At 45.3% G+C, this 144179-nt stretch overlaps 1 protein-coding gene and 3 long non-coding RNA genes across 6 annotated transcripts; 2 read left to right on the top strand and 2 right to left on the bottom strand.

Moving 5' to 3' along the window:
- Positions 1-80011: 80011 nt before the first annotated feature.
- On the top strand, positions 80012-81042 carry LOC135365902 (uncharacterized). Its single transcript, XR_010413999.1, has 3 exons — positions 80012-80692; positions 80756-80916; positions 81014-81042. It is a non-coding gene; the product is annotated as an uncharacterized LOC135365902 (long non-coding RNA).
- A 212-nt stretch (positions 81043-81254) lies between these two features.
- Positions 81255-82581, top strand: LOC135365901 (uncharacterized). 2 transcript variants are annotated; one of them, XR_010413998.1, is made up of 4 exons: positions 81255-81370; positions 81467-81566; positions 81651-81839; positions 82480-82581. It is a non-coding gene; the product is annotated as an uncharacterized LOC135365901 (long non-coding RNA). The 2 variants fall into 2 exon arrangements; XR_010413997.1 differs by having other exon boundaries at positions 81651-81869.
- A 22156-nt stretch (positions 82582-104737) lies between these two features.
- On the bottom strand, positions 104738-117858 carry LOC135366445 (uncharacterized). 2 transcript variants are annotated; one of them, XM_064599145.1, is made up of 3 exons: positions 116409-117858; positions 113026-113270; positions 104738-111719 (listed from the first exon to the last, which is right to left on the bottom strand). In XM_064599145.1, the coding sequence occupies exon 3, from the start codon at positions 111691-111693 to the stop codon at positions 105553-105555; it is 6141 nt and encodes a 2046-aa protein (XP_064455215.1). In that variant the 5' UTR covers positions 111694-111719; positions 113026-113270; positions 116409-117858; the 3' UTR covers positions 104738-105552. The 2 variants fall into 2 exon arrangements, with proteins under 2 accessions (XP_064455215.1, XP_064455216.1); XM_064599146.1 differs by having other exon boundaries at positions 116414-117858.
- Positions 117859-129481: 11623 nt separating this feature from the next.
- On the bottom strand, positions 129482-137528 carry LOC135365900 (uncharacterized). Its single transcript, XR_010413996.1, has 3 exons — positions 137442-137528; positions 132886-132928; positions 129482-129736 (listed from the first exon to the last, which is right to left on the bottom strand). It is a non-coding gene; the product is annotated as an uncharacterized LOC135365900 (long non-coding RNA).
- Positions 137529-144179: the final 6651 nt, after the last annotated feature.

Raw genomic sequence — 144179 nt, 5'->3', positions numbered from 1 at the left:
GTTTTGTTCAAACTTCGACGTTTCTTGCTCTGGCTATAGATATCTCCGACACGTTCGTACGCAGTGGATCCGCGTTTTAACGCGCTAATCAGCAGTATACGCCTTTGGAGAAGAAGTTTTTGCGTTAGATGAAAGGCCTAACATCGGGCCATATCCTGGCAAAATATATACGAAACCGAAACCAAGTGGGACCTTTTTGAGAAATACACGCGCAAAATCCATGTTTATTTCGAAATATGCCTAAACATTTGCCTATTTCAGCACATGCCGCTAGGAAGTGTATGCAGGATAGATATATCAGATGAAAGAGCATTAAAAGCTGAGTGAGCCAATACCAAGTATTGCGATCAGGGACATCTATAGCCAGAGATATCAGGCGTCGAAATTAGGATAAAAGTGCGCGAGAGGGCATGTTCTCTATTTTTTATAGCACACAGCGTTGCACCTGCGCGCTAAAATTTGCTTTCTAACAGCTGGCCTGTAGGCATAATAAAGCAGCATCAAAAAATTTCACAACAATGTCTCTTAACACTCGGGAGGTATACGCCTGCAAACACGGCAAAACTGAAACATCCGAATTCAGGGCCGGATTTTCTCGATTCTTTTGCACGAAAGCTACTCGGCAAAAATGTTGGTCATAATATACGCGAGCTTGTAAATGTAACAAATAAAAACAAGTAAACATAAAAATTCTGAAGACCCAGGAGGTCGATGGGACCTCGCTGCCTGAACTGACGTGGAACCGGCCCGTAACTAAATTTCAAACGCAGTTACACGTAATAAAACGTAATTAAAATTGACGTGAAGTTTCTAAGCTACTTCAGAAATGTAATGGGTTACCTTCAAGTTATTTTTTACTCAATATATATACTTTTCAGCTCTTGACCTGTCTATATGGTTAATTCAGACCTTGCTGTCACAATGGGCGATTCAAGACGTTTCAAAATAGTGTTGATATACAAAAATGATATCAATATCTGCTGCAACAAAAGAAGCCTACATTTATAGGCTTCTTTAGGGAGGGATTTGATGATTTTAATCTCGTAATAAGGCACATAAAAAGGAGCACAAAGCAAGTTTATGCTCTACGAGTTGTCCCCTACATACATATCGTAGAACCGTAGTTTTAATCCTGCTACTCAATGCCCTCTATCATTATCAATACACTGCTTATCGTTAAGATGCGCGATACCTGAGCTTCCTAATGCTCGGCTAAAACATAATTTGTAACATTCACCGTGGAACAACGGGAGTTAGACGCGCCGTGCACGTGCCATCTTTCATCTCAAGTCATGGGGGGAGGACTCAGCCGGCGATGTTTGTAGACCAGAATCGAACAAAAGGAACTTTGAACTTTCTTCAAGTTACTTTGACAAACTTAACCCCCACCCGTGAAACAAAAGAAAAAGGGAAAGGAACGAGCTCCTCAAGAAGTTACTGGAGCTTAAAAGCAAAGAGCTATGCAAAAAGTTGCTGAAAATAGCTAAGCCGAGTAGCCTAGTTACAGTATCGAGTTACGCCCAACAACATGGGTACACGTGAACAACTTGATAATCCGTACTACATGTGTCATGATCGTTCTATACCTTCTTTCAGAAAATAGAAGAAATATTTGCGCACCTTTGCTAATACGAGGGCAACATACACACAATTTGAGAACCACAATCTAAGAAAAAAGGCGTGAGAAGGTGGTAACCTTCTTAGTTACCTCCTACGCCAACATAGCGTCTGATAAAGGGTGTAAAAAGGTGGTAAAAGAAATCATCATCCCTCCAAATTACAACAAGGTGGTGGTAGATGGTGAAAGGGCTTGCCGTTGTCGGCCTCACGTATGTGGGCAACGTCACGACTGACGCCCTGGGGGAATGTGCGTCCTGGGCCGACTTCTAAGGGAACTGTGCCGACATATGTCTGAAAGCGTCTGAGGAAAACCCCCAACAACAAATTACAACAAAAAGGTGTACGCCCCCCTCGCTCATCGAATCAGAAGCGGTAACCCTATTATTCGTGGCAGAGAGGGAGGTAACAGGTAGAACTTTGCAAGCTTTTAGGCACAACATATGCGACAACTATTACCTCCTCAAAGGTCCAATTGTTCCACCCTTTTTTCTGAAAGTGCAGTATGGCACATGTAGTGCGACTCGTACCCTTGTCTTTAGGAGAAATATTAATGTATCAAGAAGATGCCTTTTCTTATGGCTTTCTTGCTACGAAGAGCTCTTATTATGGATACCTGAAGTCCTTTTAAAAGGAAAACAACACAGCATACCAGATAGTATTCCTTTCAAGCAAGCATCACAGCGCGATAGGTTCATGGTGTTGTAACCGAAGTGCGGGGTGGATTCTGAAAATGGAAGATAGCTTGAGGTCAGGGTTACACTGAGAAAAGTACACCACACCACAAGATGCACACGTTATTGAATACAGACCAAATGGCTAAACTTACAGTTTTCCGCATGACATGACAAGATCCGCTAGAAAAATCTTGGCCATCATCACTGGCTCTGAGGCGGAGATCTGGTGGTGGACACTTCGGTGATACCTTCATCAACGCATTGATTTCTTTGAGCACGCTTTGGTAGTGGCCCAGCATGACATTCTGAATGAAAGATCAGGATAGCTTTCATTCACTCACAGTTTCAAACAAATTGACATACCATGCGACGATCACATTACGCAAACGGATTAAAGCGGAATAATTTATTCACTTCGGAGATTGCTTTTTTTTCTTTTCTTTTCATTTAGAATGACTACAAAAACGAACCTTGAGCTGAAGTCCTCCAGCATTCCAGTTTTGTACGCACGCAGGAGATGGAAAGCACAGCGGCAGCACGCAGCCGTCCTGAGAAATGGTTATATTTCGTTTGACGTCAAATACACAGTACATACGATTCCATACTTTACTGAACCATATTTTCACCAAAATGCGGTCCATTAACTTAAAAGCAACGCATAAACCACAATGGATCACTGAAATCGAAACTATGCGATGCTGCGCTGCTAAGTTTCGAGAGAAGCCTTCTAGAACGGTGTCACTCATGTTGAAAAGCATCTATGAGTAACGTTTATCAATGCGAGGAATACCACAAAAAGAAATAGCACTTACCACTCGATGAATCGCTTAAAAATGTTGGAGTTCCTCGAAAGTTTCGGGAGCACGGCCGGATACATTCGTTTCTAGCAGCGAGAGCGACGGGGACTCCGACAGTGCAAACACGGCTGGATGATCGAGGAACATCATTGGTCAGATTCGAAACTGTCGGTTACGTGATTGCATCACTCGGCGCCTGGCAGTCTGGGAAGAGAAATCCGTTGCTGCACCCCGGTCATGTGAGTGATTATCGTGAAGTGATCAGATCAGCATCGGGGAGCGATCCTATATTATTGTTTACATGACCAAAAGGAGACCAGAGCGGGAAATGATCAGGGCACCGTCGGGGTACTATCTTATATTCTCTTACGTATTACCTCCTCAGTTCCCACACCGCTGGGAACCAGTCCGGCACTATCGCCCGTTCAGGAGCCGAAGCCCCCATTGCGTTCCCATTCTTTTCCCGAGGGTTTGTGCTGCCTGGGTTACCATCGACCTCCCGTCTCTCTTCACGAATAAACCAAAACAATTTTGGAAAATTGTATCTCTGCCAAAATCCCACCTTATCAGTCTAACTGACAACGAGTGCGCCAACACTTTCGCTTCCTTGTTTTCATCCGTTTTCAACATCGATAACAGGTACACCCAAACTCTATTATCAGTAATCGCCTCCTCACCTATGGTCCCCATTCATATCAGCACAGTAGTACTATTGATTAACTCTCCAGCCAGGAAATGATGTCAGACAGGAAATGACGTCATCAAGAACGTATGACGTCACTCAAGGCCGCAGCCGCTCCGCCCTCATATCAGTGACGTCAGTGGATAAGATAGTTAATCAGTGGATACGCTATCATATCCGCCCTCGTATCAGTGACGTCAGTGGATAAGATAGTTAATCAGTGGATACGCTATCATAGTTAATCTTAGTGATATGATATCAATGATAAGATTAAGTAACAATAATGACGTCATGGTGAAACAAACTAGGAATCGAACTTGGGTCCTTTAGGTTGTTAGACGAGCAGCTTAAACCAGTGGGCCATGGGCTCTACGTGTTTACTTGGGTCGCTAATCAGAATAGAATTGTGGGGGTGGAGACGTCGTCTGATTTCTTTTACGCCAGGTGGCGTCATGGGGATTTGAGTTTGTTCATCTAGAGATGGCAGCACTTCCAGCAAATTTACCGCCGTTCAACAGATGGCGCTACCTGCGCCCCCCCCCCCACAAATTTTAAATTTCGCGCCCATTTGACTTCGCTCTTGGTTTAAAAGAACTCCTCACGATCATGTTGTTTTCATTTCAGAAAAAGAAAAACAAAGGCGAGTCAGTTCTATGTCAACTTACTGTCAAACGCCTCGAGTGATGTATTTCTTAGTAACACAATGAGCAAGTTCAGAGTTAAACTAGCTCAGCCAGTGCAATTAGATGGAAAGTGGGAGGTTGCTCTGGCGGAGGTGAATATTCCATTTGCAATTAATAATGTCACAGATATCGTTAATGGTATATCGGAGACTAGCCTCTTCGGTGGCGTAACCACGACAGAGCAAATTAAGTTTCTTGCGGGAGAAAACATTATTGCACCTTTTCGTCAACTTCTAACGAAACACTTCAAGAACCAAGCCAAAATAATACGAGTCAGTGGTCATTATGAAATAAAACTTCCACTAAATACTGGTCTGGAATTAAGTTCAACTCTCTCTGCTAAGCTTGGCCTTCCTGAAAAGATTATCGGTTCTTTGGAATTGGTGGCCAGCCAGTAAAAGTATTGAAATATCAGGTGGACACTGAAGAGAAAGTCACCCTAATCACATATCGTTCACGTACAACCAAATACGAAGTTTCAGAAGGGTATTATGAGTCAGGGAAGGACGTCGCCGATGCGATAAATCACGCATATCGAGCAAACTTACACATACCACAAGATGCTCGTCTCATATTTTACAATCCCTATAATGGAGTTTGTCAACTGGAACGTCGCAATGAGGGTTACGTTACATTTCACCCATATTTAGCTCTGATGCTTGGATTTGGAAAACTAACAACCTTCTCGAGTTTCACAGTTGCTCAGCGTGATGTCTGCCTTTTCCCAGCGCAAAATTACATTTTCGTTTACAGCGATATCATCGAAAGTGAAGCTGTAGGTGATATAACTGCACCCCTTCTTCGACTTCTCCCATTTAGACTGCAGAGTCGGAATGAGGTTATGTCCTACTCTTTCACAAATCTTTACTATAAATATGTGACTGTCAAGGAGCTGACTACCATTCAAATCGAACTGGCAAACGAGATAGGTGATTTCATTCCCTTCATTGCTGGTTCTGGTCGTGTGGGAGTAACATTACATTTTCGAAAATGCATATAACTCAGACACCCTGTTGTATATCGCATTTCGGCAGCGGTAAACGAGATCAACTATTGCCACATTACTCAGCTCCTCTTTATCAAGTTGGATCTGGCTTTTTTTCTGAGTTGGTGCAGCGGTTTATACCTATACTGACTAAACAAGTAGCGCCCTATGTAGGTCGGAAACTTCTTGACACAGGACGTCACATAGCGGAGGAAGTGAAACAGGGAACAACATTTGGAGAGGCACTAAAGAAAGGGGTTGGTCGCACCATCCATTCAACTCGTGACGAGTTGCTGCATAGACTCAGAGGGAAGGGTAGGAAACGTAATAAAAGCAAGGGCAACAGAATTGATCGATCAGTAAAACCAATGAAGAAACGAAGAAAGGTTGACTTTTTCACCTGAGGAAAAAAAAAGATGTCTACCATCGCCTTAGTACACAAAAATTCTTGCTTCTGCACAACGAATCAGTTGGATCTGTTTTCTGTTCCACCGACAAACGTTTCTCTGGAGAAGTCAGAATATGTGGAGTTTTTCCCCCTTTCTGCACCTACCTCGAGTGGTGTGATTGAATATAATGTTCCAGGTCTCGGTGGCGGCTTCTTTGATCTCCAGTCGAGTTTCTTGCACATTCAATGTAGAGTTGTGTGTAAAAATGGAGACGCAGCATTGACTGCAACTGGCAGTACAGTGACAACTGACAACGTTATTCCTGTACAAGCATTTGCATCTTCTCTCTTTCATCATGTCCACATTTATCTTAATTCGACACTGGTATCTAATTTCGAACATTTTGCCTATCGTTCTTACTTGGACATTGTTACAAATGCAAACAATGTTACTCAAACTCACACCCTGTCTGCAATGCTTTACGAACCAGATCCAGTGGGAGAATCTGAAAATTTTGCTATCCCCAACGAAGCAAAAGCACTTTTCGCATGCTATAAACGCACCAAAGGATCAACTCTCTGTGATCTTTATTCTCCTATCTTTAGCGACATCTGTCAGCAACAGAAATTTGTCCTTAATAACACTGACATAAGAGTGGTGCTAAGACAAGCCACTGACGAATTTAGGCTCCTCTCTGGTCCCAGTGAGACTGAAAAGCATACAATAGAGTTTTCTCGAATTGTGCTCTACCTCCGACGTGTGCAGGTTTCTCCAAGCGTACTCGTTGGGATTGAAAGAAGACTTCAAACGACACCCGCCACATACCTTCTTCGAGGTTTAGAGATTAAGTATTGGACAATCGCTCCAAACCAAACTCAGGTGATATTTGATGATCTCTATAGTGAACGAGTTCCTTCTAAGTTGACCGTATTGATGGTCAAGAGTGAAGCATATCAGGGTCATAGAGAACGGAACCCTTTTAAGCTTGAAAATTTTAAACTCAAAAGAGCAGTGCTCGATGTTGACGGTCAACGCTACACCGACGACTTCGACTTTCAACGAGACATCTATGCAAAGGGATACATGAATTTGCTTCACAAACTTAAGAGCAAGGATATACCTCTAGCTCCAGCTGCATATGCTGCATATATTTTTGTGAGGGCATTATTTCAAATTATGGCACTTTCCGTGGCTACGCTGAATTGTAGGGGTTTTTCTCGCTGTACTAAGCAACTTTCAGTATTACAGTGGGCTTCTAGTCATTCCATTGATATTCTTTTGCTGCAGGAAACTCATTTTCTTTCAGCAAGGGCTGTCAGGAATTTAGAGGCGAACCATCATGTTAGGGTGTTTTTTAGTCATGGCTCACCTCGTCGGTCAGGAGTTGGCATTATAATTTTTCCATCTTGTCGCGGCGTTGTAAAGTGGTTTGATCGCGATTGGGATGGTCGCGTTATTTCGGTTGAGTTGGACCTAGCGGGCACAGTTCTCAGCATTGTGAACTTGTACGCTCCGGTGCGCCGGGGTGACCGTACGGAATTTTTTAGGGGACTCGATTATTTCATGGTGGGTAACCCAAACCTTGTGATTGCGGGGGATTTTAATTGCACTATTGACGGTCATGGGAGTGGAAGCAGGCCTGTAAACCAGGGTCTGTTGCAATTAGTTGGCGGCCTAGGACTCATAGATGCATTTTCGCACATAAATCCTGGAGTTTAAGTACACGTGGTGCAATGCTCAGGGTGCACATAGCCGACTTGACTGTTTGTACGTTTCTCCTTGTTTGGGTAGCCATGTTTTGAAATGCGATGTGCTTCCCTCTGGAGATCTTTCTGACCATGAGGGTGTGCGTCTCTCGCTCACTGGGTTGCGAGGTTCTCGCTCCGGATCCGGGTGTTGGAGGCTTTGTGCTGAGCTACTGCGAGACACAGAAATTCCTAACGACGTCAAAGCGTTCCTTGTTGATCGCTGCGCTGACACTTTAGTCTCACAGGAATGGTGGGAAGAGACCAAACTAGGAGCCGCGAGACTTTTTCGTCAATGGAGAGCTAGGCGTGCAAGGGAGAGCCGGGAGGAATTTGTGCACCTCCAGCAAGTGCTGTCTATTTTGCGCCATCCTGGGTCGCGAGGCCCTGGCAATGATCAAGCCATACAGGACGTGCTAGGGAGGCTAGCCTCTCTGAGGTTACGTTTCTGGGACCAGTTTGCGGCAGCACAGACTGTCGAGCGCTGGTCGCGAGAAGCATATTGCTCTCGCCTTTTACTTGGCCGTTACCTCCGTCGGCCTCCCAGTGCCATCGAGCAACTTGTTGCAACCGACGGTTCGGTTCAGGAGCACCCTGATGGAGTTCGATCACTGCTGCGTGATCATTTTATGGCGCTTTTTGACTCCGTGCAGCCTGCCGACGTCGAGGGTCGAGCGTTTTTGCCGGACGCACGACGTATCGAGTTCAGTGCCGCTCCGTTCTCTGTGGACGAATATACTGCTGCCGTCAAAGCTCTTCACACAGGAAAGTCTCCCGGTTCCGATGGCCTCCCAGCTGAATTCTATAAATGCTTCTGGTCCACTCTTCGGAGGCCTTTGACAGTTCTGTTGAATCAGTTTGGCACGACGTCTCCTCTGTCCGTCCATGCGTGAGAGCATTGTCACCTTGTTGTGCAAGGATGCTTCCAAAAAACAAGACCCAAATGCCTATCGCCCTGTTTCACTGCTTAACACTGACTACAAAATTTTATCAAAAGCGATTTTGCAACGCATCTCTCCAGTTCTTGGTACAGTCATTCCTCCTTTCCAGGCCTGTGCTGTCCCTGAGTGGTCCATCACGCTTCATACGCAGGCTTTAAGAGACGCCTTGTACTGGGCACATAGTCGGCGGCGACCTCGTGTTTTAGTGTCGTTTGACCAAAGGAAGGCCTTTGATCGTGTGCTTCACGAATACATGTATCGTGTGTTGGAGGTGAGTGGGTTTGATCGCGAGATCATATCGTGGTTCCGAACACTGTATGCTGGTACGTCAGCTTCCATTGGTGTCAATGGGGGTACCTCTGCTAACTTCCCCATAAAGGTGGGTGTCCGCCAGGGCTGCCCCCTGTCACCGGCACTGTATGCCCTAGTGTTTGGCCCGCTTTTAGAGTCCCTCGCATCCTCGGTTGCATCCCGGATGCTTGCCCTTCCGGGCACATCTGCGTTACCGCTTTTTGCGTATGCGGACGACCTGTCTCTCATCCTGACCGACGAGGAAGCTATCGGGAATGTTCTCCAGGTAATTGAAAGCTACGGTAGGGTTTCTAATGCACAGATCAATAGAGATAAAAGCGCACTACTTTTCGTCAACCTCATCCCGTCGTGCTCCGCACCCTTTGGTATTCCTGTGAAGAATGCCGTGCGCGTTCTTGGGTATGATTTCCTGCCTTCAGGAATATCTCCCAGCACCCGGGCACGTGTCCATGTGCATAGTATTCTTGTGCTCCGGGACTTGAAAGAGCTCGTACTCCCCATTACCTGCAGAGCCCGCCTTGCTGCGTCTTGGTTTCTGAGTAAATATTGGTATTTACCCAATATCTCCATCCCTCTACTACCTACCCGCAGACTACTCTTCAGGCCGCTACACGTGCGGCGTTTCAGTTTATCTGGGGCGGTTCAGTAGAATGGGTATCAAGAGGTCGTATGTATCGGCCTCGCGTAGATGGCGGCCTTTTGGTGCCCGATTTCAAAGTGAAGTGCCTTGCCTTAGGTCTGCGCGCGATCTTTCAGGGTCTCCTAGAGCAGCGGCATCCTGCTCAGGGTCTACTAACTTTTCTCTTAGGACCCGACATTCGTTTTTTTTTTCTGAGCTGACACACACTCGCCCGCGCTCAGAGTGCGTGGATCCCCACCTGAAGGCATACGTTGTGGCAATGCGCAGCCTGCGAGCTTCTTTCCCTGATGATGACATAACATCATGGCCCGTGCGGCGCCTTTACTGGCACTTCTTGCGCTTAATCGGCCACCCCCGAACTCGACGCCTACTCAGCGCCACATAGCGTGGCGTACGACCACTGATGGCTGGCTGGACGCCCGTCGGGCCAGTCTTCAGTGGCGCTTAGCGCATGACGTCTTGCCGCTGCGTGAGCGTTTTTCCCGCTTTGGTGTAACGTCACCCGGCTGTCCCTTCTGCGAGTACAGGGAGTCAGCAGAGCATGCTTTCAGTTTGTGTTTGTTGCCGGGTGCCCTGTGGCATCGTGTAGCAGGCCTCTATAGCCTGACGGATGTTGAGTGGAGCACAGTTCGTGGTCTGTACCCCCCTCCCTGTCTCGCAGCGGGATAAGCGGCATTTTGTGCTCTTGGTGGTCGAAATCAACTACCAACTGTGGATTTCACGCTGTCGACGAGTGCACGCGCAGGAGAGCCGCAGTGTGCAGGAGGTGATTCGGCTAGTTAACGCCGGTATTCGCAAAGTTCTTTGCAGGGAGCGTGCGGTGCTTGGGGCAGTTGAGTTTCACCGTCGCTGGATGACTTCTGACATCCTCTTCAGGGTGGACAATGGCAAGTTCCATGTTAACCTATGAGGTGTCCACATCCTCGTGTTGTTCTCCCACTTGCAGCTTTCCAGCGTCATGGACTGTTGCATGGCGAAACGGACACGTATAGCAATCTCTGAACAGCCTTAGTCGCTGGGCGAGAGTTGCTATTCAGAATGTTGTTCGAGTCTATTTGAGATGCTGCAGGAAGCCTGCCCCTGTGGCCGGCCTTCCATTTGATGCCAATACACTCTCTGCATATGCAAAAGAGACATTTATGCTTTATTATCACCTCACACCGGATGTCGAGCTGCAGTCACTAAGTCCAGTGCTTCAAGCTAATGTTCGTCTCACATTGACATTTGCTGCTAACCTCACAAAAGCTGTCACGGTGCTCTTTGTTTCCGAGACACCTCATGTTCTGGAAATCAACAAAGACAGATGCGTTTAATTCGTATAAACGAATCAAAATGGAAGAATGGGAATTTTATGGAGCTTTTGCTCGGAACCATTGCACAAGGATATGCTTTCGCGGAACTTTCGCTCGCGATGAAATTGCATTGCAAAAAGCTGGACCGGGTCTTTATGTGGTGAATACAGCTCCAAGATCTTCCCCGGGAGAACACTGGGCTCTATTCCATACCTCTAGCGATAGGAGCATTTGTTATTTCGATAGCTACGGAATGCGACCACTGTACAAGGAGTTCTACAAATTCATACACCCAGCATCTTCATTTCACTACAACAGGAAACGACTTCAGGGATACGGCTCGACCACATGTGGCCTTTATTGTCTCTATGTAGGTTGTCTTCTCTGCTGTGGGTTTCTACTTGAAGAGTGTACTCGGAGGTTCTCACACACCAACTTTAAACTCAATGATAGGTTGATAGCAATACTTGTGCGTAAACAGATACCACGCACAACAGATAACATGTCATGTTGTAGTGTACTCTAAAAGTGAATAAATTTGTTTTTAAAAAGAAAAGAGCCTTTATTTAGTCATCTTAGCAAGAAAGTAGGATACATTACATCAGGCAGCTCACAAAATGGCGAAAGTATTATACAGTCACAATTTCATCATCACTTTGAAAACAAGAGAACTGAAACAAGCTGTTTTGCAAAGTACATACTCCACTTTTTTTTGCAAACACTTTGAAAAAGTTTCATTATTTAAGGAAGTGACAACTCTCTCATTCACATGAAAAAAAAATGGTGCACTGAATAAGTCAAATGAAGATATGTACAATCAACACTCCTTTAGTGTTAAACACTTTTTAGAAAAAAGAAACACAAGAATAAAGAAAGGGCAACATCTATATTGATGGTAATTGGCTTTTCCATCATTTACCATCCTGATGCTTCTATCTTTGTTTACACTTGTCCGATGCATACATATGATTAGGTGTGAAAACCAAAAGGGAACGTTTCAATTCCATCTGCAATTGTAACGCTTTGTATCTAAAGGGTTGAGAGCAATCTTTGTCACTGAGACACTTTTGTTTACATTGTCTTTGTGTACGATCAGGTTCTGTTTAAGAGAGTGTATTCTGCCATACTCAAGAGCGTCGGTGTACAGGGAATAAAGAAGCTTCTGTGCTTCAGAATGTTTCACACCTTTCGCACGGTTGTACTGCTTTTTGCTACTCAGTTCGAGAGCGTACAGTTTTGGTTTTAGACAAGAGAAACCGAGAATGTGGACAGTTCCAGTATCGTGAATCCTAGGTACAGTGGCTGTCTCATGCGGAGCACAGATTGAGAGAATTGGAAGAGGATGACATGAGAGCTCAGCGGTCGGAACTCCTTTAGGTTTGGTTTGCGTAGGAGTCTGAGCACTTGTTCGTCTGTTACTGTGAGACTGTTGAAGACAACACAGGACAATGAGAGGTGATGAGCTATTTACTGATGGAGAGAGAAGAAGGGAATGAACAGAGAATATGAGACCGCGTGCGAGGGGACTGGGCGTCGTCGTCTTCGTCAACGCGGAGCGTGGAAATATTCAACAGGCTGCCGCCCGCGAAGAAGCATGACCCAGATGTACTATGATGCGTTGCTGTGTGTTGCGTTCACAGTGTCTAACAAGATGTGTTCCAGAGAAAGGAGTGTCCTGTAAGATAGGCGCTTCACGGGTAGACTGACTGTGCCCAACATCAGGTGATCTCTTCTCTGTGATCAGTACTTCGTGCATGCCTGGTCCAAGAAGTCACCTGCTCGTCGTTTACCGAGAATCTATCTGCATGCCTCGACGTTCGGCGTGCGTTCTCGACGAAGTGCATGAGGCACACCATTACTTGACGATGGAAGTGTGTGCTGTAAAAACTGTCTTCGTCCAGTGTTGATGGCTGTCCGGACGTGTGCAGCGCAGTTTGGTTTTGCAATATTTTCTCGTCCGTAACGGGACCAGACGCTACTGAGCAGACGTTCGAAGGCGGTCGAGGTCCCATACCTTGGCGGTCGAGGTCGCACACCAGTTCTCTTGGCGGTGTACATGCAGCAAATACGTTTGCCGAATAAGTCATGCCAGTTGTTGCTTTATGCAGATATCCTTTTCCAACGTTCTGTTGAAGTCCAAACAGTCTGTGGCTAGTGGATGCCGTCCAGCGTGCAGTCGATCGGAAGACTGGACGTTGTCTAGCCACGTCATGCGGGTTCTCTTCGCCAGTGTCTTTCGATGTTAGAATGTCGGTGTCTTTGTTTCGTGGAATGCTGAGGCATGACGTAGCTATGGCGAGAACATCGGTGTTCGTTTGGTTCGGCAATTCCTTATATCTTGGTGGACTATTGGGTTCGAGGTTCTGCGATCCTTTGACGTCATCCGGTGGGGGGTACTGTTCGCGGTCTACTGTCTTTTCACTAGTGATGTCAGCGTTGTTGACATTCTCATCATTATCCATCGAGTCGTTTACATTTTCTTGCGATGTTGGACTTACATGCAGTGCTTCGATCTGGTCGCAGTAGGCTCTGTGGATGCTGTTCCAGGTGGAGTAGGGACGTCGTATTGTACTAGTGTCGATCGATGTGACAGCTGGATCATTCGGTGGTTTTTGCCTCTGAGTAACTTGCGCCTCTTGATGTTCGATCACTGCAGTCGGTGTGGAAATATGCTGCCGTCGCGCGGTCATAGCTGCGGAATGAGCTATATGCGTTCTTGTAGTCGTCGCTTCTGACTTCCCGAATATCTTTGCTTGGAACGTGATAGTTTCAACTCGATGTTGGTATCCCAGCTGCTGCTCGTATTCGTCTTCAAGTTCATCTTCGGTAAGTAGAAGCTCGATCTGCCTGTCAACTTCGGTTAGCATTGCGTTAAGACTTGTAAGACGTTCGAGTCGCTCTTCAAATTCGATCGGGTCCTGTTGATCGCCGTTCATGCACCGTTCGATGTCATTTAACACGGATGATACTTGTGCGCGCAGAACCTTTCTCTTGATTAGCGGTCTTGGTTTCTCCATGTCAGTGAACAGCTTCGGTCGTCTGTCGCTCAATGTACTGCAGTCTTCCTTTCCGATCCGGTCAGTTCGATGAATCCTGGTCACGGCACCATTTTGTGGAAAACAGGACAGCGGGTAGGAGTGACTATGTTTAATGGCTGAGTAACAGAAGAATGGAGTCACGAGATGATGGCAGCTTCGTCGTCATCAAAAAGATTTAACAGAGACTACAGTTGACAAACTTTCTAACCTGCATACGCGAACGTCCGTACACGCTATTAATTGCAATCTTAGCTTGGGAGCTTTCGAAGGCATTCGTAGTTCGTTTTCGAAGATCGTGATTGAAGTCCACATAGGATCGGAGAAAGGGCTTTTGATTGAACTTTAGAACCCTGTGAACTTTGGTGAGACGCAAGCCCAAATGCATATACAACTGCAGATTGCGATGGTGTAGAAAATATCTCTCTTTATCGAATAATGTCAACAGTAATTTTGCATCGGTAGCCTTCTCAGGAAGGTGAAACTTCTTCATCAATTCCTTTTGATACTCTGACAGCAGATCATAGGGAACTGACATTTTCTCGGGGGCAACTGGCAGATCTCTGTGCCATTGGTGGATTTCTTTGTCATACGCTAGATCTACCTCGAGGAAATAACCCATAGGTGCGTCATCTGGGAGGTGTGTTATGTCCAAGTTCGCGATTTCATCCTCTGTGAGCCACTCGAAACCTCCGTAAGGTAGTGGTTCTCTCATTACTGAACCGTAAAGCCCATTAACGTCTATGTAGTGGATCAAGCTACTTGGGCTTTTGGGTCAAACTGCTCTGTTCCTGGTACATTTGCAGTCGCTTTCCTCAGCGAACACTGCGTAATACCACCTCGTATGCCATTTTCAATCAGCAGGTATGGGTCAGGGTCGTGAATCAACTCTAGCTCTACCTTACTCATTTTTAGGGCGCAAGACATGCTTAATCCGGGCAGAGACACAAAGTGAAAAGGTTCAATTTTGTGAAAGTCAAGTGTCCACTTGCGAAAGCTCTGAAACACGTCTGCTAAAAGCAGCGCGTCTGTGAGTAATTATAGGTCTGAATACTCTCCCAGATTACGGAGTTGAAATTTTTCAAAGACCCTCTGTGCATGACAATAATCTTCTTCACTTACTTCCGTCCCATTCAAGGTGTTGAAGAACTGATCCCGAGGAGGTAGAGAAAGCTCATTGTAGACTTCGAAAGTGGTGACAAAATTGTAACAAAACACTCCTTTGCGAACAACTAGTTGAAAGTGTTCTTCGTTTGGAAAAAATTGACGCAGACAACGAAAGTTTTCTTCACCTTTCTCACGTAGATTTTTCACTAATGTTTCGAGACTTGCATTCAGGAAGTTTAAACTATCTAGGAATCGATAAGAGCCAACGTCTATAGCCTTGAATTTTTGGGAGCTACTGGCAATCACCTTTATGTCGACTTTCTTAAGCAAATGCAAGTGAGACAAAAGAAAACTCAAGTCATAGTTGGCATTGTGTGCAATGATTGGAATCTTAGGAGGCACTCTCAGTTTTAAGTTACAGGTGTTACACAAAGTTTGTCGAAATTTTCCACTTGCATGGTCATGGTCACGAACTTTTTGCTTCTTTGCAAAAGATTCCTGGCAAACGTTGCAGTGACTTGCTGTGGCATGCTGCTGCTCGTTTTCTGCGGTCATATCTAGAGGGGCAATTGCACGTATCCATTCCAAAATATCGTCATGGAGTCTGTGCAGTAGCTCCATAAAGACAGTGACACAATTAGGTTCACGATACAGATGCTTTTGGAGTACATATGAGTCGGATGCGCGTATCACTAACAGACAAAATGAAGAGGGCATCTGATCTTCATACACATTTCCTGAATCCAGACATGGTGACAGCACACTTTCAAAGTCATACACACAGTAGAAAGGAACTGCTGACATGCGATGTTCCCCTGCAAATGCTAATGTCTCTCCCTTCTTTGGGTAAATGGTCTTGGCTACTTTCTGTTGCTTACACATACTTAAATGACACTTCAGACTTCCCTCTGAGCAGAAGCCCATTGTACATCTTTTACAATGAAATTGTCCACGTGGAACAAATAATCCATTAAAATTTGCGATGAGCACAAAATGAGAGTGAACTAGTAACAAGTCCACATGTTTCTGACGCTCCTCGTCAACAACTTTGATGGGGTAAATGTAGTTTCCTTCCTTTTCGTATGCGTACACATTAATGCTAATTTCATTACGTTTCTCAAATATCTCTACATCTTTTGGGCAAGCTACGGGAAATGTATCAGGAAATACATACTGTGTTATGTATGGTCTGTAGGAAGATGCCCTCCGCCTGTGATGCGAGGCAGGATGTAGTCCAGCAATCACGGAGAAGACAAAACACATGTTCTCTTCATCTTCATGTAGTCCGTAATCCACATTCAACAGGGAACGATACTTTCGTTTCAATTCACTCGGTAACTCAAATTGGGAACATCCAATTAGTTGAGGAGCCAAACGTCCAATGTTTAGAATACAAGCAAGAATGCGAAAGAGAAAAAAACCGGAGCCTTGAATTTCTAAGTTTTCTAATGTTTGTGCTATCTCACTACTCGACTGTGCAATCGAAGGCAGTACGTCTCCTTCTGACCAAACAGTTCTCACTTTAGAAGGTACAAAATGAATCTCAAGTCGTAACTCCTCCTCGGGCGTATGTCGCCCAAGTTCTACTTTAAGAAATGTGAAGTAGCGCAGTGGGAATCCAAAGTGTCGCAATACATTAGCAAGATAGTGTTCATACTCATGAAAAAACGTTGTCACTTCATGCCCCGCCTCGTCTCTGTCAAGATGCAACTCGAAGCGTTTCGTGTAATTCCGTAGTGTGCAGAGAGTCTTACAAAATGGTATGCAGGGTGTCTGGAGTTCGTGAACGTTTGCCAGATGAATTTGGAGTCCCTCTATTGTTGCATAGTACTGACGTTCGTGTTGAGGACATAAGTGACAGGTCACCATGATGTGGAGAGAAGTGTCTCAGGATGAGAGCTGCCGATATGTCGATGTATCATCACTTTTTCTTCCCATGAGTGAATAGAATGTCGGGAGAAGCAACTCTCTTGCCATCTTTGAATCTCTCCTTTTTCTCAATTTTAAGATTTGGCAGTTGTCTCATCTCCTCTAGATCATCCTCCGTCAAACGCTTAAAGCGACTAGGAAGGAAGAACTTTACACGTTTGTGGTTACACCCGGGGTGGTTCCGTATTCGACCCCGCCGTAACCCCGAAGAACACTGACACAGCAGTTGAACAAAAGAAACAAAGTTTATTGCCTCACATCAGAGCTGCTGGCCGTCTGCCCGCTTCGTCGCTCCTCGCTTCTGTGACCGTCTGCCAGCGTGCCTGTCGCACGAATCACTCTTTTCCCGAGCGCTCGCTCTTTTATCTCTTGCGCTATCTGCGCTATCGCGCGGAAGTTGCCGGGTTATCAGCGCCCCCCACACTCTCCCCCCTTGAGGCAAATGTCCGGAAGTTCGGGGAGGTCGAGGATTATATCCTCAGGGTCCGGTGAGAAGGATGGCCGAGCGAGAACTTGGGGGCCATCTGCCGAAGTAGGTTCACTGCAGCGACTATGTCCCGACGTGTAGGAGCGGAGGCCACGTTGGTAGCTGCTGCCCTCGGCTGTGCGGCTTGTTGGATACGATGCAGGTGAAGGGCTCCCGCATTATGGGTCGGAGGGTGGATCAGTGGAACACCGCAGAAGGGGCAGAGGGCGCTTCTTTCTTGTTCCGTGTACACCGCTGGAGGCTCGGTGGGGTGTCTGTTTGATCTGTTTGGGGATCTGGGTGACGGGGAAGGCCTCCGAGCAGGAGAGTTCCCAGGGAATCGCTGAGGCCGGTGCTGTGGTTGGGGTCGAGAACGGCTTCTTGCTGCAGGTGGTCGTGGCATCTGCAGGGAAAAAAAAATGAAAAAGCATCACCTTGGAGGTCTACGAGGGCGGAGGTTATAACGAGGAGACCCCGGTAACCCGCCCCGAACTGTCCCATCTTCAGCGGGCTGCGACTCCGTGTCGATGGGGCCGTGGAAGGGTTGGGATTGCGACGAACTTGTGCCGGAGTCCTCTTGCCCTTCATCTTGCTCCAAGATGCGATCGATGAATTCCTTGAGGTCTGTGATGTGAACTGGGCCGGACTCCTCGCTTGTACTGCAACGTTCAAGTCTATAAGTTACGGGTGTAAGTTGCGCACTTACCCGGTAAGGCCCGTCCCATCGGTCCGCGAGAGAAGCTGCGAAGCCCTTCGCCGCGTCGCTAAGTGGATGCGTCCGCCTCAGGACTAAGTCTCCTACGCGGTATGTTACCTGGCGTCGACCCTTGTAGTACTGGGATGCTTGCTCCAGTCGTGCGACCTCAAGATTCTCACGTGCACAACGAACTGCAGTTGAGAGACGGTTGCGAATGTCTTCCGCATATCGTGCATACGGGCGACGGGGTTGTTCCCTCAGTGTTCGTAGGGTGTTTTCGAGTGGAAATACTATTTCTCGTCCAAAATTCAAATAGGCAGGGGTGAACCCAGTAGACCTATTTTCCGTCGTACGAGTGGCGAAGCCAATCTCCGTTAGACGCGCGTCCCAATCCTTATGCCTGCTGGTAAGTGTTACCATCATCATTTTGATATTCCTATTGACCCGCTCAGTTATGTTTGCCTGAGGGTGATAGGGGGACGTCTTCTTGTGTCGGATACTCAATGCCGAGCATGTGTCGACAAACACCTTACTTGTAAAGTACGAGGCGTTATCCGTGATAAGCTGGTCCGGGAATCCAAACCGCGAAAAGACATCCAGCAGTCGATCCCAGATCCGAGCTGATACCAATTTCCGCAGGGGATACAGCTCAACCCACTTCGTGAAGTGATCTGTAATGACTAACAGGTATTGGTTACCACGGGGACTTCTGGGGTATGGCCCCATTACATCACATGCGACTATCTGCCAAGGCCCTTGACTGACAATCGGTTGCAGCAATCCTGGCGGCTGTCCGCCCCTAGGTTTCGACTTCTGACACACTGGACAGCTGCGAGTAAACCGCAAAACATCCTGTCTCATGCCTGGCCACGTCGCGATACGACATAACTTAGAATAAGTCTTGCTGCCGCTACCGTGACCTGCCAAAGCAGAGTCATGGAAATATCTGAGGAATAACTTACGTAGCTTTCGTGGTACTACGATCCTGAAAGGGTTGCCGCCGACCTCCTCGTCGTCCGCCTGGGGGATGTACCTCACCAGAAGACCATCCTCGCTCAGCTGATAGGAGTCGAACCTCTCTTCAGCGTCTCCGGCGTCCGCTGGGCCCGTTGTCTCCAGCCACCTTACTACACGCTGACAGAGTCCGTCCGTCCTCTGGGCTTCCACGATGTCCTTCCGGCTCACGATGTGTCCCCACGCTAGCTCTCTGTCCGTTCCGGCTTGTCCAACCGCGGCTACGAGCTCCTGCGTGGTAACGACGTCCTCCAGGGGCAGAGGTGCTCGAGACAGCGCATCTGCCACTTTGTTAGAGGTCCCTCTTCGATATTCGATCGAGAAGTCGTACCGTTGCAACGTCAGACTCCAACGTGCAAGTCTTCCGGCGGGATTTTTCAATCTACTCAGCCAGGTGAGTGCCTGATGGTCAGTCTGGATTGCAAATTTCGCACCATCCAGATACATGTCAAAATTATTCAGTGCGAACATGATAGCCAGGCACTCTTTCTCTGTCACGGTGTAATTTCGTTCAGGTGATGTCAGCGTGCGGCTTGCAAATGCCACCGGCCGAAGTTCACCTTCGTGCTGTTGTAACAACACTGCGCCCAGTCCATAATCGCTCGCGTCTGTCTGCATTACAAATGGGCGATTAAGATCTGGGAGATACAGACAGGTGATCTGCGCTATCGCTTCCGTCAGGGCGGAGAATGCATTCTCCTGTGCTTCTCCCCATGACCAGCGCGCACCTTTCCGCAGTAGCCAGGTTAGTGGCTGCGTCATGTCCGAACACCGCGGTATGAATTGTCTATAAAATCCAATCATACCAAGGAAGCGCTGCAAGCTCTTTACCTCCTGCGGGCGAGGGTAGTCTAGGATAGCCTTCAGCTTGTCCTCGTTCGGCCTGACCGTGCCGGACTCCACTGTAAAACCGAGCAGTTCGATGCGGTTAGTCGCCAACTGCATCTTTCGAGGATTGACCGTCAACCCAGCAGCTTGCATACGTCCTAACACCACTTTCAGGTGTGAAAGGTGTTCCTGGAATGAACGTGAAAAAATTACTACGTCATCCATATAAGCCATGGCGAAGTTGTACTTCGCATCGCCGAGCACCTCGTCCATCATACGCTGAAAACTAGCCGGGGAATTGGACAGTCCGAAGGGAAGTCGGACGAACTCAAACAGTCCCCTATGACAGGTGAAGCCTGTCTTTTCGACATCATGAGGTGCTATCGGTATCTGCAGGAATCCTCGACTGCAGTCCAGGATTGTAAACACACGGGCTGATCCCAACGTGTACATGATCGAGTCTATAGAGGGAAATGGATACGAATCTCTCACCGTCACCTCGTTCAACCGGCGGTAGTCCACGCACAACCTTGCGGTTCCATCTTTCTTCGGAGCGAGTACCACCGGAAAGGCCCACGGGCTGCGCGAGGGTCTCACAGCACCCGTCTCGATCATTTCGTTCAGCACAGCATCGAGCAGCTTGCGCTTGTGGACGCTAAGCGGCCGCGGGTTGCATCTCCAAGGCCTTGCGTCGCCGGTGTCTATGCCGTGTTCCAAGACTTCGGTCAAGCCGGGTTTTTCCGTAAACATCCGGGAAAAGGGTAGCAATGCTTGCTCCAGCATTTCTCGTTGCTCTGAGGTTCCAGAAAACCCTTGCAGACCCCCATGCAAGGCAGCAGTTGCAACTACAGGCGTTTGGTATCCCGTTCTGTGATGCTCTCCAACGGGCAGTGATGGTCCAGTGCCGCGAAGTACTCTAGCGGCTTGCTGCTTAGGTTCCTCGCTGTTGCCAGTCGGTTCCCGGTTTCGCTTTGAGCAGTCGTCCTGGGTTCCCTCACCAGTCCGGCGTTGGTCTGCACCAGGGGTTGTCCACTCCAGGAATGGGTAGGAGGTACTGCTGCATGCATGCTGGTAGCCTCCGCGACGTAAGTCCAGGACAAGTCCCATCCGGATAATGAAGTCGCGTCCCAGGATCATTGCTCCTGCCAGTCCAGGAAGGTAAACAAAGCGTTGTCTGATCCGATGTCCATCGACAGTCAAGGTAAGGCGTACCGCGCCACCGGCAGGTACAACCGCATCAGAGGCGAGCCTTAGGCGAGTCCTGGTCGTCCGTACCGAGATGTTCTGCTCCCGGCACCAGTCGTGGATGGTGTCACCGATCAGGGAAACAGCTGCTCCGGTGTCCACCAAACCTGCAACGTCTTTGCCCAAAACGCGCACCACGATGAACGGTCCAATGTTGCAGATGTCATCTTGCAATCGGCACGCAAGCGGGACCGAGGCCACTGTATTATCAGAAAAGATAGCACGGTTAGAAGTAACTTGCCTCTTATCAATGTTCGCTCCGGCCGACGACGGGAATTCGTAATCTGCGGTTACCGCCGTCGGCGTTCCGAGTTTCCCTGGGGACTGCGTGTCCCCGTGCGGAGCTGCGTGTCCGGGGACGGCTGGGCGGCGGGCGTGCTGCTACCAAGCTGCTGCGTCAGTAACGTACAGAGGGATGCCATCTGTCGAAGCAAGTCCTCAGCCACTGGCGCAGGCTCGTCCTCGTCACTGTCTGGGTCGTGCTTCTTCCTGGGAGGCATCTCCGGTCGAAGAACCTGCGTTGCAACGCAGACGGCGGCAGAACGAAGAAAACAAACAAAAATGCACACTAACTGCAACTATGCCGTGCCCTCCGGGGAAAACGGTACGACGGGTCGAAAACACTAACGTTGGGCGCCAATTTTGTGGAAACCTCGGCCCACAAACCCGGGGTGGTTCCGTATTCGACCCCGCCGTAACCCCGAAGAACACTGACACAGCAGTTGAACAAAAGAAACAAAGTTTATTGCCTCACATCAGAGCTGCTGGCCGTCTGCCCGCTTCGTCGCTCCTCGCTTCTGTGACCGTCTGCCAGCGTGCCTGTCGCACGAATCACTCTTTTCCCGAGCGCTCGCTCTTTTATCTCTTGCGCTATCTGCGCTATCGCGCGGAAGTTGCCGGGTTATCAGCGCCCCCCACACATTCTCCATCAACACTTCTACATAGACCGCTTCGCCGTACACCGTGTCAATCTTTCGCAAATCCAAGACCTCCAGCTTTTCATTCTTCGGTAGGCTACTCATTTTCTGAATATCTCCATCTCCAGGTTTCTTGAGTTTATCGAGCTTATCCAAAATAGATGTCATACCTTCTCTTGTGGCGACTTCTCACTCTGACTCAGTTATTCTTTTCTACACACAGACTGAAGCTGAAAATAAGAATAAATATAAGCACGCTTTCCCACATATCGGAGCGAAAGGAAAAAAGTGTAACGTACCCTTCCTCCTGTGAGGATCTGTGCAAAGGATCGTCATGGAGGGCAGTCTTATATAGCGCTTTTCGAACAGTGCATGCATAGACATGTTTGACTTTGTTGGTTACCTTCTCTGACGTAACCAATCACATGCTCATCACATGTCTAGACAAGTTTGAACATGGAAAAGAAAGAAAAAAACTGCCTAGAACAGACTTGTTCTGAAGAAAAAAAAAAGATAGTCATATTGCGTGTTTGCACAAACTGAAAGTGCTAGAACTTGAGAATTCTACACTGACTTGCTGTGCAAGATATACAGATATGAGTTTCTCAGCTCCCATGTCCAACATAGAAAAAAATATGACAAACAAAAGGAGTGCATAAAGGTTAAGTGTTGTTTGCCATTTATCGTTTTCATAAAAAAAGCACACATGCTTGAAAAAATGAGTAAAAGTCTTATGTAATGTGGTACTTATGCCAGTCTTCATTTACTTGGAAAAGATGACTGAGGTTAGACCTTATAGGTTTATCACTCCTGTCTCAATGACTATATCCGGACAGAGTCAAAGTGGAAAGACGACACTCGTTACACGTTTGATCAAGCATAGAGCCACTGTCTTCGATAAACCTTTCGAGCGTATACTGTACATATACTTGTACAAGCAACCTATTTTTGACGATTTTCCCGAGGTAACTTTCAGTCAAGATATTCCCACTAACTTGGAGGATGTTAGAAATTCTTTAATCATATTTGACGATTGCTTAGCTGACAAGAAAAGGCTCAAAGAAATCTGTAACTTCTATGTAGCTGGATGCCACCGTCTCAACTGTTCGGCCGTCTTCATTACTCAATATTTATTTGTTAATGATCCTCTGTATAGATGTAGTCAGTTCAATAGCAGTGCCCTAATTCTGTGTCGTTCTGCTCGAACTGTGGATCAACTACAAATAATTAGTAGTAAGTACTGGACTCTCATAGTGCACAACGCTCAACTGTCCTGAACACGATTTAATTAGCAATTAGAGCTAATTGGGACCCCCCACATTAATCAGCACCCTCTGGGGAGCCACCACACTAATTGGGGAGCGTCTAACTCGTGTTCAGGCCAGCTCAGCGTTGTGCACTACGAGAGTCCATAAAAAAGAAAAAAAATAGATAGAGATAGAGTGGAGAGAAGAAGCTTCATTGAAGATCAACGACGCCATCTTGAAGAAAGCGGCCCGGAAAGGCCGCTGACCGTCGCCGGGCGACGGAGCACAGAGGCAGGTTGCAAAGCATCGCAGCTATGACCACAAGTTCCGGACATCCTGTGACAGCAGCTGTGACATCATCATGGCATGTCTGGGCAAGTTAGGACAGCTCTGGACATGCAAGGAGAAAAACACTCGTAATACAGAGGCTGGGAAAGCCAGAGTAAATATGCAAACCATCAATAGCTAACAAGAAAATAGAACTAGTTACACAACAAATGATCCCACCACAACAGGAGCGCATAACGATGCGACTGCTCTATCCGACAGCCAGGCAGAGAACTGACTCGTAATGGGTTTTTTCTCCTGTATAAAGCCCCACAGCTGCACCCCTTAGCGGTTACTTTCTCAACTAATCTCACAACAAAATTATTAAGAATCACGCCAGCGCTACCCCCGTTCCCAAGGCAGAAGAAGATAGAAAATGGCGGGGATGCCCGGACAACAGCAACCAGCACCCGACGTGGACTGGCACGAAAATCGCAAGCAAAGCGGGAAGAAAGTTGACGAAAGCATTAGTTACACAACAAATCAGCTCACCACAGCAGGAGCGCAGACCGATGCGACTGCTCTCCGAGATAGCCAGCGAGAAACTGACTGGGACGCCACTCCGCGGCCGCTACGCATACGCGCTCCTAGCGCCCTCTGGGGCGACCACCTCCAAGAGGCCAAGAGTGAAGAGCATTGCTGCGCCCCCTGCTGGCCGTTCTCATTGGTCGTGAGGCTAAGGGAGAAGAGCATTCCTGCGCCCCCTGCTGGCTGTTCTCATTGGTCGTGACAGCATCCTATTGTCTCAGGGCTACCCTGCTTTTTTCCACTAATGCTCCTCTAGACAAGGTCAATCTGCAGTGAAGCCACGGTATGATGTCATCATGCACCTGCGTGGCTCAAGGACGCGTGTGCTCTAGACAGGGGACCTATTATTTATTGAATCACTATCCCAAGATTATTTCCTTTATTCTTCTATAACGATTGAATAGAAAACCATTGCAGAAGAGCACCATGCATGAAAGCTGATCGTAGGAATTCCAAAGTCTTACTAAATGAGACTTGCAAAAGAACAAAACATCCTAACACGTAACTCCATCAACGGCAAATAAGAGGACTAGGCACTCAACAAATCAACACAGAGTACGGGTAACCAGGAGCGCAGAACTCAGGGCAGCACTATCGTCAAGACAACAATGTTCCTTGTCAAAAAAGAAAAAATACAAAGCATTGACAAAGGAAAGCATGCATATCGGGGCATGTCAGAACACGTCAGGACAAATTGCCCGACTGCTGTGCAACAGAGGAAAACAAACACTTGAACAGAGTGAAAAGACACTCACCATCATCTTTCACGTTCACAGCATTCCCTCATTGTAAATCCGCTCGTCACAAAATCCACCTGCATCGTCGAACACCATCCACCAGTGACGAACCACACATCCGCACCCCATGAGAGGCAGACAGAACCCCACCGAAGCTACGCTCTTCCACTGACGGCCTACGCAATTACAAGGAGCACAATTTGCGTGTCCAGACCCGTCAGTGTCCAAGAGAGAAGTGAATCCTTGCGCCCCCTGCAGGCCGTTCTCATTGGTCGTCACGTCATCCTATTGTGTGAGGCTACACCTGCGAGCAAAAAGGCGCGAAAGTAATGCTCCGCTAGACAAGGTCAACCTGAAACAATAGTCTCGCGGTATGACGTCATCATGCAGGTGCGTGGCTCAAGGACGCGTGCGCGCTAGACAGGGGACCTGTTATTTATTGAATCACTATCCCTAGATTATTTCCTTTATTCTACTATAATGATTGCATAGGGAACTATTGCAGAAAAACACCATAGACAAGAGGAGATTGTAGCATTTCATTCCCAAAGTCTTACTGTACAGGAAAAAAAATGGTTCAGCAAGACATGTCCATCCCAACCAAGAGCCATACACCTAACTGAATAATGACGCTTTGTTCCTTTTGAATAAAGTCACACACCTGTCCCCCTCACGGTTACACTCTGAACTAAATGAATCGCAAAATTATTAAGAATAGCTCTACTCCCATTCAAAGCAGCACTATCGTCATCGTCAAGAATATTCCTTGTACAAAAAGAAAAAACTACATGTAGAAGGAAAGCATGTCAGAACAGGCCCAGGCATGTCAGCGCATGTTTGTCAGACAAGAAGGGGGAAAAAGCGGAAAAAAACAAAGAAGAAAACCAGTATCAAACTATTTCTAAGCACACACACTCCTCTTATTCAAAAACAGTGCTCATCATAAATCCGTCCAGGGCAATACACACCATTTTTCTATTGCTACACTTTTTTACAGTAACGGTCAATGCATTGCTACAGACTGCGTGACGTCATCACATCCTGTCTGAAGAAGAAGACAGGACTATTATTTATTGAATCGCAAGATTATTTCCTTTGTTCTACTCTTAATGACATTCATTCATTCTCTCATTAAAATTCAACAAAAAAGCATCCTGCATATTAACGATTTTCACCCCAAAGGCTCATCATGGTCATTAGAATTACAGTAAACTACCACTGCTCTTTTAAAATAATAAGTGAGACCACGCAACAACATCTCCAGGCTTATGTAATACATGACTTTTTCTACGCTCATACATTCGTTGTCTGAGGCTACACCTGCGAGCAAAAAGGCGCGAAAGCCGGGTGGGCAAAGTTCCATTCGCGCATTACGTGCAAAAAGGCGCGAAAGCCGGGAGCAAAGTTCCATTCGCGCACGCCAAAGCACAAGACACAGAACGCCTTTACGGGAGCGTCTGAGGAAAACAGTCGGCACAGTTCCCTTAGAAGTCGGCCCAGGACGCACATTCCCCCAGGGCGTCAGTCGTGACGTTGCCCACATACGTGAGGCCGACAATGGCAAGCCCTTTCACCACCACCACCACGCCTTTACGGGAATATCATGGCGTTGCCACCATATTAATGATTTTCTACCTTGCATTGCAGTTTAGAAAAACTACTACAAAACTATAATTTTAGGAGCCCATTAAAATTCTACTTTCTGTGGAAACTATAATTGCCCTATTACTTGGATCGCTATTAATGAAGCGCTCCAATTTCTTCTGTCTTCCCATTTCAGCCTTGTCATGCAGTGAAGCAAACTCACATTCAAAATAATTAATTTACACTGAGGGTGCCGTGCTTCAGGAATTCCTATCCTGCGCTCAGATGCAAGCATTTCTTCACGGATACCTTTAACAGCTGACTTCCTCATCATACCGAGCTTCTAGCAACATCTAACAAACAATCAGAGAAACCCTCTTCTCAGCTGCACCGTGCGACTTTCTTCTGCGTAAAATCGGTGATTTGAGGAAGAGAGCAGCGAAAAATTGCGCGCACTTGTGCTTGACTTAAAAAACCTGAAGCATATGCTAATAAACTAAGAGAAAGACACTCATGTCTGGTATCTGATAGTGCCACATACACAGACGCATTGCCCTTGCGCAAAGAAAGCACAGGACAGGGATACACAAATTTCCTTAGGTGAGCAGGGAAAAGGCTTAAGACCTCAGGTCACCACACATCGCCACGCGGCTAGCACAACATGACACCAGCAAGATACTAGCAGCGGGAAGAACTGCAACACTGCTAAACAAGACCAGACATGTCATGATGACGTCACAAATCAGGAAAAAAGCACACGCACGCACGCACGGAGGACAACGCATTAAACACACGGAGCGCTCAAGAATAATCGTAGCGTTACCGCACATCGCTACGAAGCTCAACGTCTAACACAAGACGACAGCAACAAGATATTAGCGAAGGGTAAAAATTGCAACACTACCGAACCAGTCCAGTCATGCGACATCGCATACAAAACACTGCTCATCGGGGAAAAGGCCTAAGCCTACGGCGGATCATCATAGAGCATACACAACTTCATTTTTTCTATTTTGCGTAAACTAAACGCGGTCTGCTTGGAAAACGACGTACAAATTTTCTTAGGGAGCAGAGAAATATAGAAATTTCTACTCTGTGCTCAGATACCAGCATTTCTGCTCAAAAACCTGCAAAATTAAGCTCTGCTTACTTCGTCAAGATATCGAACACCCAACAAAATCAAGCAAACAACCCCACTTCCAGTGATAGAACACTATTCAGCTTTTACGCAGGAGGCTTTCTTCTACATAAAAGTAGAGAAAATAAGAAAAGAGCAGCGAAAAATTACACGCACTTTTGCTCGCATAGCGATACGAGAAAAAAATAAAATAACGAGGCACACGCTAATAAACTGTGACAAAGACACCCATTTCTGCTATCAGATAATTATTGCATAATGCTAAATACCCAATTGCATTGTTCCTGCGTGAAGAAAGAACAGAAAAAGGACACTCAATTTATCTTAAGCGACCAGGAAAAGTCAATTCTACTCGGACAGCTTAATACTATAAAGTCTGAATTTGTGCAAAGCCTTCTCTGAATACATTCTGCTGTCGCCGGAATAAAAGATTTATCGCGACGGTACTACAATGTCAGCTCTGTTGCTGTTTAAGTGATAAAACAGTGCGCCCGAACCGCGCCCCACGCGAGCCACGCGCGGGGCCCGTTCTCGCGGTTTGGACTCGCGACGCGTGCGATTCCCCGCGCGAGCGCAACGCGGACCCGTTCTCGCGGTTTGAACGCGCGCGATCCGTTACTCCGAGTGAGCGCACTGTTTTATCACTTAAACAGCAACAGAGCTGACATTGTACTGAGCTGACATTGTAGAGCTGACAAGTACCGTCGCGATAAATCTTTTATTCCGGCGACAGCAGAATTTATTCAGAGAAGGCTTTGGGTGTGTAAAGTCAGCCCAAGGCGTGTTGATGGAAGCGCGCTGCTCTGTTGGGTACGCAAGCTTGCAGCCAGCGATGCTGGAATGATTATTTTATTTGATTTTATTTGGAGTCATTATCTGCTCACCTATTTAGTGAAGACCTATGAACACATGTTAAGTGGTTTGGTTTAAAAATGATGAGAGCTACAGTGTGCAGCGAACGATGTTCACATTTACGCGTCTGTATAATGATCGCTGCGTAGAAGCACGGCACCGTTTTCTTCGTATCGAACATGCATTCCTTTCTTTCTTTATTGGTTCGCGCCGGCCGAGTGGCGATATCCTATTACATCCGGAACGAGGACCGATTGTCTTGCGTAAGCATACATGTCTGTGCCGTCTTTTGGCGATGGCAGGATAATTATTGACCTGAGGAATAATATGGATTTATGTGGTTGTGAAAATAGACTTTGTGTTTGTGAGTGTGAAAATGTGAGTGTGTGTGTCTGTGTGTGCGCGCGCGCACGCGCTGGGACCCCAATTGACAAGTAAGTGTTTGCCTTTTCGTGTAACACGAGTGACACATTTATGTACTATTGCGTGAAATAGTGGTTTAAAAAATAAGGGCAGTCGAGTTTGCATTGCTATCTGTAGGATAGGACGAGCGTTTTTAATGGAATTGCCTAGCGAACCTGGTGAAGTCTTTGTTTTGAGCAGGGTATTTTATGAGTGCCCGACGCCGGTCCTTCTGTTGTTTGTTTGTTAGTATGTATCTGTCACGTTCGTAGCGCTGTTCAAGCTTTGTTTTCTTTGCACAAATTCAGACTTTATGGTATTAAGCTGTCCGAGTAGAATTGACTTTTCCTGGTCGCTTAAGATAAATTGAGTGTTCTTTTTCTGTGCTTTCTTCACGCAGGAACAATGAAATTGGGTATTTAGCATTATGCAATAATTATCTGATAGCAGAAATGGGTGTCTTTGTCACAGTTTATTAGGGTGTGCCTCGTTATTTTATTTTTTCTCTTATCGCTATGCGAGCAAAAGTGCGTGTAATTTTTCGCTGCTCTTTTCTTATTTTCTCTACTTTTATGTAGAAGAAAGCCTCCTGCGTAAAAGCTGAATAGTGTTCTATCACTGGAAGTGGGGTTGTTTGTTTGATTTTGTTGGGTGTTCGATATCTTGACGAAGTAAGCAGAGCTTAATTTTGCAGGTTTTTGCAAATAGAAAAAATGAAGTTGTGTATGCTCTATGATGATCCGCCGCAGGCTTAGGCCTTTTCCCCGATGAGCAGTGTTTTGTATGCGATGTCGCATGACTGGACTGGTTCGGTAGTGTTGCAATTTTTACCCTTCGCTAATATCTTGTTGCTGTCGTCTTGTGTTAGACGTTGAGCTTCGTAGCGATGTGCGGTAACGCTACAATTATTCTTGAGCGCTCCGTGTGTTTAATGCGTTGTCCTCCGTGCGTGCGTGCGTGTGCTTTTTTCCTGATTTGTGACGTCATCATGGCATGTCTGGTCTTGTTTAGCAGTGTTGCAGTTCTTCCCGCTGCTAGTATCTTGTTGGTGTCATGTTGTGCTAGCCGCGTGGCGATGTGTGGTGACCTGAGGTCTTAAGCCTTTTCCCTGCTCACCTAAGGAAATTTGTGTATCCCTGTCCTGTGCTTTCTTTGCGCAAGGGCAATGCGTCTGTGTATGTGGCACTATCAGATACCAGACATGAGTGTCTTTCTCTTAGTTTATTAGCATATGCTTCAGGTTTTTTAAGTCAAGCACAAGTGCGCGCAATTTTTCGCTGCTCTCTTCCTCAAATCACCGATTTTACGCAGAAGAAAGTCGCACGGTGCAGCTGAGAAGAGGGTTTCTATGATTGTTTGTTAGATGTTGCTAGGAGCTCGGTATGATGAGGAAGTCAGCTGTTAAAGGTATCCGTGAAGAAATGCTTGCATCTGAGCGCAGGATAGGAATTCCTGAAGCACGGCACCCTCAGTGTAAATTAATTATTTTGAATGTGAGTTTGCTTCACTGCATGACAAGGCTGAAATGGGAAGAGAGAAGAAATTGGAGCGCTTCATTAATAGCGATCCAAGTAATAGGGCAATTATCGTTTCCACAGAAAGTAAATTTTAATGGGCTCCTAAAATTATAGTTTTGTAGTAGTTTTTCTAAACTGCAATGCAAGGTAGAAAATCATTAATATGGTGGCAACGCCATGATGTTCCCGTAAAGGCGTGGTGGTGGTGGTGAAAGGGCTTGCCATTGTCGGCCTCACGTATGTGGCCAACGTCACGACTGACGCCCTGGGGGAATGTGCGTGCTGGGCCGACTTCTACGGGAACTGTGCCGACTGTTTTCCTCAGACACTCCTGTAAAGGCGTTCTGTGTCTTGTGCTTTGGCGTGCGCGAATGGAACTTTGCTCCCGGCTTTCGCGCCTTTCTGCACGCAATGCGCGAATGGAACTTTGCCCACCCGGCTTTCGCGCCTTTTTGCTCGCAGGTGTAGCCTCAGACAACGAATGTATGAGCATAGAAAGGGTCATGTATTACATAAGCCTGGAGATGATGTTGAGTGGTCTCACTTATTATTTTAAAAGAGCAGTGGTAGTTTACTGTAATTCTAATGACCATGATGAGCCTTTGGGGTGAAAATCGTTAATATCCAGGGTGCTTTTTGTTGAATTTTAATGAGAGAATGAATGAATGTCATTAAGAGTAGAACAAAGGAAATAATCTTGCGATTCAATAAATAATAGTCCTGTCTTCTTCTTCAGACAGGATGTGATGACGTCACGCAGCCTGTAGCAATGCATTGACCGTTACTGGAAAAAAGTGTAGCAATAGAAAAATAGTGTGTATTGCCCTGGACGGATTTATGATGAGCACTGTTTTTGAATAAGAGGAGTGTGTGTGCTTAGAAATAGTTTGATACTGGTTTTCTTCTTTGTTTTTTTTTTCGCTTTTTCCCCCTTGTTGTCTGACAAACATGCGCTGACATGCCTGGGCCTGTTCTGACATGCTTTCCTTGTACATGTAGTTTTTTGGTTTTTGTACAAGGAATATTCTTGACGATGACGATAGTGCTGCCTTGAATGGGAGTAGAGCTATTCTTAATAATTTTGCGATTCATTTAGTTCAGAGTGAAACCGTGAGGGGGACAGGTGTGTGACTTTATTCAGGAGGAACAAAGCGTCCTTATTCAGTTAGGTGTATGGCTCTTGGCTGGGATGGACATGTCCTGCTGAACCACTTTTTTTTTCCTGTACAGTAAGACTTTGGGAATGAAATGCTACAATCTCCTCTTGTCTATGGTGTTTTTCTGCAATAGTTCCCTATGCAATCATTATAGTAGAATAAAGGAAATAACCTAGGGATAGTGATTCAATAAATAACAGGTCCCCTGTCTAGAGCACACGCGTCCTTGAGCCACGCACCTGCATGATGACGTCATACCGCGAGACTATTGTTTCAGGTGGATCTTGTCTAGCGGAGTATTACTTTCGCGCCTTTTTGCTCGCAGGTGTAGCCTCACACAATAGGATGACGTGACGACCAATGAGAACGGCCTGCAGGGGGAGCAAGGATTCACTTCTCTCTTGGACACTGACGGGTCTGGACACGCAAATTCTGCTCCTGGTAATTGCGTAGGCCGTCAGTGGAAGAGCGTAGCTTCGGTGGGGTTCTGTCTGCCTCTCATGGGGTGCGGATGTGTGGTTCGTCACTGGTGGATGGTGTTCGACGATGCAGGTGGATTTTGTGACGAGCGGATTTACAATGAGGGAATGCTGTGAACGTGAAAGATGATGGTGAGTGTCTTTTCACTCTGTTCAAGTGTTTGTTTTCCTCCGTTGCACAGCAGTCGGGCCATTTGTCGTGACGTGTTCTGACATGCCCCGATATGCATGCTTTCCTTTGTTGATGCTTTGTATTTTTTTCTTTTTTGACAAGGAACATTGTTGTCTTGACGATAGTGCTGCCCTGAGTTCTGCGCTCCTGGTTACCCATACTCTGTGTTGATTTGTTGAGTGCCTAGTCCTCTTATTTGCCGTTGATGGAGTTACGTGTTAGGATGTTTTGTTCTTTTGCAAGTCTCAGTTAGTAAGACTTTGGAATTCCTACGATCAGCTTTCATGCATGGTGCTCTTCTGCAATGGTTTCCTATTCAATCGTTATAGAAGAATAAAGGAAATAATCTTGGGATAGTGATTCAATAAATAATAGGTCCCCTGTCTAGAGCACACGTGCCCTTGAGCCACGCAGGTGCATGATGACATCATACCGTGGCTTCACTGCAGATTGACCTTGTCTAGAGGAGCATTAGTGGAAAAAAGCAGGGTAGCCCTGAGACAATAGGATGCTGTCACGACCAATGAGAACAGCCAGCAGGGGGCGCAGGAATGCTCTTCTCTCTTAGCGTCACGACCAATGAGAACGGCCAGCAGGGGGCGCAGCAATGCTCTTCGGCAATGCGTCTGTGTATGTGGCACTATCAGATACCAGACATGTGTGTCTTTCTCTTAGTTTATTAGCATATGCTTCAGGTTTTTTAAGTCAAGCACAAGTGCGCGCAATTTTTCGCTGCTCTCTTCCTCAAATCACCGATTTTACGCAGAAGAAAGTCGCACGGTGCAGCTGAGAAGAGGGTGTCTCTGATTGTTTGTTAGATGTTGCTAGGAGCTCGGTATGATGAGGAAGTCAGCTGTTAAAGGTATCCGTGAAGAAATGCTTGCATCTGAGCGCAGGATAGGAATTCCTGAAGCACGGCACCCTCAGTGTAAATTAATTATTTTGAATGTGAGTTTGCTTCACTGCATGACAAGGCTGAAATGGGAAGAGAGAAGAAATTGGAGCGCTTCATTAATAGCGATCCAAGTAATAGGGCAATTATAGTTTCCACAGAAAGTAGAATTTTAATGGCTCTAAAATTATAGTTTTGTAGTAGTTTTTCTAAACCGCAATGCAAGGTAGAAAATCATTAATATGGTGGCAACGCCATGATGTTCCCGTAAAGGCGTGGTGGTGGTGGTGAAAGGGCTTGCCATTGTCGGCCTCACGTATGTGGGCAACGTCACGACTGACGCCCTGGGGGAATGTGCGTCCTGGGCCGACTTCTAAGGGAACTGTGCCGACTGTTTTCCTCAGACGCTCCCGTAAAGGCCTTCTGTGTCTTGTGCTTTGGCGTGCGCGAATGGAACTTTGCTCCCGGCTTTCGCGCCTTTTTGCACGCAATGCGCGAATGGAACTTTGCCCACCCGGCTTTCGCGCCTTTTTGCTCGCAGATGTAGCCTCAGACAACGAATGTATGAGCATAGAAAGGGTCATGTATTACATAAGCCTGGAGATGATGTTGAGTGGTCTCACTTATTATTTTAAAAGAGCAGTGGTAGTTTACTGTAATTCTAATGACCATGATGAGCCTTTGGGGTGAAAATCGTTAATATGCAGGGTGCTTTTTTGTTGAATTTTAATGAGAGAATGAATGAATGTCATTAAGAGTAGAACAAAGGAAATAATCTTGCGATTCAATAAATAATAGTCCTGTCTTCTTCTTCAGACAGGATGTGATGACGTCACGCAGTCTGTAGCAATGCATTGACCGTTACTGTAAAAAAGTGTAGCAATAGAAAAATGGTGTGTATTGCCCTGGACGGATTTATGATGAGCACTGTTTTTGAATAAGAGGAGTGTGTGTGCTTAGAAATAGTTTGATACTGGTTTTCTTCTTTGTTTTTTTTTCGCTTTTTTCCCCTTGTTGTCTGACAAACATGCGCTGACATGCCTGGGCCTGTTCTGACATGCTTTCCTTCTACATGTAGTTTTTTTCTTTTTGTACAAGGAATATTCTTGACGATGACGATAGTGCTGCCTTGAATGGGAGTAGAGCTATTCTTAATAATTTTGCGATTCATTTAGTTCAGAGTGTAACCGTGAGGGGGACAGGTGTGTGAGTTTATTCAGGAGGAACAAAGCGTCATTATTCAGTTAGGTGTATGGCTCTTGGCTGGGATGGACATGTCCTGCTGAACCATTTTTTTTTCCTGTACAGTAAGACTTTGGGAATGAAATGCTACAATCTCCTCTTCTCTATGGTGTTTTTCTGCAATAGTTCCCTATGCAATCATTATAGTAGAATAAAGGAAATAATCTAGGGATAGTGATTCAATAAATAACAGGTCCTCTGTCTAGAGCGCACGCCTCCTTGAGCCACGCACCTGCATGATGACGTCATACCGCGAGACTATTGTTTCAGGTGGACCTTGTCTAGCGGAGCATTACTTTCGCGCCTTTTTGCTCGCAGGTGTAGCCTCACACAATAGGATGACGTGACGACCAGTGAGAACGGCCTGCAGGGGGCGCAAGGATTCACTTCTCTCTTGGACACTGACGGGTCTGGACACGCAAATTCTGCTCCTGGTAATTGCGTAGGCCATCAGTGGAAGAGCGTAGCTTCGGTGGAGTTCTGTCTGCCTCTCATGGGGTGCGGATGTGTGGTTTGTCACTGGTGGATGGTGTTCGACGATGCAGGTGGATTTTGTGACGAGCGGATTTACAATGAGGGAATGCTGTGAACGTGAAAGATGATGGTGAGTGTCTTTTCACTCTGTTCAAGTGTTTCTTTTCCTCTGTTGCACAGCAGTCGGGCCATTTGTCGTGACGTGTTCTGACATGCCCCGATATGCATGCTTTCCTTTGTTGATGCTTTGTATTTTTTTCTTTTTTGACAAGGAACATTGTTGTCTTGACGATAGTGCTGCCCTGAGTTCTGCGCTCCTGGTTACCCATACTCTGTGTTGATTTGTTGAGTGCCTAGTCCTCTTATTTGCCGTTGATGGAGTTACGTGTTAGGATGTTTTGTTCTTTTGCAAGTCTCATTTAGTAAGACTCTGGAATTCCTACGATCAGCTTTCATGCATGGTGCTCTTCTGCAAAGGTTTCCTATTCAATCGTTATAGAAGAATAAAGGAAATAATCTTGGGATAGTGATTCAATAACTAATAGGTCCCCTGTCTAGAGCACACGCGTCCTTGAGCCACGCAGGTGCATGATGACATCATACCGTGGCTTCACTGCAGATTGACCTTGTCTAGAGGAGCATTAGTGGAAAAAAGCAGGGTAGCCCTGAGACAATAGGATGCTGTCACGACCAATGAGAACAGCCAGCAGGGGGCGCAGGAATGCTCTTCTCTCTTAGCCTCACGACCAATGAGAACGGCCAGCAGGGGGCGCAGCAATGCTCTTCACTCTTAGCCTCTTGGAGGTGGTACCAGCTCCGGTGGCGCAGCGGTAACGCGTGCGCTTGGAGACTGGGAGGTCCACGGTTCGAATCCGCAGGCCGGCTGTGCCGTCTGGGGTTTTTCCTGGGTTTCTCTCAGATGTGTAATAGGCATATGCCGGCACAGTTCCCCTGAAGTCGGCCCATGGACGCAGCTATCCTCCCCCTGCGCGGATTCCGCTCGGTCTTCCACTTCACCCTTTCCTCTCCTCCTCTCCACCACCTTTCCCTTCCCGAGAAACATGCCGCCTAATCAGGCAGGCAGACCTCTCGGGTTCCTCCCAACGACACTCCTCCTCCTCCTCCTCCTTGGAGGTGGTCGCCCCAGAGGGCGCTAGGAGCGCGTATGCGTAGCGGCCGCGGAGCGGCGTCCCAGTCAGTTTCTCGCTGGCTATCTCGGAGAGCAGTCGCATCGGTCTACGCTCCTGCTGTGGTGAGCTGATTTGTTGTGTAACTAATGCTTTCGTCAACTTTCTTCCCACTTTGCTTGCGATTTTCGTGCCAGTCCACGTCGAGTGCTGGTTGCTGTTGTCCGGGCATCCCCGCCATTTTCTATCTTCTTCTGCCTTGGGAACGGGGGTAGCGCTGGCGTGATTCTTAATAATTTTGTTGTGAGATTAGTTGAGAAAGTAACCGCTAAGGGGTGCAGCTGTGGGGCTTTATACAGGAGAAAAAAACCATTACGAGTCAGTTCTCTGCCTGGCTGTCGGATAGAGCAGTTGCATCGTTATGCGCTCCTGTTGTGGTGGGATCATTTGTTGTGTAACTAGTTCTATTTTCTTGTTAGCTATTGATGGTTTGCATATTTACTCTTGCTTTCCCAGCCTCTGTTTTTTCGAGTGTTTTTCTCCTTGCATGTCCAGAGCTGTCCTAACTTGCCCAGACATGCCATGATGACGTCACAGCTGACGTCACAGGATGTCCGGAACTTGTGGTCATAGCTGCGATGCTTTGCAACCTGCCTCTGTGCTCCGTCGCCCGGCGACGGTCAGCGGCCTTTCCGGGCCGCTTTCTTCAAGATGGCGTCGTTGATCTTCAATGAAGCTTCTTCTCTCCACTCTATCTCTGTCTATTTTTTTTCTTTTTTATGGACTCTCGTAGTGCACAACGCTCAGCTGGCCTGAACACGAGTTAGACGCTCCCCAATTAGTGTGGTGGCTCCCTGGAGGGTGCTGATTAATGTGGGGAGTCCCAATTAGCTCTAATTGCTAATTAAATCGTGTTCAGGACAGTTGAGCGTTGTGCACTATGAGAGTCCAGTACTTACTGCTATAATTTCAGGACAATTGTTTGGACGGAACAAAAGCGACTTATTGACAAGCATATATAAGGATGCTTGTAAGAAACCGTATTCATACATCGTAATTGACATGTCTCAAAATTGTTCAGACCACTATCGAGTGTGGACGAACATATTTCCCGACGATCATCGCCAAATAGTATATAAAACATGAAACGTGTAAAGAAGAATATTCATTTTCTTCACTTGCTCGCAGAAACTACGTCACCCGAGCAACGTTATTATCTTTTGGAGCATGCTACAAAGGATCAGTTGAATACGATCAGAGAAGTTTGTATGAACCTTTGTGACGGAAACGTCACAGTAACTCCGACAGTAAGAAAGCAATTAAAACCTTACGCAGCATCAATTCGCATTTTGGCAAAACGAGACGCAACGGGGGTCAAGAAAGCTAAAAAGGTCTTGCAACAATCCCACCTTTGTTGGGTCTCATCTCCTCATTGGGTGGAAGAGCGATTGCAAAGGCAATCGGAGTACAATCGATGCGGAAATACGAACTTGTACCTTATCGAGAAGATCACATCCCAAATATATTGAAGAAAGATGAACCAGATGACATCAAGGCAAAATAGATAATTCAGTATCTTCACTCTTTGTTACATCCAAGTAGAGTTGCAAAACAACATACAAGCGAAAGACTTCCTGGATCGCGAGAAGAAGGAACACAGACCGAGAAGGAGGAGAAAAGTGACACAATTGTTGGTTTTATGAATAGTGGTTATAAGCAGAGTGTCGAACCGAACCCGAACCGAAAACCATACCCGAACCGTTATTTTTGCCGGAACCGAACCCGAACCCGAACCGAAATTTTCATGACACTGTTGAACCCGAACCGGAGCAGAACCGTAAAAAATAATAGCGGTAACCGGTTCGCAACAAAACGGTTCGGACATAAAAGAAGTCAGCATAGCAGTTCCTCTCTATCCCCGAACGAAGACACATTGGTATCATCATCACGCGCCTATATCATGGATTTCAGAAATTTTCACCTAACAGTGAGACGACGACGTATAGTAAGTATACTTTCAGCGTCTTTTTAACATGTTGAAGCGCAGTTGTCCTTGTGAGCGCCGCCGCTAGCGCCCCACGCACGCGGTGCGGCATCTACTCTTCAGAAACGAGGTGCCACGCGGACGAATGAAACAGGAATGGAGTAGGCCAGTTATGTAGCTCTACAAGCCGAATATGCGATCAAATAAGCGCCCAAGATATCCCGTTACACGTGAGCAGTACAAATTAAACAAGTCAGAAACATGAGAAGTGGAGAAGGAGCGTACGCAGAACGGTGCCTGTTTGATTGGTCGTGGCTTGAAAAGTAAATGTGGTTCTGCTTATTGGTAGTGCAGTTGTGTCGTGACATATTGCCTTTGTGTTGTGGATTAACTAGTACACTGCTGTGAGCTCGGACAGAGTAATGCTGGCAAGCTTATTTTCGACATGCTTCAGTACGGTTTCAGATCGATTCACGTTGCGAAGGCAGTGTGCCGGCTAGTACTGTCGTCTATGTTACGCTGTCCATCTTATTAGGCTTCCTTTAAGTGTATCTTGCTGGCACTGTGCGTGTGAAAAAAGAGATTTTGGGAACAGAAAGTAGCAGGACTACACCGCTTCAACAGCGTGGACTCTATTTGCAATAAGTGTTCATCCATTCCTCATTTCTCTCGCTAAAGGGCTACCTCACCGCTAGAGACGTCAATGCAGACAACAGCAGTAAGCTAGTAGCCACGCATTTCCTGATAAAAGCTGTTTTATGGAACATATAAAACGGAAGCGTTGAACCGGTTCGCGAACCGGTTCGGGGCTGCGAACCGGTTTGCGAACCGGTTCGATTCTTGGCGTGGCCGAACCGGAACCGAACCGGAACGAAATCAAAACAACGTGAACCCGAACCCGAACCGAACCCGTATTTTTTGCGGTTCGACACCCTGGTTATAAGGTCAGAGCAAATCAACTTCTGCAACTTCTACAACCAACAATCTCCTAGAATGCGCAAACCTTCGAAGTAATCGTTGACGGTCAAACGTTGGAGAATAGTAATATAATTGATCTCGTTTATTATCTTGTCTCAAGAGCGAGAAATGTTCCAACTCCTCCTTACTTCGATCACATCTTGCCGCTATTGGTCAAACTGAATCTACCAACACTTATTGTGCATCCAAATCGCTTAAAAAAAACAGAGTAACGGGAGCATCGAGCAGTCGAGCATCGCTTGTTACAAGTGAAGCAAGCACACCTGAACGTGCCTCGCCAGCAATCACACGTGCTGCAAAGCGTGCCCGCCGAAACCTAGCATGGAGCCCATATTGAAGGCTGTGCAGGAGGAACAGAAAGACTATTTTCAAGATGAAACCATATTGTCGCACTTCCCTCCAAGACATCATAAAAAGGTATTAGCAATACTCAAACTGATAACAACTGTTCTAGCTTACGACGAGTACGGAAGAGTTATATGTCACGGGAAGGTAGTGCCACACTCGTCCATTGTCGAATTGCTGAAGTATGAACTTCACAACAGACAACCTTCCTGGATGAGAGGAGACGTGTCAGCTACAATAAATGCCTATCTATCCCTTGACGCTCTTCGAGTTCGCAGCAGAAGAAAGCATTGATGGCCGCCTATTACGACCCACAACATGTCGGCAGTTTTGGTGGAGTGCAGAGACTCGCTCAAACCATCGGTGACAAGAAGGGCAAAGTTGCTAAATATCTGGAGACAAGTGACGTTTACAGCTTACATAAGGAGTACAAGCGACCCAAGACCTTTCGGAAAATAATTGCACTCGGAAAGCAGAAAAAGTTCGAAATCGACCTAAATAACATGCAGTCTCTAAAAGGGCAAAATGATGGTTTTCGCTGTTTGTTCTTCTGTATAGATGCTTTTTCCCGGCTCCTCGCTGTTGTACCCATTTGCAATAAAAAATCTCCTGAGATTCTTCGAGCATTTAAAGTTGCATTTAAGAGGATCGGTACTCCACGGCTGATACATAGTGATCGAGGAACAGAATTTACGAACAAGGTAGTGCGAGAGTTCTTGAAAAGAAAAGGCATAACCTTATTCCACAGTAATTCACTATACAAATGTGCCATTGTTGAGAGATGTCAGCGAAGTATTGTGTCTACACTTTACCGTATCTTTACCTATCAGGGTCATAAACGTTATGTGAAGATTCTACCTCAAGTAATCAAAGCGTACAACAATCGAGTGCACAGGACTCTCTCTGCGAGACCTGTGGATGTAACCAAAGAAAACGAGCACATTTTCCGAGAAAGACCTTACCCCACTCCAACTGAAGCCCCAAAGAAGCCACGTTACAATCTTGGTGATCTCGTTAGAATTGCCTAATATAGACACCAGTTAACAAATAGATATTTACAGCCATTTACGACAGAGATTTTTTCGGTGAGAGCAATCAAAATAGGTTATCCTAATACATACCTACTGCGTGACCTTAACAATGAAGATATCATTGGTAGTTTCTACGAGAGTGAAATGGTAAGAGTGAGAGAAGTAGCGAAAGTAGAAAAGATTATAAAAAGACGAGTTAGAAATGGAAAGCTCCAGTATTTAGTTAGATTCAGTGGAACTGTGGACAAGAAGTGGATAGCAGAAAATTACCTCGGTTGAAAAAAAAAAAGACCAGTACAGCATGGTGCGACGTTGAAACCCAGCCTGGCGATTCATGGTCCACAGACGACGAAACAGAGCAATCGGAAAAAGGAGAAGATGAATGCGGTAAATGGAATAGGAGGTCCCACATATTTCAACTCCATCTACCATGTAATGAGAAACACACATCTTGGAAGCAGCTATCAAATTGTGGGTTAACAACGGTCAAGAGGACGCCATTAGCGGAAGCTTTTCAAATTGTGACGAACATTGTGCTGTTTCGAGCTCTACCGAATAATCCTCCAAATCAAGTCATTTGGGAAACTGCAAAGGAAATGTATTCCATGCTTCATACAGACGATTCGTTTTTAACAGGTTCATCCTTCGTTTCACTAACCGAATGGTCACGGCAAATGAGTGAGCAATTTGACTATTCGACTCGTTTCAATGCCATGCAACTTGCTACAAAGAGTCTGTGTTTTATCGACACTGCGATAAAGCATGGATTCCATTCAACTGCCAAGTACATAACTTTATTTACTCTGGACCTTTTGAAAAATCGACTTGTTTGTGAATAAGAAAAATGTATCGTCAATAAGAAATAAATTCATCCTCAATACTAAGACTTTCTCACTTCATCATAAAAGAGCGAAATGGATAGGGTGTGTTTTCTATTTTGTCTTCTGTGTCACATATTCTTTCTCGTCATAGTAGCTTTTGAGTTAACGAAGTCATCATCTTCACTTCGACAAGGTAACTGTAGCAAAGAAGTTGAGCTGGAAGAATACGTTTATGCCCATACGTGTCCCCCTAATGCATCACTGCTGGCGTTACGACTTTGGGACAAGACTGGTCTTCGAACACGCTATGGAGTTACTCTCACACACAATGAAACACAACAGCTACAGATGTGCTTGAGATTGGTGAATGTCAGTCATAGCTTTTACGATCAGGAATGTGTAGAAATATGTTGTTTGTGTGAGGAGCAGGAGCTAAAAGTTCACCGCTGCCCACAAAATGTATACACTCTCGGTCGAACACATGCCCAACATCATTCTGGATATGGAATTACGCTGTCGAAGAGGGCTGTTATATTGTTGTTAAAGTACCTCAATAAAAAGATTTAATCGGAGAATCACTAGTTTATTTATTTTGTTTTAAGTGAGTAGAAATATGTACATAATAATTAATCACTCTTTGAAGACATTACTCTTTCGTTTCAACTTGTTTTTTTTTTTCTTTTAGTTCTTAACATGTGTCGCTATCATTCCATGCTGGCTTCTCTTCGGAAAAAGTGATGAAAAGCAGACGACACTGGATCTCTTCCTTTGCGAAAGCAGATTTCCGAAAGTGCTACCCACGCTCTCCTTTGCAAACGTAAAAAAAAAAAAAGGTTAACGAAGAGTTTGCGGACCGTGAGTAACGAGGATGTGGACTGCAACGATGTAACACATGGAGCGATCAAGTGGAAGTAAAAAATGTAACACGATGTCGAATGCGCAAAAGTTGTCAAGCGGAACGAAGTGAGATTAGGCTAGCGATGAGTTTGCGGAAAGAGGTGATTACTGTCTATGACGTCTACAAGGCACGCTGTTGTCACGTGGAAGTTGTCAATAAAAGTATGGGAAAGAAAACCTTAACATAAAGATGGCTGAAACATTCAACAGAACTCCTAGCACAGCGTCGAATCCAGAGGGGGGCAATCATGTGGCCTATCTGTCAAATCCTGATGTTCTCGCCGTCACTGCGAGCCCCTCTCTGGTGAGACTGAGTTTTGCTCAACGTTCATAGCATCCGAGTTCATTGTAGCAGTAACGGAAATGCAGTACGGACGGTTTACGATTGTCTCCCTCACTTCCTCATACCGCCTGGCTCACTGTAGAAACTTCAGCGGCTCGTCGACATCATGTGTAGAGCGACTTTGCTCCTCATCGGACACTATAGCGAGACAGTCTTTCTAAGACTCTCTCATGCAACGGGTAAGTTGTCCTACAACTTCATCAGTCAAGACTTGAGTGTGATGGAATCCTTTTGTAGGAAAATCTCCACAAACAGCCCTGCGATCTGTTGGACTTTCTGTTCGCTTTGGATATCACCAACACAAAATCAACATTGCCTCATCCTCGTCCTCACACGGTATGTGGATCGACTTAATTTAAATGTCGATTCGATGCTGTGTTAGGTTGACTGTGCCATGGAACGTCAATAGAAGGAATATTTATCCCTACGGCGAGACATGTGTGTAATTGCCTTACAACATGTCCGTTACTTACTTTGCATAACAGAGTGAATTAGAGTATGAAAATTCAAATGTCATCGAAGCTCAACTGTTTTGTAAACTAGAGAAGCACTATGCTTTGCTCATTCTTTGAAATGCTTATAGACTTGAAAGATAACTGTGATCTAACTGTTATAATAAAAAAGGTCATGAAAAAAGCGAATGAATTTGTTAGTTTTTTTATACTCGTTATTTTTTACTGTTTCGTTAGGCGTGGAGGAAAAGTTACAATAATGTTTTCTCCCGCATTTTGCTTGCTCTCTCATGCTTACAGTATCGAGGAGGGGGGTCTCCTCGTGTTATTGTTAATTGCAAATGGAATATTCACCTCAGTCAGAGCAACCTGCCACTTTCGATCTAATTGCACTGAGTGAGCGAGTTTCATTCTAAACTTGCTCCTTGTGTTACTAAGAAATACATCACTCGAGCCGTTTGACAGTAAACTGACGTAGAAGTGCTTCGTATTATTATTTTTTGAACGATATCATCGTGAGGAGTCTAATGGACTAATGGCGGGAATTTTATAAATTCGTCATAGCTTCATCTGTTGAGGCAAAAGTGAATTCGCCATCTGTTTAAAATGTCAGAAAAGGCGGGCAATCGGGCAAATTGACTACCTTATCCACTGATATGAGGGCGGAGCGGCTGCGGCCTTGAGTGACGTCATACGTCCTTGATGACGTCATTTCCTGTTTGACGTCATTTCCTGGCTTCATAGTACTACTCAGCACTCATGGCATTTGTAAAATCATTGGGTCACTTCAGCTGTCGTCAAGACCTGGTCCGGACTCTATGAACCCGAAGGTTCTATACAACACGAGATCTATTTCCAGCAAGATTCTATGTTGCATATTTATTCAGACACTTCAAGATTCTGCTTTACCGCAGGACTGGAAGACGGCGAAGATTGTTCCTATTCACACATCAGGCAGATGCCACATCGATAATAACTACCGCCCCATTTCACTCACTTCTATAGTATGTAAAATTCTCGAACGCATACTCCAACGTAGTTCAGTACCTTGAAGAAAAATGCTTCTTCTATCCCTTGTAGCACGGGTTTCGAAAGCTCTTTTCGTGTGAAACTCAAGTAGCCAGTTTTGTCCACGACATCTTTCTCAACGCGGACAATAAGCTGAAGCCGCTTTCTTAGACTTTCGCAAGGCCTTCGATATGCTGCCGCACTCTAAGCTTCTATACAAACTCTATCTGCTTAACCTCGACCCGTATGTCGTCCGTTGGATAGCTCAACTTCTGACTAATCGTACGTTATTTGTTACTTGCAACAACCACCTATGCCCAGATGTACCTGTGCTTTCTGGTGTCCCTCAGGGTTCAGTCCTCGGCCCTCTCTTTTTCCTTATCTATATAAATGACCTTCCTTCAGGCATATCTTCCACGATTCGTCTCTTTGCGGACGACTGTGTAGTGTACAGGCAAATCCTCTCTCCTTCTGACCAACTAACCTTACAAAGCGACCTTTAACTAATCCGGCGTTGGTGCAATGAGTGGCAAATGCCTCTGAACATTGCAAAGTGTCGCATTTTGTCGTTTACTTGAAGACGGGTCTCCTGTCTTCCTCCCTTCCCCTACATTCTAAGTGATATCACATTAACCCGAGCAGATTCTTACAAATGTCTTGGAATCCACCTTTCCTCCAACCTAACTTGGAACGAGCACATCAACCACATGATCGCTAACGCTTCGCGCTCCCTAGGCTTTGTTAGACGCACCCTCAGCTTGGCGGCCTCGATCTTAAGCTCCTAACCTTCACGGCTCTTGTACGAAGCAAGCTGGAATATGCATCACCTATTTGGGATCCTCCCCAAAAGTATCTCTGCGACGCCATAGAAGCCATCCAGAATCGGGGTGCCCGTTTCATTTCGCATTAAACTGTGCCGAAATATCAAGTTGTCCATTACGAGCTTCCTTCTGACATCTACATACACATCATTTGTGCGCTTTCCTTGCCTGGTGTTAGAGGGGAAGCACGCGTCTGCCATCCCAAAGGGTATGTAGAACGAGAATGAATCTGGTGACGTGGTGAGAACTCAAGAACGGAGGACATTTGGGGTCAAGTCTACAATAAATTTCTGACAAATTAGCATTCTTGAAGGAGCCCCAGATTATTTATGCTTGTAACTGATTGCTTGTGATTAGCTTCACATAAAAATATCAAGCTGATCTGTATTCATTGTTTATATATTATATATTCCATTGTATATATATTATATTCATTCCATGTGTTTGAGAATATCTAGCACCTGCAAAAACCTACTTTTTTTTCAGATAGTATATTCACATATAGGTCGTCTAAAAGAAATCTTCCCTTATTTGTATAACTAGTCCTCTCCTGCAACATATTGGAAATCTCCGGGTTTATTTTTCTTTAAAAAAATAAAAAAATTGTCACCATAATGTGCTGCAGCTTGTTCGTCAGTTGAGGCCATCTAAGAAGCAAAAAAATAAAATAAAATAAAAGATGCATTTGTGGCTCTCTCCTGCGAAAATCGAAGCTCTCCTTTTCCATTTTGAGAACCTACAGGTGGATTTGTTCTTACGCAAGAAAAATGTTTCGTCAGGTCATTCATATCCCATCTGTATGACGCTATAGCACACTTTGAACAAATTCTGCATTCAACTGTTCTGCCCAGTTCTACAGATTAATAGCAGCTTCATAACAGCTTTGTTAACATTTATGATTGTTTTCACATACCTGAGGTCATCTGGAAAGTGAACAAATCTCATCATTTCAAGGGCATACCCTCTCCTATAGCATTTTCAGAATACGCTGGCATGTGTTTTCTGTACATCTTATAGCATCGGTTGACCATATTGGCTCAGATCATGTCAGAATGCGACGTAACAGCTTTTGGGAACAATTTATTATGATCTCGTGTGCCCTTCAACCACAACAGAAAAAAGCCCACAGTCTTCTTTCAGTGGAAATAGGCGTTTTTGCTGCATTAACAGAAGGTGGCTCAAATTAATTGTACCTTCTTGTGGCCTGGCTGGAGCATACCTCACTGTGCTTTATGTCCAGTAATTTCTTCTCCAACCGTATCTCTTTGGCAGTGAGCCACAACGTATGCAGTCTTCAAGCTTTCTTTCACCCAGAAGAACAGCTTACAGCTCTGCAGGCATCAGAATACCTGCACAATATGGGGGGCTGCAATCTATAAGTGCCAATCATAATCCTATAGGTGCCAACATTTTAAATGGTACTGCGAACGCAGTCATAGTACCCTTTATCACGGCACAGAGCAATTATGTCGAAGTCATGCTTGTGGAGGCAAAGCCACGCTTGCCAAAGCCAAAGAGGCAAAGTGATGCTTATGGAGGGTTTTATTATACCCTGCTGCTCAGTGTATGGCTTCTGTTTTTAGCTGGAACAAACCAATAAAAACAATCTGAGCGCATGGAGGACAAAGAGGAGGAATTAGCTAGTCTGGCGTAGGAGCTTACAAGGTTAAGCTTATAAGGAGGAGTCACATAAGACACAAAGAGTATATTTTCAGCAAACACTGGTTAATTTCTAGTAGGTGCGGTGCATATAGCGTGTTCATGGACTGATTTTTTTATTCTTAGAGAAATCATATTTTTGCAGTTATAAGGGATGACAACATGTTCTACATCCGAAGTGGATGTACTAATTAGGTCTCGTCTAATTATGGGTGCAAATGCAACATCGGTTTCCCTATGTGCCGCTATAGTTTTCAAAAGTATGCTCGTGACCATTTAGTGCGAGGACATGGCCCCGAAATAATGGTTGTCTGAAAGTAAGTCTCGGAACGTGCCTTTTCACTTGAACGTGAGGAAGAAACAACGCTGCACAACTGCAAGCAGCACATTTAATGTAATGTCGCGCAGGATGCAAGTTTTACAGCGATTTCATATTTAAGCAGAATATTTATAAGCTGTAAAAATAGGTGCAAGGGTACCATACAATGAAGTAGCTGGTACCGTAAATTTTAGACCTCTTCTTGGTGTGGGTGCTTGGCATAAAGAGTGACCTGCTAATAAACGTACTTCGGGATTTCTGAGTGTGAACATCATAGGAGAGAAAGGAAGGCAAACAAATACAACAGAGGGTGCCATTCATTTCTCGCCACTTCTGGTTTCAGTTACTTATTGCGCTTGGTTTTCTTCAGTTCCGATATTTGATAACCAGAATTTGCACTGTATATCCACGTAAATACGAAAGATGCAAAAATTTCTGTGAGAAAATTTCACGGTATTTAAGAAAATGGCATTCTTAGGTTCCAGGGTATTCAAAGACCAGTGAAAACAAAGTGCTTGAAGTGAAGAAACTATGTATTATGTCTAGATACATCTTTTGCAGCTTTTGCATGGCAAATCGTTGTCCAGGAAGGTGCGCGAATCAATGTGGATATGGATATAAAGCGTTTGCATCGCAAAAGTTTATTTTTATGGCTTTATCTTTACACCGTGGATTTTTTTCGTGATTTATTTCGAGGAGTTTATTCTTGAAGTTTATTTTACGCAGTGTAAACCAGAGTGATCCCATAGAATGAACGCGAATTTATTCCTTGATAACAAATGACTCACCTGTGGAAAGTTGGGCCCTGTCCTTTGCCCGTACGGTTGGTACAGCCGTAACTGCAACAAGCCGGCCGTGCCCAGTGTTTGGCATACAGTAAGATGGCGGCAAGCGTAGACTTGCAGCGTAAGTGGGCCTGCGCTCGCGATCCTTATCCGCGATCCAGCCTTTTACAGTCGAGCCTCGGAGGCGCGTTCAAGTTAACTCTGCCTTGAGATGTACTGCTTGCGACATGCTTGTTTGATATCTCCAGCCCCCGTAAAAGCGGGTTACCGAATCACGTTGCTGCGCTACCGTCGCCTTCGCCTCACTTCCGTTCCCCTGGTGGCGGCGGGGCTGCGCAGTGCCACCAGACGGGAGAGATGGCGATCCGATAATCGCGCGTCGTCTGCTAGCTCCAAATGCGTCGCCGGGGCAGCGCTTTCCTCGGAATGCGGACTGCGAATGCATGGACGGATGAATGGTCAATACACCACAGGAATAACATATGGGGAACAATCGAGAAAGTGTTGATAAGCTTATCAACACTTTCTCGATTGTTCCTAAGGTGTTGTTCCCCCCTCTACGCTTCCCTGCCCAGGCGAATGAGCGCAGTGATTTAGAGTTGCGGGGCACCAACGCGTTACTGAGGCCCAGTGCTCCACAGCGTTTCTTTTCCTCATTTCGTGTAAATTTATTATTTATTTTTTATCCTAGCCAGCAAGCGAGGCTTGCTTGCTTGCTTCACATAACGCCAGTAAATAAAATGGGGTAATCCATCGCTTGTGCCAGTTTCACGGAGCAGCCGTGGTCCCTTGCATTACTGTGACACCTTTCACAAAAAGTCCTGACGACCCCAGGAACTGTTCAAATGTGGCCTAATCTTGGTGTACTTATATTTCAAAAACAATAAACAGGAACAAAAAAAAAAAAGGTTACAATTTCCATTCCACTCCGCATTCCGAGGAAAGCGCTGCCCCGTCGACGCATTTGGAGCTAGCAGACGACGCGCGGTTATCGGATCGCCATCTCTCCCGTCTGGTGGCGCTGCGCAGCCCCGTCGCCACCAGGGGAACAGAAGTGAGGTGAAGGCGACGGTAGCACAGCAACTTGGTTCGGTAACCCGCTTTTACGGGGGCTGGAGATATCAAACAAGTATGTCGCAAGCAGTACAAATGTGTGTATATAGTGTGCGGGTAAGCACGCTTATAACAGCATGCATACATGAAATTTAATGAATGAATGGAAATCCGCCCTCCATTAGGCTCAACTGGGCTTCTCTGCATGACAAACAACCTTGCCAACTGATACTCTTGCTGGACCAGCAGACCCTCTTGCTGTACCGGCAGACCCTACATCTGGGCCAGCGGGTCATTGCACTGGACCAGCAGACTCTCGTGCTAGACCAGCAGGCCCTTTTGCTGGACGAGTAGAAGAACAAATAGACCAGCAGAACAGTGCTGGATTTTTCAATACTGCGCGATCGCGTTTGAAAATAAACGTTGCTGTCCCCGAGGCCGTGTTGTGTCATGCTTTCTTTCTTTCTCTTATCTCGGGAGTTTCACTCAATAGAACATCAATATTTATCTATATTCAAAATTCTGAGTTTTGTTTATTCGTAGCTGGAAAGCACTACTTCGAGAAGTTAGCATATTCCCTGTTGTTCAACTGCCTGAACGTTTTGTCATTCGATTATATTGGATCATATAAGGAGACGTGGACGTTTCTTGAAACGCTGTTGGCTCTTCTGGTGAATAACTTTCATGAGCAGCGTTGTCCACGTTATAACTTCTTTATCCTGCAGCAGGTCCGCGATCCATCCATCACTTTCGTACAGCTCTCTTCTGGAGTGCAGGACCCAACCCCTTGTAGACTCTGTTGAAGGAAGCGTCAACGTGTTAAACACAATCATCCGAGCATTACTTGAACAAATTCCACAGATGATGAAATTAGCCAACGGAGACTGCTCCAAAAATTGCTCGTCGCGCAAAGAATGATGTGCTTACCTAAATAGACCGGGACGCATACAGGATGTCCCAGAAGACGTGTCATTGAATTATAATGAAAACACAACATCACCTAGGATCATGCGGTCAACGGCATTTCTTCTTAACAGGTTTTTGCCACCTCCTGATGTCAATGTCGTGTAACGTAAGTTTAATTATGTAATTTTTGCGAAGTGAACTCGGCAATTTGCCAAGTAAATGTCAGTTTTTTACCCCACCAACGTGAAGAGCGTGCCGAATTTATTCAAATTAATTACAGTTGACAATGATATTGAAGAGCTATCCCATCGGAAAAAAATAACCGAACATCATGCTTTTCGGGGCACCAAGAGCTTTGCGCTCGACGACTTTTTGAGCACAACCGTTCTCAGTCCGACGAAAGGAAGTTGCAAAACCAGCCCACAGCCCAGACACATGACGAGGAGATCTACCTTCATAGACGCTCGTATTACACCACTAATCAGAATTGTAAAGCGATACCAATGCCCCATCCAGAGATGTTCTCGTTCATGCTTGAACCAATACCTGTATGAACCCGTAACCGAAATCCATTTTTCAGTTGCGGTTCCGGTTCCGGTTAACTGCTGATGGTGGATTGCGGTTACCTTCCGGTTCCGGTTCTTGAAAAAAAAAAAAGGGTCCCAACCGGTTTTTGGTTTCGTTCCGGTTTCAGTCCCTGATCCCTGTAAGTGATATGTCCGAGGCGTACTCTAATATACGTCGCACAGACTGTCTTTTATCAGGTTATCTAATATATGTTTCAATTTCCGTGTGATATATCCTACTTTACGGCTTTCAAGACGAGGAATATTGTTAACGTGGCTAGATCATGATACAGTGAACTAGAAAGGGCATAGTGCAGCGAACGGATGGGTGGGACGGCTGGCGAACCTATAGCGGCGAGGCTGTTATCGCCACATACAGCGTGCGGGCATGCTTTGCAATGCGTGTTGTCTGCTACTCAGCAATTTTATGAATTCATATCTTTCTTCACATCTGTTTCGTTGAGAACAATTACCTATAATTGTAATTAATTATTTGCAACTGCAATAATAAATGCATTTTTATTCTGCCGTCTCCTTCTTACTAACTCTATATCGTCTACATAGCCGTCGATTTCGGCGCCGCAGTTGGGTGTGGACGCCGCGATCGTCACGCGGGCAGCTCGGTCGTTCCACTGCCCTCTTATAGTTCACTGTAACCACGAGAGAGCGGTTTCCCTGGTGCGTAAGTCACGAACAATGCAACGGATGAAACTTGTTCCTTTGGTATTCCTGTTAGGATAACGTTATATTTTTACAGCGGCAAGAATATTTTTTTCACTTTAACTTCACCTGTTGGCGATGTGCAATTTTTCAGCACTTCTCTGGGGAATCGATCAACGATAACAAAGAATTCGGGAACTTGTGTCTGCGATATATTGTTCTATTTCGCTCATATAAGGAGACGTATTGGGCAGAACTTTGTGTTCTGCCCAATACCTACCGGGCAAGCAAGTAGTAAACAGAAGCCGACACTGAAGATTTTTGTTTAAGTTTAATTTGTACAAGTTTTCGCGTGGAGGTCCACGCTTCCTCAGGTACAAAGTGCACCTGTACCACTTTGTACCTGAGGAAGCGGGACCTCCACGCGAAAGCTTGTACAAATTAAACTTAAACAAACTTGAAACTTAACGTCTGCCCAATACGGTCTAAAACAGTTATATGAGCTACAACTCCTGATAGCAAAAAAAAAAAAAGAAGAAAAATACAGTGCATTACCACGAGCCTTCCAACCACATGTTAAAAAAGACAGCACATAGCAGTTCACGTTTGAGTTTAATGCAGTGTGTGTGCAGCCTTGCAGATCACCGCATTTTTTCTCACATTAAAGGGGCCGTAAACAGCTATACAAGGTGAGCATTTCTCTGCGTTTTATTAGTGCAACTTAGATAGTGAAAGCTCCATGAAATTATAGCGCTCAAAACCAAAAGATGCTTGCATACGGATGAAATATGCACTGAAGTCTTTCGCTTTTTAGCTCCGCCCTGCGCTCTAACTTTACGTCCCATTTTAGCGTGGCGCTTTCCTCACAAATTACGATCAAGGGTCCCACGTATGGTTTTATTTCGCTTGCGGAAATGGACTAGATGAATGTGAGTCTCATTCCATTCAAACTCTCAACCTCAAACTGGAAAAGAAATGCGTTCGATTTAGATATCACACGCGCAGTATGTTTTCCGCGCAGTAGTACGCAGAACACCGCAAGCGCGAATGAGTATCCGGCGGTACAGTTCCGAAATCGAAAGCAGGTGCGGGATGCGTCATCTTCGTCTCCTTCAAATGGTTCCGACGACAGGTAATAATGTTACCATGATGCTACACGTAATGCTTGTCTGTGCTGTATGGCGACATGTTGCAAGTGCTTTGAGCCATAATGGTGACCGTGCTGGTCATGTAACGTCGTGACTACAAGGTACCCGGATTCGAGTCGCGTCATATGACAGCAGCCCAAATGTTGACGTTCGCGGCAGCCGAAGACATTGGAAATGTCATGACGTTGAATTTCGCGCAAAATGTGGTTCCACACAAATGAAGCACTCTGCGTCAGAGCTGATAATGAAAGCCGTTTATTGGATGGTAATTTGAAACGTCATGTTCGGAGCTGGGCCCCCCGATTGGACGGCAAAAGGCTATGTAGTCATGTGACGTATGCGTGGTGGAGAGAGGCGCACTGGTTACTCATCTTTGAAATCATTTATACGGGTCACTGAGCCGGCACGAGCCGAACGAAATGTATATCTGCGTATTATGACCTGCGTTCTTTCATGGGGTACCATTATTTGTGAAATGTTTGGCGACCGGTTTACGGCCCCATTAGCAAGCAGAATGACGTACAAGCAGTGACGCTTTCAACTGTTCATTGACACCAGCTTTCATGCATGAAAGCTTGGTGTTAAAACCTTCACTACGCTTACTTTTATTGTGTTTGTGCATCTTGGACTCTGATCAGCCCTTGCCCTCATCCCACTACCCCATTCCCAAACCTGATTTGGTTTTGCAGTGATATAACCCTTACCAATCTCTTTGCGGATATCACGAGGATATGCGGTGATAAAAGGTGATCCATGACTGTTTTGAGACATAATTAAATGTGACCCGCAAGTTTTGTCACGCCACAGTGGCTTGATTTGCGGTGTTGAAAAATAAACAGGCGCTCCCCACAGTGTAGTCCCGGTATGCAACTCAACACATTATGGGCTGCGAATTTACAAGAAATATTTTGAATGTGGACCTGGGCATCGTAGGAAAGTACACGAGATCATTTTTTGACATTTCTTTTGGTGCGGACTGTCACTTGAATATGTTGGAAATAAACGTGATGCTAATGGCATCTCACGGTGGTCTGGTGACGTAAAGCCGCAATTATTAGTTAATAAATGACAACTAAACGGACCAACATAGTCGTGCCAGATAAATGAAGGCTGGAATGTCGTACAAATCGGGAAAATTCCGGACAGGCTTACGTGCAATGACTGACGTCTGACGACTGACGTCTGACGACTGAGTTGTTAAGTGACGTTTGTCACTTAACAACTACTATTAAAAAAGTGTATTCTAATTTTTTAATCATGACTTTACACGTGGCGTACGCTCTAACGATTATTGGCATCTTAAATAAGTTCGTACAGGAGTGAATATGAATGAATGGCTCGCTTTGTCAGCAGCCGCGTAATTATACTTTTATTATGCGAACTTCATCATGTAGGTTCATTGTCGTCATTGTACAGTGGCCACGCCACAGAGTGCGACGCTCCAGCGGCCCAAAGGCAGCTCGAGTGGCATCAAAGCCAACGACTGCATCCGTCCACGCTTTTGAAACCTTGTTATTCTTTGTAGGGAAATTATTATGCTAGCTAACATAGTGAGCACGCAAACCACCACCATTATAACTGCTATGTTCACAAACAAACTTATGCGGCTTCAAGGAAAGTACATGAAACATTACTTACGCCGTGGGACTCGCAGCCGGAATCGTTGCACGATGTGCACCATTTACCTTTACATCCACTGTTCGTTTTGGGAAGGAAAATAAAAAACGGAACATGAAAAATTAGCACATTCGTTGTGAATTTTACACGTGGTCATCATTATCATGAGCATCATTCCCGGAGTTCTCCGAATCAATCAATCGCACGTGATGTCTATTTCTTGTACTTATCGTGAGAACATTAAAATAAGTTGCGGCAATATGTGTTCCCTGAGGTCTGTATGGTGGTCGAATGGCTCTTATGCAGTTGCGTAGCCAAGCGTATAAGGTAGGGGGCTTGATACGAAAATACGCCCCCCCCCCGGCACATTCTCGGTACGCCCACATGAAATGAAAATACAGAACATTGTCGTCATTGTACAGTGGCCACGCCACAGAGTGCGACGCTCCAGCGGCCCAATGTCAACTCGAGCGCCATCAAAACTTTTAATACTGCGATTTCATGTGGGGTGCCATGACCGATGAGACCGCATAGATGCGGTCTCATCGGTGGATTCTGTTGATTCCCTCTGTAGAATAATTAAGCAGGTTGAAAAGCTGATAGTTTCGATTTATTCAAGAAAGTCGCTTATATTCGCGACTCCAATGAACTATAGGTGGCGCCCCGAACTTCCAAGACGGCGGACGAGTTCAGGTCACCCAAGCAAAGCGAGCGTAGAGACTGTGGTGTCGGCCAAATTATGTTAATCTATTTCAGTTTTTCATATGCGCAAATTGGCATGCTTCGTGAAAAAGGAATTGATTTTGTCTGCTGGTCATCTCATACTGTACAGTTCAAGTCGATAGTGTGCAAAAAGTTTCCGTCGTCGGAGTTTGTTTACAAACACCGGGAGTGGAGTGAACGGAGGAGGCATTTTACCATCTAAGAAGGCAGAGCAATGGTTGCTGAAGTAGAGTGTGTAACACAGCATGTGTTACGGAATGTGGATTAGTAGTATGCAACTAATGCCGTCCTTGAGTGTCTCCTCCGATAGCCCCGTAGTATTTACATGCGAAAGTGAACACCAGCTCCGTTGGAAGGGTTGTGTCTCTAGATTTATATATCTTTTGTCGAGACGTTGAGACATAAGTGATTACAGAAAATTACAATACACAAGCTAATGTTCACATGGGCATTTGCATGAGCTCGAGAGGACGATTCTTTGCTTGGTATGGCGATGTCATCTGCTCATGTGCTCTAAACCGAGTTTGGGGCCAAGAGAAGAGGATGAACAAACTAACGTACAGCACAGGTCCCATGAATTCATTCGTTCACATATTAATTCGACGTTTTCTAGGAAATTCGACTAACCAAAATTAGAGCCTGGCATTGTTCAACCGCTCTCCATTTGAAATAAGGGCGAAATCGCGCCGTTTCTGCGCTAGAGAAGTGCGTGGTTCAGGTTTCGGGTCCTTTAAATAGCAAAATTCGGGTATTGATATCTTAAGGTGCATTCGCTTCTCAGGGTGTTTAATAAAGACTGACTCCAATTCTGCTATCTCGAATTTATCAAGAAAACATCTAAATAAGTTAAATAAATGAATACACGCTAATTAGTCCTCCTGTAGTTGCACACGGTGTCCTAGAGGATGTCCGCCTGGATGTATAGTCCACATGCGAAGACGAAATTGCAGTAGTAACAGCTTTTATAAAGAAAAATTGTGTGGAATAAAAATCACCCTGTTTCACCTAGCGAGATAAAAAATTCGCATTCAAATATAATTATATGAACAATATGGAGTCCACACTCTTCATCTCGGAGCAGAATCTCCAATTGCTTCTGAGCACTTTGACAAAATTTAATGCGCACGGAATTGAATTGCCCAACTGATCTTCGAATGTCGGCAGTTTTAGCATTTTTGTCATGTTGGCATGTTTCATTTGTTAAGAATTCTGCGGAGACGTATTTGGTGTTTTAAGTATCATCGAGTTGATCGCATCCAATTCCGAAGTTGACGAGAGAGTTTGCATCTCCCTACCCACTTGAAGACACCGTTTAAGTTGATTTGTACGTAAAGTATCTGAGGGAGGTTGCCGGACAATGTATTAATGATGCGTGGAGTGCATTACTTTGAAGGCATTGCATTCATCAAGAAAGCAGTGGGATCAAATTATCATATACCAGCGGTCTATATCGCACGATTCGTTATGAATTTGTTGAAATGACATGTAAATATTGACACGGAACGTACAAAAAAAATCGTATCAAGTGATATGTTCCACTACCACGGCTACGCAATTATTTTCTTCTACCACTTCTTGCAGCACAGAAGCTTGGCCCAATATTGGCTGCACATTGGGAATACCGATATCGGACCGGTATCCCAAGATTCCGCCAATGTTGACTCACCATTGGGCATATTTGTGTGGTGCTTAGAAATGATTGGTGTGAATTAATTACTGTTTTCGACTTTCTTTCAGGTGTTCACTCGATTGATATTCTGTGAGTTGGGAATTATGTATGCATGATGTATTAGTCATGTCTGTTGATTTCCTCTGTAGAAAACTTTTAAATATTTCTCGTTTGCTTAGAAAATAACTGCCTGAAATAATTATTGTCTTGTATTTGTTTCAGTTGTTCACTCGATTGGCATTAATAAAAATAATCTCTCCGTTGGGAACGCCTCACATTTCTGAGTTGCATTTCAAATATGTTGTTTCTGTGTGATTCATCCATGTAGAACGTTCTGTTGCAAGATATGACAAAAATTTGAAGTACATTAATTAAATTTGAAATGTTTCTAGTTTTGATTGAGCATTGTTTCGCTGATGTTAGCATAATATTTCTCGTTTGCTTAGAAAATGCTTGTCTAAAACCGGTTTGCTCTAATATTGGTGTCGGATTTTACTTCTTGGTGGCTCTTGATTGTTTTGATATAATTTTTGTTGTGTTCTTCAAAACTGCATACTGCTAGCATATATTTGCAATAAACATACAATGAAATATATCGCCTCTGTGGTATCTTGTCTGGCCTTGAGAGCATCCTGTTTGCTGAAAGAAACAATAGGGATGTGCCCCCACCATGGAGTGATAAAGCATACCCAGTTGCTTCGAGTTGGTTTTATAGACAGAGAGATAAGCTCTCTCCACTTTGAGGAAGAGGATGGAAAACCGAGAGCCATTCTCATTGTATCATGACTATTTTCCGTGTGTTGGATTCAAAAAACAAAGTAAGGATTGTAGCGTCGGTTGGAATGAAAATTGTATAGTATTCGAATTGATTAATTCACGAGGATGATTTTATGGTGGTTTAAATGATAGATTATTTTCCTGTGTTGTTTACGTGTTGGAGAATGCGCCACTTAGAGTGTTCCTCTGTTCTTCAGCGTTAAGTCTGTGCTAGTCACAGTTTGAAGTTGTTAAATTTGTAATGTTTCTCGTTTTGATAGACTGTTTTGCCATTATTTTCCTGCATGCATCTGTGTTTGTTTGCATGTTGGATGATGCGCAGGTTTGGCTCTCTATTACTTCTAGCGCTCGATTGTGTTGTGTTGTTTCTCATTATTTCCTTACATCTGTGCTATTCACTTAATAAGGAATTGATTAATAAAAAAGTTGTGTCATGTTAGAACAAAACAGATGCAACTTATATCCCATGTTGTGCTCGAAATTCCTTACAGCGCTTAATAACAAACATGATAATGAGGAAATTAGTAGTGTTGCAATAATGGTGATGATGTCTCATACATTTTATAATAAGACAATTTTGATTGTAATCGTATTGATTAAGATTGTCTTCTTCAACTAGATGTGGTGTTCTTTGATATTGATTTTAATTCCTCTTGTGTTGGTGTCGCCACTCTGTGTTCCTATGGTCTTTCATGGTCTCTGTTGTGCACAATTAATTACTTACGTCTATCAGAACTTGTAATTGAAATTAAAACCCGCTATTGTTAGTGTCGCAATGAAGGTGCGCACTCAGACTCTATATAATAAAACTTGTAATTTTGATTGTGATCGTATTGATTAAGAATGTCTTCTTTGATTACGCTATTATTTCCCTACGAGTAACTGTTGTTTGTGTGTTGGAGAATGCATCAGTTTTCTTTTTCGTATAGTGCTAGCTATTAAATTGTTCTGTTGATTCGAATTATTTCCTTACATCTATGCTATTCACTTAATAAGAAACTGATTGATTAATTTGTGTCCTTTTGGAATAAGGCTTATTCAACTTGGGTCCCTATGTCGCTCCAAATTACTTCCATGTATCCAAACTTGTAATTGAAATTAAAATCCCAGTATTGCAATGATGGTGCTTACGTATAGGAATATTAGACTTTTTATAATAAAACTTCTAATTTTGATTGTAATTGTATTGATTAAGAATATCTTCTTAGATTAAATGTGTTATACCCTTTTAATTCTGATTCATTGAAAACTTTTGTGTATGATTGCAATTAAGAAAAATATTGTGTTTGATTCTTTGTGTGTGATACCTCTTTAATGCTATTGCATCGTACCTGTATCAGTATATTCTTTATTATGTGAATTGTATTGTATTGTGTTTCTTCTGTTTCAGGTTTTTTTCGACTGGATTTTTCCCATTAACGGGTTGGCGTTACAACAACAACAACTTTATTTCTGGCTTTGGAGAGTGGGGAGGTTCATCGCCACAGGCGATACTCTACCCCATTGCCGGTGGCAATGTGGGGAATAAACTAACCAGCCCCTTCACAATAACGATCGAAGTCCGATGGTGCCCAGAAATGCCAGAAGAGCTTTGAGCGCAGAGCGTTGCTGGGCTGGATTAGGCCAGGGACAAAGCAATATTACAACGCACATTACAACATTGGCATCAATAAATATATTTCAACTTTTACTTTTGTGTATGACACCTCTTTGCATGTATGTGCATGTTATAAGTGCACGAGCAGCCCTCTGCACCATGAAAAACAACTTGTGAGTGAAGTCACCCCAGGTGGAGAAATAGCAAAAGAAGTCGGTCCAGGCTGAAAAATGCGCGATGATAAGCGCACACACAGCCCTCCGCCCACTGGTATGCGCAGGGGCAGCCCTCCACCCACGAGCCACCCGTCGCGCACGGAAAAAAAGTCGCGAATGAAGTCAGCCCAGGGGTCAATAAACGTCCGTCTACTGGATAGGCCGTCAGGTGGACATGGCCCTATACCACTGATATGCAGCAAGACACCATCACCTCTGCACAAGAACGATCATGTCGATTACGAGAGAATCCAGGTGGTAAGTACAGGTTATCAGTAACCGATGTGTTAAGTCATGTCTCAGCAAGAGCAGTGACAGCCTCACAATCAATTTGATGCTGCTGGGACACGCGTTTGCACGTGGACAATTGCTGACAGTTCCCTTAGATGTCGGCCCAGGACGCACATTCACCAGCCCCTTTCACCTAGGTAGAAAACAGCGCAGAGACGGGACACGAAGAAGAAACAAGAGATTTGGGCAAGTTGGTACATAACTAGCTAACATAACAACTAACATAACTGGTACATAACTGTTTTCTACCTAGTTATGTACCAACTTGCCCAAATCTCCGCCTTAACCCCTTTCACCCTTTCACCGGCACGAGCCCTTTCACCGGCACCAGCTACCAATTGCGTGCTCGTAATTGCTTGTGGGCAGGCGTTGACGAAGCCCTAACGCAATCAGACACATCATTCTCCGGAGCAACTGCTTCTGTTATACGCTTTGTGCCAATAATGTCAATTTCGTAACACTTCAGTAGCAGGAATTAACTAGTATCGTCCATCTCGTGACTGGTGCGCGGTCCACCATGTCGGAGTTTCAGTTCTTTTACTTTGCTGCTCTTACTAGGTTCCGTCCATATACGGTGCTGCGAGAAATGTAAGTTGGCAGAATGCTTACTGCCATGTATGGGGACGCTGATTGTCCTGTGGGGCGAAATTCGGCGGCTCCAAACATAAGGCATACCTTCCCGGTATAATTTGAACCCGGTGCAAGTGATAATTTGAATTATCGAGGTTTGCGTATGATAAGCACGAGCGTGAGAATGATGGTCGTCGCTATTGGTCCAGGGGACCCATCTTCAACTTTTAGTTATCCCATAACGCTCACTAAACGCACCACTTCGGTCCGTGATTCGCTATACGAGCTCTTGCACAAGCCTACCAGAGCGGCTTTGGAGCGCGCGAAGTTGAAATATAACGATGATGATCGAAACATGAAAGTTCGAGATCGGTGTCCTGATGGGCCACCAGAGTGCTAGGATAGCTGTTTACGTCATCTACGTTTTGAAGGTGCGACACATTGGGGTCTGGTTGAAGGTTATCTCAGCATTAATGAGTACTACAGGTTTTCCCGTCCATTTTAGTCCAATTGCCATCTGATTTAATTCAGGTGCCATCTCAAATAATCCAGGCGCCATTCAGTTTAATCCGGGTGCCATCTGAAATAATCCACATGCTCTTCAATTGAATCCAGGTGCCATTGAATTAATCCATCGCGGTTTTAAGCACTATAACCGTATTTTCACACGAGCATTCATAGTGCGCCTAGGCATTAGAAGATCGAGCTGGAGTACAGCGAACGAACGAACGAACCATTGGTGTTGTCTTCTGCTACAGAATATCTTCCGACTCAGTTGCAGGATATTCCGCGCCGTTAGAATAGCGCGAAAAGGTGCGACTCACATAGCATGCGATAGCATTGGATCTGTCGTCTGCTGCGGAATATTTGGTAACTGAGCCGCAGGATATTCGCAGCGGGCAGAGGAGCACGCAAAGGGACATGACGCACATAGGAGACGACACCATTGGTCCTGTCGTCTGCTGCGGATTATCTTTTCACTCAGCTGCAGGTTATGTGTTTCAGTGCTCTTCTAACCGCAGGAAATATCCTATAGCTGAGTCACAAGATGTACCACAGCAGATGACAGGAAATGCTGTCGTCTGCTACGTACGTCATGCCTTTCATGCTCTTCTAACAGCGGGTAATATTCTGCAGCTCAGTCACATAATATTTCTTCGCAGAAAACAAGGCCAATGGTGTCGTGTGCTTCGTCCGTCACGCGTTGTCGCGCTCTGCTAACCGCGGGGAACATCGTACAGATCAGATACAAGATATTCCGTAGCAGATGACATGACCAAGGGTGTAGACTGCTATACTTTCGCTCCAACTCCCGATAACTCGGCGCCGTGCACATGCTCAACATAGGACGCAGCAGGACTTCAGTTTCGTTAGAAGTTTTCACTTTTCCTTCCACTACATGTATGTAGAATATTCAGCCGGGATGTCACTCACGTGAATACAGGGTTATATTGCTATAAAACACCATATATTAATTCAGATGGCACTCAGATTAAATGGAACAGCACCTGGATTATTTCAGATGGCACCTGCGCTAATTTAGCTGACACTTGGACTAATATGGGCGCGAAAACCTGTAGAGTTGTTTTACAGAATACTTTTTTGCAAGGCTTTCATCCGCCCAAATGCCCACACTTACATACAGTGCATTCTTCGCTAACGCAAGCAAGCACCAGTAAGAAGTCACTTTCAAAGTGTAAAGAGATTGATTTTGCGTACGACGTACCTACTTCGCTGATTCACTGGGGCTGCTTCCAACATCGACTTTTGCAGATCAGCACATCTACATCATGGAACTATGGAACACACATGTGCCCACCAGTCAAAACTGTAAATTGCTCGAGATTGGCCATCTCGCTTATATCTGCGGAGTCTTAAACGAACGTGTCGCCACATGAGCGAAAATGCGAACATCGCCGCTGACGCACTCAGTCCTATCCACGTACTAATATGCTCTTGAGTCTCCATGCTCTCTAAGTGCGTCGCTCTAACTCTACAGCGCCGAGAAGCAGTTTTCCAAGTCGCCAACAGTGCCCTTCTATGCCACGCCATCATCGGTCTCCCGTCTTGGTGACGGACCGTTGTTCGATAGCATTGTAGCAGGCTGTGCACAACGATGAAGACGGCCACGCGCCTGGAGCACCTGCCTCAGTTCCTCCGGCGCGGCCATGGAGATAGACCACCGTCACCGCCTCTCCGTGGCATACCATCATCGCCGGTCGCGGCTCATGCAGAGGAACTCCACCTCCTCTACATTTGGTGACCCGAACGATGAACATCAAGTTCGGAACAGTTCGGCCCTTCTCCATCCAAATTTTTGACAAAATCGACGAGCACTACCAAGGCAAGTTATCCCTGGAGGCCACCACCATTACCCGACGCATCACGACCGACACGCCGACCGCATCCGTCCCGCTTCCGTCCACGCTACCGATCCGACCGACCACGCAACGTCCGGACTCATCATCCGGACGCTCCGAAGCCGCTGTTGTAGGCTCGCGCAAGAGCTCGTAGCGAATCGTGGGCCGCAGTGATAGATTTAACGCGCCTTGTCATCGGGTTTCTTTGTCGACGTCGGCGCGCACCACATGCCATAGGAAGGACAGCGCGAACATATACAGAGTGTTCCACCAACGATGATAGAAATTCATAGTAAAAAACGTAGGCCCCTGAGAGACATGCGGTCAATGGATTTTTTTTGCCAATAACTTTTGCCACATATTGGTAACATTTTTATTTCATTTCAATTGACGGAAAGTTAATTTCTTGAATTGAACTCCGAAATTTCCCAAAGCAACATAACGTTTTCTTTGCGGAAACGGGTTTCCCGTGGTCATTTGACTCAGTATAGCACATAATCCCAATGCAGTGCAATGGCAATTGCCGAAATAAATTCGCCGAAGATCCGTGGAAATGGGCACTTGGCTCCGCTTCTTTTTTGACGGGTAGTTTGAGCGCAAAGCTGCGAAGAATGGAGGTTACATTGACATGCCACACGAGGGGGAAAGGGTCCCTACCTGTCAGCAGATCGGATGACCTCATTTTTGATAAGATAGCTCTGATTCCCGCACTCACCGCGCGTGTTTGTTTCGTGGGTAAGGCTTGCAACCCTTTGCCCCGTCGTGTGGCGTGTCAATGTAACCTCCTGTCTTCGCAGCTTCGCGCTCAAACTACCCGTCAAAAAAGAGGCGGAGCCAAGGGCTCATTTCCACGGATTTTCGGCGAATTTATTTCGGCAATTGCCATTGCATTACGAGTGGAATTATGTGCTATACTGAGTAAAATGACCACGGGAAACCCGTTTCCGCAAAGAAAACGTTAGGTTGCTTTGGGAAATTTCAGAGTTCAATTCAAGAAATTAAGTTTCCGTAAATTGAAATGAAATAAAAAATTACCAATATGTGGCAAAAGTTACCAGCAGAAAATAATCTCTTGTGCGACACTTGCGCTTAGCTAGATCTTCATTACGTATATGCTTGAACGTGGTATTATAAGCTCGTGTAGATTGCAGTCGAACAGCATGCGATATCTCGCTCTCAGCGAACCAGCTCATTTCGCAAGGAGGCCGACTGCTTTCAGCGCCGCCACACCCTGTTATTCCAGAACAGTCGCTGCTATACTGGCGGCACACAGCAGAGTAGCCAGTTTCCAAGACCCCGTAATTATATATCGCTAGATATGTTCCGAAAAATAGTTCATTTTATCCCCAACACTTGCGCGAGTAATAGGGATATCTATCAAAGCTATCGACCGATCTATCAAAGCTACAAATATTAAGCTACGTTCTTAGAAGCATTGCAGGATTAAGATAACATGTAAGCTTCGGCGAATCGTGCGCACAACAAGACAACCCCTGTACTTTGTGTGAAAGGCACACAAGTAGAAACGCATTATTAATGAACTGGTCCAAACGTGAAATGCACAATAATCCACTTGTAGTGTCATCATAAGTGAAATTAGAACGAAATTAGACAGATTCTGAACAAACGTATGAAGGCGGGGTAGTTGGTACGAATCCATTGTGACGCCGTGTCGTCGTTCTTCTGTCCGCGACATTTTGCTGCCTACACCCAATAGACAGATACTCTCTTACTCGCCATTAGCATAAGTTTGTGTTCAGTCCATCTTCAAATTGAAAGTTGGAGTACTCCTTCAAGCATTTGACACAACATATACCTCATTCATATGTACTCGAATCTCATGGACACACTATAGAGAGACAACGGGCCACTCACATTGCGAAGTTGATACCAGAGGTCATGACAATGAAGGCTACAAATAAAATGATAGAGTTCTTCATGATGTCTCCTTCTTGACTACCCTTTGGCCCGTACGACTGCCTGGGATATATTACTATGCGGGTTAACCTTTTCGCCGACGAAGACAAGCGAGAATAAATGTTACTCATTGTGGCCTACGACAAGTTCGGCTGAATTGTCCTCCTGAAGTCAGTGACTCGCATCGTCGAGAAACCTTTTCATCGTGTTCCTTGGACTGGGCGTTTGCAACAGGAAGTGAGTCAAGAATGGTACATGGTTCTGAGAGCATACAGGGGATATACATGTGGCCCGGAGACACCTCCTACGGTGCATATTTTAATATGTTACAAAGAAATAATAATGGCAATGATAACTTCCGTTTTTTTTATGTATAATAATAACGGTATGGTAAAGCATTTGTATTTATTTTTTATTTACTGACAGAAAAATGTATATAAATTTTGTGTTAGTCGAGGATATATACAACTCAGTCAAGTACATGAGACAAATATTCGAAATGAAGTTTAAACGTTTAGGTGAATATAACCTCATTTATCTGCATTCCTGTAGAGAATACGTTTTCTTTTTTTTTCTTTTTTTTTTCAATCTGATCACACAACAAAAAGTGTCCCTATTTCGAAACCGCGACCGATGCAGAACAGCGGCGGCTGCAAAGACCTGGAACTCCGATGCAGTGCTGTATACAGGCGCGCCCTAGCGGCCGCTGTAATCGGTGTTGGCCAATTTCACGTCAGATCAGGCAGGGACAGGGTGTCGAACCGAAACGTTTTTCGTTCCGGTTTTCGTTCCGGTTACATCATAAACGATCCGGTACCGGTTCTGCTCCGGAGCAAAAAAAAATAACGGTTCATACCGGTTTTTAACCGGTTCCGCTTCTGCTGGGAATATTCATCTCCACAAATAAAAAATAAAAAATCAATGTTACAAAATGTAAACCCGTTTATTCCGCATACATGGTATTTAATATTAATAGACAGCTGTGAAATTGGTAGCTCCAGGTTCCTGTAGGTTACTGCCTGTTCAAATGGGCTTTCTCCTTTCTTGAAGCACATGCTACAAACGGACTTGTTTGTCGTGATGGCATACGTAAAGTACTTTCTTGCTGGGTTGGAGCGATCGCGTCCCATCCGAATGTCTGTTGCTACTGTCTAGCCAGCAAGCACCATCGCACGAGTACGACGCACATCGAGGAACACCTTCACTCACAAACGCGCTCGACGGCTCCGTTTTATTTTCTTCCTGTCCTGTCCACAAAACAGTTGCCACTTCGCACGGGCTTGCCCTCGCGTATACGTAAATGTATTCAACTTAGCTGCACTCAAACAAGGGACGCGTTGCGCGACATTGCCGATAAAGAAGCCGTTATGCAGCCCCCTTGGGTCGATGTTTAGTTGAGGAGAGTTTGCGGGGATCAAATTAAAACGAACACTACGGAACATTGCTAGAGAGTCACATGTACCTCCAAGTCTGTGTGCGTGCGCGAACGATAAACCATTACAAAGGGAGCCTAAGGGTCATAGTATACCGACATACATTCTACCGTAACCGTAACTCTCGTACAGTATCCATGGCATGACTTCAGAGCACACGACGTCTGTTTCATTCGCCTATCCTAGTCCAAACCGGCGAAGTTTTTTCTTGGACCGAAAACTGTTAAATATATTTTTCGGTTTCCCTCCTGAGCGAAAAAAACGTATACGGTTTCGATTCCGTTCCGGTTTGCACCAAAATAGCGTTTTTTTTTTCGGTTTTCGGTTCCGGTTTTCGGTTCGCTCCGACACCATGGGCAGGGAGGTCCCATCGACCTCTTGGATTTCCGTTATTTTTATATATTGAGAAGCTCATCGTATACGATAATAACCAGTGGTAAAATGAATGACTTCTACAAAATAATTTTTCAGCGAAAAAAATCTTTTTAAAATCTTGCCTTGAATTCGAGTGTTTCACTTTTGCCATAATTGCACGCACATCTATAATGAGTTTTAAAATGAATCCTTGCTACTTTTTTTAGGTTTTAGAATACCCCCAAGCAGCAAGCGAAACACGCATTTTGGCACGCAGCTGCAACGCTCTGCGATATAAAAAATGGCGAGCATGCTTTAGCGCGCAATTTCCTTCCAATCATTTATCTGGCTGTTGGTGTCACCCGTTGCTGTAGTTCGCATCTGTTTGCTGATATTTGAACGCTGCTTGATTTGGATATAATTCGTACGTGTACTCTCCGTAGATGTCTGCTGAAACAAGCAAGAAGTTGGTTATTTAAAAAAAAATATTTTTCGTTACCGTTTTTCGAAAGGGCTCCTTTTGATTTCGTTTACTGTAGAAGTGGGTTTTTTTCGCGCGGAATATTTTTTCGCGTTTTTCGCGCACACCTCCAAAATCGCGAATTTAAGTTCCCGCGAATAACTCTGGCCATATGAGGGCGAAAATCGTTCGGCGTTCGACGCTATACCGCGACTACCTGACACTTTCTACTCCATGTAGCATAGGCAGTTTAAGCAAGCGCGGAAGATTGTTTTATCCCATCAGGCAAGATGAAAAGAAATGAAAATTCATCATGCTTTTGTTACTCCTATAAACGCTTTGCACTATACATGCTATATAGCACTATACCACGAAGCCAGAACATGCCTTTCCCCGCATTCTCAAAACCAGCTTGAATAATAGTACCACATCTCAACCGAACTGGTCAGTGCCCCGAGTGATAATCAATAAGAACTGCTAAAATAAACTGGCTATCTTGCACACGGCCAGTACTATGGCCTCCTACAGGGTCCCTAAAGGCCATTTGACAGGACCTTTCCTCCTATCTCTGTGAGGAGAAGAAAGGAATAGACCGAGAATGCCGCAATCCACGTGAACAACGGATGTCTTAGTATACGTGCCGAAATATGCCCGAGCATTGACGCCCGATATGCAAGGGCAAAGCACTCCCGGAAACCTGTGTCGCGAATTTAAGTTCTCGCGAATCAATCCTCAAAGCAGCTCTGCTCAAAAACGCGAAAATATTTTTCACGCGGAAAAAAACACTTCTACAGTATATTTTGCTGCGAAACGGTCCCATATTCACTTTGCTCTGAAAAAAAAAAAGAAGAAGAAAAAAAGAATCCGCTTCAAAAGGCGCACACTGGTGAGGACCGCGGCACCATTGCGCGTGCGTGCCGACCTACTCCCTCCTAGCGTGAACGCGGCTACTGTGTCCTACATCTGTAAACGAGGCTGGTGGTACCTCGGAATGGCGGTTGTCTGGCTATGTCTTACAATAAAGAAAATGCCTGACTCTGTGTGACCAAAGGATATAGTTTATGGACGTGTATTTACACGGCTGCGAATGTGGAAGCGGTATTTCCGGTATGACCGGCAACAACGACATCATCGTGACGTGCGTCGGACCATGAAGCGACGGACGAACGTTAGAGAAGTCGGAAGCTTTTCACGCATAAAGAAGCACTGCAGACGAAGGTAGTTTCGGGAAAAGGGTGCGACACATGCGCTTAGCTAGATTTTCATTATATGCTTGAACGCGGTATTATAAGCTCGTGGAGTTTGCAGTCGAACAGCGTCTGATATCGCGCTCTCAGCCAAGCTGCTCATTTCGCTAGGACGCCGACTGCTTCCAACGCCGGCACATCCTGTTACTCCAGAACAGTCGCTGCTATACTGGCGACACACAGCAGACTAGCCAGTTTCCAAGGCACCATAATTATATTTCGCTGGATACGTTCAGAAAAATAGTTCATTTTACCCCCAATACTCGCACGAGTAGTAGGGATATGCATCAAAGGTATCAACCAATCTATCAAAGCTACAAACTTTAAGCTACATTCTTACTAGCATTGCATGTTTAAGATAGCATATAAGCTTTGGCAAATCGTGCGCACAAGAAGATAGCCCCTGTACTTTGTGTGAAAGGCACACGAGTAGAAACGCAGCATTAATGAACTGGTCCGAACATGAAATGCACAATGATCCACTTGTAGTGTCATCATAAGTGGGATGAGTTGCCCGGATTTCTCGAAAGGCACAACAACAACAACGTAGATGAATGGATGGTGATGATGATGTGGGATGTTTCCCTGCGTTGAGTACAGGACCCTACCCCATTCCAAAAAGGTTCACATGAAAGGATGACGAGGGAAGGAAATCCCTACAGTTTGTGGAGGAGACCGGTGGCCCTCAGAGAGGAAAGACAAGCGCCAAGTGCACGGCACTGATGTTCAGGGTTACTCCATGGGCCGAGAACTTTGCAGACGTTGAATGGCCTCTGATCCAGTATTTCAAGTTGACATTTAAAAGCCCGTCGCTCGCCTACGTACTGGCTGCACTCTTCTAGAATGTGTCGGATTGTTGCCGCGAAACCACAAGTTGTACACAGCGCCGTGTTGCTGTGGCCCTGCCTATACCGGAGTGCAGGGGTGAATGCGACGCTACGTCGTAAACGACGCACGAGAGACGTAAAGAGGCGAGGGAAACCACCTGGCATTTTAAATAATAGAGGTGGGTCAACAGCATACAGAAGCGACCACCGGGTGATGTCATGACACCATTCCTGACGGGCCCAAGGCGACGTCAACGTGGACAAGAGTATCCCCATTCCCCATTCGAAAGTATGATGGGGACTGCTGTGCGGCGATGGTGAGCCGCAGCAGCTGCCCGATCCGCTACTTCATTGCCTCTTTTTCCAATGTGGCTAGGGACCCATTGGAGGGTAAGCCGGTGGCCCCTGTCTTCTAAGACCTTGAGCGTCGTCAAGATGTTCGCTACGAACGGGGCCAAGGAACCACGAATGCCCACAAACTAGAACCGCCGATCCACGAAATTAGACAGATACTCTCTTACTCCTCATTAGCATAAATTTGTGTTTAGTCATTCTTCAAATTGAAAGTTGTACTACTTCTTCAATGGCTCGGACAAGTTCAGCTGAATTATACATCTCGTTGCAATTAAGTCCGTAACTCACATCGTAGAGAAAGATTTTCACCATGTGCTTTAGACTGGACGTTTGCAACAGGAAGTGAATCATGAAAGGTAATTGTTTTTGAGAGCACACAAGGAATGTACAGGTGGCCCGGAGACACCTTCCTACGGTGGATATTTCAATAGAAATAAAGACAATGATAACTTCAAAGTTTTTATGCGTAGGAATAACGGTATGGTAAAGGACTTGTATCTCATTTTTATTTATTTTTATTTACTGAGAGAAAAATGTATATACATTTCGTGTTAGTCGAGAATATACAGGGTGTCCACCGTATATATAGAAGTAGTTTTTAAATATGGAAAAATCTAATTTTTCCCAGTTTTAACCAATGGCGATATACTCTACGCGTAATGCCCACCTTAAGAGGGCACAGGCAAACTTCTCTGTCGATGCATTAATTAACTTCCGTGAATTAACTTTTTCATTATCAACGATAGAAGATTGATCCAATGAGAACATCGAATCCCTTGGAGTCATTGGTAACATTGCCGTTTTCACAACAACAATCGAGACAGTTATAGCGCGATGAAAGGGCCTGGAAATAAGGCGATCTAGTGGTCGTGTTTCGACGCTCAAGTAGAAGCGCTCCCGTTTTCCTTTCCTCTGTATGCGGGGGAGTGCAAACACTGTCGCAGGGTGGACAGATTGCATGGGGACAGATTGGTGCAACAGTTTTTTCCCACCCCCGTATACACAGGAAATGAAAACGGGAGTGCTTCTACTTGAGCGTCGAAAAATCACCACCAGAGCACGTTATTTCGAAGCCCTCTCCTCGCGCTATAACTGCCCCAATTTTTGTTCTGAAAACGGTAACATTACCAGTGACCCCAAGGGATCCGATGTTCTCATTGGGTCAATCTTCTATCGCTGATAATTAAAAAGTTAATTAACTAATGTGTCGTCACATAAGCTTGCCTGAGCCATCCTAAGGTGGGCCTTTAGGCATAGAGTACATCGCCATTGGTTCAAACTGGGAAAAAGTGCTTTTTCTATTTTTCAAAATTACTTCAATAGTTACGGGGGACACCCTGTATACAACTCAGTCACATGCATGAAACAAATATTCGCAATGAAGTTTAAACATTTTGGGTGAATATAACTTCATGTATATGCATTCCTGTAGAGGATACGCTTTTCGAATCTGATCACACAACAAAAAGTGTCCCTATTTCGAAACTGCGGCCGATGCAGAACAGCGGCGGCTGCAAAGACCTCCCATGCAGTCAACACAGCATTGCAAATTCAACGCTGGAAACACGTTGAAAATCAACCATGTGAATGCAGGATCAACGTTGACAACTAACGTTGATTCAGCCTGGCTAATGGCACAGCCAGAAACGGGTTAAATTAACAGCGACCAGAACGCATATTCCACGTAACCGAAACGTAGTTTACGCGTTAATTCAACGTATACCAATGTTGAAAAAGTGGAATAATTAACAGCGAACTGACAATGTATAATTAACATGCTATGAAAATGCAAATTACACGTAACTACATTTTTAAGTATTATTGAATGCATTTTATTTCTCCATGCTTTTATTTCATAAATAAGCATAATGTCCTAAAAACAATGACACAAGAATATGCATAATGTAAAACCCCAAGAATAGGAACACAAAATAGTTTTTTAGCAAACAATCTTTAAAAAAAATCTTGCCTTGAATTCGAGCGTTTCTCTTTTGCCGTTATTGCACGCACATGTCTAATGAGTTTTAAAATGAATCATTGCTACCTGTTTTAGGGTTTAGTATACACCGAGGCAGCAGGCGAAGCGCAAATTTTGGCACGCAGGTGCAACGCTCTCTGATATAAAAAATGGCGAGAATGCTTCACCGCGCCAATTACCTTCCAACATCAACGAACCATTTATCTAGCTGTTGATGTCCCCCGTTGCTGTAGTTCGCATATGTTTGCTGATATTTTAATTAACGCTGCTTCATTTGAATATAATTCGTACCTGTACTCTCTGTAGTGATCTTTCGAAAATAGGATTTTTCGTTACCATTATTCGAAAGGGCTCATTTGGATTTCGTTTATATTTTGCCGGGAAACGGTCCCATATTCACTTTGCTCCGAAAAAAAAAAAGAAGCAAGAAAAACAATCCTATCTTCAAAAGGCGCACACTGGTGAGGACCGCAGCCCTATTGCGCGTGCGTGTCGACCTAGTCCCTGCTACCGTGAACCGGGCCAATGTGTCCCACTTCTGTAAACGGGGCTGGTGGTACCTCGGAAAGGCGGTTGTCTGTCTGTCTTACAATAAAGAAAATGCCTGACTCTGTGTGACCAAAGGATATACTTTATGGTCATGTATTTACACGGCTGCGAATGTGGAAGCGGTGTTTCCGGTATGACCGACATCATTGTGACGTGCGTCGGACCATGACGAATGACAGAGAAGTCGGTCACCGAGTTACCCCGCCGACGATATAGTCTCCGAGACCACTTCTCCTCCGCGGACCTCTTATTCTCGAAATAATAAAATATGCAATCTGTGGTACTTCCAATCTATGGTACAATAAAAAAAAGGGTACTTCCAGACAGGACGCACTCACACTTCAATGTATTTACTGAAAGGGCGCGAGATGCATGTATACAAAACGCTAACAGTTGAAGAGGCCGCGTGTCCCATTCCCACGCAGTGTCCGCACATGTGTCATTTTACAGCCACCTCCTAAGGTCAAGCCTCCTTTTCCCTCTTTTTTATTGAAAATAATCCAAATGCCGGAGATTGACATCTTTAATGGGTATATACACCGGCAAACAACAATACAGCAAGGAAGATGTTTGACGTTTCGAAACCCATTCGAGTTTCTTCATCAGCTCAGTTTCATCCACAAGCTGCAGGTCCTTTTTTTTTTTTTTTGCGTAACAAGGGTTAATGTCAAATGTCAAAACAAGCGTCACATGTAACTCTTTTTTATTGCACGAACATCCCGTCTGTTAGAATGCTCCTTGTACCCTTCTGTTTCAAGTTGTTGAGCTGTAAGAATCTGTCGTGCTCCAGTGCGCGCATGCGTCTAACTTTTTCCGGCATCAGAGAATCGTCATTTTTGCAATTCCAAACGTGTATCTCCGATAACACGGTGCCAGTCAGCGCTTCTAGCGGGTCAATTCCACAGGTGATGTCACAGACCAGCAACAACTACAACAACAACAAGTACTATTTACATTTGATATGCACATTAGTACTAAATATATACACATACATACATGCCCGTGGACGGAATTTGGGAATAAAATGGGATTTAGCCCGGATCGGACTGGGTTAAATCAGTCGGACCGAAAAACACACGGAGGAAGTCATCATGCATCTAGGATGTTCCACAACGTGATTTTCCCAAGTGCTTTTGCCGGAAGCGGCAAGATTTTATACGGAATTTGCAGTTTCTTTCGCTTTTCCAGATACGACACCAGTTCAACGCGGTACAGGTACGACTGCACGAGTACATCAGCGATGGCTGCGTAAGTTCTAGCTATCGTTTGAAAGCGATAATCAATGCCATCTCAAAGGAATTGAAAAACCGGGTTACTGTACCTGTTGTCTTTTGGAGCCAGAAGTTGCAGCCGGTAGCACAGGTCGGGAAAAAAAGAGGATTCTCCGTAATGCATTGCAATATGTGCTAGTCCAGAGCGTCGCTACCGGGCCGCGTATTTCCAAACCCGCTCCTGTACAACAGATCGCCGCCGCCGCCTCCAGTTAGCGCGCCGGCGGCGGTGTACTGCGTAATTCGGCGGCGACAGAAAACCCTGAAGTGCCATGGCGGCCGCTATATTTGTGTTCTGAGGTTCGGAGGTTCGGAGTGTGTTACTGGACGGCTAATGGGTGAAAAGTAAATGATAGATGTGTTTAGGTGTCTTTGGATGACGATAAGGAATGTACAAGTTCTTCGAACATTTATGTGCCTTGCTTTTGAGAACGTGAGACGACGGATTGTCAACGTTTTCAGTGACATTGTGCTGCTGCTTCGTGTCTCCGGTTTGCGATGGCATGAATGCCCATTGTCGTTCAAAGTATTTTGAGAAACAAAGCGCGAACAGTGAAAGACCGAATTTAGGCAAAAGCTTTGTTGTGTTTAAGCACCTTCGATGGAGTGTGTAGCAGTAGAGAAATAGCGCTTGTCATTCGCGTCGTAACGTTCTTTACTGCAATTATTCATAGTGACAACTCTCTGTGGAGTTGATGAGGAACGTTGGGATTCAGTTATTAAAGAAATAAACCGTCGTCGAATTATGACGTGGTCATGGCGTACCTGGAAAAACAGCAAGACGTAGTGCATGTACTGAAGTCTGTACGTATAATGATGTAAACACAACACTTAAGTGTGTACGGATACGTTTCGAACAGCCAGCGGATTTCTTTTAGTGCCCTGATATACACTAAACACATTAATTTGGTTACATGACAGTGGCTGACGTTAGAAAACCCACTTGTTCAGAGGTTCCAGGAAGCGGGGCAAACGGTCGCAATCGTTGACGTTCATTAGATAAATCAGATGCAAATATTAAACAAAAAAAAATCAGCGTGTGCACCTCACTTTTGTAATGCAGCGTGCAACTTTTTCGTTTGCACATTGACATTGCACATCGGCAGCACAATATGTAAAATACCCAGTTACACTGAAGTGAAGTATGTACTAGACAAGTTAGAAGTTAGTGTTGGTAATCTGAGACGTGTACTTCTATTTGATTATCTCAACTTGGTAAATGCCTAACATTAGCATCGGACACTGGAAAACCTTTTATATTCACGCTTGCTCGTGCAAAAATGGCCTACTCTCATTAGATGTCCTGAAGCTCCCTGGCAGGAGAATTTGCTGAAAGCCATATTGCTGTACAAATTCATCACGGTCCCTTTGTGGCCTATTACAACAAGCCAATACATGACTTTGTGCTATTCAAAGTGTTCTGGCAGTTCGAATTTGGCGTTGTGGATCAGAATAGTCTCAATAGTTTGTGCAAATTTTCATATTAAAAATTACTGGTGGGTGTTTTCAGAGCTTATCGCTCATTTGTCCTATTGTATAACCTCATGGGGAAATACATTCCCTGCTTATCAGGAAATTCTATTTAAGTTGCAGAAAAGAAGCCTAAGACTGATAACTTTCTCTCACACGAGACATCCATCGGTAGACCTTTTCACGAGACTTAACATACTACCGTTACCTGATCTAGTTCGCTTTTGGTACCTGAAGCTAGTGTATAAAATAATAAATACCGGGGAATATCATGGCACAACAGGGTTTAATTTGTGCCCTAGAAATAACAGGAGTGTACAACGTCTTATTTTCAAACCTTTTCGAGCAAACAATGTTTATGGGAGCCGGTTGCTAGAAAGCTATGGTATCAGATTGTGGAATATGCTGCCATCCGACTTAAAATATGGCAAGCATTTTGTGCGCAGCTTACGTCGCTATGTGATGAACAGCTCAACCATTCTTTCATCTTAATTATTTTGCTGTAAAATTGTAGTGTAAGTGTATGTGGATAATATTTTTAATGTCGTTGCACTGCTTCTCAGTGTCTTTCTATCTGACTGTGAATTAATGTTATTGAGGATGAGCTGTGGGAGTCAATACTAGCCTGTGCTAATGACACCCATAATTTCATCCCTAAGCTTTGTATTTAGTCATTTTAATCAGGGTGTCGAACCGCAAAAAATACGGGTTCGGTTCGGGTTCGGGTTCGCGTTGTTTTGATTTCGTTCCGGTTCAGTTCCGGTTCGGCCAGGCCAGAAATCGAACCGGTTCGCAAACCGGTTCGTAGCCCCGAACCGGTTCGCGAACCGGTTCAACGCTTCCGTTATATATGTTCCATAAAACTGCTTTTATCAGGAAATGCGTGGCTAATAGCATACTGCTGTTGTCTGCATTGACGTCTCTAGCGGTGAGGTAGCCCTTTAGTGAGAGAAATGAGAAATGGATGAACACTTATTGCAACTAGAGTTCACGCTGTTGAAGCGGTGTAGTCCTGCTACTTTCTGTTCCCAAAATATCTTTTTTCACACGCACAGTGCCAGCAAGATACACTTAAAGGAAGCCTAATAAGATGGACAGCGTAACATAGACGACAGTACTTGCCGGCACACTGCCTTCGCAGCGTGAATCGATCTGAAACCGTACTGAAGCATGTCGAAAATAAGCCTGCAAGCCTTACTCTGTCCGAGCTCACAGCAGTGTACTTGTTAATCCACAACACAACGGCAATGTGTCACGACGACACAACTGCGCTACCAATAAGCAGAACCACATTTACTTTTCAAAGCACGACCAATCAAACAGGCACCGTTCTGCGTACGCTCCTTCTCCAGTTCTCATGTTTCTGACTTGTTTAATTTGTGCTGCTCACGTGTAAAGGGAAATCTTGGGCGCTTATTTGATCACATATTCGTCCTGTAGAGCTATATAACTGGCCTACTCCATTCGTGTTTCATTCGTCCGCGTGGCACCTGGTCTCTGAAGAGTAGACGCCGCACCGCGTGCGTGGGGCGCTAGCCGCGGCACTCACAAGGACAACTGCGCTTCAACATGTTAAAAAGACGCTGAAAGTATACTTACTATACGTCGTCGTCTGACTGCTAGGTGAACATTTCTGAAACTTATGATATAGGCGCGTGATGATGATACCAATGTGTCTTCGTTGGGGAATAGAGAGGAACTCTTATGCTGACTTCTTTTATGCCCGAACCGTTTTGTTGCGAACCGGTTACCGCTATTATTTTTTACGGTTCTGCTCCGGTTCGGGTTCAACAGTGTCATGAAAATTTCGGTTCGGGTTCGGGTTCGGTTCCGGCAAAAATAACGGTTCGGGTACGGTTTTCGGTTCGGGTTCGGGTTCGGTTCGACACCCTGATTTTAATTCCATACTTCAATAAACTTCAAACTTCAAACTTCAATAAAACCAAAGCCGTATCACTAGTCATGCGATACTACCATCATTAATGTGCCGTATTGTGCCCATCAGACTGTACTGGCAAAATAGGGTGAAGGCTGTTCAAGCGTCGGAGGGTGTGTGCAATAAATGAAAAGGTTACAGTACCAAAACAAATGTGCAGGCATGTATGCAAAAAAATAATGTGCAGGCAAATATGCATGTAGATCAAGCAAGTAATTCACTCTGCAACATATAGTGATTTCATGGAAATGACACAGCTGTGCAACATTATCAACAATATCAGTCTGCCAGCACATTGTGGAAGCTGGGATATGTTAGGAATCATGGTGAAGTGACGAAGACAGGGAACATATGAAATGAACAAAGGTGACACATCACTCATCTGACATGAATAACTTGTGCCTTTTTTCATAGCATGGTAGCGCATGCTATTTTTTACAGGGCTGCAGTGCTCTTCGAATTGCAAACACAGCATCCTGTGGCACTTAAACCTCAATTTACATGTATGCATGTATGTGATGTAAGGAAGTAGTGACATGATGGTTTGAGTATGATCAAGATGAGGTCAAGTGAGTGTGTGAGCACCGGTATTCGATATTTTTTTAGTTAACCCCTATGTCGTCTACATATTCGCCGTCGGTGCGCCATATGTGCTTGGCAGTTCCGGGCCGAAGCTACGACTACATTGTCAGCAGCACTTTCACCATAGGAACACCCTTCGTTGCCGTCTTCTCCAGATTGGCTGTAACGACTTTTCGTTGGCCGCTCTCCTTGGCCCCGTCTTGCACCCCAACCAGTGGGCTGTCACTGCCTCGGTTTTCTCAGAATCTGAGGACTCGTGAACTGCATGTGACGTCGTTCTAGTGTCTCTTTTCTTCTTTCTTTCCTTCTTTTTCTTTCCGTTTCTTTTTTCTTTTTCTTTGTTGGAATAGCAAGCCGGCTCTTTGCCTGGCTAACTTTTCCTATCGATTTTCTTAATAAACATATACCCCCCTACGCCTTGACCAGTAAACGTGTGTACCTAGAGGTCTGTTTGCCCACTGTATCACTTCTTTCCTGGATAATAATAACCTGAACACGGATTTACACGAACATACACATGTGTTTGTGTTGCTCATGCTCAAGCTTGTTTCGTCATGGGTTTCGTCTAGCACCTAGACTGCATTTACGCTAGTTTATCAATCACAAACGCCTTAGCTCCATGATTTATATCTGTGGCGCAAGTACCATTTGCTGTGTTCTGCAGAACGAATGCGGCTTTATTTTACCGTATTAACCTGAACAAAATACTCACTTTAAAAAAAAATAGGATTTTGGTGCATTACTTTTGTACCACAAACAATGCAAAACAGTGCACATATTAAGGATTTTTACTGCATATTTCAAAGATTTTCAGTGCATAGTTGCATGCATATTTTGGCAGTGTTTAGTGCACATTGATTCATGCTCTAATAATAACAACAGGGGTCAGTATTGGGGATAACTCATTACTGTAAAGCTACCTTTCTTTATTCAGACAGCTGACGAGAAGTTGACTACTTTGGGGGTCCCCCTGTATACTTTTAAACTTAACTCGTCGCTTTTGAGCTCCGGTAACTTCTTGAGAACTTGTTCTTTTTTAAGGTTACTTTGTCAAAGTATCTTGGGGTAAGTTCCAAGTTCGTTTTGAGCCTTAACATTACCGCAAGAAGAAAATCCCAGCAAATCCCTGTCTTGTATTGTATTTCCTACATGATTCAGAACTGACAGCAGAAGGGATGCTGATAATTTGACAAAAACAACCAGCGAGACAAGGTACAACATGACATAATGCACTAAACGCAGGCACTCCTCATTGTTTGATGAATTCCTTGCTATTGAGAGTGGGATATCAGAAGGAAAATCAAGAGGGAAGCTCAGCAGAATTAATTTACGTGAAATGCATGCAAAGGGGCATGCAGGTTCACATGGAGTGGTGACAAAGGGCTGACTGTGGAGTGTGCAGTGGAAATCACGCTGCGAAGACATACAGGCAAACCCCCGAAATTAAAGACACATGAGATACAGAGCGAAAATCTAATTGGCAGACTGTAGTTAACATCACAAATGGCCATTAAATTTAGCTTTGAATATTCCTTGTGGAATGTGCAGTGGGGACATGTGCTAAGGCAGAAAATCAAGTAATGTCTTATCTAATTACACAATAATGAATTGATAAAAAAAAACAATGAACATCTCTCTCCAAACAACACAAAGTGTGAATGGCATTCCTCATTGTGAGGTGAGTAATGCAGCATGCTTCATAATGTCATCATGATATGTACCTATAGTCTTGTGTTGCCCTCTTTGTATTGTGTGTTCCTCAAACTCAAGGGAATATTACCTCTTTCTATGGTCTTTGTCTTTGCTGGTAGCAGCCTTTCATTCTGTTTTATTTTGTTGCTATTTGGTACACTTGCTGTATTTGAACATACCCATGTTTGTGCATATTATGCATGCTATTTCTCCTGTTCGTTGACACAGTTACCTGCGTGGATTCAGAAGTACTGAATAAAAAAACATCAGGAGAAAAGCTCAGTAGATTCTTTGTTGTAGTACACCGTACAGTTGTTCAAAGCTATTAGTTACATAAAGATAGGCCAACAAGTATCAGCAAAAAGTAAGCTGAAAGAAAAGTACATCATCTCTGAATGTATTAGCAAGACTCCATTTCACAGCTGTTTATAAGGTGGAAAATACAACCCGAACCACACATCCCCCCGAAACCGAAAAGGTAGGACGCACAGGTGTCCTTACACACAGGAGTGTTATCTTTTGTGCATGCACTATGTACGGACCTAAGTACATGCAGTTACTTCTTGCTGTTTTTGCAGATGCGCCATGATCATGTCATAATTCGACGACAGTTTATTTCTTTAATGACTTAATTCCAATGTTCCTCGTAAACAGCTTCAGAGAGAGTGTTGCTATGAATAATCGCAGCAAAGAACGTTACGACGGGATTGACAAGCGTTATTTCTCATACTGCTACACTTCAACGACGGTGCACAAAACAAAGCTTTAGCTAGCTATATTGGTTTTTCACTCTTCAGGCTTTGTTTCTCAAAATAATTTGAACGACAATGGGCATTCATGCCAGCGCAAACCGGAGACACGAAGCAGCAGCACATCATCACTTTCACTGAAAACGTTTACTATCCGTGGTCTCACGTTCTCAAAAGCAAGGCACATAAATGTTCGAAGAACTTGTACATTGCTTATCGTCATCCAACGACACCTAAACATATCTATGGATTACTTTTCGCTCATTAGCCGTCCAGTAACACGCTCCGACCACAAACAGTGAAACATAGCAACACAGCACAGCAGCCGCCATGACATTTCAGGGTTTTCTGCCGCCGCCGCCCGCGCTAGAGGCGGCGGCGGCCGATCTGTTGTACAGGAGCGGGTTTGGAAATACGCTACCGGGCCCACTGCACGGCAGCACAATACACGTCCGCGGCTCCTCTGACTGCAAAACCCGCAGAGGCAGCTGTTGGGCTGTTGTTTTTGAAGTGGGCGTCTGCCAAGCACTGAGGGCCAGTTCTCACTTGGCGACGCCCGGCGCGGCGTCGTGAGCGGGCGGCGGAAATAGACGCGCATTTCCGGAGTCGGGAGAGGAGAGACATCGAGCCAAAAAAACAGCCATGCCAACCTTCTTTCACGACGTCGGCGAGAGCTGCCGAGAACGACAGGTGGCGACCAATTGGTGACACAGAAAGGCCACGCCTGCTGATTTTTCGTCTGCTTTGGACGACGGAATGCCACTGTGGTGGGAACATGAAAATCGTGCGCGCTGACGGGGCGGCGGAAATGCGCCTCTACTTTAGCCGCCCGCTCACGACGCCGCATCGGGCGTCGCCAAGTGAGACCTGGCCCTGAATCCAGAAGCTGCTCGTGTTTGACGAGCGGCGTGATCGTCGCGACCCGTTTCGTCTCAGGATCTCCAGTATACAGTGTCCTTGGACAGGTTCCGTAGAATAGGGATCATTGTACTCTACACTGTTAAAAAAGACCGTAAATTTACGGAAAGGCGCCCACGGAACCAGAGCTTCTGTTTTTCATTGCTGCTCCAATTCCGTTGCGACACATGAACCGTTGCTATCCCGTCGTCTTTTCCAGGAATGAATAGAGCAATATCGCTGAAAATGAAATATTTTGTTCAGACCACGTCACGATTATACTAGCAGAAATACGGAAGACGATACATGTCTCCAGCGAAGCACATACTTACAGTTTTTAAACGATCCAACAGTGCTATCGCCGCGATATTCGTGCGTAACTTTTTGCTTGGATGAATGTGGCAGGCTCAAGGACGCCGGCGTCTCGCCGTCAGCGAGTGCGCAGCGCGGAGCAATACAGCATTGTCACCTGAGCCGCTAACTGGATGCCCGCGAAATTCTTTCCTCGTAGACGCATGAGACCGTGAAGTTTTAAGTGTTTAGAAGTGCATCTAGTGTTTCATCTTTGGCCGACTGTACCCCCGCAAAGCAAAGGTGAGTTGAAACTCTGTTTCGTTGTTCCACTACTATACCAAGTCAAATAAGCACCACTTGTAAGCATGGTTGAAAAAATTGTTTCGTTGCAGACGCGTTTTAGCAACGGTGTGCAACAGCAGGAGAGCAGTGTCTGTGTGTGTCACTGTGTGTGGATCACGAGTAGAAACGTAAAGAGTTGCCTACCGTTCAGTCGTTCAGGTGGAGGCTACTGAAATAATTTGTGTTTTGCTGTTATCTCGCACTAAAAATTGATAAATGTTGTGACTCTATTTTCCCCCTTGGAGCTGGAGTAAACAGAATTCCTCTGTTGTGGAAGGTTCACCTGAAGGTGTCCCAATCTCCAAAGTGCATATCATTCCGATATGGCCTGTTATACTTTCCATTGAAATCAGTTGCATTTGCACTATAGGAAGGCCTCCTGTCTGCAAAATTGCAATGCTCTACAGTTTACAATTCATCAAAGAGGTCACATTTCACAGTCTTTCCAGACAAATGTACCTTTCACTAGTCAAAGCGGTGTCAAAATTTTCACCAGTAACAGTTTCCTGCTCGCACAGCTGAAGGCTGTACATAAATGGATCCCTTTTTTGCACTCTCTTGGTAGGTAATATACGGGTGCACTTTGTTCCTGCAGAAATTTTCATCTCGTCGAGCTCTTTTCGACCATCTGCTATCACATGAAGATTTTACAAGTGGTGTTCCTTGCACCATAGAGGGACGTAATGCTGCTTCTAAGAACTATAGAACCAATTCCTCCAGGTGTCATCCTGACGAAATGCCAACACATTCAACACAAAAAGTATTGTCTCAAAAGTTTTGCTCTCTGACTTCTTGCAGCCAGCAGTGTGGACAGTGAGGAAGCACATATTGCACGCCGAAAACATCACCTCATCACAGATGCATCGTGCACTGTGAGTTGGCAGTCCCTTCTTGTGTGCTTCGACAGTCACTACATGGGACTCAACATACAACAGGACACTATCTTGTGGTCTCTAGAGACGAGTACAACCCGTGCTATGGGAAACTGGTACACATCTTTGTGGAAACTGGCCCGGAGGTGATGCCAATGTTTCTTTTTCGCATAACGCCATCAAGCTTCCTACTAGACCTCAGGCTATACCATCTTGAATCTCAGGTACAAGTGAATATTGTGGTGTGCGACCCTCAGAATTAATGGACAGTCATCCATATTCAGCTTATGAAGTAATAAACTCTATTGTTGTCTCCCTCAGAATATCACTGCTCAACCATGATTATAGAGGTATATATAGTCTGTTTAACCAATTTTTTTTTTCAAAATATATACGATACTTCTGGTTTCGCTTACTAACTTCTAGTTTTCTGACACAGAAAGTTCCATATGAGACGTACATATATTTCCCTATGCGCGCTACAGTGATTGCTATATATGTGTGTGGTTTTCAAAGCTTGCTCAATGCTGCTGCTTTTTCTCTTTCTTTTTTTACTAGATGTTTCTGAAGATCAGGAGTAGAGATCACAAAACGAAAAACTTGGTGTCAGTAACATGTCTTGAGGAGCTAATCAGAGTTGCTGTGGGTCATTGAATTTGTCAGGAAGGCGACATACAGGTATGCCACTTTTATTATAACGTTTATAATGCTCGTATGAGCTTCAATTGCATTGTTGTTCTAAAAATCTTTGTAACACCAGTTATTTGTTTCTAGGTGTATTTAGTGGATGAGTTATCACTTCGCTGTATGGTTGCTGGTGCTGAGAAATGCCTCGATGACATTTTCATTGTTAAAAATGGACTATGGAAACAAGGTATAGTGCATACATCTCCAGATGCCACTTTGCCCTCCTGCTTGGGGCTTTAAGTGCCATTTTTTGTTTTGCTTTCCTGTTTAGATCAGTCAACATGTGTGAGTGCACCTTCACCAATCCCACAACTGCCTCTGCTCTCACGAATTTATTACCCTTGGGAGAGCCTCAGCAAGACAGTACTTGATGCATTGGAAGCAGACAATGTTCTGCTCCCCTCTCAACGACAGGAAGTGGCACACATGGCAGCGTCATGGCCCTGCATATCCATTGAAGGTGGGAGGTACTCCTGATAATTATTCACAGGTATATTTGCTGTTTGGATGGCTTACCTGGATAGAGTACAGCAGATATAAAAAAAATGTTGTGACATGCATTGAAATGTTGTAGGAGAGCATATCACATACTGGTAAAATATAGCATTTTGAAACTCACGTGATGTAGTAGAGTAACAAAAAACTGGTTTGGAAGTTCAGATATTGCTCTAGCTTAGATTATCTGCGGGCCTGTCTCGCAAGAACCCTCCTTATATTATACCACATATTTACTCGGCTGGTACGATACATACTGCAGTAAATACAGCAGGCGATGTAACACATACGTATAGCAGAGGCCATATCAACTGCTAACCTTTCAGAGACATTCATATGCTTCACATATGGTGGTGTCTCTGCCATGCTGAACGATGCTCATAAGCATGTTTCACGGATGAAAAAAAAATCCTACCTATGTGCTCAGAAATTTGTTGTGCCACTTGCAGTGGTGAACGTGTAGTGTTCTTCATAAACTTATTTGGAATAGTTGGTAGAGAAATGGAGTGTTTGTCCTGATCATTACACCATGTGAAACTAAGAATATTTCATGCAATTATTTTGAATACTCATAAGGAAATTTTATTAATTGGTTGTGATTTTAGGCACCTGGTTGGTATCATTGAGAACGAAGGGAGCCAGCAGGCACAAAAAGATCAAGAGGGCTACATACATAAATGCGTGAGGCAATGAGGGCAGCAGATGAATATAGCAAGAAGTGGGGACATGTAAGTTGTAAATGCTTCCTACGAGCATATTACATTTCTTTATTCATCAAATAATTTAATTTGTTGCGGAAGTATTTTGACTAAGGAGGATCAGTAATACTTTCTTTTCTTTTCAGCTCATGTGATACATAGCGGTCAAATGTTCCGCCACCAAAGTCATGCACAAGTTATTTGTAGTCTCTCCAGTAATTTCCAAAATAAAGGGTTATTATTGAAAAGCTATCCTCTCTGGACACACAAAACATGAGAATTTAACAATTAACAATGAAACAAAATGTCTGGACATCTCGCATTGATCATAAGGACTGTAAAGGAAAACAACAGGAAACCAGCTAGCATCATGGTCGACAGCATTTATCCCTGTTTTAAAGCGGAATCATCGTTTCATTACTGCACAGGGCCCCGTCATTATAATTAGTGAATTGCTGCCGTAATGAAGAGGCACATCACGAGTACAGTTTCCTATACTTACTGATATATAGCAGTACCTTGCCCAAACGGCACTTGGGTGATGATGTACTATTTACTGAGTGGTAGCCGTTGGCAGTTCACAACGGACTCGACACCGTTTTTCTCAGTTACGGGTGCATTCCTGTACATTCGCCATCTACCATCAGAGCCGTAACGGAAGACTACGGGGACTTGGCTGGCATCAACGGATAGCAGCATGCGTTCCCGTTTTGAAACGGAATATTTTCTTAAGGTGTATTATTGCATCAGTGCTGTCCTCGAGGAAATCTCTGGATAGCGACAATAGTTAACTTTCGCTCTCGTCGGACATGTTCACATCCCAATGCCTTGCACAGCTTGCAGACAACGGCAGATCGAAAGCGTCCCGGTCCAGATTCTGAAGGTCGCCCTGATTGGTTCTTAGATAAGTATGTTTTCACGCTTTTTCAGAGAGGGATTTCCAGAATACTCTCAACATCCGGCGTCTGCTCTTGTCATGTATTCCATCCAATAATAGCCGAACAACGCCACTATTTCGTGTGGGGTTTTCTATTGTGTGTTCAGCACGAATTGTGCGTTCAGCCGAAATCACCCGAAACCGATGCGACTGTCACTTTCAATGGTACCAACGCTAACCAATAGCGACACAATGAATAAGCAGTAATTTGCACATGTAATTAATAAGTTACTATAATTAGCTATACTGAGAATGTAATTAGTGCACCTAAATACATCCAAGAATAAGAAACCGTTCATTATGCTCTCTTCGTACTCGAGAATCAGTTACTTCTAATGTGCTTTGAACAATTCTAGTCGAATTTAAGCTTGCAGTCAGAGAGTTGAACCGAACCCGAACTGAAAACCGTTATTAACCGTTATTTTTAGCCGAACCGGAACTGAACCGTTAAAAAATACCGGTAACCGGTTCAAATAACTGTTCATACGGAACTAAGGGCGCAACTTTGCATGTTGTGCATTAACACAAAAACTTGTTTTCTCTGATTCCTTTTCTGGTCTATTTGGCCTTTCCTGATTCTTCCTCTTGCTTGCCCAAAAAGCTGTCCCTGCAGAATGCTCTGGATTTTCCAGAGTCGCGAAATAACAACAAGAAAGATGGTTACTGAAAAATGTTATGACTACTAATGTCTAACACATACACATGAATATATATATAATAAATTTATAGGTTGAGGTAAAAGGATGATCAAACGGCCACGAAGTTTTACAGAAGTTGCAAAAAAAAGGACGCGGAAACAGATTTTAGGGAAGACACACACAATAGTTTATTGCATAGGTAGTCGTTAAAAAGTAAAATGGGCAAGGGGTTGACGTTTCGACAGTGCCACTTTTCTTTTATATATATATATATATATATAAGCGAAAGGAAAGGGGACACAGCGACGGATTTGAGGTGTTAATAGAATAGAAACAAATGTTTATTTTACATTATTAAAACATTATTTAGGAAAATGGGGAAGTGTCGACGTTTCGGAGGGAAGCTCCTCCTTCTTCGGGACAGAAGAGGCAACAAGACTATCCAAGGCCTTTATGGATTCAGCGTGCTGACGTAATCTCGTGTACTCGCGCCACCTGGCGTTCGTCGATGAGTCACGTTCTGCAAGGTACGTTTGTCGCTGTCCGGTGTTTTAATTATGTAAAATAAACCTTTGTTTGTATTCTATTAACACCTCATATCCGTCGCTGTGTCCCCTTTGGTTTCGCTCATATTCCACGTCCCGGCTGTTTGATTTTTCATCTTCTGCAATATATATATATATATATTAAATGAATTAGGGAGCAGCGACAGCTTTGGTTAGTCTTTTTGAAGTGACGTATATTATAATAATATGCTAATCACAAGGTGTCTACCGACCTGGAAAACCTGGAAAAGTCGGGGAATTGTCAGGGAATTTGCAAAGTAGGCAGCTGAAGTCAGGGAAAATCGCAGACAACTGCTGCTACGGTACGCAGTGAATCAGGAGCGCTGATGAGTGGTTGAGAAGCCGTGCCACAGAAATATTACGGGAAGTAGCAGTTCGCCAACATGACAAACTCAGAGGCGGAAAACTAGGTTAGTCTTACTAATTTCTCAATAAATGATCTGTTTTATGAGGGATCTGGTATCAAAACGTAGCAGCAGGCAACAAGTTCCCTTGTGTTTTGGTCAGGGAATTCGCTTGAAACAGTCAGTGAAAACGTGGAAAGGTCAGGGAATTTGAAGGCCACAGTTGAGAAGACACCCTGTAATCCGGCTTAGCTATACAGGGTGCTAACTATTAACTAAATATATATTTGGAACTAAAACCAATGGAAATAATAAACTGAGGCATTTCGGAGAAGTATTTTAGTGTTTGGCTATTAAACGGGCTAAGCCTTGACCAAATGTCAAGCATCGGTCAAAAAGACGTCAAATATCACGTCTAACGTTACGCCACCTAGCCATCTAGCCTTAGACATCCAATGTCTATGCACGTAGCCGAGATATAGACATTTTTTAACCAAATGTCTGGAGCTGGGACAGACACCTAACCATCCGAAGCAGAAATCTGGACTGGTCCCAGAATGGTTCCAGTTCAATGTGGATGGCACCAGCTGGGTTCCCAAATGGGGTGGCTGGTTCCACTTTGGTTTTCAAGTGGTCCCATCCTTCCCTTCCAGTGGTTTAAAACGTCCCAGCTAGGTCCCAAACTGGGATGTCTGGTTCCAGTTTCACCCTCCTGTGGTACCATCCTGGCCCAGATGGTCCAACAGGTTCCAGTTGCAGCCTCAATGGTAGCATTTTTTTTCCAGAATGGTAATTTAATCTCTATATTGATTTTTTTTTTACATTTGAAAAGTGACAAGGAAGATAGAAAGGTTAGTTTAATTTCAGAAGAAGTCCGTCTTCGTCAAAAAAATTACTTCTGCTTTTCCTTTTACCTTCTTTATTTTGTAATTTTGTTTTTGTCTTTATAAGTTCCCTCGAATTATAGTCCCACAACTTCTGTATCTGCCATTAATCAAGTCTGATCTTCAGTTTGAGAATCTTTTCCGTCCGTCTTTCAGTGTCTCGAGTATATCCGCTGTAAATTCTTCGCCAACACTTCAGCGAGTCAAACAGGCACTTTCCCTCTTCTTTCATAGTTCTGTCAGATAATTCTTCATTTGTGGTGCGTTCTTATGGCACCCTAAAGTAGTTGTCTATTTTTTCCATCTTCTTCTCCGTATTTGTTGTGTTGTAACGTCCACTCTGCTCTAATGCCCTACAATGGGCACTGAAAATTAAAAAAAGCAAATAAATAAATAAATAAATAACGGAGTAACGTAAGTTTGCGCATCTGCTGCAACACACAGACTATGTATGGGATAACATTTTTAAATTATAGCCTGAAATTTACGTTTGCATGTCCCGTGCAAAGTGGTGTGGTGCTTTTCTCCCCAACGAAACATGATAACAACAAGAATCACTCACTGAAGGTCACGCTCTAGGTCACATTTAACCATATTTTTATTGAAGGTTCTACGCCCTGCACAAATACGCCAGCCACAAGAAATGATGAAGCAGCACAACACAGGCTTCTAACAACTCCAAGAAACAGTATCAGAAGCACAAACATGCAATTAGGCTTGTAGCAGAAGCAGCACTCTCGTATCGGAAACACACCTGTATTGTTCTGCTGAGAGGAGACCGCCGTTCCATTCTGTGACGCCTCGTGACACCCCTGGCTTCCTGCCAATGGAGAACCGACATCCCCCCCCCCCTCAATGTTGAGCAAAGCTGATCCAACGCCCGCTTTCCGCATGCCACGAAACACCTCTCGTCAAGATGCTGCATTGATCCACCGAATGCTCCTCGATGTGGCCTTTACAGCTCAGCGGCGTTACCGCTTGAGACAAGTTGACTCTCACACCTGCTGCCACTGTGGTGCTCTTGAGGATCTCAAGCACATTCTTTTTCATTGCCCCCACTACCACCTTCCCGAACCGCACTCTCCGAGTCTCTTCGTCAGCAAGACTCTCACCCCTTCTCCCTATCGAAATTGCTTGGTCCCTGGCCCAATCCAGCCCAGCAACGATCTGCACTCAAAGCTCTTTTGACATTTCTGGACACCATCGGACTTCGTTCGTTACTGTGAAGGGGCTCGTTATTTCATTCCCCACATCCCCACCAGCAATGGGGTAGAGTATCGCCTCTGGCGATGAACCTCCCCACAGTCGAAAGTCAAAATAAAGTTGTTGTTGCAATTAGACTGGCTTAGTAAATTTTGCAAAATTACGTTACGTTCTAGCTGTAGTACACTGAACTCCTAATATCCACTTACAGTAGTTTATAATAGAACCTCTGCATGCAATATGCTATGAAATTTGGAAGATAGATCCCGACGACGTACGACGATAGTACGTCTCTGCGTGTGAGAGAACAGAAATGTTGGAGAAACCACGTGACAAAGCGTCCGTGCACTCAGAAGGCAGCAATAAGGGGGCACTTACAGACGGCCGCAACACGACGCACTTTGTCATAACTGTCCACATCCTGCTTCTCATATAGCTGAATTTCTTGTGTCTCATCTACACATATAGTGAATGCTCTCAAATTTGCTGTTTTCTACCATTGCATCGTATTATTCACAGCACCGACGACGCCATCAAGCCATGCGTGCCGAGTCATCACTACTTTATCTGCAACAGCTTCGCCTGGGTCTATTGGTGAGAGTATAGCAAAACATCCATTTGGGCTTGTTGGTTGATTTCCGTGACGATAAAAGCGCTAAAAGAGACATACGCAGACGACACAACACATAGAGCACTGGTTAAAGTTTACTGGTGAGAATGTTAGAGCTGAGTTTAGGGATGCTTCTTATTCTGTGTAAGACAGGAACGTCTTGTGGGGCTTGATATTGCAGTAAAAGAGAATAAGTAAGGAAAACGAACAACCCCATGGCACTGTTGACAGAACATTTATACAAGTAATCTTTTGTACCAGCAGCGGTTCAGGTCCAGCTAAAAATAACGGTCACTTGCGGTTTTGGTTCCGGTTCCGTTCGACGCTCTGGTTTTGAGGTCGTCCCTTTGTCAGTTGTAGGCTTCCTTGTACGAAATATTTATCGGCCAGCACCCCCAGGTTCCCATTTTGGGCTGTGAAAGTAATGGCCAATCCCTGAGCGGGGGGCACGTTTTCATTAAGAAAAAAAAAAAAAAGAAAGGAATGAGCAGGATATAACAGGATATATACGATGAGTGAACATAGATGGTACAATATGCACCCTAACGTTTCACCCGAAATGCGGATCTGTGACACGCAGTGCTGTTGTGAACCACTGCTGTGTCCGCATCAACAAAAGTCATTTGTGTTATTTGAGAATTGTAAGGTGTACTTGCTTTTAACCCTTGGCAATCCTTTGGTAATTAACTTTCCTGAACCGGTTCAAAGCGGTTTAAACCGGTTCGACCCAATACTATGCACTACAGCGGAGCTGCACCCAAACCGAACCGAAAAAAAAAAAAACAGAGCCCTGCTCAAATGTTCAGAAGTTGCCTTTTCAGAAAAAGAGATGTGACGTTTCCTATTCTGTTTTGTGTGAGTACTTTACTATGATAATTTGAAAGGAGCGACTTCACTGGCAATTCACTAAGCAAGACACCAAGAACAGACCGCCACCCACTGAACTGCATTGTCCTGTAGCAGTACGTGCTGTGTTTGGAATATGCTCGAATATACGTACCCATTTTTTGTGGTTTGTGGTAAAGTGAGATATTCATATTCTCTACATTACGTGCTTTCATGAGATTGTACTGGTGTTGGTAGTCACGGGTTCAGCTTTTATATCAGGGTGGCTCCGATGGGGTGACATCAAACATACTCCTGTTGAATTCACTTCGAAGCAGATTGTGAGCGCGCTGGAAGCCTATTTTAGCTCTACAGTCCACTTCCAAGTGCCTTATGAAAACAGAAATTGATTTCTAGCTTAGAATCAATTTTCACTTTGGAAGTCGATCCACATGTGGTTCCAAAGTGCATATTGATTCCTAGCTGGAAATCCATTTCTGGTTCCATAGTCCACTTGCAAGTAGATCCACTTCAATAATTTTTCTACCTGGAATATAATGTGCCTATGCTCCTAGTATCTTTCTGCGATGTTTCAGTAGGGGTGGGTTGAACTGAAATTCAGCAAGGCCTGTGTGTATTTACTACGTATTCGCGATTCCAATGAACTATAGGTGGCGCCGCGAACTTCCAAGGTGGCGGACGAAAGGAGGTCTCCCGAGCGAAGCAAGCGCGTATTCGGCAAGGTGTCGGCCTAATTATGTTCATCTGTTTCAGTTTTTAATACCCACAAATGGGCATGTTTCATGAAAAAGGAATTAACTTTATTATCTGGTCATCTCATACTGTGCAGTTCAACTCAGAGAAGTAGGCAAAAAGTTCCCGTCCTCGAAGTTTGTTTACAAACGTCGGGAGTCGAGTGAACAAAGGAGGCATTTTAGAAGGCAAAGCAGGGATATGTTTCCAAGAAGAGTGACATTTCATGTGTTTTCGAATGTGTATTACTAGACTGCAAGCAATACCATGTTTGAGTTTCTCCTCCGATAGACCCTCGTATTTACGTGTGAGTGTTGCAATCAAGGGAACAATAGCTGCGTTGGAAGTGTAGTGTCTCTTTTAATTGATACTTTTTGTGGGAACATCGAGAAGTAATCGTAAAATTGTAATGCACAAGTTAACGTTCACATGGGCACTTGCAGCAGCTCAAGATAACACTTATTTTCTTTGTTTCGTGTGGTGAAGATAGCGTGCTCATATGACGTTAGCTCTGACCCTGATGTTTTCAGAACTCTGTGACTGTATGTCAAAGGTATACGTGAACAATACATATTTTGAAAACCCTTGGAGTACATGCGTATATCTGACACCTTGTCTTCACTTTACACCACACATGTGCAGCTATTTAGCATGCATTATGCTGTGCGGTAAACATCTGAGCGCTGGAAGAGACGCTCTGGCAAAGTGAAGTATTCGTTTTCTCTACCGCTCTTTGTATTTACGTACAACTTGGTGTGATATTTTTATCTTTGCGAGTCATTCGTTGATACGTGTGTGGCACTAGACAGAAGCTTTCAATCCCAGAGAACATCCATGTAGTGGATGCTTGTCTACGCCGCATTAGTACGGCGATATTGTTTACTTTGCCTGAGGTCTGAAAATGCATATATATATCAACACGAAAAAGAAATGCGGGTTCCTCGTTTGATACTACTAAGATTAATATTAAGATAGTATCGTGGTAACAGAGTTGGTTTGGAAACTCGGTCGACACATGGGACCTCCGTTCCGTTCTTCTTGATTAGGGAAACAATTAAAAAAAAGCGTGGGGCATTTTCAGCAGGCTGAGAATAAATTAGTAGTGCAACCACAGATCTCTATGTATAAAGGCTGGATCGCGCATGGGAGAGGGGCTCGTGGGGGAGAGGCGTGCCTTCGGGCCGCCATGTTGGGGTGCCCTAAAGTGCTGTGTGTGCTATTACGACTTCATCGCCATTTTGGGCATCCCTGGCCACTCGAGCGGACATTTTACTCGACAGCAGCTGGAATCTTTCCACACCCGCAAGAAAAGGGAAAAGAGGGTCAGCTTCTCGGAACCCACCAAGGTCTCCAAACCCTTTCCCACGACGCGCCGGCTATTTAAGCGTTGACCCGGCGCCCAGACTTGTCTCTGTTTGTACATTATGTAATATATACGTTGTCTCCCTTGTCATCTGGCCTCTGCCTCGTTTCTGCCTACCGGCGTTGGGAAGTTCGGCTACCTATCTTCCCCAGGCTCGCAACAACTGGATGGCAGCGACGGGATCGTCCACAGTGCTCGACTGGCAGACGGCGGCGGAGCGAAGTCCATTGGTCCTGTTGTACAACTGGTGAGTGATTTGCTCATGTTGCCCTGTGGCCAGGATTAGATTTGTGGGGTTGAATCATTTCTAATTCCGGGAGTCCCTCCGAGCGCAAATAGTTTTGCTGAGGTTTAACGGAGGAGTGCACGGGCAACGTCACTAGCAACAGCATGGATCTAACACAGTTCCTTAGGACAGACTTGCTTCGCGTGTGCAAGGAATTCGGGCTAAAAGTGAACAGCACGGCGAAAAAGGCACAGGTTATCGAAGCCATGAAAGAGGCTGACCTAGGCGAGGACGATATACTGGAGACATTAGAGCAAATCAGGTGCGAGAAAGAACGGGAAAAAGAAGCACAGGAACGAGAGAAGGAAAGCAGAAACCATGAGCGAGAGCTCGAGAAGCTGAGGCTAGAAGCGGAACTAAATCGACAGTCAGGGGGTCAGTCCCAAAATGCACAGTTTGTCCCCAGAACCGAGAGCATTGATATGTCTAGGCTGCTGCAGCCGTTCAAGTTGGGTCAGGACATTGGCTTGTTTTTAGTTAACTTTGAACGCGCTTGCGAAGGGGAGAACTACGCCAGGGACTCGTGGCCGGCTAGATTAATGACAGTTCTGCCGTGTGAGGCTGCCGACAGCGTAGCGCGTTTGTCCGCCGAAGACGCCAAGTGTTACGATAAAGTAAAGCAGGGCCTCTTGAAACGGTTCTGTCTGTCGGCGGAAGCGTTCCGTCTGAGATTCCGCGACGGAGAGAGCCGCAACGTCAGTAGCTACGCGGAAAGGGGGTTCGAAATCAAGGCAAACCTTCGGGAATGGTTAGAGAGCGCTGACGCGTTGAAAGACCCTGATAAAATGCTAGAAATAATTGCGTTGGAGCAATTTTTCAATGAAGTGCCCGATCAGGTGCGAAATTGGGTTCGGGAAAAATCCGGTGTCGTGACTATAGAAGCAGCTGCAGACCTAGCAGACGAGTATGTTTCTATAAAAGGTATGGATTTGAAAGAGGGAAAACTGGCTGGGAGACACAGAAAGCCCCATCCCGAGAATGGCCGGAGAAAGGAGACACGGAACAATCAAGAAGCGTCCGGGAAAGATAACCCAGTTTCAGAACGAGGTCGTGAGCGACCGGAGGAGAAACAGAAAGTGAGAGCTTTCGAAAAGAAGCGGCCCATTGTTTGTCATAGATGTAAAGAAGAGGGACACATTGCGGCGGGTTGTAGGAAACCACGGGTTGCTTTAGCTTACGGAAGCGATAGTGGCGAGGTCGGAGAAGACGAGTTAATGAGACCGTATCTATACGAGCTAACAGTAAATGGTCGTCCCTGCACCGTTTTGCGGGATAGTGGAGCAAGTCTAGATCTGGTGCACCCATCTTATGTCTCGGCAGAGCATTTCGTGTCTAAGTGTGCTTGGATACGCCAGGTCATGGAGGAAGAAAGCGTGTGCCTCCCAGTTGCCGAGATCATCATTGAGGGGCCTTTCGGGGAATTTCGTACGGAAGCGGCCGTGACGGACAGGCTGCCGAGGGAGTACCTGTATCTGCTGTCAAATCGTACGGCTCACCTAATGCGTAAGGCAGGCATCAGAATAGACGAGGGAAAAGTTCTCGCTGTAACCAGAGCCCAAGCACGCAAACTAAGGGTCACCGAAGCCGAAAAGTTGAGGGAAACGGAGCAGAACGATCACCGTAAAGAGGAAAACGCGGGAAATGGGGATGAACAGGAATCAGGCGTGACAGACAGTTCTAACCACGTAGAACGCGGTGAGGGCATAGCGAGCGATATGGTAGAGCTTGATGCAAAACAAGGGAGCGAATTGCTTGCACCATCGGACGGAGCCGTGAATAGCTTGTTGAGAGTGGACAAAAGGGAACTCATAAGGCTCCAGGCAGACGACCCGACGTTAAGAAAACTCAGTAGCGCGCCCGAAGAGGGCATTGCACGGAAGAACGTAAAAATAGTAGTGAAAGAGGGCATCCTTTACCGTCATTATGCCGATCGTAATGGGACAGTAGTAGATCAGGTCGTCGTACCTCAAAGCTTGCGAGGGGAAATTCTCAAGATGTGCCACAGTAACTCGTGGGCGGGCCACTTAGGAGTACGTAAGACGAAGCAACGACTCTTGCAAGAATGGTACTGGCCGGGTTGTTTCAAGGATGTAGAGAAGTACGTTCGCGCTTGTGATACGTGTCAAAGAGTGGGAAAACCCAATGAACGCTGCAAAGCCCCACTAACGTTGGTACCGGTCATCTCGGAGCCGTTCCAACGGTTAGTGATTGACGTAGTAGGACCGCTCCCGGTCTCCAAGTCAGGCTTCCGGTATATACTGACGCTCATCTGCCCCGCGACAAAATTTCCTGAAGTCGTGCCCTTGAGGGAACAGTGCTCACCAGAAATTGTAGATGGGCTTCTTTCGGTGTTTTCGCGTCTCGGATTCCCCAAAGAAATACAATGTGATAATGGGTCCGTGTTCACCAGCGCGTTGACGACAACTTTCCTTGAGAAGTGCGGTATTAAGGGTATTCATAGTTCACTCCACCACCCGCAGAGCAACTGCGTGGAGAAATGGCATTCGGTGCTCAAACGAGTGTTACGAGCACTGACCTACGAACACAAAGCAGACTGGGAGTCATGTCTGCCAGGTACTATGTTTGCACTGCGTTCAGTCCCTCATGAGGCGACGGGCTTTAGTCCAGCGGAGTTAGTCTACGGGCGCAACCTACGTTCTCCCATGAGGTTAATCAGGGAAAGGTGGGAAGGTAATGAGAGCGACAACACCGTCGTAGATTACGTCACAGACCTTCTGCAACGCCTGCAGGATTCGAGAGAAATAGCTGAAGAAAACATGCGCGAAGCCCAGAAACGAGCCAAGGCATACTATGACAGGAACGCGCGTCCTAGAACTTACAAGGAAGGCGAGAAAGTGCTCGTTCTGCGACCCACTCGAGCAAATAAACTTCAAGTCCATTGGGATGGGCCCTTTTCAGTTGTGAGGAAGCTATCAGACACAACGTATATGATCGAGTTCCGTGGGAAAAGGAAAGAAGTTCGTACGTATCATACGAACCTGATGAAACCCTACGTTGACTCAACCCATACTGTTAGCGTCGCATTAAACATGCCAGAAGAGCAGCCTGTGGATATACCCGAATGGGGCGAAATTCGAAACGAGGCACCTAACGTAGAAGAAATTGTCTCAACGGTAGTGGCGGGAGAGAGGATCCTTAGCGAATCCCAAGTTGATGATCTACGAGAGTTACTGCGTGAGTTTGAGGGGTTATTCTCAGACAAGCCGGGCAAAACAGATTTGATTTGCCATGATATAGAGCTGACCACCGACGTCCCTGTGCGATCCCGAGCGTATCGCATATCTCCCCGTCAAGAAGAGATTATGAAAAGGGAAATCAAGCGTATGCTCGAGTTAGGTGTTATCGAGTCTGCTGACAGCGACTATACGTCTCCCTTAATAATTGTAGAAGTCCCAGGTAAAGAGCCAAGGCCCTGTATTGATTACAGGAAACTGAACAGCGTAACAAAAAGCCAAGTGTACCCCATACCGAATCTGGAAGAGAGGGTCGAGAAGGTGAGCAAGGCGAGGTACATCTCCACATTGGACCTTGTCAGGGGTTACTGGCAAGTGCCAATCACGGAGAGAGCCAAGAGATATGCCGCCTTCACGACGCCAATTGGAACGTTCAGACCGCTCATGCTGAGTTTCGGTCTGAAAAACGCACCCTTTTGTTTTTCGAGGCTGATGGACGAGGTGTTACGGGGTGCAGAAAAATACGCTGTCCCGTACCTAGATGATGTGGCTATTTTTTCCGAATCGTGGGACGAACATATAGAACATCTTCGCGACGTATTCGGCCGACTTACACGCGCAGGGCTGACTTTGAAAGCAACGAAATGTCACCTCGGTCAGGCCGAAGTGTTGTATTTAGGTCATCGGGTAGGACAAGGTTACCGCCGACCAGCTGAACTCAAAGTGGCAGCAATAGTAAACTTCCCCAGGCCCCAAAATAAAACCGAACTTCGTGCATTTTTGGGACTCACAGGGTACTACCGAAGCTATATCCGACAATACTCAGAGCTTGCTAGCCCTTTGACCGATGCGCTTCGAAAATCGGCACCAACTAAGATTCAGTGGGACGGCGCAAAGGAAAACGCTTTCTTGCTCTTGAAAACTGCACTGTCTGAACCTCCCGTCCTTCGTGCACCAGACTACACGAAACCGTTCATTGTACAGTGTGACGCCAGTAACAGAGGAATGGGAGTTGTGCTATGCCAAGAGGCCACAAATAATCAGGAACACCCTGTCCTTTTCGCAAGTCGCAAACTGTCAGTGAGGGAAGAGGCTTATAGCGCTTCTGAGAAGGAATGCGCGTGCCTGGTGTGGGCCACCCAAAAATTGGCATGCTATTTGTATGGCACACAGTTCATTTTGGAGACTGACCATTGCCCGCTGACATGGTTAAATCAAATGTCGGGAAAAAACGGCAGACTACTGAGATGGAGTCTAACGCTGCAACAGCATGATTTCTCTGTGCGCTATAAAAAAGGGAAAAACCACGTAAACGCAGACTGCCTAAGCCGCTGCTAGAAAAGAGAGAGAGAAAAAAAAATGTTGCTCTTTTGTGTCATGCTGTTCGCCAAACGGGGCAAAAATTAATCTACTGCGTTTTGTATGTTCCCATGGTATCCTGAAGGAGCTTTGTTGATAATGAGTTTGCTAAAGGGGTTGTTGCCCGTCGTGAAATTGAAAACAAAACATTAAATTAGTAAGCTTTGCGTTGACCGTGTTGAATCCTGGCACAGTGGGGACAAGGGTGGATTGCTCTAAGGTTGGACACTGGTATCCGTGTGCTTTGTTCTGTTGTTGTTTGTTGTCGTCATTGTGTTTTCTTGGAGTGATCCAGTTCCGCAACAAGAGACAAAGGGATGAGAAATGCCATGAGTCATGGGAAAGTCTGGACTCTCCAACTGCCTCATTGACCACTGCCGGAGATTCAGGAAACAACCGCAATCGTGAGAGCCGATGATTATACTCATCACACTCTGAGCAAGAGCCAATTGGATCGTCGACACCTCTGTACCGACAGCCAGGGAGCACAGGTGCCTTCTACTGGACTCTTCTACCAATTGGGTCGGAGCCTGTTACTTCATCTTCTGGCTCAGAGACCAACCTCGTCCTGCTACCAGCGTTAAGCTGCTTGCTCGTCCGAGGTCTTCCCGGGGCGGCGACGAGCTATTACGACTTCATCGCCATTTTGGGCATCCCTGGCCACTCGAGCGGACATCTTACTCGACAGCAGCTGGAATCTTTCCACACCCGCAAGAAAAGGGAAAAGAGGGTCAGCTTCTCGGAACCCACCAAGGTCTCCAAACCCTTTCCCACGACGCGCCGGCTATTTAAGCGTTGACCCGGCGCCCAGACTTGTCTCTGTTTGTACATTATGTAATATATACGTTGTCTCCCTTGTCATCTGGCCTCTGCCTCGTTTGTGCCTACCGGCGTTGGGAAGTTCGGCCACCTATCTTCCCCAGGCTCGCAACAGTGCCCATAGAAAACAATGGGAGGCAACAGAGATTGTGAGTATTTATTGCGCTGCTAGCATTGATCGTTGTTTTTCATCACACAATTTTGTAAGGTACCAGTATACTGATGTATCCTAACAGTGTTTCACAGCTGTCCTGCCGTTCGATTTGTAATTACGTTATGTTTTGCATTCCGAAACTAGACCGTCACTGCAGTGCAGCGCTGCGGATTGTACTACAGCACGTTTCCCAGCCAATATTTCAATAAGAAACGACTTGAGGTTAACAACCATGTATATAATATCCCGTACTGCGTTCTGGACAAAAATTGTTCCATAAAGAACGGTCCGGGAAAAGATATACTCGCATGGCAGAAAGAGATCGTTCCGTAGAATCACAGCCGTTGTTTTAGCCGTGTATGCGTTTAGTATGATTTATATCAAGCATCGCCTTAGAAAGAGTCTTTTAGTAAACGACAGCGGTGCTTTGCCTCGCAAATATGGACACACCGAAGCAGCCCTAAATACTCCACGCAATTAGATCACACTCGTTAGGGCCGTTAATCAGGTAGCGATGTAAGCTTAATCAATTAAGTTACTTAGAAAGTGGTAACACCTCCTTGAGACACAGGACTTATCTCTTTTTGAAGTACAGCCCTTCTATGTTTGTTTGCTTCTTCCTTTATTTGTTCTGATTATTTGCAGGCGCGGTTGTGCCAAACTGAATGTCCTTCTCCAGCACTCACATGCTTTTGTTGAATACAAAGAGAAAAGCGTGAGAAAAGCTGCTTGAGGACGGGGTTCTGCTATCCAGTGCTGACTTTGTCATGCTTGTTATGTGGAGCATGTTCCAAACAATGCAGCTCCACGTATGGTCTTCAAATTGCAACAGGACTATTTGGAGCTTGAAACAGTTGTGATTTTGTCATTTTGGCCCTCGTGTACCCAGTCTGTGAAACGCAAACAAAAAAAGTCTAACACGATATGCTTTTGTAATGAAGATCACTGATGATGAGTAAAGAGAATATACGAGTTCAAGTTTATTCAATATTTTATATCATTCATTATATTATTCAACATTTTATGTCAAGTTTATACAACATCAAGTTTATTCAAGTTCAAGATTTATTTCTTGCACTTATGCGTTTCAGGATACAATGAACGTGCAGGGAGGTCGCAAAAGGCTACATTTATTGTTTTGTGACCTTGCTACAATGGCAATATATATTTTAGGAATGACAATGGTCAGGTACGCTCTCTAAATTTGTAGCACTCAATTTTAGGTTGGAATGAGCAATGAATAGCAACTCCCCCACTGATATTTTCTCATATATGCTAAATTTTAAATTTAATGTGATCGAATATGTGATAATATAGTAATAATATATAAGAATATAATATGTGATAAATGAATGTGATCAACAGTAGGTGTAAACAACATGAGTAGCCAGAGAAGTCCATTCTCAATAAATAATTGTCTTCTTATAGCGTATATGTGCATGCCTATTAACTGAAACAATTATCACAGTTCCCTGACAAGTTTTAATTTCTGAGAGTGTACCGTAGAAGCTGCTTAGATCTACAACAGTTCATACGAGGTATTATATACTGTGAATGCCTTTAAAATTCCCACGTGACACATACTTTCTGGAGGTGCTGCGGTAATCAAAGTTTGTGGGTATTACGCAGGTTCTGCACCCATTTCTTGAGTATGTCGAGGCAGCTGTGAAGTAACCTGCATTGATGATGATTATTCCATTTTTTATGGTGCATCGACAACAAAGGCAATAATACATCAGAACATTGGTTTGGGTGCAACCAGTTAAAAATGAATATGTTGTTTAATAAATGCATTGGACAAATGTTAAAACATCAGTTTAAAACATGGTTTACAATCCCTGTATCTTCTAATAATTAAAAAGATTAAAAACTATTCTAAAAAGAATATGGGGAACTCTTCTAAAAGAATTATAATCTCTAATTATTATATTGCTGGGTGAACGAGCCTAAAGTGTAAGGTGTGTTTCTGATGTGAACATGTAAGAAAATACGCAAAACTGAGAGAGGCTAACCACAGCGCGTGCACTGAGGTTGTTCCTTCCTGTAAAGTAGAAACCAGTGGATGAGGAACGTGATACTTACCTGTACACCCAGCCGTATCACACTGCGCAGATTATTCACTGGGCAGCCCTCATGACGAAACCTGTATTGAGAGACCACTTTTGCCTTAAAACTGCTACAAATAGCACGACACGCTACAAATTATTACTATCGTAACAAGCTGACGATACAGCTCAGACACAAAGGCGTTATTCAAGTCGCGCCACACCACCGTTACGTAGGATTCTTTGTCACAAATCAAACCAAGGCACAAAACAATACCAATACATGAAAAAATGTGACAATCGTGGTCTTATTATGACGTAATACCGAACTTGTGCGCGAAGGTAATTCAAAGAAATGAATATGGCACTTGCTTCCGCAGTGAACACCTTGTGCCATGCTAGCAATGCATGCAAAAAAGCGCTCCAGTGTTCGCACATATATTGATGACAACACTACCTGTGTAGTGTAACATGTTCTTTCAAGCATATTATGCACTCAAACTGTATTTGCCGCCGGGTAAAATGCAAGTGTGCTCGATTGAACGTCGGAAGAGCGATCAAGCAACCTGCATCCAGTGCTCGTTTTGGGCAAAAAAACACTTCATAATGGTCAAATAAATGTACAGAATGGACGCATATTTATTCCTTGATGAAGAGTGACTCACCTGTATAAATTTAGGCCCTGTAACCTTGCCAGTACGGTTGGTACGACCGTAATTGCAAGAAGTTGCCATGATCGCTGCGGCGACTGTTGTGGGCACCGTAAGATGGCGGCCGGTTTCTTCACGCTCGCGCTCCCTATCCGCGATCCAGCCTTTTACAATCGAGATCAGTGGTCGACCCATCTGTGAATACTGCAGTGTGCGAAGGGTAACGGCACTGCATCATGTCTAACGCAAGTTGTTTCAACACGGCTGCTGCAACGTGATCCCTCTTGCTCTTGAGCCCAGGAATGGTAATGGAGATCGAAGGTATCGAAAAGACCCACGGAGGGGACCTGGGGACGACTGCGCTTCCAACAAAAGGCGGTAGCAAGGGCTTTACAGCAGCGATGCAGTGAGAAATGTTGCTCTGCCTACGCCTTCCTAAATGATGTGGTGAGGCCTCTCGCACATGCGCAATGGTCTCGAGACGTTCCATCAAGAGTTTTGATGCGTGAAGTGGACCCTGACTTTGGCTTCACCATGCCTTCTCGTGTGCCTCGCCATTTTGCGTCGCTGATACACAGGCTTCGTCTTGGGGTTGCATTCACCCCCCATTTCAAGCATCTGATCGGCCGCTCTGACTCGATGCTCTGCTCTCACTGTGCTGTTTTGGCGGACACCAAGCATGTGCTCCTCGACTGCCATCTATACACCTCCCAAAGAGCAGCTCTACAGTGTCGCCTGCAGTCGATCACGGCCGCACCACTCGCATTGGCAACCATTCTCGGCCCTGGGTCTAACCAGACTGACCATCGTCAAGTTCTTGAGTATTTCAAGATTTTTCTCCGGGACACTGGTCTCCTCTCTACCCTATAATCTGCCTGCGTACCTGTGTGCTGTGTGTGTATTTTTGTGTGCTGTGCTTTTGCCTACCGTTCTGATGTCATACTGACTCCACTGACTGTCCCTATTTAGCATCGTTCATCACCTCATCATCAGGACACATCACATCCTGCCCCATTGTGCCTTGGGGTAGTGGGCCGCACCTTAAGTGGCGAATTTCCCCATTCATTATCATTAACTTATTTGTTGTTGTTGTGTTGCGGAACCTCCTGAAATGTAAAATTTCATTGTTCCTTTACCGCGCAAGCAGGTTCTGTCTGTTTTAGGCATTCTAACAATGGTAATTTCATGTCAGACTATGTCCAGGAGCTTATGGCGCTATGCTCGATCTCTGTGTACTGTGGCTGTTCATGAGATCCTGAGCAGAAGCAAGAGGCTACAAAAGCTCAACGCAAGGCATAGAGTGAATGAGTCACTAAAACATCGACAATTCTGCAAAGCATTAACTGCAAGTTGACAACAGGGACCCTATTCTCGTCAAAGTAATCGACCTCGATGACTTTGTGTCTCGCCCGTCAATGGTTGCAACGTGAAGAGGGCGTGAAGAACAGAAATAAATGTCACGCGCCCTCAACCGATAGTCGAGCTCTTGATGCTACAGTCGTCGTGATAAAGCACACAAAGCACGTAGAATGCACGATAAGTGCTCACCTATTGGTTGAGGGCGCCTGGCATTCACCTCTGTTCTTCACGCCTTCTTCACGTAACGACCAATGACAGGCGAGACACAAAGTAATCGAGGTCGTTTACTGTAACGAGAATAGGGCTCCGGAAGGGCTTCAGTGAATGAGTACAAGCAGTCTCATACCTAAGATTGCTTTTTCGTGTCTTATTAGCCATCAATCGGTGGATTCTGTAGCAGTGTAGGGATGGGGAAACAAACACGAGTTTTCTGTGCAGACAGTAAACGGCACCCCAGGTTCTTTAGCCATTTGAGCTATACATATTTGATATATAGCCATAGCATATAGCGGTGCATATATAGCTATATATATATAGCCATTTGAGCTATATATATATATATATATATATATATATAGATTGTGGAAAGATATGATATCATTTTGGGTCCTGATTTGTTCAAAACATCATTTTCAACAAATCAATACACAGAATGATATCATTCGGAATGATGGTTGGCTATGAGCGTGCTATGTGGTGAAGTTCTGTTTTAACAGTGTATGTAGTGTCAGGGAAAGATTAAAGGGGTTGGGACGCTTGCATAGATGTGGTTCGTTACATCATGGGCGCATGTATTCCACACCATAATACTGATAAAAATATAATTAATTTTTTACATGTCATACTTTGCGAGATAAAAGCCCTCGAAGCGCAGATGTCACAGACATCAGAGCTACAGCCAATCTCATTCATAGCCGTAAGGGCTGTGACATCCCAGCTGCATGAGTTTCGGTATTCACGGTGCCCATTTTCTATACTTCTGTTGCAGTCTTGGTTGTAAACCCCCTTTCACTGATTTGGGGTAAATAACCTCATTTTGGCCATAAGACTGACCACAGACACCCCAACTGCACCGGGGATTTGTCCATCTTGTAGTGCACTCTTGTTCACCTGTGGTGAGTATTATGCGGGTCAGTCAGGCAGCTCTATGATCTTTGTGTATGCAATAAAAGTACGGTCTGTTCAATGTTACGCATGAAACTACAGTATCTGTGGAATGTGTGGAAGTGTGCGTTGACACTAACCTGGCTGCTGAAACCAACATCCAGATACAGATGTAATAATGACGTAGCCAGACGATGGGTGTAAACAACTCATGTTCTTTTTGTTTTTTAGTGGATCACTAATGCGTTGGCGCATGACTGCTTTGCTCTTGTGAACCAGCGGGAGTAAGATGCAAAAACATTCCTGATAATTGCATTTTCACTGTGTACTTGTACTGTGCAATGTATCATGCCTTTATTTTTTCCTTAATTCTTTTTGTCCTGCTCATGAGCTCTCGTAAGCCATCTATGCCCTCATGTAAGTATATTGCTTGTTCTTGTATCTGGTGCTTGGTCTCTCGACCTGCCAACTCTCCCGGATTATCCGGGAGACTCCCGAATTTCGTTCAGTTTCCCGATTGTACGGACACGCCCTCGGATCTCCCGGAAAATTGGGGTCTTGGGCGTTTCTTCTTCACTTTCCTTTAAAACCTTCGCAAATACATTCGTGAAGAATTGGACAGCCCGTAACACGTTTCGCGGCATGGCCATCAGAGGCTGGAGGTCGCGCAATATAGCATGTTTCATTGTGTCCGTATTTCTTCAGAAGATGTGCTATCATCCTGTCATCAGTCCAGTTACGTACGATAGTTTCGTCGTCTCCGATGGTGCTCTCTAAACACAAAAAATACCTGCAGGCGTTCCTCATACGTACCAAGTGCCTTTTCGCTGGTTTTCTGGTTGAGCTCAACCAGCCGCGAAGTGAACGTGTGACCGCCATTCCAGAAGATGTTCTTAAAATGTGACGAAGCGAAGCGCCACTGGTGTGGACGAACGAAGACCGCTGCCATCATCGGTGAAATGTTTGCGGTCGTGCAAAATGCAATGTTGCAGAGCCTGAGACGAGGCGTCTTCATAATTGTGGGTGAAGGAAGGAACGATAGGAGGTCACAGCCGCTCCCGATAGTGGCTACCAATGACGTAGAGGAATCGCAATATGTGGCAATGCTATTTTGGGTACACATAATTATTGCGTCCCCCCTTCCCGACGTGCGGGGGCAGTCACCCAAATTTTTGGTTCATCAGGTTGGCAGTTATGACAATGTATAATTTTGACCAATACTTTCATTAGGAATCTGCCGCTAGAGCTGTCATTCACGCCTAACTCGTACATACGTACCTACGGTTTCTATACAAAACCCCGGCGTTGCCAATGGTACTCCTTCGATGCCTGAAAACCTCAGGTCTCCGCGGCTCACTGGCCACACTTGTGATAAACATTCTACGCCTACTGAAGTCCATAACTGCCCACGGCCACACCATCGCTTTTCAATGGATTCCGGGTCATTGCGGAATCTCTGGCAACCACGTTGCCGACGCTGAGGCAGCGGCCGCTCACCACCAGGGCAAGTGTGTCCCGATTGTTCTCCCACGGGGAGACAGACGGTCCCTTCTTCGTGACTGGGCTGCCTCCTCATCCGTCGAACAATGGCGTCAGGATGTCCCGGTCAGTACCATACTGGGAATTGTGGACCCAACATTCTCGTGTCGCTTACCAGCATCTTTAACGCGCGTTATCCCCTCCTACATCGCTTACGGCTGAATGTTGCCTTTACGCCGTACTACCGTTACCAGATAGGGTGTGCCAGTAGTCCCTTGTGCTCGGAGTGTGGTGTGCCAACGACCGCGGGCCATGTGATCATCGCATGTGCCACTTATAGGAGGGAGCGTCACTTGTTGGCAAACGACTTTGCGCGTATTGACAGCCGACCCCTTGACCTCAGTCTCATTTTGGGACCATGGGACACACGAAAGCAGATGTCCGTCTTGCGACCCTTCATCAAATTCCTGCAAATTACCGGCCTGATCGACTCTCTCTAAAACCCTGTCAGCGTCGTCAGCATCATCCTCATCACCATCCTCTCATTTTCCCCCAATAGCAATGGGGTAGCATTCTGCTCAATGAGCGGAAGTCATCCCCATATCATCGTCATCATGTATTTCTCTCTCTCTCTCTCTCCTTCACATGATTATAATGCCATTAAAACAGCGTAATTACTGTTCCTTGAACGTCAAACGCCGAGTGATATGTGCACAGTGCGCGACTTTGCGACCAGCAAGTGGTGCAGCGGTGGTGAGCCGTAACGATACGAGAGTGAAATCTTGTAATTAAGCAAGCGGTTGACTTATTTTATCAAAGATAACAACAATTTCGAGAAAAATATGTTTCGTGTGTTGGCGTAGCGCAGCTCTGTCGACAATACGTGACGTTCATGGTGCCCTTTGCCTGTTAGCCACAGGCCGGCGGCGCGACAGCACAGTTGCACGAATCCTAAGTGCACAGGTGCTATCAACAACGGTTCTTGGCATTGGCAAGCCATCCCCCCCCCCCAAAAAAAAAAAACACTGCAATGAAGAAGCCTACGTCGATCGACCAGACGCTTCCTGTCACCAACGACCGCCTTCCGACATTCCGGTATGCTCCGCAGAGAGAGAGAGCGATGTCTTGAAGAACACTGATATTACTAACGTCAGCTGTATAAACAGCCTAAACCATTATCGTCATAAAGATGGCGGCTCCGTGTCTGTTTTACGATGGTTAATTTACGATTATGTAAAATACGAGGCCATTTTCTGGAAATGAAGGGTGGTTTCATACATAGTTCCATATGGGCTTCCCGAATATCGTGAGAGTTTCAAAAAATCAAGGCACCCCCCGGAGCTGACCTTTAAGTGGGCTGGCGAATACGGGCTGGGGATGTCACCCCTCTGTTACCGTAGTGATGATAATTCGAGGACTGCGCTAGTTCTTGCAACAATGAAGAAACAAACACGGCATGGTGATTCTGATAATGCTAACTGTATGCTTTGCGGATAGTGCCCGAAAGCAAATTCCCTGAAGAGTAACATACGCGTATGTGTGTAACGTTCCATAGCATCACCTACCCCACAAAGCAGAAAAGCACAACCGCCGTTTTCATTCTAATATTTTAATAAAGCTGCACATATACACGGCGATAGATGCCAAAACCCTATATGGGGATATATACACATGCAACGTGACGATCCAAATGCCTCTGAGGCTTAGCCGAACGTTCAAATATGTTAGTTGTGCACGGCTTGTCCATGGTTACACTCAAAACCAGGGTTGCGGAGTTGCCACTCCGGTGTTGGAATGATTCCGGAATCATTCCAGATTTATCAGAGCCCGGAATGGAATTGGAATGGAATGGCGGAAACTGTCCTAGGAATGGAATGGGAATGGAAGTAGGCGGTTTTTCGCAGGAATGGATTTGGAATGGAATGGTCTGGGGACCCGGTGGCTGCTGGGCTAGCCAGTATGGTTACTGGTCCCTTTTCTTTTATTGAAGGCGGAATGGAATGGGGTTGCCGAGCCCATTCCAGGAGTGGGGATTGCCCATACCTTTCATTCCGAGGAATTGAAAGGAATGGAATTATCACAAATCTCCGTTCCACGCAAAGGAATTGGGGGCCCCATTCCGCAACCCTGCTCAAAATACACAGCTTCCAGGGGGAAGGACATCGCTTGCTATACTGCCAGTCAACTAACATTTAGTCACTTACGTTACTTATGTGTATCAACGTACCGCCATACTTTGTTACAGGCCGACATAAATGTATCTCAATTTCGTAACTGCGCCAGGTCACTGGGATTCAGTCGCTGAATAACGGACCCGCTTCTGTACAGCTGCTGACCCTTTGTTATTGATCACCAGAGCAAATACCTGTGCAACAACGTAGCCCGAACAAAGTCAGGAATTGTTACAATTAACTTAGCGCCTCCACGGCATCCTCGTGTGTTGCTTGAATTCCAAGAGAGGTAACATCTAAGTGAGGAAGAAACAGCTTCTTTATATTGAACCATCTGAGAGAGGCAGCCAGTCGAAATACAGTTCGTCCTTCATCGTCAACAACGTTCGCATCCGCGTGGAGCATCAGCAGCTTGATCATTTTGATGTCTTTCTTTTCTGGCACTTGCATCTGTCTGTTCTCCTCGCTGTTTTCACGTTTCTTCTCAAACTGCTGGACGTCTTTTTCGAAAATGTACGCCAGCGCTGTCATGCCAAATTTATTCGTGGCATTTACTTCAGAATAAGGAAGTAACAATTGCAGCACATCGCAGTGGTGGTCGGCCGCGCTCAGATGCATAGAAGTGTCACCGTCGTCATTGCAAATAACAGTATCTGAGTGAGGGAGAATCACTTGTAATGCTTCTACGTGACCCTCACTTGCGGTGAGATGCAGCGTGGTGGAAGCACGTTCCACACCCTTAGGATCAAATGAATGGGGAAGAAGAAATTCAACAACTTCAATGTAACCTTCGCCGGCAGAATAATGCAACGGAATTAATCCCGACGTGTCAGGGACATCGGCCGATATGACAGGAAGGAGAACCTTCACTATGTCGATATGGCCATAGAGAGCGCTGTAGATGAGTGGAGTAGCACCGTGGTCATCTCGTACATTGATACACATCCTGGGAAGAAAGAAATTGACAACGTCCAAGTGGCCCATGATGACAGCCCAGTGTAACGCGGTCCGTCCACGTTTGTCGGTATCATTGGCTGGTAATTGAGGAAACATCAGCTTTACTACATCCAAGTTTCCTCCGCGAGCACTTAGATGAAGTGGAGTGCAGTTTCCTACATCGGTAGCATTGCCGACCGAATGGAGCAGCAGGAGTTTGATTATTTTGACGTTTCGCGTTCCAAGCATGCTGCTGCTTCCGCTGCACCCCGCGGGGCTCTCTTGTTGCCGTTGGTCGGAATCGCAACATGCTCGCAGAAATGATGTCTTCCCCAACTTATTCGAGGCATCTACTTCTGAATAAGGAAGTAATAGTTGCACCACGTCACAGTAGAGGCCGTACGCGCTCACATGGATAGCTGTATCACCGCCGTCGTCACAAATAACAGCATCTGAGTGAGGCAGGATCACTTTCAATGTTTCTACGCGACCCTCGCTCGCGCTAAGATGCAGCGTGGTGGAACCATGTTCCGCACACTTAGAAGCAAATGAATGGGGAAGAAGAAATTCAACAATGTCAGTGTGGCCTCGCCTGGCGGAATAATGCAACGGAAGTAATCCAGATGTGTCAGGGACGTCGGTCGATACGAGAGGAAGGAGAACCTTCACGATGTCGTTATGGCCATAGAGGGCGCTGTAGATGAGTGGAGTAGCACCGTGGTCATCTCGTACATTGATACACATCCTGGGAAGAAAGAAACTGACAACGTCCAAGTGGCCCATTATGACAGCCCAGTGGAACAAGGTTCGTCCATGTTTGTCTGAAGAATTGGCTGAAAAATGAGGAAACAAAAGCTTTACTACGTCCAATTTTCCTCTACGAACACTCCGATCAAGTGCAGTGCAATCATCTTCATCGGCAGCATTCACGAGTGAATGGGGCAAAAGCAGCTTCGTGATTTTAATGTTTTCCTTTGCAAAGGCGTTGCTCTTTCGCGCGTTCTCAGTACTGCCGTCTTCACTGCCGAGTATATTGATCATATCCCTCTCAAAGGATAGTCCACTAACGCTGCTTAGAAGTGGCGTCTCGCCAGTGTTATTTTTCACATCTACATCTGAATAGGGTAGCAGAAGCATCACCGAACTCACGAAAACGCTGTTGGAACTCTCGTGCAAAGCAGTGTCACCATCGCAGTTACGAACGGTGGTAGCTACATGGGGAAGGATCTTTTCCATTACCTCTGTTTGCACTACTGAGGCATTTCCGTGCATCGACGTTGAGGACTCACTGCAGAACACGTCCCCAAGCAGCCAATTGCAGAGCGTCCCTCTTTCAGAAATGGAATCGGGAACAGCTGCCAGATGCAATGCTGTGTTTCTTCTTTTGTCACATGCATCTTTTGTTGCCGCATGAGGTATCAGGATATCCACAGTGTCCGCATTACCATGAATAATACTCATGTGCAGCGGCGTCTGACCATCTGCATTGGGTGCATCGCTCGGTAGACGATTTAGAACGTATTTGCAAGCATCGTGTGCTCCCACCGCCGCGTACACGTGTAAGAGTGTGGAGTCGTGTTTGGCGAGGGCTCTAATGTCCGAATGAGGTAACAGAACCTTGAAGACTTCATACGACGTCGCGTGGAATATAGGCGTGTGTTCGAAGTCGCACTTGATTGCATCAACGTCGATTACTGGTTCCTTCGTTACTTGCCCATGTCTCATTTCTTGGGTGTCCGAAACAAGGGGCCGTTCGGCTGTCTTCAGATCGGAACATGCTTTTAAAAGGCAATTGAAGAGTTCTGTACACTTCCATAACACGACATGAAGTATCACTGAATACGCGAAGTCTCTTTCTTCTCTAATGTTTTTAATGGAAACAGGTAGTTGTTTCGCCCAGTTCACGCTCTTTTCACTGCACATTGTGCAAAATACATTCACTCTTTGCCAATCGCGCTTGCTGTCCGCGTACATCAAAGGTGTCATTCCAAGTCCGTCTTCTTCTAGCAATTCCTCAGCTATTTGCTTACCGTGCTTTCTAGTAACCGCGACCAATATCACTTCACCTGCATGCAACGCTGCTATATGCACTGGCGACCTTAGAAACCCGTCGCGGCTGAAGGGCACCTCTGCAACATTCTCAACACTACGCCAGTCATTGTTCATGACATGACAGTGAAGTGCGTGAGACTTTGCTCCCAATGCATCGAAGAAGTTGAGGATTCCGTCATAATCGATATTTCTGTACATGCTGGCAACTATCTTTGTGACGCGACCGGCCGCGTCTGCTTCCTCCGTAACCTCATTAGCAAGAAAACATGCTGCGAAAAACTCGGCAAATGTTCTGTGCACAAACACAGGAATTCCCTTGTTGTGTCCGTCTATCAATCCGTGCTTAAGGTAACCATCAACGACACGTTTCATTAGCGTTCCACCAGGTTCAAGGTTCCGCAGCTCCTTTTTGCTTAGCAACATGGCCAGCAATTCCTGGTTGAAAACGACTTTGAGAGCGAGAAGACCGTGATCCTCGTACAGGGATGACCTTGTCTTTACCTTTTCGTCCTGTACAGCTATGAGGCTTTTGTTTGAATCTGTTCCGCCTGTCTGTTTCTTCTGATAAATTGTGAGCTTAGTTTCAACGAACTCCTCATAGATGTCTAAGGTGCTGTATTTTTCTGTGCGTACAGGCTTCTCATCTTCGGGGTTTCCTTGTTCGAAGTGCTCGACTCGTGCTTCATCGATTTCTGCAATCATGTGAACAAACAAGGGGTTCTTTGTGAGCTTGTCGTTCCACTGTGAACAAAACCTTCCTAAGGATCTGCGGGCGCATGAATCCAGTTTCTCATCATCGATTTTGCGACCATTCCGTTTCCAAAACCGTTTCAAATATTGGACTTGTTCTTCATCTCTGAAACCAACGACTTCGAAAGCTATCGTGTGAAACTTGTGTTGCAATTCGGGCTTGAAGCAATTCCGGCCGAACAAAAATATTTTTGAAATCATAGTTTTTCGCAGGGCGACTACTAATTCCATCAAAAATTTACGGACTTGGGCGACTACTTCATCAAATGCGTCGAAGATGACGACAACTTTGAACGGCCAACCACTCGAAATACTCCTTTTGAGAAGGTTGAACTCGAAGGTATCCTGCTTTAAGCCGCAGAATTTAGCAAGCACCATATCTCCAACGGTGCTGCAATCCACAGACTGAATATCAATCTTTTGCAGGTCAACATGGAGCACCCATGCCATTTTATCCATAGTTTTTATATGCTGAGCCATGCGCAATGACATGACACTTTTTCCCATTCCTGGGTCGCCACAAATGACCATGACCTTACCAGGAACGTCACGGATCAATGCTTCCATGTCATGAACCTCGCATGTGCCGGAAACCGCTTCCAGTAGAGGTTCAAGAGGCCCGTTGGATCTGACCCAGTGGAATTCTGAGCTTTGTGAATCGTACTGAAGAAGGTGGACTGTCTTTTCTTCGTAGCAAGCGAATTGGGAAAGTGTGTCGTAATCGTCCGCATTATCCAGCAGCACACATCTCTCGAACCGTTTCACTTGGCTGTGACAGCTCGCATGACACCCGGGAGGAACCAATGCATCGAGGATTTTGCCGCAGGAACCCACGATGGCAAATGATTCGTTCGTCAGAGAACGTAACGCCAGACTCAGGTCCACCTGAGTGACTCGTTCGCATGTGCGTTCAACGTAGTAGCTAGCTATATGTTTGTCCAGCGTCTTGAGTTTGGGTCCTACATCAACTGTTTTCTCTCGACACAACTTTAGAAACGTGTTTTCGTCCAGTACGTCCGAAAATCTGTCCCCAGTCCGTTCGTCTAGGTTCACGTGTCCTCTTTCGCCTCTTGATGTCATTAGCTCACAAATTGATAGGTCGCTGTCGTCTTGAAGCCGAACATAAGATAATTTCAACGAGTCCGCTTTGCATTTATCTGTCACGTCGGAAAGCGTACAATTTGACACGGCAAGGACGTGTGCCCTATTTCCTAAACGATCATTAATCTCTTCCACGAAGTTATCATGCTCAGCATTTTCAGTCAGCACAATCACTTTGGTGCCCCTAATTGTAGCCAAATCCTTTAACAGTTTTGTATTCGCATTTCGACGTTTCCCTTGCCGGTAATGTTTTCTGCCAGACGAAATAATGACATAGCTGCACTTGTTCTTCAACAACGCTTCTTCCAGAACACCGTCCCAGTTCTTTAACTCGAGGAATACATACGACTGTCTCTTCAATGTAACCGCGTCGTAGATCATTATTTCGAGGAAGGACAAGTTAGGAGCCGTCAGAACGAGAAGTGGGTAATCTTGTAAATCAAGCTTGGTCTTAAACTCTATTCCGAGGCTTCGTATCTTGTCAGCTTTACCAAGTCGCTGGTTTTGTTCCCTTATTTGCTGTCTGTCTTTTTCCGGACGATTTTTGCTGATGAACTCTTCCATATCTGGAAGAATGATATCCCTAAAAAAACCGAACAATTTAGGAACTTGTTCCTGCAGAAGAGCTTCCCCTGATGGCATGTGTGCCTCGTGGGTGCCGTGCATTCGAAAACGCATCAGTGCGAGCAGGTGGGGAACTCGCACCACAAGTTCCTCTTCTTTAACAGATGTGTTATGGAATGCCTGCGCTATTACATCGTGCATTTTACACATACCAGGCTCGATCTCATTGAGAATGCGTTGGTAGTGGTTTCTGCGCGCCCCGTCATTTTGCTCGAATGGCTTTCCATTATTTTCGTACACCATGCCCAGGGCAGCATGACAAAACTCGTGAGCCATCGTTCCTAGAAGTTCATCGTCATTCATCTTTGCTGCAAGGTAGATTTGTTCCTCTCGAAGCATAGTAACGCCCAAGGTGGCTCTGTAATCGTTCCCCAGCATACAGACCAATCTGTTGCTGTGAAAGTCGAATGTGACCTCTAACCAGAGGGACGTGGCAACAACCCGGAGGATAGTGTCCACCATCGGGATCTCGTACAGTTTTTCGTACAGTTCTTTAACTTTGGTCTCGAACATGTCACTCGTTTTGCTTGACGATTTACATAGTAGTCGTTGAATGGGGTCGCATGTGTGTACGAGTAGGCGCAGTTGATAATGATATTCGCTTTTCTCCAAGGGAGTCAGCTTCATGAAGAGTTTTCCTTCTTTGTTTTTGTTCGCCTCGTTAAATCTGCAGCTACGAGACACTAGCAGTGCAGATATTTTAAGTTCTTTCTTCTTTAGCGCGTTACGCAAAGCCGATTTCTCAGTCTCCGGATCCAACCACTGCCTGAGATCTTTGTTCTCGTTGAGACATTTTTCCACGTCACCGAAGTTTCCTCTGTCGATGGCGTCATGCATCGCTTTCCGCATTGGTGCCGTCTCGTGGGACCTCTCCATGCTGACGCTAGAGCCAGACGACTTTCCTGCTTCGTCCATCGTATTCTCTCCAGGCCCTGTGGGTCCTGCAAGCATACGACAGAATGTATATCTTTGAAAATAAATTAGTAAGAAACAGTATATGCTATATGTCTGTCAAAAATGGTTAGTCCCCTCCTCAGATGTCTGACATGAACATCCTGGTTGAGTTTTCAATCAGCACTAGCGGCATTAAATAATCCATCTATCGTTACTTGTAATTCCAGACTTTCCCCCAAAGCGATAGCCGCACTTGTCGAGCCATTTCCACCTCACAAAGTACGAACCCGGAAAGAGGTACACTTCCTGGTACAGGGACTCAGTCGCCTGTAGAAGGAACCATCCTACAAGACAGCAGGCTGCGCCCTGAGTGGCTGATAGCGATACGGAGGGCGGTCACAGTTCGCTAAAACCCTACCTCGCAAGAGTAGTCTTCTCCAAAGACAGGTAGCACTTTTCCAATAGGACATATGGAGTGTAATGTTGCTAAAACGCACGCTTAGATGTGTGCGGTTGCCGACGATTTCAGTACCCCTTTAGGCCTTACCAAGGGCTATAGCAATCATTCCATGCATGCAGGCAGTTAACTGAAATGTCGAACAGCCACCTTTGGTTTGGCATTAAACCATCGTTCTCTGGGGGCTTAATCACTGGCACGTCTAACGAGCTAACGCGTGGCGGGAAATGAAAAAGGACAGGCACGTAGGAAGAGCTGCCGTGCACGTGTTTTGTCACGTGCCCTTCTTGACAAGTGACCTGCCCTTCGTAAGGCGTGAGTCCTGCAAGCACATGACAGAACATACATCTCTAGATCAGTAAGAGTAAGTCCGTGCTATTCATCTGGTAAAGTGGTTAGACCCCTCCTCAGATGTCCGACACGAACTTTCTCGTCGAAGTCTAAGCACTAGCAACAACAAATAATCCTTCCATCTCCCAAGGCTTGTTGGAAATTCCAGACCGTCCCCAAATGATAGCCGCACTTGTCGACGTCGACCGGCTTTGGTGGCTCAGTTGGCAGCATGTGCGTCGTCTTTTTGTGGGTTCGAATGTGGCCGAGGACGCCAGCAACTCAGTGGCAGCGTACAAGTTCCTTTAACACGCTAACTTCCGCGAGGAAGCCTAAATACGGTGTGCCGTATGCTGAACATTGCTTCCAGCACCGCGTGGCGGAGATTTCAAGCGCACGTCGAAAGAGCCCCAGGCGGTCGAAATTGCACCCTACGGCACATGCAGCCATGATCACTTTACGTGTAAATCTACTCCCATTTATTATCTTTGCTATGTCACTTTTTCAGATAAAACATTTCAGTACAGCTACGCAATGCGGAACATTTAGGCAGCAAGGTAAATTACCTCTTAGTTGCGTGCTTTTATTTCAAGGGCACATTCCCTTGAGACGTGCGACGGGATGGCAAGCTTGGACGGAAGAACCAGTATCAGAAGCTTCTGTTGGACGGGTTGCACACGGGGGCTGCGCATCAGTGGAGCGTCGCAGCCTGGAGGAACGACTGGTTTGGCGCCAAAGTGGCTGTCCTCCGGAACAGAACTTCACAAACTATACGGCGAGAAGATCCTCTTCGAAGGTAACGGTTCTGAGACTGAAACACACAACAGATTAACACAAAACAATCTTCAAGATGCACAAGAACATGAGCAATTGAAATATTTGCACTCGACCGGCAATCAGCAGGTACGTGGTTAGATTCCCGTGCTGTCGCGATGACTGCTATATTTTAACTGTTCAAGACTTCCCTTGTTCCCCCGTTTTGTTTTGACAGTTGGCTTATGAAGCCGACGGTGAACTCATCGGCTGATCCACTTTCCCTTATGGCCTTCAGGGTTCCAGGAAGGCCAATAGAAGGAACCTAAAACTGAGACTCAACCTGCCAATCAAAGGTGGCCGCATTTCATTGGTTGCTGTCTTCTATGGGGGCCGCTATGACACGAATATTTCCCCATCATGGAGGTGCTTCTTGGAAAGGCGAAATGGAGATTTTGTGCAACAAATTTCTTCACAGGCTACTTTAATTTCATTCCGATAGTATACATCTTCGTATATGTATCTGCGAGACCAGCTTGTACATTCGCTCTGCCATATGTTCCGTCAATAACGTAATGCCCAGTGAAGGGCGCGGTCCCAAGAAAATAGCGGGAAAGACGCCACTGCATGCGTAAAATTTTGCATTGCATCATTGACTTTTACCTATACACACATATTTGCCAGCTGTTGATTTCGTCTGCATATGTTACGCGATTAGAGGTAATACCGGAACCCATCTGTGTACGAAGAAGCGGTTCTGCCTTTTTCCTGGCCCATCAGTTCTGCGAGCAACAATTTCTGCCGTTCTGCGTCTTCCCAACATGCCTCTCTCCATGCAGATGCCGTTGATAAAAGTGGGGGCAAAATCCGTCGTTTCTGCATGTAGCTAGGGGTATCCGTTTCAATCCAAACCAATGCAGTTACCCCAACATACTGACGCCCAATAAATAAGTCCAGTAAATAAGGCCAAAGTATAACTTCACCGTCACTTCGACGGGCAATGAGGGTGGTGCAGCGACGTCACGTTTGGTCATGTGACTCGTGAAAACATATTGCCGCAACGGAGTCACAGTAGGAGGGCATGCCCTGCGTTGTTGCCGTATGCGTGCAATTACGACAGGTAATTGTAAAAACAAACGCTGTTGCCTCATTCGGCCCGCAGTATAACGGCTGTGACGCATCCCCATGTTTTCCCAAGTCACGTGGCTCAAAGACGCTGAAAGGGCGCGCGTGACGTCCTGTGCACGAGCTCCATTGGCCAGGCACCTGGTACTAGGCAGGTCTCATTAATGGGCAGACGCCCTTTTGTTATACACTGCTCTGACTCAGGTCGTCCGACGGCTAGTGATGCAGAACTATCGCGGCACTTACTATGGATACTATCGCCAGTGATTTGTTTCTTTCAAAAACTATCAATAGTGGACAACGGATACCACTATCGCTAGTGTAAAAGCTATCCATTGTTGACTATCGACAGCACTCTAAATAGTGTTTAAAAAATATAGATAGTTTTACAATAACTCACAATCAATAGTACTAGTGAGTACCGCTAGAGTGCAGGCAAGCTGGTACTTCATCATGGTACATCATACTCTTCCTTTGTTCTTTCTTTGCTATCGATTGCTTGATTGGTTCTCACTATAAGGATGCTTTCGTTCCCGTCTTCGTTTTCGCACTAGCACAGTGACAACGAAAACGGAATCACGTAGTGACACGACTTCCCTTTAGCTGTAATGTATGAATGACCCACTGCAAGCGGCGACAGAACACGCTGCTGACATAGTCGCACGCTACTCGGTTTTTTTTAGTTATGTGTTAGCGCCGCGAAGCAACTGTGGCCATGAGCAGGGTACAGACGTGGGCAGATGGAGAGAGGATAGCAGGGAGGAGTGGCGGACAGGGGGTAATCCTGGGCCGACTTCAGGGGAACTGTGCCGACATTCGTCTGGAAAGTCTTCGGGTAACCCAGGGAAAGCCTCGGATAGCACAGCCGGTGACAGGATTCGAACCCGTGTCACCTCCCAGTCATGGCGTGGAAAGCGATCATCCTAACCAATATGCCACGGGAGCTGGTATATGCTACTCGTGAGACCGCAATGCCAATGAATCCAGTGCAGAGTATCGCGACATTGCGACATTGCTTGAGAAGCTCGGGGTTAACTTCGGAGGGAAAGCTGCTCTGAGTTGTATTCTAAAACGTGTAGGAGTGAGACACGTTCTTTTTCCATTTTTATCTCCTCTCCGATAGTTTTTCGACAGTCAACTATTGATACTATCGTCGATAGTCTGTCGACGGTCCACTATCGATTGTATACTCTCGATGGTTTTTCGTACTGTCGATAGTATCGATAGCACTCAGATAGCTTTGCATCACTACCGACAGATCCCTCAAGTGGCGCAGGGGACAGCTCTTCCGACTTGCCACACCCTCGATATGCACTGCCCACCCAACACTATAGTCACGCACTGAATACGTTTTCCCCGGCTGTGTGCCCTGTATTCTGAATATGCGGCCGCGCTTTCGAACCGACAACACGCAGGACAAAAGACGTATCCGGCGTTAAACGACACGCGGGGAGTCCCACCCATACAGAAGTCTACTCAATTGTGCAGAAACAGCGCACGAGCATATGAATTGTAACTGCTCAGAAAAAAGAGACGCAGGTGACCTTCCCTGTTCTGTTTTATTCGGTTCTTTCACAACCATAATATGAAAGGATGAACTTCACTGAGCAACTTGTTTCCCAGACTTGTATAAATACAATTGGAAAGAAGTCGATCATTCTGAGGTCATGACTTCCCTTCACAGTGTCCATTTATGCCAGGGCGTGTGAACAGGACGTGTGCCACGGAACGTCTATATTCCTTGAAGCATTCCTAATTCGAGGTTCCTTTACGTGCAGCCCTTGGATAAATAGCTTGGATAGTTTCGAATAGCATTATAAATGGTGTTAAAAAAAGAAAAAAACAAAACAAAAGGAAAGACAGGAGGATTGAATGCGCATGTACTCTTCTTACCCTGGGACACTCACGGCTGCTAATTGAACCTCTGTAAGTCGAAAAATCGCAAACCGAAAAAACTTCATCAAAACTTATCCCTTTATTGCATGCAGAGGCTCAATTATTATCGACGAACCCCAAGCCAAGATTTCCTTAATTGCGTAGCACCCGAAACCAGACAAGGTCAACCGCTTACCTTACATGTGTTCAGCTGTGATGTACGCTCCAAAAGCTGACCGGGCCTTTGCTCACTTCAGAAAGCAGTCGTGTTTCTCGCTGCCTTGCCACTGCGCAACTGAATAGACAGGGTTGCAACAGGAAAGCATCAAATAGAGGATATGGCACGGCGTGCAGATAATGCGCACTTATCTGTCCACTCTGTGCACTTGTACCTTGTACCCCGTCTGTCGCATTTTCAGAGATGAGAAATCCGAGGGGCGCTGTCTTTTCTTGCGATAAGGGTTGGGTCTTCATGCGTATAATACGCGTTCCTGCCTGTACGCAACATATTTTATGTATGACATTTCAAAAGGCTTAGGTAGGTTCTAATGGGAAGGTAATGCCTCGCTTTCGGACCGATAACACGTCAGGCAAAATACATGTCATCCGTTAAAAATACGCGAGGATTCCAAACCCAGAGACGTCCTCTCAAGTGTGCGGAAGTTGGGGACAAGCAAATGGTTTGTACCTGCTCAGAAAAATAGATGAATGTGAGTCACCAGGGGCGGACCTAGAGTGGGAGGGGGGTCAGGATATCCTGACCCCACCCCTCAGTTTTTGTATTAACATAGTGTTTAATTGACCTCGAGTTCGTATCTACCGCGCTGGGCAAGGCTGGACTCCCCTCTCAGAAAAACTAGGATCCGCCTCTGAATGTCAGCTTTCGTATTGTGTTGTGTGTGGTTCGTTCACAATGACGATTTGAAAGGAGAGACTTCACTAAGCTATTTGCTTCTGAAGCTTGCATAAATGCTGGTTCAAAGAAGTCGATCTTTCTAAGGTCACGATTCCTCTTTAGGCTCTTCATCTATGCTAGTGTCAATCAACAGGACGTGCGCTACAAAAAGTTTATATTCCCTGAAGGATAAATGTGTTTTCACGAGAGCACGACGTTACCAAATTCCTAAAAATAGGTTTTACGACATAGTCAATAACCATCCCACCCGTATATCGATGCACCTTTTATATCCCGGGATATGGCTCGAACACTCAATTATCAATTATATTTGTTGATTCCGGATTTGAAAATGAGATCAAACGAAAAAATCGTAAATCCTATTTCAACCACATTGGCTAAGCATATACGCTGGCCATTTACATTTGTTAAATTTTTCATTTTCCGTGTAAGTCGTCTCCCAACAACAACAATAAATGCAGGAAAAGTGATGATGACATGGAATGTTTCCCCGTGGTAGCCACGGGACCCTACCCCACTTCACAGAGGTTAATATGAGAGGATGAATTATGGTGAACGCGAAGCGACGACAGGTCGGAGTGTCGTTTAGATCTCTTCGAGGAGTCCAGTGGCTTGCACGAAAGCTAAAAGGGAGCGAAGTGCTAGGCACTGATGCTCACGGGAGCTCCATGAGCCAAGTGCGAGTACTTTGGACAAGCTGAATGGTCTATGCTCAAGGAGTTCAAGTTGGCATCGAAACACCCAGCGTTCACACGTGTACCGCTCACAGTCCTGGGTGACATGAAGTCGTCTCCCAGATGGTATCCTTTCCTCTCCTTTCTTATGCGTTTCATTATTCTTTTCGCAACCCTTGGGGGATTTCCAATAATGCCATAATGCAGCAGGAGGTGTTTGTTCTTTGTTAGTTGATTCCCGGCGCGCATTAAGCCTGCTTCCCTAGTGTCTTCATTCGGAGCCCCCCCCCCCCCCCCATTTAGCCCTAATTCCCATTTCACTTCCCAACAACACACCCACTCATTCCACACAATTTATTACACGATTTATTGTTACCTGTTCCCTATGTTCAGACTCGGCATTTCGGTAGTTTCTTTGAATTGTATGTGTGTATTTTTATGCTTTAATGCGTGAGCATTAGAAGCCCCATTTCGAAGAGAAGCCGGCGTTGTAGCGGGGCGAGACCGGTGGCGTCCGTCTACAGCGCGGCACGTGAGGCAGAATAGCAAATGGGGCTGTGCTCCGCACGCTGATCTGCTGTTCTCCGTCACGTGGAAGTGCGGGAGGGTGGAGCGACGGCAAATGGCAGCTCGGAGAGCCGTCGTCAGTTGTGCCTCGTCTCTGGACACGTTCGGAAATGCGTCTCGTACATTCTCCCAGGGTTTCGCAAGCGGTGAGTTTGTGCGCCATGTTGCACGGCGTATGTCATGTGTGTCATGTCTGCATGTGGCGTGGTGTGCTGTCTCTCGTGTGGTATATGTGGCCTGGTGTCGTCTAGGCATACATTCTGTATTAGAAGCAATTAGAAGTAACACGAATGTGTAACGCTAACGCACTGTCATCGCATTCATTACATTAATCGCCCTCATTTTTGTTTTACTTTTCACTGTATATTGCACTCTCGCCCTCTGTTAGTGTATATATGCGACTAGCATGTTTATTTCAGTAACCTCATGAAGCGCAGCCTCTGCACGAAAGCCTTGTTAATTTTAATTTCAGTTGTAATATTGGAGTAATGTTGTTGGAGGTTGAACTTGTCACTTGACAAGTTCTGCTACTCCGAGAAAACAAAACAAAAAGAAAAAAAATAGAGATGACTAGGCTAGGCTGTACGGCGCAGTGTAATAATGTGTTTCTACTCGTTTACCTTCCCTTAGTGCATTCACAGTTCGTAGGACTTCGACATTGCTTTTTTTTTCTTTATTGGGAACTGCCATGCAGTTTACACAATGATGCGTACAGTTTATAGGATCTGTCATACTGGTCAAAATATAACATAAGATGACTTAGATGGGCTGGATGGACTAATGCATTGGTCGCCTTCAGACAATACAGATTCACAATATCACAGCTTTGAAGAAATAATGAAGTGTCAACGGTACATAAAATTGTCGCCACAGCAAGAAAGGTTACCAAGTCGTTTATAAATAAAAAGCGGCAAAACAGATGAATCTTGGCCTTGGATGAAATGGTTAGGTACACCGTAAGCAGTCTTGCTCATCTACGGACTAAATTGAGCAACCCACAACCTCTGTTCCTAAGTCACCACAACTCCTATCCCGACGGGACTTCAGCGGGCGCCCACAATCAACGTGCCTTAGCGTTCTTGCTTGCCGTACAAACTGACCAGACCCATGAACCCTCGCAGTTCCATGACGTTCTCTCTAGCCCAGGCATCACCGATGGCTTTGATTCCTTGTCCAACAGTCTGTCACAGAAGCCTAACTCTGTTGATGGCGAAGATGCATACCATCCTAATCTCCCAACGTTGCCCTGGTAATGTCTGAATCAGCGCTTCTCCAAGAACCAAAATCGCTAGAGTACGACGCGAAATACGAGTCATGGCGGAGAGGCATTGCGAAGCGGCCATGTTAGTGAAAAAGAGACAGGAGATGGGAAGCGCGAGCGACAGGTGACACGTCACGGAGAGTTCCGGCTGAATCTCCCTCTTTTGAATGAGCACTCTGGGTTGCTCCTTCGAGCGACCTTGGCTTGACGGCCGCCCCAAAGTTCACACTGGAAGACTCCGGCACGGTTCCCAATCTGCCAATAGAACAGACTTGCTCTCGGTGGAGCAGCAAAACTTGTTCCGGAAGCGCTCCGAATCTGCTATTGGAATTCAACATCTGTCTAATTATTACTTTTTGCTTGTATCATGTCGACACAGAGGCGAGTGGTGTCCTGCTCTGGAATTACCACGGTGTGCGATAACCCAAGGTGTCGGACCCCAAATAGGTTCAATAATGTCCCGTATACGAGCACCCGCTGAATTTCCGCCTTCAGCGAGCTGCGTAACTCTAAAAACAGGGCTTCACCGCAGAGCACGCTCTGCTTCAACCATTGTCGCGAATGATGGGGTTGTCACTTCTGATTCGAAGACAGAGGGGGGACGTACGCCTTTTTGTTTCAACTTGGATATATGATAATTGACACAAAAAAGCGTAAACCCCCATCTGTCTCCGAGTCAGAAACGATAATCCTATAGTGGCTGGCCATGGTTGGCGCAGGGCGTGCTATGCGGTCAAGTTCCGTTTTTAGAGTGTACGCAGAACGCCTCGCCTTCTTTCTCCAGGAATCTGGCCTCGCTCAAAGATTATGAGTACTGCTCGGACTTCTTCCCAATTCTGGCAGTGACTGCTCTAGATCTTAACTTTCGGCCATCATCATTCCTCCATCTGTTACCACATCATCTCATCCTATCCTGGCTACAGTCGTGACGCTGCCCACATCAGGGAGGCCAACAACGGCAAGTCGGTTTTCGTCACCACCACCATCAGTTTTTAGAGTGATAGGTGAAACGGTATCCTCCTGGGGGCGTGCTACTCCCGAAGCACCACGCCAATATTGCACCCATATGGGCTGCCAAGATTGCCAATATTGGAACAATATGGGGAGTGCAACCAGGCTCCATATCGCACCAATATGGGCTGCCCTTATTGCCAAGCCCATTTTGCGCCAATATTTCCAATAATTCTGTGATAACGCCAACGGGGAGTCCGTGCAGTAATAAAGCATTTTCTAGTTTAATATCCGCCACTGATATTACTTCTCTGTTCTTTTGGCTTTTTCAGTTCTGTAGACCTCATTGATCGACAATGAACGCAATTACAAAAACAACACTGCAACGCCCCAAAAACGAAGAACGGGTGCTACGCCCGTTGTTCTGAACGACACAAGCAGTCCCACGGAACCGCCAATGCCAAACATCCCTCAGAAGCCTTCATTGGGATCGCAATAGTCTATGAACAAAAAAAAATTCCAACCCGCTCCGAGAGTACAAATGAGCGAAACACATGCACAGGTTTTAGTGCCTCGTGAGGTTCCTGAGGAACCAAGTTCCGGGATTGAATGCCACCAATCATCACGGGATTGAATGCATGAGACATCATAATGTTCAACACTGGAGCATCACAAAACATCAGGGGTCCTGGAGTGGAACATCACAGAAAGACTCTGAAAGAACACCAGGGAATTCTGATGTTAACATCAGAGAAGGAAACACAAGGAATGTCCCAAATCACAGCACCTAAAAAAAACAGAATGATACTAGTGCTTTTTTCAATAGGGCAAACACCAGCTCCCGTGGCATAGTGGTTAGGATGGTCGCTTCCCACGCCGAGACTGGGAGGTGACACAGGTATCGAATCCTGTCACCGGCTGTGCTGTCTGAGGTTTTCCCCGGGGTTTTCCGAAGACCTTCCAGACGATTGTCGGCACAGTTCTCCCTGAAGACGGCCCAGGACGCTTACTAACCCCTCTGTCCCCCACTCTTTCCTGCTGTCCTATCTCCATCTGTTCACATCTGTACGCCGCTCATAGCCACAGTTGCTTCGTGGCGCTAACACGGAATTTAAAAAATCGATAGGGCAAGCGGTATTCGATGAGTGCTCCCATCCGTTCCAAGCGAGGACAGGGTGAGAGTTTTCAGTGGTGCCACACGGGAGTTAGTCATCATAAGTTTCACGGCAACTTCGCCATCTATGGTTTCCGTGCGAGCGTAAACCGTGGCTCCGTACGCAGATCGACTTGCAGTACTGAAAACATGTCCTTAAAGCTTGTCCAAGCAGCCATTGATTCCCCTGGTTACGTAGCGAGGTACCTCCAGGCTCTGTATTTGCAGCACCTCCACGCACTTGCTGATCCACTCCATCATCATTGCCGGCGCCAAGTCTTCGTCTCATTCTATACCTAGTTGCCAAATGTGTTGAAAGAGTATTTTTGTGCGTATCATGAATTGAGAAACAAGGCCCAATGGTCGAAGACAGGCAGAGACTTGCAGCACGATTCGCTTCGTACCCTTCTTGCAAGCAAGACTGTGAAGTTGATTCGTTTCTCGGAAACTTGAGTCGGTTGGTCTGACGATCCCACAGTAGTCCCGAAAGTCTCGTCTCTGTACATGCACTGTCTTCTGTTGCACTACTTCTGCCCTGTGCACTCTTGTTCTTCGAGCAGCTGATTAAAGGAGCAGTCTAGAGGCACACAACTTTGTTTCTGTTTTTGGTCGGTATGGAATGCTAGGCGGCCGAAAACAGCTTTCCCACAATTAGTTCAACCGTAGCGAAATTGGGACGCCCGCGATAGCCCCCTGAACCTCCTTTGCGCGAAACACTCTCCTTCGCCTTCACGATAGACACGTGATGAGCGCCGCCACGCGCGTCACTATGTGACGCGAGTGGTAGGGACGCTCCTCATTGGACCTGGGATCACATGATCGAGGTGAGCAACACCGCCGGAGCGTCTGCTACCGCTTCGGAGACGGCAGGCGTTCTCCGTCTGCGTGATGTCAGAAACGGAGGATTTCAAGGCTGTCAACGACACGACCACGATTTTTTATGGACCGCAGACACCACGGGAAGAAAGAGTGGTGCAGCCCGAAATTAACTTTGTGTTGTACAGCGATAACACAGTGCTTCCCGGCAGTGTGCAGCTTCTCTGACTTTTTTCACTGCACAGTTGGTTCAGTGGCTAACAGGTGGCGCCACTATACCGCCGTCATTGTTTGCTTTCTGCTACTGTGAATTCTGAGATTGCACAGAAGCCACGGATATATTACTCTTGTGATTGCAACCTTACTTTGTCAGGCTGCATATATGCTTTGTTTTCTTAGAAAACGTGATATAAATCATTTAAAGAATAGAAGTCAACGAGAAACAGCTCGCAATGTTCGTAGCAGACTGTTTTTCCTATCAACGAATGAGGGGGCTCTCTACCACAAACGTCACACTATAGAGTGGGTGATTTGAGAGAGTGGGTGGGCGAATTTGCAAATTAATTGCGCTGCGGTGAAACAACTTTGGACAAAAATATTTTGTGGGAATGCTTTTCCCATACTGCTTTACAAGATGACAGCAGTTTTTGGCCATGTTAGATGCCACTTTAATGCTCCTTTAAGAACTGGAGAATTAGAAGCCCTCTTCCTCAAATCCCTTCCAGCCAACTTCATAACAGCCCTGAATTCTACGTAGATTAGCTTCCCTGTATGAGATTGTACGTAGATGCTGCACAATGTTTGACTACCTGGACTTACCTACATTGATCAGCCTCCACGCACAGTCATGTGTACTGACTTGCCATCCTGATTTCATGTCCTATGAACAGTAACAAGGGGGTGGACCTAACAACAACAACAATAAACAAATGAATAGTGACGGTGACATAGGGTGCTACTCCGTGGTGGTCACAGGGGACTGGCCCTCTTTACAGAGGTTAACATGAGAGAATAAATTAAAAGGGAACACAAGGAGATTACAAGTCCGAGGGTTACAGTTCTTCAAAGAGGCCAGCAACTAGAAGGAAGGCAAAGAGAGAGCGAACAATTGGCCCTGATGCGTAGGGGGCTCGATGGTCCGTGGTCCATGGTCCATGGTGATATGGTACAGGAACTCAATATTGTCGTCTAAGCACCCGTCGTTCGCACGTGTACCGGTCTGTGGAACTGGTGATCCAGGTGATCCTGGCGAATCGTAGCTAGGGAGCATAGAAGTTGAACACATCACCGTGTTCGTGTCACCCGCCTATGCAGGAACACACGTGTGAAGGCGACCGTAGGCGACGCAACGCGTGACCACCGAGTCATTTCATGGCACCATTGCTGGCGGGCCAAGGATAACACAAACGAAATGAGAGGGCCTGTTGTTGTTGGAGAGTGCGATGGGCATGGCTATACGGTTACAGTAAGATCATCCGGTGTTCCTTTGCCCCTAAATATTTAGCACCATGGGAATTATCGCTACCACCGGAGCCAAAGAGCAGGGAATGCCGATGTTTCCTGTGGTTTGAAGGGCTGGTTTTCAGTCCGCATAACATCCGGCACCTAACCCGGTAATCCAAAGCAGACTTCAGGAACAGCAATGGGGCATAGAGCCCTGAAGAAGTCGATGAAATGCGGTGGTACAGGCGAGGGCACCAAAGTATGTTCTCCTCCGGTACGCCCTATCAATCGTTCTATGTTGTATTTGATTGACTGGCCTCTGAACCCTATTTGAATAGCGATACATTCGCACATTTCCTTCAATTATCTGCAACTGTTTCTCGCGGTTTTGTGTATAGCAATGTGTTATCGTTACATGTATTATCGGAAAATATATGAGCAGGGGGTGGTAACCAGGTAACCAAGGTCATGCTCAAGACTGGGAGGTTGTGCGTTCGAATCCTACCACCGGCTGGTGCTGTCTGAGGTTTTCCCTTGGTTTTCCGAAGACTTTCCAGACGATTGTCGGCACAGTTCCAACTGAAGTCGGCCCAGGGCTCATACTAATCCCCCTGTCCCCCCCCTTCCTGCTGTCCTCTCTCTGTCTGTCCACATCTGTACGCCGCTCATAGCCCCAGTTGCTTCGCGGCGCTAACACGCATGTAAAAAAAACGATGGGGGACGCGAGGAACAGTTAGACGAAAAGCTTTTCGATTTTTGTATTTTTGTACAGGAAAGAATACTTTGCATTTTTAAGCCGACTGGCTAGAACAAATCTTGTTTTATAATGGTCATGCAAAAGAAACGTTATTTTTTTAGGAGATACTCCGACAAATTGCGAAAATATAGACAGCTAAAACTTGCAACAGTGTGCCTCAGGCTCAGAGTGGGGCAGCCCCAATGGGGCAGCATAATACCAAGGCTATACAACGCATAAATTAATGCGGAATCAACTTCCAACATGTGGTCTGCCTCAGAAAACTAACTTCCTATTCCCACGTGGCATTCTACCCTGTATGAAACCTGGCTTTACGTAGCAATCGTATTCGACACCCGGGCGTACACTGCTTCAGTGTGCCCGGTGTGCTCCCGTAACACCGTTGCCTATCACACAGCTATTGAGGTCCGCGCATCACACTGTAAAAAAACTACCCTAAAACATACGTATATTTTAATGGCAGCTATGTTGCCGGACTTTTCCCGTTAAAATTACGGCCACTTCGGGATAAGTACTGCCGTTAAATTTACGGTAATTTTGATGTAACCAGAATGCTGGTTTTTCCCCCGTGAAAATTACGGTTTCTTACAAAAAATGCAGCCGTAAAATTTACTGGGATTTTAATGGCAGCTATGTTGCCGGATCTTTCCCGTAATTTTCACGGCCACCTGAGAGAGTCGGCTTTTGGTTGAAGTCCGGAGTGCGTTAATTCCCACAAATGCAAAACAAAACAAAACAGCACCGTAGGATGTGTAATTATGTATGTCTTCCTTTAATGGAATTGCAAGTCTTGCAGTAATGTGTGACACAGGTCATAGAGTACAGGATCGAGCATTTATTGAACATACAGAGAAAGGGTGGAAAAATCTGTGAAATCTCTTGAATCCGCAGCGATCAAAACAACATCTTAGAGTTGCAAAGTACATTAAGTGTACCTGGTTACCAAGTAAAACGTTCCCTTAGGCTTCTGCTGTTTTCGAAACAATCCCCGGAACTTCTTCGTAGGTTGTGGCTCTGTTCTTCAGCTTGCTGCGCCTGCAGGGCTGATACACGGTACACTCCTGTAAGAAAGAAAATGCAGGATATGTAGTACAACAGTTGCTACTATTGGAATGCAGCTCCACATGCACACACCTCTGCACATTACACATTCAGTATGGTGGCACTAGTACAGACACCTTTATGGTGCTGGCTGAGTACTTTCAAATACAAGCGAATAAATATCTTAAGGTCTTATACTGGTCATAAAGACCTTAAATCACTTATATTTGGATAGTACATATATTGATTTAAATCTTGTTAGATATTGATGATTTTGTGTGGAGTGACTGTGTGAAGATGCAATGATGTTAGAGTGTTTGTCATTATAGATGTGGTCTAAAATTGTTGTAAAAAAGAATATGTTTGGTTACAAAATAACCACGCTTCAGTCATATAATCACAAATGTCACTGAGATTATTCCAGGAAATACATGCCAAGCAATTCAACAGGTAGTTCCAATCACAAGATATTTGTTAAATGAAAGAATCAGCAACGCTGTCGGTGAAGCGAGTATATATTTTTACTTTTGATGACTAGTGCCACGGGTAATGTATGCAGGAATGAGATGGTTAGTTTATAGCAAATCACTGCACTAATCTCACCATGCACCAGAGAATTGTGCGCCTGTGTCTTTTCCATAAAATATGTACCACATAAATTTGCTGCACCCTAATGTCCTTCATACTGACACATACACGTCCCGCACCTGTACTACTCATCACCAAAAAAGGACCGGCCTCGGTGGCTCAGTCGGTAGCGTGTTCGCCTTCTGAACTCGAGATCGCGGGTTCGAACCCGGCCGAGGACGCCAGCAACTTGGTGGCAGGGTACAAGTTGCTTAGACACGCCGTCTTCCGCGAGGGACGTTAAATACGGGGTGCCGTGTGATGAGCTTTCATCGCACGTTAAAGAACCCTCAGGTGGGCAAAAGCAATCCACAGACCGACCGCTGTGGCGTCGCTCATGATCTCAGTTGTCTCGCGACGTAAACACCCAATTATTATTATTATTATTATTACCGAAAAAAGGGAGAGAAAGCACACAGTCTCCATGTTGAATCTAACACTGAGTTCTTTGTTCCGCTAACAAATCATGATTGGAACCACCTCCCCATTTGCCTCGCATCCATTTTACCCACTAATCATTTTAAAACAGCATACTGCAATTACGTCGCACCAGTATAACATTTTGTGACAAAAGTGGACTTTCTTTACTACTCAGTTTTTAGACTATAGTCATAACAAAGAAACAACACTGTAATGCTTATTGCATTCTGGATGAATAAATACTATGGAGAACTGAGCACAGCATCGCGGTGCACCAGCCTTACAGAGGGTACCACACTATCTTACTGCTAGGGAGAAACAGAAGCTCTCAATATATTAAGATAAGCAGCTACTACTATGTACTAGCCAGCGACCAGTAGCTTTACTCAACGACTTTGTTTCCTACAAAAAATAAGGAGAGGGACACCGAACATTATCCGCTATGCTATGCACTTATTGCAGCAAAACTGGGCAAAAAGGCGCGATTTCAATCGCAAGGGAATGCTAATGTTCAAGGGTGGACAAGCAGCACGCCAACCCAACAAAATACCCTAATTTTATGTGAAGTTATAAGGGACACCAGCTCCTTAGGTTCTACCTTTCTCGCCATAGGTGTGACATTTAAGTTATGAAAACTACAAGCATGTGTTACAGTCACTAAAGAACGGCGGTACAAACGGCTAAATAAAATAAGCCGGAATAATATCAGTTCTAAGTTGAAATGTGCTGCTGCAGAGTGAAACGATAAAGCGATGCAAGACTGATTGATGATACAAATTGAAATACTCACTCAGTGTCACGAGAAACCATGCAAAAGAGATACCCCCTCCTGGGTCTTCTTTCAGCAAGTGATCCAAGGCGAATCGTGTCTTGGATGCCTGTCCACGCGACTTGGCCAGGACGGATGGTGTGCCCAGAAGTGACCATCTCTGCTGGAACAGATTGGAACCGAACAAATTAGGCAGGGGTCAAGAACACGTAAAACATGTTCAACAATCACGACATTGACATCGTATAAGTAACACCACATCGAGAAGCAAGCACATACGCACATGAAGCACATGATATGTCCTATACGCATGTTCTTAAATCTTTTCACCTAGAATACAAAATTTACAGCAGAACGGTTTAGCATTCAGTATCTTGAAGCACTGAAGTGGGACAAAGAAGTAAATCTAACACATCAGCAAGACAATATGTACCTCCAAGCTACATCAGTGGGTATATGTGCACGGAGCTTGCTCAGTTTCTTCTAGGCGGCAGCAGCTTCAAGTAACGGTGCCCGGAAATAATACACGGGATCATTTTCCTTTTCGCGTGCAATAAGGCGAAATTACGCGTCTTCTGGGAGTACAGTACGTTTATTTTTGCTCGGCCAGCGGGATTTGAACTTCTAATCTGCTCCGTGAGGTGCCACTGTTGTGCCTAGTAAAGAAGACGTATCGTGCAATAATTAAACGTGCGCTGCGGATACACCTTTCGGCAATGCGAAATATGATCACAGCGCAGTGTGAGGCGAGTGTTGAGATGCAATAACACTTTATACATACCTGAAACCCACTGCATCTGGACACATGGAACTTGCATCGACTTCCCCGTCGCCATTTGCAAACGCCGTCTGTCAATTTGAAAATGACGTTGGCGATGACGATGTGTGCGCCCTTCGCCATCGTTGGCTCTGGAAATGCCGCCGACTCTGCTACACTGCTGCCGGCAACATTGCGCGCTGCAGCCCTATTCTGTTTCTTTTTGGCACGTATTTTTCTGTCCGTTTATGTAATCTCTGTGTATATTAGAAATCCATCATCCTGTTCCCAGCGTAAGTAGCCTTTGTAGTGAAGGAGCTGGCAGTGTAGGCTGGGCCCCACTGTCGTTGCGTTTCTGTCTCTAGTACACGCTGCAGGAGTGTACTTTGTCATATTAAATATACTGAACAGTAAACGCTCCAGTCTGTTCGTGTCTGTTTTTCGTGTGTATTTGTCTTTCGAGCACACGGTCTGGTAAACAATGATGTCCACTGTTTGTACTACATCCCGAGGTGTGTACGTACAGCAGCAGATATGAAAGTTATTGAAGTAGGGACTTGGCATCTAATGAAATACAATGCATAGCAACACTGTGCCACCATATGCATGTATACATGTACAGCAACCAACCATTTATTAAAATTCAGTGTTCCCAGCAAGCGTAGCACAATGTCAGATACTGGAAGGCAATGTGAAAGTATGGAGCACTACCGTAAAATATACAGCCATTTGACCGTAATCAGGATTACGGACACACTACAGTCTTATTTACGGTGATAACCGTCATAATTACGGCATATTTCATTGGTGTCGTATTAATTACACTACGTGGACCGTATTTCCAATTACGGTAGCCGGCAATTTTTTACAGTGCAGCAGGTGGCTGAGCATGAGCAAACAGCATACCTGAGTGATTCCGTTGTTGTCTACTACAGTCATTACGCGTAGGATTCAAGTCACCTTTCTTGTATACTACAATGAAATGTCATCAAGCACTACTACAAGCCCTACAAGCACTACTCGGAGCAGTAAGCATGTTGTCAATTGTGTGCCCTTGCTGAAGGAATAATAGTGTGGGACCAAATCAAAAACCCAATCAGATCAATCACTGGCAGAATTGGATGTAATAATTTGTCTTTAATATCTTTATTGTTTTGCAATATGCATATTTAACTGACTGAACGTTTTGTCTTTCCATTATATCGTGTGAGGTGACGTAGAAGTTCCATGAAACACTGTTGGCCCTTCTGGTGAAGAACTTTCATGAGGAGCTTTGTGCATGTTATCCACTGGATTTTTTGCAGCAGGACCGTATCCCTTCTTTTTGTAAATGACAGCCCGCTCCAGTGCACCAGTCATGACCGTTTCCCAACTGTCGAAGGAAGCATCACCGTGTTAAACATGTTCATCCGGACATTACTCGAGGAAATTCCGCGGATGACAACAGAGGCTGTTCCAAAAATTTTTCGTCGCGCAAAGACTGATGTTGTTAAGAGGACCAGGACACATACGTTGCATCGTTCAGCATTTAAACGCCAAGGAAACTGCAAATTTATGCTTTTACTCTTCTCTCTCTTTCCCAAGAGACGATACAATGCGGGGTGGCCTCACAATTATCTCTGGAAACGAGTACTGGAGATGATTGGGCACTCCATGCAAAGCCGTGTCTCACTCCATAGGAACGAGAAACGAGTATCTATTTTACATTGCTCTCACAGCTTTAAGGTATTACAGGGGTGGCCTGAAAAGGTTAGCCAGCTGGATAGGACTCGAACCCACATCTTCTGGATTACCGGTCCAGGGCTCCACCAACTGAGCTAAGCTAACACACTTCCACAGCAGCAACCTCCAAGGGTGCGTCCATCTGAAGGCACAGGCCAACCACCCTCTCTCTCATTTCCCTCTCACTCTTACATTTTTCTCACTCATACAAACATTCATACGACGGGATCGACGCAAGTGCCATCAGGTAATTGAACATGAGAAATTGATGTTCAAAGGCTGGGAACACACAGAAGGACCCACGTCTTCTGGATTACCAGTCCAGGGCTCTACCAATTGAGCTAAACTAACTGTGTAATGATTAGAAGCTGAGAATTACAAATCGGTTACTCGGTACAGAGCTTACTCGTTCTTTCTCCCCATTCCAGCACAGTGGTGTCCCGTGGGTCGTTATCAAAAAGTACAAGCACGATGAAAGATGAAAGTCACTGAAAAGGTTAACCAGCTGTAGGGGCTGTTGTATTTGTCCCTTCTATGTTGTTCCAGCCTCAGAACATCAGTTCTTTCATGTTCTTTCAAGTATAAGCACGTTTCGTAACGGTTTTCTGCCAATCTAGAGCACGCATCGTTATTGCCTGCTTACATCTAGAAGAGAGTCCCCAAAGCTTTCTTCCTTTCTCTCTTTTTTATCAACGAGTGAGCGTGAGGTATAAAGGTAGGTACAAGCCCCTACAGTTTGGCAACCTTAGCAAGCTCCCTTCCTCGCGGGCTGCCGGTACCATAGGTACATGAGCTAAGGTGCCACGTGACACTGCGTTCAGCGTGAGCAGAATTGATCCCCCATGATCCTTGTGGTGATGCTGAAAATGAAACCCAAAAGGCGAAGCCTAAAAAGTTATAAAAAAGGGCTAAAAAATTGTATCGTCACACTAACTCTTCTGATGCTCGAATATCGACAGAATATGCTGCCCGAGACATGTCCTTCCGAGAAGTGTCGTAGAAGCCGGTAGAAATGGCTAGAACTGATGTTCGGAGCTCGGACCTCTGATTGGACGGGAAAATGCTACGTAGCATGTGACGTATGCGTGGTGGAGGCAGGCGCACTGGTTGCTCATCTTTGAAATTATTTATATGGGCCATTGAGCCGGCACGAGCCGAAAGAAATGTATATTAGGTATTATGATCTCCGCTTTTTCATGGTGTGCCAATATTTCTAAACCCTCTGGCGGCATGTTTTCGGCGCCATTAACAAGCAGAATGACGTACAACCACTGACGCTTTCGGCTGTTTATTGACACCAGCTTCCATGCATGAAAGCTGGTGTGAATAAACAGTTGAAAGCTTCACTGCGTGTATTTCGTTGTGTTTGTGCGTCCTGGACGCTGATTACACCTTGTCCTCAGTCCACTACCACGTGCCCACACCTGGGTTTGGTTTTGTAGTGATGCAACCTTTAGGAACCCCATATCACGAGAATATGCGGCTGTCATAAAAGGTGATTGATGTATGTTTCGAGGTATAATCAAACGTAATCCGCGAGTCTTGTCACCCCACAGTGGCTTGTTTTGCAGTGTTGAAAAATAAGTGTGAACTCGACCCCGTGCCGTCCCGGTATGCAATTCAAGAAATTATGGGCTACGAATTTAATAGAGATATTTTGAATAGTGGCATCGCAAGAAAGCGAGAACTGTTGGAATATATTGCAAATAAACGTCATGGCGACTCTCAGTTGTCTGACGACTTATAGCCACAATTATTAATTAATAATTGACAACTAAACAGACCAATAATTGTCGTGCCAGATAAATGAATGCTGGAATGTCGTACAATTCGGGGAAATTCCGGAAGGCTTACGTGAAATGACTGCACGTTTATCACTTAGTAGGTGCTATCAGAAAGCGTATGCCAATTTTTTAATCATGACTTTAAACGTGACGGACGATGATAAGCATCGTAAATAAATTCCTACATGAGCGAATGTGAATGAATGGCTTGCTTTGTCAGTAGCCGCGTAATTATACTTTCATTATGCGAGCTTCATCATGTACGTTCATTGTCGTCGTCACAGAATGCACCGCTCCGGCGGCCCATATTCCACGTAACTTTTTTTTGTTTCAACTCCGAAACGGACCAGTTAAATGCAGTTAATTCCAAGTGCTGTGCACCACAGAAACCATTAGTGGAAGGCTATGAATTTTGAGTTACATTACGCAAACATTATATTGACTGAACATTACAAAATCAGTCCCTCGCTGCAGAAGTCCTTTAAGGGGTACCACCCCATTAAAAAAATAACATAAAAGGGCTCAACCCCAGGCCACCAGCCGGGTTCGAAAACCCAGCCCCCGACCCGGGTCCGGCGGGCCTGGTGTTAACCCGACCAACATCGACTAATACCAGGTTCGCGTTGGGTTGGCAAACTGAACCTGACTATAGCTTGTACTAGCCTGAGAGGTGTTCCGGAATCCGGGAAATTCCTGTTTTGTTCTAGCAGGATAAAGGCAGATCCAGCCCGGAACCTACTGGAAGAGGCCTGACCGACCCCGGATTCCTCTTGATCCGGCCTCAGTAAAACCAAATCCGGGCTGATCAAGTTTGATCCGAAATTTTTGTGCGGGGCAGCTCGAGCGGTATGAAAGCCGTTAACTACGTCCATCCATCCTTTTGAAACCCTGTTATTCTTTGCAGGACTATTATTAGTCAGATAACATATCGAGAGCGCAGACCACCGCCATTATAATGCCATGATCACAAACAAATCTACGCGGCTTCAAGGAAAGTGCATGAAACATCACTTACACTGTGGTATTCGCATTCGCTGTCAGTGCATGATCCACATCCACTGTTCGTTTTGGGAAGGAAAATAAACAATGGGACATGAAAAATGAACACATTCGTTATGAATCTTACACGTTGTCATGATCATCAGCATAATTCTAGTAGTTTTTCCAATCAATCAATCACAATCAATCAATCAAACCTGATGTCTATTTTTTGTACGCCTCGTGACAACATTTAAAAAAAGTAGCGGTGATGTCCCCAAGAACACAGAGGGCCCCAGGACATCCTCACAGTGTCATCGTATCCTCGTCCTTCGACACGTATTCCCAGAATGTCCTGAGGATGACACTCGCGGATTGTTCGTGAAGAGTCACTCGTGTACATCCTGTGGCAGTCCTAGTAGGTAGCTGTCGGGATGAGATGCCACCTGTTTCAATGTTCCTACTAAGGCTCTGCAAATATTGTGTGACACATTTGTTTGGCTTTCTGGGCCGATCCCAGGGGCTGAACGGCATTCGTCAGAACAGAGGGCAGTCCTACTTAACATTCCGTTTCCTCCGAAAAGGTGCAAAAATACTCCAAAACCTGGGAGACGGTATAACTGGACAAAAAAATTAGAGAACTCCGACGTAACATAACAAAATAACGTGTCCGTCAATGATACCTGGAGCATTTACAGCGAAAGGACAGAAAGGCACGATTCTGTAGCACTGCTTTTGACTTTTGAAGGTCCTACCCGAATGTGTCAAACCAAAAGAAGTAAGACACATAGACTTCGCATTGCTTGAGAGTGGACACTTGAAACAATTCCTCGCTTCAGTATTGTGTGTTTGCTAAATGTAAGTAAACTTCAATAGCTCACCCTTCGTTTCGTGTCGGAGGCAAGCAGTGCTCTCCAACCTACAGACAGAGGGTCGTATAACAAGAGGCCTGCGCCGATGGGGTAACTTCGCCAATAATCCTGGCGGCCCGTAAAACGGTCGTCGGGGCAGCATCGCTTGCGGTGTTGTTTCCGGGAAGATTTTTTTCTAAAGATCCTGGCGGGGTACAGGGAGCATCCCACTGAAGACTACTGAGGGAGTTTTCTGTGTGTGTTCTGTGTTTTCTAATCCCAGAGCAAGAGGGTTAGCACAACCCTCCCTCTCCTGTGCCATCATCATGTTTCCCATCCCTCTTTCACCCTCCGCCCTTCTCCCTCCCCTGGGTGCACCGAGCCGCCACTTTAGAGCAGCTGACCGCACCTTCCCCCTACATCACCCCACCCCCGTATAACAAACAATATATAGTGTCTGCTTTTTCTGTGGAAGGGAATTCCAGTACCTTTTCAAGTGGGTTTCTGGGTCTTTGTGCTCCCGGCAAGACATTCTTTTCTTTTTCGCCTTCTCGATTTCTGTGTTTTGTGTTTTGAAACTCATTCCCGTTATGGAAACTACTCCACTTTATGCGGCAGTTTGTCAGTATGAATTCACAGTAATCAATCAACGAAAAAAGAAGTTGTCATGACTGAGTGTGATTTCTGACGAAAAGAAGTGAGGTAAAATAAAACGATGCTAGATTATGTCTCTGCTGTGTCATCACACTCTCCTACATTGGTCCTTGATGACCTCCTTTGAACAACCAAAAGGATATCGTAAGGACATCTGAGAGTCCCATTTTAACAAATGAGGGATACCTTAAGGAGAGATTTGACCCTCCAGCGCACGTCCTGCTTGTTGCGGTGTGATAACCGTCGGATATCCCAGGGACGACACTGTGTTCTTAGGAATATGATGTTCCCGGAGGTCTGTATGGTGGTCGAATGGCTCTTACATAGTGGCGTAGCCAAGCGTCTAAGGTATGGGGCTTGATACGTAAATCGGCTCCCCCCCGCCCCGCGAAGATCCTCAGTACGCCCATATGAGATGAAAATATAGGACATATGAACCTTTAATGGTGCACCTTTAATGGTGCATATGGGGTGCCATGACCGGTGACAGATTCAAAGCAGGGTGAAAAGCTTATAGTTTTGCCTTTAGTCAAGAATGTCGCTGATATTCGCGACTCCAATGGACCACAGGTGGCGCCCCGAACTTCCAAGATGGCGGGCGTGTTCCGTTCTCCCGAGCAAATCAGGCCTAGACAACACAGGGGTGACACAAACCCGCCGTTGTTCTAATTACCCTCAAGCGGGTGCTTTTGGCACAACTACCATCTTGTTCTGGTCGTCATTTTGAGATCATGTGACTTTGTTTACATGTTGTTTTGCCGCTTACCGACATATTTCCATCGTCATAACGCCAAGATATTAACCTATTTCGCCAGCGTAAACCGTGCGCTGCTTCTTCGGCAACATGGTAGCCCATTTCTCCCATCGGCATCAGCGACCTTTAACGCGCGGCCGCCATCATATCTTCGGAAGTCGTCAACATTACGGGGCTTGTGTGCACATCTACGCGTTTTACTGCGAGATAATTGAATAAAAATAGTTACCGTGATCGAAAGACATTCGAAACGGGAAAACAAACCGCAGAAACAACAACCGCGTTGTTTACGCAGATCTCGGGCGCCGCCATCTTTGAGGTCACGTGTGCCTTGACGTTTGCTGCGACGTGCGACCAGGATCTGTTAAGGATGCATTGCGTTCACCCTGCACGTTTTCGTCTACGGAGCAATACAGTGGATGTCACCCCTGTTTTAGAGACTGTGGTGTTGGCCTAATATGTGAATGTGTTTCAATATGAACAAATTGACATGTTTCGCGAAAAAGGAATTAATTTTGTCAGCTGACCATGTCGTACTGTACAGTTCAACTCAGTAGTATGCAAAAAGTTTCCGTCGTCGGAGTTGGTTTTAAACATCGGGAGTGGAGTGAACGGAGGATTACGATCTAAGATGGCAAAGCAGGGGTTGCTCAAGTAGAGTGTGTAGCACAGCATGTGTTACGGAATGTGGATCAGTAGTATGCAAGAAATGCCATCACTGAGCTTCTCTTCCGACAGCCCCTTAGTATTTATATGCAAGAGTTGAAAGGGGAAAACAGCCTTGTTGGAAGTGTTGTGTCTTGAACATGAGCATTCGCAAGAGCTCCAGAGAACGATTATTCTTTGTGTGTGTGTGTGGTGACGACATGAGCTCATATTTTCTAACCCTGATGCTCTGTAACTGTATGTCAAAAGTATACGTCTCGTCTCAACTCAAGACTCATGCACATGCAATTACTTATCACGCCGTACGCTGCGTGGCGAACGTCTGAGCGCTGCAATCGAGATGCTCTGGAAAAGTGAAGTATTCTTGCTCTGCTCTGCTGTTGGTATTCGCGTACAACTGGGTGTGATATTTTAAGCTTTTGCGAGTCATAGCTCGATACCTGTGCGGACCCGGACAGAAGTTTTCTCCGTTTATATGAACCACCACAGTTTAGTTTTCTTTACTGAGTTCTGAAAATTCATACATGTCAACGCGACAAAGAAATGTATTACTAAGATTAACATCAAGTTGAAAACGTGGTGACAGAGTTGGCCAGGAAACTCGTGCGATGAGTCAACACGAGATTTGAGTTCCGTTTTACTTGACGAAGAAGGTATTAAAAGGAAGCGAGGTATTTCCAACAGGGATCTGATAAGATTCTTCATAATCCAGTTACTTGGACCTGCTCAAAGATTAAGCTGCGCATATTGATTTGTGCTTCAAGTAAATAAATGTTATGTCATTTCTCCACGGATCATGTTTTTGTTTAAGAATTACTACATCACTAACATGGTTTGGCGTTCCATTCAACCCATCAAGTTTTTTGATTGACCATCCAACAATCACACGCTCCGATGAAGCCGTCAAACCGCCAAGACATCCTGATGGTCCATTAGGCTTGATGGTCTGGTTCGTCCGAAATTACAGGCCCTGTGCACCATGAGAAAATTTCGGATGGTGTTCTTTAATAGGGACGCGACGTTTCAATAAGTGCGATGACATCGGCCTCAAAATGAGCAACCAGCGAGTTCAAGTGATCAGCTTTATTAGTAATACTGAGTATATGTTAAAAAAAAAAAGAAAACGGTGTTCCCTCATAACGGTTATACATCAGAACGGTGGCCGGCGGCTTGTATTACATGCTGACGGGACACATGTTTGCTCGTGGACATTTGCTACCTATTGAGTGGACGTAATTGCTCGTGGGTAGGCGTTGACACACCAAACACACCATTCTCTGGAGCAGATGCTTTTGCGATACACTTTGTGCAAATAATGTAAATTTTGTAACAATTTAGTGGCACGAAACAACTAGTATCGCATGAAAGATGAAAGTCTCTGAATAGGATAGCCAGCTGTAGGACATTCTATGTTGTTCCAGCCTGAGAACATCAGTTCTCTCATAGTATCGCGTATCGAATGGCTGATGATGTTCTCGAAAGGCCTAAACTAGCACCGCTCATTCACAAAATTGAACAGATGCCTATATTACTCGCTATTAGCTTAAATTTCTGCTCAGTCAGTCTTCAAATTCAAAGTTCAATACTTCCTCAATCATTCGACACTACATCGACTCCCTTCATATATGGTATTATAGGGACTCTATAGAGAAAGCACTGGCCACTCACATTGACAAATCGATACCGGAGGCCATGACAATGAGGGCTACAACTACGACTATAGACATCTTCATGATCTCTCCTCCTTGACTACTGTTTCAGATGTCTGTACTACGGCCTGGGAATAAATAGCACGTGGCTCTTGTCGGGGAAGATGAGCTAAGTTTAACATTACTCACAAAGGCTTCAGAGAAGGTCGCCTAGATCATCAATCTCATTGCAATTAAGCTCGTGTCTCACATTTCGGGAAACCTTTTCTTAACTGGATGTTTGTAACAGGAACTGGATCGTAAAGGGTAATTAGTTCCGAGAAGATGCAAGAAATATGCAGGTGGCCCGGAGACGGCTTATTAGGGCGTATTTTTTACGAAGTTATTAAGAAATGATAATGATAATGAAAATTTCTGATGTTTTAATGTCTAATAATAATGGTACGGTAAAGCATTTGCATTTAATTTTTATTTATTTTAATTTTTTATGGGAGAAAAAGGTATACAATTTTTTGCGTAAATCGCGGTTATATAGAACTTAATTTATCTGCATTGCTGTCCCTTTTTCAGTCTGACCACACAATAGCATGTGTCACTATTTGGAGAAAGTGCAAGCGTCGCTGTCTGGCGGCATCGCCATCGCTAGCGACAGGATCAAAAGGAGATCATCCAGTCCAATTCAATCCATGTTGTTCAACGTTGAACCGTAGTTGTTGTTACGTTGTGGCGATCATGGCGTGAACCGTAACGTTGCACTGAATTTTACGGACTGCTGAATCCGACCATAAGTAATTACAAGGTAAGGCGACTACTTTTGTTGTTATGGCAATCAGCATGCACTTTGTAGACCTGGTAAAGCCATTTCATTCGAGCTTGAGACTGAGTCGAATTTTGTGTTGTGGTAATGACAAGATCGCTAGACGTCGAAGACCACATAATCCAAGGCGCATATTAGAACGAATATGTTGCTATATAAACGTGGTGAAAAGCTGAATGAGGGATACCATGCACGCTTCACTATCGACAGTTTAATGATGCGAGCCGTCACCTTCGATCATCGATAAGGAGTGCAAGTTTTTACTGAACCTAGGTTAGCTCTGCGGGTTTTGCATTAGTTTTGGTTCTGTGGTATCACAGTTGTTGCTTTATTGCAGTGCACTTTCTTTTCGTCTGCATTGCTTCCCGTCCCTGCTGATTATCTACGAATTTTATCGGGCATATTTTTGTGATGGCAGCGCGTGGGCTTTGCGGGCGTCGGTCCATCCCGAATGCCTTGTAACAAACAGAGATAAGCCATGGTTGCATAGGGGTCTAACCTTTTATGTTCACGTTTGGTGATTAAACTGTTAGTAGTCCAGCGTGCGTGTTCTCCCTTATTCTTCGTTTATGTCTTTTCATGGCTGGTTTATATCGCTAATACCATGTATGGAACTCCATATCATTCTGTAAAATAATAATTTGAAATGTCCCTGATGATGTAACAATCAATCAATGCAATGTCAGTTTTTAATTTTACAGTGGGCTGAGGTGGGTGAATGGCGTTTTGCATAGACGCAAAGTTAGCGAGCATTAAGTTCTGAAATAAATTTTCTCGTACTGCCCTTTTAACCTCCGCAGAAAGCATAAGGTACTCGCGCTGCCCTGAACAAGAAAATGATTGCCTGGAGTAAAACAGTCGTCTCAAGAGCAGTTAATCAGATGTGCAAGCTTCATTATTTGGTGTACAAAGTTTGTTTTTACACTTTGTAATGTTTAAAGTTGTGTTGCAAAGGGCGTTCTTGTTTCCTTGGGTAAGCTCAGCCATAAGTTCCTCCTCTGGTAGCGACGAATAAAAGTGTGCCCCGTGTTGGCACGCAATGCCCAATACTCAGGACAGGTGCAGGTCTTTTTTTTTTTCCAAAGCCCGTTCAGTCTAAACTTACACTTCAAACTTTACTACAATTGAAGTGACTTATAGGGAGACCACGCAAGCACTTAAAAAAATTAGGTGAGCATCATACCGAGCACGGCAGCATCATACCGGGCAGAAAACAGAGCTCCATACTACGGCGGTTCGTCCGGAGAAGGATAGCGTGACCGGACGATACCCGGCATTGTTGTCAGGTTCAAAACCTGCATTCTCCCTATCCCTGATGATGTCAGCAGTACGTTGCTTTCAGAGCCTTCTCGCTGAACAGAGGCGAAGCGCTCGCTTCGTAACAAATTCGTTTGACTAAAATCTGCGCAGTTCCAGAACGAGATACACATTTTGAACACACGTTCCCGACATCCCAAACGTTACGGATATACCATAACCTTTGTGGTGATTTCGTTGCGGAATACATGTCTCTGCAACAAATATGCATGTGCACAGAGCGACTGATACACTTTTATGGGTTGCCACCATGTACTCTTTGCTTCAAAGATTTGTGCTGACATATCATGTTAGAGGATTATGTCATTTCGATAGACATTTTCCATGGCTTCATGCACAAACTGCATTGCGCGCTATACTCATATTCAGCTCAAAAAAGGAAAGGAAATCTAGTCCGTCAGCTCTCCAAATATGAGTTGCCTCATGGATAGAACGGCTGGACACAGTGAGGACACGCTCCCTGCTTGCGCCAGATAATATAATCCATCATACTCACTCAGTTTCCGTGTTGACTGTTAAGACAGGCAACATGGTGCGCAGCACGCTGCGGCAGAAAGTACACCCCCCTTGCTGATGGCTCGTGGTGGCGCTGCAGTATTTCTCCTGCCACACTATATTGCTTTTCATTATCTCCAACAGCGTATGTAGTTGACAGCCTAGATTCCTTTTCCTTCTCTCGTCGAACACGACTATAGAGTGTTGAGGGAAAAGATGTTTTTTTCTACTGTTCTACGTGTCATTCTTGGCGAGATTAAGCCCTTGGATACACATACCAGTCGGGCTCTGACATCAGAGCTCCGGTCACTGCTATTGGTTTTCTGTAAGCGTGTGACTTCTCTCACGCTTCCTCATTGGCGGAAACGCTTACCGTGACTCATTCGCGACTGCGACCTGTCCGAATAGCGAACATCTGCCAGGTACATGGTACCATGGTAGCTCTGCGCGTGGGCTTTTGCGCTAACTACCGCCTTTTAAGTTAGATTGTAGCAGTAACTATGAAAACTTCACAAGCTTCGATACTCTTGATACCGTTTTTCCGTGTCTATAACTCCATTTGATGTAAAACTTAGAATACTGGATGACGTCAGTGCAAATAACTGCATTTGACATTTTTCCGTGACCGCTTGAAATGAATTGTTGCAGCTCATTTAGTATCTGTTTCTGTCTTTGTACTTCTGTGCTGTTTTACATTGCTTCAAAACCAGCTGAGAGTGTAAAAAGGAGAAATAAAGGTATAGGCGTCTGTGGCTCACTATAAGTGGGCTACAGAAGTGGAGCCACCTGCAAGTGGCTCCCCAAAGTGGGAAAGGTTGGTCTATCTTCAAAGTGGGAAAGGTTTCATAAACCGCCCACACCGTGGCTAACCTTTCCCTTTCCTTCTTCTTTGCATTAAACATATTCCCCCCCCCCCCCCCACTTGCAAGTGGTTACACTTGCAGAAAACTTCCGCCTGGGATGGCTGTTGACCTTCCTCGTTGCTGTACTCTTCGCCGATTTACTGATACTTTAATGTTGTCTCATTCGGTACATCATTCGTGCTTGCACTCTCAGCAGATGTCTGCTGAAACAAGCAAGAAGTTGGGCATCTTTCTAAGAAACAGAAAAAAAAAGAACGTGTCTTTACTTTGCTGAACAAAAAAATAACAAAACCTCCCGCTTCTAAAGGTGAACATTGACCGCATTAAGACGCGGCCCTACTGCGCGTGCGTGTCGACCTATTCACTGCTAGTGTAAGCGAGGCTACTGTGCTCTACTCGTGTAAGCGGTACCTCGGAATGGCGGCTGTCTGTCGATGTCTTATAATAAAGTAAATGGGCGGCTCCATGTGACCAAAGGCGGTCGTTCATGCACATGTATTTACATGGCTGCGAAAGTGGAAGCGCTCTTTCCGGTATAACCGTCACATTTGATTTCTCCCCAGTTTTAAGGAAACTTCACCGTTTTATAGTGATTGTCTACTGCTCGGGCCAGGAAAGTTTATCGAGCTCCCTTTCGCTATGCTTCCGATGCTTTGCCACCCATGGCCACCTTCTATGCAGGGCTAATGCAGTGCGTTTATCCACTCCTTTTTTTTTTCAGCAACTTGAATGAAAGCAAAGAAAGAGCTCTCAAGTCTCAACATCACCCTGTTTGTGTGACACGCTTATGCCAGAACACATCTGTGAAGGCGAAGTGGAGCCGTAAGCCACGCAACACGTGACCACGGAGTGATTTTATGGCGCCATTGCTGGCGGGCCAAGGGTGACACAAACGAAGTTAGAAGGCCTATTGCTGTTGGAGAGTGCGATGGCCACGGCTATGCGGTTACAGTATAGGATCATCCGGTGTACGTTTTTTTCTCTAAATATTTATGAGGGAGCTAAATGACGGAGCTGTAAATGCCGTGTTTCCTGTGAGTCAGCATAACATCCAGCACCTCACGCGGTAGCTCAAACCAGACATCAGGAACCACGATGTGGCATACAGTTCCGAAGAAGTCGATGCAATACGGTGCTACAGACGAGAGCACTACAGTATGGAGTCGTCCGGTATGCCCTATCAATCGTTCAATGTCGTACGTGAATGATTGGCCTTGGAACCCTATTTGAATGGCGATATATTCGCACGCTTGCTTGAATTATCTGCGACTGTTAGTTCTCGCTGCTTTGTGTAGCGATGTGTTAGCGTTGCTTGTATTATCGCAAAACATACGAGGCCCTCCTCGTATGTGTGAGGCACAATGAGACGATTGATTTTTGTATTTTTGTACAGAAAAAAAAAAACTTGTATTTTTCAGTTCATCGGCTATAACAAATCCAGTTTTATACTGCTTGTGCAAAGTAAACGTTATTTTTGAAGAGATACTCCGACAAATTGCGAAAATATAGACCGTCAACAATTGTAACTGGGTTGACCGACACACAAGTACAGCGTTGCAACCCCAGTGGAGCAGTATAATACCAAGGCCATACAACGCATAAACTGATGCGGATTCAACTTCGAACGCGTACCAGAACTCGGGGCGTCTTTTAGCTGGAGCGGACGGCGGGGTAGGCAAAACAGGATCCCTCCCATTTAGCAGTGTCATATGAAGGACGTCGGGATCGACCAACAAATCTTGTATTTTCTTGCTCTGCCTCGTATTCCCTCGTGACATGCTCTCCTGTCAGAAACCGGGCTTTATGTAGAAGTCGTATTTGCCACCCTGGAGTACACTGCTTCAGTGTCCTTCCCCCGTGTTCTCGGGTAAAGGGCAACCTCCATGGAGCGAATGTACAGCGAAAAAGCTGCGGACTTCGCTCAGCGTCGGACGCCCAGCGCGAGGCGTCAACAATGTGAGCGTCCGCCGGCGATCTGCCCTGCCCGTGCCAGATATTTTCGCCCAGCGTGCGCGATTCCGGAAGAATCAACAGCTGGTGAACACGAGGCCGGTCAATCAAAGCGCTCTTACGCTACGAATCTGCGCCAGCTACACTGATCTCTATGTATAAAGGCTGGATCGCGTATTCGCCTCGAGATCGAACAGCGTCGCCACCATGCGGCTGCTCCGTGAACTGTCTTTAGTGGGGATTCGCGGCTTGAGCCGGTGCTTTCGATGTGGTCATCGCGCTCAAAAACGTGCTTGGAAGGCTCAATTTCTGGACATTTGAGCTTTTAAAATCGCTTCAAAATGAGTGAAAATGACCTGGCGGAAAACTTTTTTGAACTTTTCTAGTTCTCTGCACCAGCGTGCTTAGCAGGGAAGAAAACTACGGAACGTGCATATGTTCCAGTATGCGGATTCCACTCGGCCTTTTCTATATTATATTTGTAACTGCGGTTCTGTGTGTCAAACAAAATGTACCAAGAGCTAAGGTCAATGTTGTAACAGTTTTTTTTAAATTATAAGTATAAAAGTATGTCACAGTTATTTATAGAATGGTTTATGTGCTAGCTGTTCTAAGTTACTTCACAATGTAGTACGTGAAGAAAAGCAATGTGCAAGTTTCCGGCGATGCAGAATCAAAAATAACAAAGACGGTTAAGAGCATCAGCTGTTTACTATATACATTAAGAACAAGACTTTCGTGCAGTAGGCTGCACTTCTTCAGGTTTGAGGACCTGTTACAAGTGGTGAAGCATATATCAAAAACCAGTCACATGGTACAAGAGAAAAGGGTAAGGGTGAAGAGAAATGCGAACGCGATACAAATATCAACAAAGAAAATGAAAATGAAAAACAAAACGCAATCAGTAGGAGGTGGCTCGACAAGGTCAGACAGACATACAGACGGGTCGGAGTTGTACGTGGAGGAAACCAGTGAACAGCACATGAATAGGCACAGCAGCCAGTTGGCACAAAAGGCTTTAGAATGCGTACGGGGAATTAGGGCTCAAGGGCGAAGGATTGAGGACACACAGCACCTTGATGGCTAAGAGCTTCCAGACTCTGGGAAAGTAACGCGGAGTTGGTGTCTTACTGATTGTGTATCATCGTGTATGATGTGAAAAATGGCAGACAAGTGATAATACAATAAATAGACTCATAGTATAAAGGACTGTAATGGACCGCCGTACACGTTGATGCCGTACTTCACAATGCTCAATTTTCTGCACGCGCTAGACACAAGTTGTATCGAATGTATTATTATATGAAATATATGA

The sequence above is a fragment of the Ornithodoros turicata genome, chromosome 8 (assembly GCF_037126465.1).
Source record: "Ornithodoros turicata isolate Travis chromosome 8, ASM3712646v1, whole genome shotgun sequence".
Taxonomy (NCBI): Eukaryota; Metazoa; Arthropoda; class Arachnida; order Ixodida; family Argasidae; genus Ornithodoros; species Ornithodoros turicata.
This window is presented reverse-complemented; position numbering and strand designations above follow the sequence as displayed.

Excerpts from the sequence above, each read along its gene's own strand:
- LOC135366445 (XM_064599145.1), bottom strand. The coding sequence starts at position 111,693 with ATGGACGAAGCAGGAAAGTCGTCTGGCTCTAGCGTCAGCATGGAGAGG.